Source organism: Hyaena hyaena, unplaced genomic scaffold (assembly GCF_003009895.1).
Source record: "Hyaena hyaena isolate Hyena2069 unplaced genomic scaffold, ASM300989v1 scaffold_172, whole genome shotgun sequence".
NCBI classification, from domain to species: Eukaryota; Metazoa; Chordata; class Mammalia; order Carnivora; family Hyaenidae; genus Hyaena; species Hyaena hyaena.
Genome location: NW_024080804.1, coordinates 825878 through 970056, shown reverse-complemented (window position 1 = coordinate 970056; position 144179 = coordinate 825878). Strand labels below are relative to the sequence as shown.

General features: G+C 39.5%; 2 protein-coding genes across 4 annotated transcripts; one reads left to right on the top strand and one right to left on the bottom strand.

Moving 5' to 3' along the window:
* The first annotated feature begins 11295 nt into the window (after positions 1-11295).
* Positions 11296-22287, top strand: LOC120237123 (histone-lysine N-methyltransferase SETMAR). Of its 2 annotated transcripts, none has more exons than XM_039240274.1 (2): positions 11296-11479; positions 20799-22287. In XM_039240274.1, the coding sequence occupies exons 1-2, from the start codon at positions 11363-11365 to the stop codon at positions 21582-21584; spliced, it is 903 nt and encodes a 300-aa protein (XP_039096205.1). In that variant the 5' UTR covers positions 11296-11362; the 3' UTR covers positions 21585-22287. The 2 variants fall into 2 exon arrangements, 1 of the variants encoding a protein (XP_039096205.1); XR_005529864.1 differs by having other exon boundaries at positions 11393-11664; positions 20799-20884.
* Positions 22288-45186: 22899 nt separating this feature from the next.
* On the bottom strand, positions 45187-142809 carry SUMF1 (sulfatase modifying factor 1). 2 transcript variants are annotated; one of them, XM_039240307.1, is made up of 9 exons: positions 142522-142809; positions 120937-121110; positions 116399-116473; positions 92820-92902; positions 90793-90915; positions 89922-90036; positions 84341-84454; positions 56922-56981; positions 45187-46316 (listed from the first exon to the last, which is right to left on the bottom strand). In XM_039240307.1, the coding sequence occupies exons 1-9, from the start codon at positions 142795-142797 to the stop codon at positions 46206-46208; spliced, it is 1131 nt and encodes a 376-aa protein (XP_039096238.1). In that variant the 5' UTR covers positions 142798-142809; the 3' UTR covers positions 45187-46205. The 2 variants fall into 2 exon arrangements, with proteins under 2 accessions (XP_039096238.1, XP_039096239.1); XM_039240308.1 differs by lacking the exon at positions 116399-116473.
* Between the last annotated feature and the right edge of the window lie 1370 nt (positions 142810-144179).

Below are 144179 nucleotides of genomic sequence, written 5' to 3'. Positions count from 1 at the left end.
GAACTAAATGGAAGGTGAGACTGTACAACTGAGGGTATTAAAACTAGAATCAGGATTAAAGAGGGGAATTCAGAACTTCAAGAAATGACCTGTTATTCATCAACCACAGTGTAATTATATAACTGAGAGTTAAAGAGTTAGGATCAGAATAACACTGAAATACCCCTCTTACAACTGCAAAAAAAAGTTTGATCTCCCATAAAAATAATCTTCTGGCCTTCCATTATGAAGCTGAGGTTCCTGAGTTCAAAGAGCCACCTATTTGGCCTCTCCTAAGTGGCAAAGAAATAGACCAATTTGTTGTTCCCATTAACTTATTAAGAATGTCTAAAAGACAAGAAAGTAGAACTAGAAATCACTTTGACAGCCATTCATAAATTGGTGATCTTCTCTGCATTTTTATTACTACCAAGAGAGATGAAATCATATATGCAATAGATTTCTCTTATTCAGCCCCCTATCTCAGGTTACTCAAGACTAGTAAATTTATATAATAGCAGCTGACTGTGACAAGGCAGAGACCTCAGTGGCCTAATTGACCATTTTCAGTAGTCAAGCTTCAAGACTAGGACACCCAGCAGTAAGATAAAGGTTTCTTTTGAGGCAGACTAATTAACCTGATTGTTTAATCAAAGCTCAAGGTCAACAGCCCTTAAAATAAAACTTTTTTTTCCCAGCCCTTAAAAAATGAATCTCTCAAATTACATGGGGCCCTTCACTACAGAAATTACTATACAATTAAACAATGTGAGGGTTGGAGGCACTGACCCCTCGCACAGTTGAAAATCCACACATAAATTTTGACTCCCCGATACTTAACAGTATACTAATAGCCAACTGTTAACTGGAAGCCTTACTATTAACACATATTTTGTATGTTATATGTGTCTTATACCATATTCTTACAATAAGCTGAAGAAAAGTCTATTGAAAAAGTAATAAGGAAAATACATTTACAGTACTGTTCTTTAAAATATCCACGTATCTGTGGACACATGCAATTCATATCTATGCTGCTCACGAGTAAATTTTACTTTCAAATAAGATGAAATATTGTATATATTTTTTAATTTCATGATTTCTAAGCCTTTACCTCCTCCACAGAAGCTGGGAGAAAGACAGTCTCTGAATCTGGCTAAGACTTGGCAACACAAATAGTGAGAAAGTCTGTCTTCAGAGAGGCAGCTTCAGATCTGGGCCCAAATCCCACTCTACCACTTGTACATATAGGATACACACAAAAAATTACTTAGTTTATCTGAACTTCGGTTCCCAGATTTTGTCCAAGACAGCAAATATTGCCTACTTCTTGGAGTTGTTGTGAAGATTAAATAAGAAATGTATAGGGGTGCCTGGGTGGCTCAGTTGGTTAAGCATCCGACTTCACCTCAGGTCATGATCTTGTGGTTTGTGGATTCGAGTCCCGCATCGGGCTCTGTGCTAACAGCTAGCTCAGAGCCTGGAGCCTGCTTCAGATTCTGTGTCTCCCTCTCTCTGTGACCCTCCCCTGCTCACGCGGTCTCTCTCTCTCTCTCTCAAAAATAAATAAAACATTAAAAAAAAAAGAAATGTATAATGTTCAGCATAGTAGGTAGAAATGTAACATCCAATAGAGTAGTCACTGACTATATGTGGCTATTTAAATCAAATTTAATTATTTACAATTAAACTTTTTAATGTTTATTTATTTTTGAGAGAGAGAGAGAAAGAAAAAAAGCATGAGTGGGGGAGGGGCAAAGACAGAGGGAGACAGAATCCAAAGCAGGCTCCAGTCTCTGAGCTGTCAGCACAGAGCCGATGCAGGCCTCAAACTCACCAACTATAAGAACATGACCTGAGCTGAAGTTGGAGGCTTTACCAACTGAGCCACCCAGGTGCCTCTAAAGTAATTAAAATTAAATAAAACTTAAAATTCAGTCCTTCAGTCACACTAGTCATATTCCAAGTAATCAATAGTCACATGTAGCTCATGTCTACTGTACTGAATAGCATAGATACAGAACATTTTCATCATCATAGAAATCTGTGGACATTGCTAGAGAATGTAGTAAGTGCTCAATAAATGTCCATTTAGTCTGCATTTTTTCCTTTTCCTCACCAATTCCTCTAAGTTCTCAGGATGCCCAAAATATTTCCCTATCAGGAAGGAAAATGGTATGATAAAACAGATATGTGTTTATGACTTCTTTCACTTCCAGGAATATTGGAGTTCTAAAAGAACACCACAGGGAGAAGACAGTGCTTACCACAAAAGGGAGTTTACTTATGGAGATTTCGAGTCTTGCAGTCAGATACTAGAGAAGGTCTTTTTGCAAAAAGAGTATCCATAACATTCAATTCATATCTAAAAATCTACCTATTCACAGCAATGACATTGATTTTAACACATTAACATTTATTGAGATAATGAAAAAGAAAGGAGCTTTTTGCCTTTTAAAATTCATTTCACAATATTTTTTCCTGGTTAGAATATCTAAAAATAAGTATAAATTATCGGCATTTTCCCAGAAATACTTTAACCATGCTTGTTTGGGCATTTGAGTAGAATTCTTTGCATTAGTCTTTTTGTTTCTTTGATTTAATTTCCTTTCTCCTTCCAAGTAACCAGAATTGGAACTGGGAAGCTACTAGAGTGAACATACTGACAGAGATATAGAAAGTTGCAGGAATGTAGAATTATAAAACACTGAAATTTAATAAAACTCCTAAGAAAAATCCTGATGTCAGATGATACTTGAGGGTATCTGGTGAAATTATCTTTAGGTCCTTGTAGACATGGGTTTAAATGTTCTAGGTAGAACATCTCTGCAACACATTTGTGACCTAAACTTCAAAGGATACATGTCTTTGCTTTCAAAACTACAAGTAGAAGAGGCTAGCCTTGTGCCTTATAAATGAAGAGAAAGGAGATGTACTTTTTTAAAAATCATGACCTTCGCTTATGCATGGCATCCTTCTAGGTAATATGCAAAGCTACATTCCCAAGTCAAAATGAAAATGTGTAACCTAACTGCTTGAAAGCCTTTTGCAAACAAGGCCAATCTATTCTAATAGCTTTGGTCATAGTACTTGAATACACCTGGTAATTCTCTTCTTTCACATAATTCTCTTCTTTCATCTCTTTTATCTATTATCAAACAATAGTTATTTGATTGTATACCATTATGAGTTATTATTCTATAATCATCATTCCTGGATAGTTACAACTAAAGTACTTAGGCTAACAATGTTCTGATTGTGATTTTACCTTGGTGTTTTTTGTTGTCAATATTAACAAGATGTGGATTTCATTAAACACTACATTACATTACACTACAATGTAATGATCAAAATAAAGGACATGAGCAAGTTCTTTATTCTTCTGAAGCCATATATTTACTAGCAGTCTAAACACAAAAACATAAACCACTGTCTTTTGAAAAGCACAAATAACACAGGATCATAATTTTATAAACTACAACTCTCAAGTTATTTTAATCAATAACCATAATTTTTCTTACTGCAAAATGATCCACATGCCATCCACTTTGACATCAATTTCAGCTACTAAAAAGATACATTTTCTCAACAATTTACTTTCTGTTCTGCAATCATTTCACAATATTGGGCACATATTGTGTACAGTATAACTCATTACTACCCCCTTCCACTAGGTGTAAAATTTATGTTTTTTACTATTGTTGGATATAAATTTCTATTCATGTTATCTTGGGAGGCATTCTTTAGTGAAAACCCATCAGAAAGGCAAAGTATTAAAAATAAAAAACACAACTTACCAACTTATAAAATGAATACAAATTCATAAATATCTACTAGCTTCTGTACAAGGCAAAGTAGCTGATTATCTGGCCTGAACCTTCTAGTAATGATAATGGTACTAATAATGCCATCGTCTTCATGTGGTCAAATTATTTGACCACAGTAAAAGAAACCACAGTGACTTCACCTAAATCCAAAGGAAGAATTATTATAAGAATAAAAATATGCAGTGTGAATTAAAAAGGATTAGAACCAGAAATAGCCTATTAGGAACTAAGAAATCCTCTCTCTTTGACATTTATCTGCCTTATCTCTGCATCTCCATCAATATACCAAATAAAGCTACCTCTTGCTCCCATATTATACATATAATTTTAGCTGCGTTTTGGTCTCAGCTACTCACAAAAAGAATCTTAGTGTCCTAGCCTAAATCAAGTCCTGCATCAAGAAGTCAAAAGCATGAGTTAAGACTTAGGGGTTGTGTAATATGCATATGACTACCAGCAAGCCCATTCCATGGGATGGGATGGGATGGGATGGGATGGGATGGTGGGGAGGGGCATGTTCTCAGAAAGGAAAGAGTTAATAAGTTGGGCAGAAACCCCCAGAAGTACCAACAATTCTGCTTTGTCCTCTTCAAAATGATTTCATTTACACAATCTTATTTGATAAGAGGATCCAGGCACCTATACTAGGCCTACTTAACATTTGGTAGCAATAGTTATTATTGGAAAGTTAAGATTTCCAAATTATTCTATTCAGGCTGTCATTAACACTAACAAATATATAACTTCTGCTTACTTTAGACTTTTCATCACTGGCTATAAAGTATATCCCAGAGTAAACTCAGATAATGGTAGTAAGACTTTAAGGAAAGAATGGCTTCTCAATACAAAATCATGCAGAACTTCACTAAAGCACTGCCAGTATATATATATATGTACATATATATATATATATAGTAAAATTATCTCAATTACAGTCCATTATTGTTAAAAAATAGTTAAGATCATATAGTCAAACTCCATAATTTAGCCAAATATCATTCATCCTATATAATGTTAGAGTTTTAGTATACTGAATTATTTTTTATTACTGATCCAAGACTCATTTTTCTTCTGTCAATGAAAAAGCCAAATGAAATTTGAATAATTGGTGTAATATTCGGATCTAAGTCTAGTGATAGCAGTCAATTTGAGCTAATTATTAATGTCCAGGAATACATTTCTTTTTTTACCAAGTAGTTATAATAGTTTTCAGAATAAATTTTGAATATCATGTTTCTGGTAGTGAAGAGCAGGTGTCTAGAGAAAATAAGATACATTTTTAGACCTGAAAAAGATGAAAGACTGACTGCTTAGCTCTCTGAAGACTGAATATATCAGCCTGCAAATATTCTCTCATTATTTTAATCTCACACTATATAAAATACTTTTGGATCCTTTGCTAGCAAGATAAAAACAAATTAAACTGAAGGGCTAATATGAATGAGTATCTTATTCAGGAAGCACCAACACCAACAGCTTCAGGAAAAAAAACAAAGTGGATCCTTCAAAATATCATTCCAAAGGGCAGACAATACTAGGAAAAAAGAGTAAGAAAACAAAAACAGCATGATAGTCACAAATACAGGATAGTGGGTCTTCTCATTGCACCTGTAATTCCTTCTACATAACACTCTTATTGTTATAAATTTTTGGGTATATGCAATTATTTGTTTCCTGGAATTGAACTCTCCTTGGGCATCATGGGTACGTTCCCCAAATTGGTAAACAGACACTGTGCATATAATCAGTCTTCAAAAACTTTTCTTAAAATGAAAGAATAGCATGGTCTTTAGGTATTTGCAAAATTCTTTGTTTACAATTCCTGAAAAATGAAATGAACCAATCTCCAGCCAATCTGAAGTTACTCTTTTCTAAACAGATCTTTCTCTTTATTCCTTTACTCCTGCTATTCTTTTGTTGGGAATGTCCTCTCCTAATCTTCCTAAATCCTATCCATTCTTCAAAGCCTATAGTAAATAGACTCTTCTTCGTGAAGCTTTCCCTGATCTCCCCAGCTAAAAATAAGTTTTTCCTCTGTTGAAGTTCCATAGTATTTTACCTAAACCTTCCTTATATCCCTTATTTATATTATAGCCAATTGCATTACATAAGTGAATATCTCTTAAGAGTGAGCAAGTACACATCCATGTCTGATGAAATATTTACTAGGCAGCTACCTTAAAGCCTATGGCTCTTAGTGGGTGTAAGGCTTCAAATTCAGGATTTTCCCACACTCTACTAATGAGGTTCTCTCCTACTTGGATTTGAGCCACCCTCCAGGAAGACAAAGAAGAATGCTCTAAGGCACCTTTGTAACCTGTTGTGTGACTGATTACATGTACTATTCCCACAAAACGTCTGAACCCTCTCTGATGACAGGCTGAAACCTTCTGAGTGAACCTAATGCTACATGTGGCCTGTGAGAGTCCTGTGAGTCTGAACATGTAGTTAAATCTAAAATGACCCCTGGTAGGCCATCTTACTAAGGTTTCAAATACCTAATTATGGAAATTAAATGAATTAGTACATGGAAGGTTTTTAGTGGTGTCTGGCACATAAAAACAAATAAACAAATATTAGCTACTGTTTCCCATGGTCAGAAACTGGTCCAGTAGAACTATAAACTTAGGCATGCCTGATTCCAGATCTTATGCTCCATTTCTGTGGGGCATTTTCCTACACAGAATCAGTTTCTTCTTTTCTCCTCTAAACTTGGCTCTCAAAAACGAGTTTCTCTGGAAATGCAAACTGGTGCACCACTCTGGAGAACAGTATGGAGATTACTCAAGAAACTAAAAATAGAACTACCCTATGATCCAGCAATTACACTGTTAGTTATTTACCCAAAGGATACAAAAATACAGATTTGAAGGGGTACATGCACCCCAATCTTTATAGTAGCATTATCAACAATAGCCAAACTATAGAGAGAGCCCAAATGTTCATTGACTGATAAATGGATAAAGAAGATGTGGTATATATATACACATATACATATACATATACATATACATATATATATATACATATACACACACACACACACCATGGAATATTACTACTCAGCCATCAAAAAGAATGAAATCTTAGGGCATGTGGGTGGCTCAGTCAGTTAGGGGTCCGACTCTTGATTTTGGCTCAGGTCATGATCTCAGGATTTGTGAGATGGAGCCCTGTATTGCGCTGTGCACTGAGAGCACAGAGCCTGCTTGAGATTCTCTCGCTCCCTCTCTGTCTGGCCCTCTCTGACTTGCCTTCTCTGACTTGCCTTCTCTCTCTCAAAATAAATGAACTTAAAAAAATGAAATCTTTTGTAATGATGTCTTTTGCAATAACGTGGGTGGAGCTAGAATGTATTATGGTAAATGAAATACGTGAGTCAGAGAAAGACAAATACCATCTGATTTCACTCATAAGTGGAATTCAGTAAACAAAACAAATGAATATATTGGGGGGGAGAAGGAGAAGAGAAGCAAACAAATCACAAGAGACTCTTAACAATACAGAACAAACTATGGGTTGATGGAGGGAAGCGGGAGGAGGATGGGCTAGATGGGTGATGGGTACAAAGGAGGGCAGTTGTTGTGATGTGCACTGGGTGTTGTATGTAAGTGATGAATCACTGAATTCTACTCCAGAAGCCGATATCACACTGTATGTTAACTAAATTTAAATTTTAAAACTAGCAAAAAATGCATTTTTATATCACATATGTATATTTAAGTGCAAAACTAAGTGACTTTCTTATCTGTTCATGGATACACATTATAAGTCTGATTATCTATTCCCAAACCTATTTGGTATGGACTGAATGCTTGTGACCCTCCAAAGTTCACTTGCTGAAGTCCTAACGTGATGGTATTTGGAGGTGGGGCCCCTGGGGGTAATTATGTCATGAAAGTAGAACCCTGATGATGGGATTTTATAGGAGATGAAGGGAGAGCTAGCCCTTTCTCTCTTTCCTTCACATAAAGATACAATGAGAAGAGTAGCCACTGCAAACCAAGAAGAGGGTCTTCACCAAGAAATTGACCATGTTGGCACTCTGATCTCAGACTTCCAGCCTTCAGAACTGTGAAAAATGTTTGTTGCTTAAGACACTCAATCTATAGTATTCTGTTATAGCAGCACACACTAAGACACTACTAATACCAACGGAATAGTGATGAACTATGAGTGTAAACAGTTTCTTCCCTCCAGAAAAACTAAGTGAAACACTCTGGAAAACATGAAAAAAAAAAAAAAAAGGCAAGTCACCAAAAACTTTTTTCCACAGTTTCTTAGAAATGGGTCTAAGAAAAGTATAAAAAAATGGGGGTGGGAGGGTGAGGCACAGATCATGAACTAAGATTTCTTTACCATCTCTAGTTCCTGCCCCATATTAAAGACCCAGAACTGGAATTGAGAGTGAGCATGACATGGATTCTAATCAGTATACCCCACACCATCCCCAGGACAGACACTCACACACACACACACACACACACACACACACACACACACACACACACACAAAGACTTTGGTCTTGTATCAAAAGACATGCAAATAAGTGTACCAAAATAAGTTAAAACAAAATGATTCTCTCTCTCTCCTTCTTTTCTATATCTCTATCTCTTCTGTGTATATGTAATTCTTATGACTTTAATAGGACAGTTTCGCCTATAAGCATACGAAAGAGTTTCAGAAACCAAGAGAAATACCGTATAGAGTAAAATGGGAGCACAAAGAAAACAATAACCAATCCTATAGAAATCAGGGTCAGGAAAGATACAGAAATGAAGACACTTGAACTGAGTAAACAGACAGTATGGGGAAAAGACACTGGAGACACAAGAATAATGTGAACAAAGGCACGGAGGCCCAAGTAGCATGGCTGGTTGAGAAAATGTAAGTAGAACAAGGGGTTATAAATTGAGTCCAAAGAAATAGGCAAAGGGCCTTCTAAGCCAGGATACAGAAGTTGGACACTGAAAGAAACATGGAACAAACACGGGATTTTAATTATTATCTTTTAATTTATTGTCAAGTTAGCTAATATACAGTGTATACAGTGCGCTCTTGGCTTCAGGAGGAGATTCCCATGATTCGTCGCTTACATACAACACCCAGTGCTCATGCCAACAAGTGCCCTGCTCATGCCAACAAGTGCCCTCCTCAATGCCCATCACCCACTTTCCCCTCTGTACTGCCCCAAACATCAACCCTCAGCTTGTTCTCTGTATTTAAATGTCTCCTATGGTTTACCTCTCTCTCTGTTTAAAACTATTTTTTCCCCTTCCCTCCTGCCCTGGTCTTCTGTTAAGTTTCTCAAATTCTACATATGAGTGAAAACATACATCTGTCTTTCTCTGACCGGCTTATTTCACATAGCATAATACCCTCCAGTTCCATCCACATTGTTGCAAATGGCAAGATTTCATTTCTTATTGCCAAGCAGTATTCCATTATATATATAAACCACATCTTCTTTATCCATTCTTCAGTTGATGAACATTTGGGCTCTTTCCATAATTTGGCTAGTGTTGATAGTGCTACTATAAACATTGAAATACATGTGCCCTTTGAGTCAGCATTCCTGTATCCTTTGGGTAAATTCCCAGGAGTGCTATTACTGGGTCATAGGGTAATTCTATTTTTAATTTTTTGAGGAACCTCCACACTATTTTCCAGAACGGCTATGCCAGTTTGCACCAATAGTGCAAAAGAGTTCCCGTTTCTCCACATCCTCACCTCCATATCTGTTGTTTCCTGAGTTGTTAACTTTAGCCTCTCTGACCAATGTGAGGAGGTATCTTAATGTGGTTTTGATTTGTATTTCCCTGCTGATGAGTGATGTTGAGCATCTTTTCATGTTTGTTGGCTGTGTCTTCTTTGGAAGAGTATCTATTCATGTATTCTGCCCATTTCTTCACTGGATTATTTTTTGGGTGTTGAGTTGGCTAAGTTCTTTGCAGATTTTGGATACTAACCCTTTAGCCAATATGTCATCTACAAATATCTTTTCCCATTCCATCAGCTGCCTTTTAGTTCTGTTGATTGTTTCCTTCGCTGTTCAGAAGCTTTTTATCTTGATAAGGACCCAATAGTTCATTTTTGCTTTTATTTCCCTTGCCTTCAGAGATGTGTCGAGTAAGAAGTTGCTGTGGCTGAGGTCAAAGAGGTTGTTGCCTATTTTCTCCTCTAGGGTTTTGATAGTTTCCTGTCTCACATTTAGGTCTTTCATCCATTCTGAGTTTATTTTTGTGTATGGTGTAAGAAAGTGGTCCACTTTCATTCTTCTCTACGTTGTTGTCCAGTTGTCCCAGCACCATTTGCTGAAGAGACTTTTTTCCATTGGATATTTTCTCCTGTTTCGTTGAAGATTAGTTGGCCATACAATTGTGGGTCCAATTCTGGGTTCTTTATTCTATTCTTGGTCTATGTGTCTGTTTAATACACAGGATTTTAAACAAAGTATAACAACACGATGTACATCCTCAAAGATTAGTGGAACAACATACAGGTAATTTGGGAGAAATGTTAAGACTTGAAGAAAATAACTTCAAGAGTCAAAGGAAGAAACCAGAGCCTAAGACTAAAGAGAAAGAAATGAAAATGTGAAATACTACAAAAGTAGAATCAACAAGATTCAGCCAGGAAGCTCCTAGCTATGGAGGTCTAAAGCAAGGAAGAAATACAGGGAAATGCTTTGGTTTGTTGTGTTAGTAACTCTGGCGATCATGGACAAATTATTCTCCCAGTTCATTTTAAAGAAGAAAAGAAAGACTTGCATAAGAATTTGTCAATTCATGTCATTGCGAGCTCGTGGTGTTTGTAGAAAGTTAAAATATTCAACAATCGGCACCTGGGTGGCTCAGTCGGTTAAGCATCCAACTTTGGCTCTGGTCATGATATCTCGGTTTGTGAGTTCGATCCTGGCATCCAGCTCTGTGCTGACAGCTCAGAGCCTAGGGCCTGGAGCGGGTCTCAGATTCTGTCCCTCTCTACCCCTCCCCAGCTCACACTCTGTCCTCTCTCTCTCACAAGCATAAATAAACATTTAAAAAATTTAGTAACTGTTATAAAAATGTTATAACAGTATTTGAAGCTATGTGGGGAGCTGTCATTACTAAGGAAGCCCAGACAAGATGAGTAAAGGGGCGGAGGGCGAAACCTGAGGGTCACCCACCAATATTTCAGAATCAGGCGGGGAAGGATGGTCGGCGAGAAGCCAGCGCATCAAGGGCAGGTGCCGCAAAAGCTGCAAGGAGACAGGGTTTACAATAGGCAGGACAATAAGGTCAGACAACTCTGGAAATATCCCAGTGGATTAAGCAATTTCGGGTTTTTATCAGAATCTTGTGTCGGGGCAGGGCCACACCAAAACTCCAGGAAAGCTGAGAAGACGCCCTCACAGGCCAGTTGTAGAGGAAAAACTACGACTCCCAAGGGGCGGCGGGGCTGCACGACCCAAGATTCCCAGCATTCTCTGCGAGGCTCAAACTCGTCTAGGTGGCGCGCGCATCGAGACGGCGCGAAATGTCGGTGAAAACAGTAGAGAAAGAGCCTCGCGGGAATGGCGGCGTCTGTGGAAGGGCCTGAGGCCCCGACGCAGCGCCTGGACATCGCGCGGGGCCTGGAGAACGTGCCCGTGAGCGCGTGGCCCCCAGGGGCGGAGCCAGAGCCTTTCCAGGTAGGAGGCGAGGCTCGGCCGCCGCGAGTGCGGCTCGGGAGTTCGGGCACTCAGCCCTCCCCGGAAGCTTGCCCGGCACGAGCGCTGCGCGCGCAGCCCCCTGGGTGGGGCTGGCGCCGTCCAGGTAGCGCGAGGAGCTGAACGGCCGCGAGGACCGAGTGCGTTGCTTCCCCACCCGGCCGCAGGTGTGTGGGAGACTCATATACCGCAGGTTGTCCCCGTACTTCTCGACCTTGTTTCTTACCCTGTCGCAGAGCTGTTTCGCCCAGGAATAGCTCTGAATTGCGCAGGTTTTAGCCTTTTTCTGTGAACCCTCCGTAATGACCCTAATAACAAGAGTATTCCTCTTTTCTGTCCGTAGAAGTTCCTGAAAGGCAGTTCCCTGAAGGGCAAAACCAAGTGTCTCGTGAGATCCCTTGGAAAGAATCCTTGAGAATTCTGGATTTTTTTCCCCTGGTCTGTCCCCAGAACTCATTGAGAGATCGGGGCAAATCATTTACTTCTCTGGTCTCAGGTGTCTCGTAAGTAAGCTCTCAGCCTAGCGGTAGGGTTACAAACTTAGTCCCTAGAGTGAGAGTTTGCGGAGTCTCCCTCATGCTGTGAGGTCTTTGGCAAATAGAAACTAGCCCCAGCTGAGCATTGGAATCCTCCCGTGTACGATGAAAATAATCGCCTGTCTCCCGGATTGCTTTGAGAATTACAAGTAAAGTGCACTTGTGGTTTGCTAAAAGAACTCAAGAAATTTTCTCTACTGTTACCACATCAAAACCTTTTCTGATCTAGCTTTCTCGCTCCTGTGACCTTGGACTGCTTGTTGCCTAAATAATGTGAGTAAAAAATAATGATGGAGTGAAAGGAGCGCTGGACTTGGAAGTAGAGCTACATTCAGGCCTTAGCCGTCTTAGCGGCTTCTTGGAGCCTGAGCTGCTTCACCTGTAAAATGAAGACAATTAAAAATGTATAACCCTTGTCACATACATTGTCCATATCGAGCCCTGTGTGCCCCTCCTTCCTAGGGTTGTTGCAAAGATGAAATAAAACAGTAGATTCAATACAATTTTCAGAGTAGAGCACGAAATTGTCAGAAAAGGTCATATTTCCTCAAACTACCTTATGCAGTTTAGGGATTAAACACTAATCCCTAAAAGCTTATTCAATGCCAAACATTGCTGAATGTGTGGTCAAAAACACTGGTAAATGTTTTCTTTATTCACCAAATAATTGAGTGTGTATAATGTGCTAAGCGATAAGCTAGATATAGAAGATAAAATGATGACAACCTTTCTTTTGAGCTTACAAGACCTTACAGTTGCTGGGGGGGGGGGGGGGGGGGGGGGAGGTGGAAGGAGGAGAAAGGAAGCCTTATGTTTGATATGTATACCTACAGTTGATGGGTGTAATTGAAAATCTGTAGACTAAGACTCAGTACCACAGTATTCTGGCTGCCAGCCTATATGCATAGCCCTGGATAGAGTTAGGGTCACAGAAAGAAGATAAGATCTTTCCTCAAGGAGCTTATAGTCTTACCAAGAAGATAAAACATGCTTGAAACATATTTATGACAAGCCTAAAGTGTCTTTAACTAGTTTGCTTTCATATATTCATAGAGCACAAAATGAGTGTATTGAAAGGTCAAAACAGCTTGCTTACCCCAAAACCTCCCTTCATAGGCATGTATACATATAAGAGTTAAGACATGAAAAACTCAAGGTAAAAATAACTTTGTATCTAGTTTGCCTTTGAGTACTGTGTGAAAAAGCAAAAAGAACATTCACATGTTCATGCTGGAAACAAGCCTATCATAATGCCATCTGTGTTGAAAGCCAAGTAGAAAGTAAACTAATTGATTTTCTTGAACTGAGTGTTGAATCTAGCCTTTTTACAGGTTTCTGAAACCAGCTTCAAACATATTTTTTAAGATTTCAGCTTGGCCTTGACAAGAATTATCTGGCTCACAAGCTCTTAATAGTTGCTTGGAGCAAAAACAAACTCATGGGGTAGAGGCCAAGTACAGAGATTCATGTAGCTGGTGTTTCAAAACAACCAAAAAAGGAATGAAGATTTTCAACGCACTTCCTTAAAATTCAGAATCAAGGCCTAGGTTTAAAGCCCAAAATATTATGCAGTATCATACTTAAGTTTCTGGAGCTTCAGTATAGTGTGACTTAGAAAAGTCAGACTTCCAATGAGAAGTTATCAAGACCTGCAATCAAGGAGCCAAAAAATATTTCCTAAGCCAGCTGCCCTAGTACTGTGAAAAGTAACTCAACCCCCATTACCGTGTCATACCCCAAACGACGTGACCATTTCCTTGAGACCTATATCTGTTAGGAAGATAAGACTTACGCATTTAGTATTACTAAAGACCCCTACAGCCTATGCCATTTAGATCCCAAAGTTCATACTATTAATAAGTGTAGGTCTAGTTCAGAAAAGAGAGAACTTGAGCCAAGGAGGTGTATTTGCTTTTCAACATGCTGTCTCCTGGTTTCCATTTTGGCTTCTTGAGTGACCATGGTTTATAAAAAAGTTTTAAATTGTGTCAAAAAACTTCAAATCTCCACCCAGTTCTTCAAGGATCTGGTTTCTGCTACATTATTTTGCATTGGTCATTTTGCATTAATTCCCAACTCTTGCATGATCAATGTTTTTATTTTGATACATACCAAGAAAAAGTAAAATTTATGTTATTATGATACAAAGAAATGATAAAAATCTCATACTTTGTGCCCTTTTTGTATTTTTCTGACTGGTTCTTTCTAAATTCTGGTACATGCAATAATAGGCAATAAGGCAGTATTTGTGGATGAATGAAAGATGTCTGTGCTGGGTCAGTTTTTAGTCTCCTCCCTCTCAAGATGGATAAGTAATGGAAGACAGGAATATAATCATATGGTCTCCTAGACATAATTTGTGTTGACTCTGTTTGAACCTGGAAATTTTGACTTCAGAATCTGTTGTTTCCACCACCCTACTAGATAGCCTACATTATTCATATTGAATGCTTATGTGCCAGCCACTAGAGTAAGCTTTTTACATGGGTACTTTCACTTTTTTTTTCCTTCACAGCCACCTGTGAGATAGATAGAAAGGAAATATTTAGAGAGATTAAGTAATGTGTCAGAAATATATGATGTTTTAAATATAAAGCCTAGAAATAACATCTAGAAGGATTTAAGGAAGCTACTATTTTAAAGGTATAAAGGGCCTAGCATTGAGTACAGTTAGTTATTTAAATTTAATAATACCTCGTTGGGGTAGGCAGATACAGGTATTATTCCTGTTTTATAAGTGCTTACCTGAAGCTTAGATGGTAACTTGCTCTAAGTCACAGTGCTAATAAGAGCATTGTATTTTAGTCTATGTTCTGTATGTGTCTCCTTTAGACATTCCATGGTCTACATTAAGAAGTTCTCCATTGGGGCACCTGGGTGGCTCAGTCAGATAAGCGTTCAACTCTTGATTTCTGCTCTGGTCATGATCTCGTGAACCGTGGGACCGAGCCCTGCCTAGGGCTCTGGGCTGACAGTGCAGAGTCTGCTTGGAATTCTCTCTCTCCTCTCTTTCTGTCCCTTCCCCAACTCGTGCTCTCTCTCAAAAGAAATAAGTAAACATTAAAAAAAAAGCTCACCATTGGTTGTCCAGTGTTCCAGGCCTGTCACAGGCGTCTCTGGCCTCCTGCACATTTTTCCTTAGCCTCATCTCCCAGTTGGTGACCTGAATTCTCATTTTCATTTATCACTTTTTTTTTTTTAATGTTTTATTTATTTCTAGGAGAGAGACAGGGAGACAGCGTGAGCAGGGGAGGGTCAGAGAGAGAGGGAGTCACAGACTGAAACAGTCTCCAGGCTCTGAGCTGGCAGTCAGCACAGAGCCCGACGTGGGGCTCGAACCCACGAACCGTGAGATCATGACCTAAGCGAAAGTCGGGTGCTCAACCGACTAAGCCACCCAGGCGCCCCTCATTTTCATTTATCACTTTGACTAAATTTTCCAGCCATTTCCTGGAACCATTATCAGCTTCCACCATGGGTGTATCAATAAAGAGTCATTTGTTTGTGGGGCACCTGTGTGGCTCAGTTAGTTCAGTGTCCGACTCTTGATTTCAGCACAGGTCATGATCTCACAGTTCTTGGGATCCAACCCTGCATTGGGTAGTACGGGGCCTGCTTGAGATTTTCTCTCTCTCTCTCTCTCTCTTTCTCTCTTTCTCTCCACCTCTCCTGCCTACTCACTCTCTTTTCTCAAAATAAATAAATAAATAAACTTTAAAAAATAGAGTCATTTGTTTGCAAGAAATAAAAACACAATATAAACTAACTCAAGCATAAAAGGAATTGCCTCATAACAGCTAAGTCCAAGAGTTTTAATTATAGGCATGCCCGGATATAAGAATGCTAATGGTGTCATCAGATATTTCTTTCTACCACCTGTACCCTTTGCACCCCTGCTCCTCTTTCCTCTGGTTGGCTACACACTCAGTAGGTCTTATGTATGCAGTAAAACTTGAAAATTCCAGGTGAACAGGTAGAATGAGAATGTCTCTTCTTGATTGTTTAAGCAGATGTCCCAGAATTCTTTTTTTTTTTTTTTTAATGTTTGTGTATTTGAGAAAGGGGAGGGGGGACAGAGGAATCAAAGCCCGCTCTGCACTGACAGCACAGAGCCCAATGTAGGGCTCAATCCCATGAACTGTGAGATCATGACCTGAGCCGAAGTCAGACACTCAACTGACTGAGTCATCTTGGTACCCCCAGAATTCTTTTTCATTGATCTAGCTTAAGTACTCTGCAGATCCATGAACCAAACACTGTTGAAAGGAACAAATGATGACCTGATTAGCCAAGTCCTGGCTCCTACTGAACCTGGATTCCCCCATCCAAACCACTGAGACAGGAGTGGGAAGGGTTTCCCTGAGAAGTCAAGGTGCTATTATCAGAACGAAAGGAACAGATGCTAATGGATAAAAACCTGTCCTCTGTGGTCTCATTCCTCAAACTCTGATCTCTCCTTGGTTGAAGGTAAGCACCAGAGTCCTGAGGGTAACACTCTTTTTTTCAGATCAGTTTGGTCCTGGGCTTTGTTCCAGGAAGTAGAGGACACACTATGGAAAGAGTTACAAATTGGGAGCATTTAAGCTCAAGTCAGCTGACTCCCCATTTGTAATGTACTTAACTTTAGCTTTAAGGGGCACCTGAGTGGCTCAGTCAGTTAAGTGTCCAAGTTTGGCTCAGCTCATGATCTCACGGTCCATGGGTTCCAGCCCTGCATCAGGCTCTGTGCTGACAGCTCAGAGCCTGGAGCCTTCCTCTGATTCTGTGTTCCCTCTCTCTGCCCTCCCTTATTCTCTCTCTCTCTCAAAAATAAATAAACATTAAAAAAATTAAATATATCAGCTTTCAGATTCTCAAAAGTTAACAATTTGTATAACATAATATTTGAATAGAATATCAGGTCTGTGACATCAGATTATTTCTGAAAACCATTTTCAATATGTAGTTAGATACTCAAAAAGATGAATAATAACATAATCATGTTAAATTAGACTGGTTTTCAAAAGATTATTTTTCAGCCATTTTTCTGAGTCAGGTGAAACATCTTCCTGGAGTGGTATTTTACTGACTATTTATGGAAGAGGAAATGGAAATGTATGGAGATAAAATGAGTTGTGTTAAGCATTGGTATTAGGGTTAAGGATTACATCCATCAGGGGAAAACAAATACTCTCTTTAAACAGGAAGTTTATCCAGAGGTCTCTCTTATCTTTTGGAAGGTGTCTGCAGGTCATTTGGAATTGTTTATAATCTGTGTCTCTAAAAGAGCTTAGATTGTGCATCAAGTTTAAATTCCAGAATTAAAAAAAAAAACAAAACTGTATCACTAGATTCTCCAATATCTTTTTTGAATATGTAAATAAAAATAAGCAAATAAAAGTATTTTTCTAAACCTCACCATACCCAAATAAATTCAACAAAGAATGATATGCTCTTCTGGTTAAAAAACTGCAGCAAGTCAGACTTGATTTTAAAAGGAATTATCTTTCTCAAAAAAAATCACTTTAGAGTTTAGCGATTTATATAGTCCTTTAAAAATATGTGCACTTTTAAGAAGAAATCAATTGAAAAGAATTCTTCCTGAAAAGTTTAACAAAGAGACAGTAAAATCTTCATTTTACAAGTACTTTTTAAAAATGTCTCATAACCATTTATGTTTCAACCTTGACTCTTCTAAAAACTGGAAGTAGATTCTGTATAAGACAGCAGCCATTGAATTTGACTGATAGGGCATCTTTTTCTAAGCCATTCTTTATCCCTTTAGGACTTCTCTGCTAAGCTAAAGCTGTAAGAAATGACACAAACAAGAGAAGCTATTTCCACTCTCCACCCCCAAATCACTTTTAAGCAGAGTGTTGGCCTTCCCCCGCAGGTGCTCCCACTCATCCTCCTCATCTTTCACAGAGGATGTCAATCCTTACCCCAGCTCACCATTTTTTAAAGTATAGGGTTTTGAGCCTAACTGCATAGCTCTACCGAGGCTTCCACAGGGAGTGCATTCACGTTGTTTAATACTTTCTCCAAAGCTTTGTCCAGAGACACAATATTAATGGATGATTGACTGAAAGATACATGGTTCAGACATTCCTCTGGATACTCTAAAGTCTATCCCTAAATTAAAGCCTGTGCAGCTGGTCCCTCACAGTACTGCTCTTACTGACTGTGCATGGGCAGCATGCCAATAGCCTGTACTGAAACTCAGAATGAGAAACAGCCCATGAAACTGCTTTCTGGAAAAGAATGGTTTAGACAGACACATTGGTGAAATTTCCCTGCCGTTTCCATATTGGAAAAGTCACTGCCTCTTCTGAACAGTGAGAATGTTCTTTATGGATAGTGCAAGCCAAAAGTCGTATCATTATTTCCCTCTTCAAAGTGGCTGGGCTCAGAACCAAACATCCAGTTTACTGCTGCTGCACACTTTGTGTGCCTAAGCTCTCTCAACTAGCTTATTGTCCTTGGCCTTACATTTCTTATGTATTGTTCATTTATCTTACATCTTTGTAAGTCTCATTAAATCCTTTTTGGAACAAAGCAGCTGTGATTTTGTGATAAATACATATGTGATCTTTCTCCCCATTCCTGGCATTGAGATCCTAAAACCCTATTTACTAAGTGATGAGTGCTTATCTTTTGTTATGTTAATGAGGTAAGTCTTGGAAAGCACCTGAAGGTGAGAGCTGGTTGCCAGTGAAGCCAACTGTGTGATTTGAGGGTTGGAACTTTCAGTACCCTCACCCCCAGCCTCCAGCTACAAGAGTGGCTACAGGTTGAATCATCTGCCAGTAGTCAGTGATGTAATCAATCTTGGCTATGTGATCAAGCCTCCATAAAAACCCAAGAAAACAGGGTTCAGAGAGCTGGGAGTAGAGGTTCTGCGAGTGTGGCATGCGTGCAGAGGGCATGTAAGCTCCCTCTCCCCATACCTTGCTCTATGCATCTCTTCCATCTGGCTATTCCTAAGTTATATCCTCTTATAAAAAACTGGTGTCTACTATGTAAAATTTTTCTGTGAGCAATTCTAGCAAATTTATTGAACCCAGGGAGAGGATTTTGAGAACTTCTAATTTACAGTTTGTCAGCCATAAGTTCAGGTAACAACGTAGACTTGGGACTGGTATCTGAAGTCCCAAGGAGGAGGTCATGGGAACCTCCAATATATAGCCCATGAGTCAGAAGCACAGATAACAACCTGAGCTTGGGACTGGTTTCTGAGGGGGTGGGGAGCAGTCTTAGGACGGACTCCTTAGACTGTGGAACGTGATGCTATTGGATAGTGTCAGAACTGAGTTGAACTATAGCATACTGACCTGGTGTCCAAAGCATTGCTTGTTAGAGGTGTGGAAAAACCCCGCCACTACCACCACATTGAAATTGGGTCCAAGAGCACTGGTAGCACATATAAATAAATGAATTAGGTTCCATATAAGCAAGAATGATTCTATACATAAGGAAATATGCTGGGCTTATAAGAGATACTTTAATCATTAAGGTTTGGAAATACGCTTCATTATGCTAGTGAGGAAATAACTGGAGATCAGGTTTCACATAGAGATCGTAGACTTGAGACTTTTCTCTTTCTGTAATGTGAGAAACTTTTGCATATTATCTCTCTATCACTTAAATAAAAACTATTTTTACATGTATATAATACCTCTACATTTATTAATATCTATATAACAAATACAATTTTTGGAACTCTGCACTTTCTTGGCCAATTTTGCCTATTTTTAATGTTGTGAAGACTCAAGTAAAACTCTGAAGTAACAGTGTCTTTTTTGAACATCAAAGAATATTTAGGAATTTAGGTAATCTTCAAATTAAGAATTCCTTTAAAAATCAATGGAAGACTTTTTTCCATAGGCCATTTTTCAAATATGACTTTCTTATCCCCTAAAAATATCTGTGGTGACGCAATAAAATACATACACGCAGGGGTGCCTGGGCAGCTGTTGATTAAGCATCAAAATCTTGATTTTGGCTCAGGTCATGATCTTACAGTTTGTTCAAGCTGCAAATGGGGCTCGGCACTGACAGTGCTTGGGATTCTCTCTTACCCTCTCTCCCCCTCCCCCACTTGTGTATGCATGCATGCACACACTCTCTCTAAAAATAAGTAGACATTTAAGAAAAATACATATATACATTTATATTGTCAGATAAATGTAAAAAGATCAAGGGCCAAGGACAAAATGCTTAACGCATTCAAAAAATTAAATTCAGCACTGATTTTTCTGATATTTAAAGCTGAGAAGAAAACAAAATGAGTTACAAATCTTTCCATTTCTGATAAGAGAAAAACATTTTTTTCTTTTGTTACCCCATACCTACAATAAAACCACAGAGTTTTAAATCTGAAACTTAATCTTGGGGTGCCTGGGTGGCTCACTCAGTTAAGCATCCAATTCTTGACTTCAGCTCAGGTCATGATCTCGGGGTTCATGGGTTCGAGCCTTGCATCAGGCTCTGCACTGACATTGCCGAGCCTGCTTGGGATTCCCTCTCTCCCTCTCTCCCTGCCCTTCCCTCACTCACTCGTGCTCTCTCAAAATAAATAAAGTTCTAAAAAATAAAAAGTAATCTTATTTTTTAAATTGAAGAGGTATGTTTTCAAACAATATTTCAGCAGATTGTGCTTTGTTAGTTTCATTTTAATCTATTTTTTTATATGTTGGAATTAGGAAGTGTCTCATCCAAAAGCTGCTTGAAATGTGTCTGAATACATGCCATGCCATGCTAACTTAGAGCATTTCTGTTTCTTGCAGTATACTCCTGACCACGTAGCTGGACCTGGAGCAGACATTGATCCCACACAAATAACCTTTCCCGGATGCGTTTGTCTCCAAACCTGCCTCCCTGGTATTTGCTCGTGTCTCCGTCATGCGGAGAACTATGATGATAATTCATGCCTTATAGGTACAGGATCTGAAGGAGGGTGCGCCAAGCCAGTTTTTGAATGCAACATCCTGTGCCGGTGCAGTGACCAGTGCAGGAACAGAGTGGTCCAGCAGGGTCTGCGGTTCCAACTCCAGGTGTTCAAGACGGAGAAAAAAGGCTGGGGACTTCGTACCTTGGAATTTATACCAAAAGGGCGGTTTGTCTGTGAATATGCTGGAGAAGTTTTGGGATACTCTGAAGTACAGAGAAGAATTCAGTTACAGACAACACAGGACCCAAATTACATTATAGCTGTCAGAGAACATGTTTACAGTGGGCAGGTAATAGAAACTTTTGTTGATCCTGCCTATATAGGAAATATTGGAAGATTTCTGAACCATTCTTGTGAGCCAAACCTGTTGATGATTCCTGTCCGAATTGACTCAATGGTACCAAAGTTGGCACTTTTTGCAGCCAAAGACATTTTGCCAGAAGAAGAACTCTCTTATGACTATTCAGGAAGATTTCTTAATTTAATGGACAGCGAAGACAAAGAAAGGCTAGATCAAGGGAAAATAAGAAAACCTTGTTATTGTGGTGCCAGATTATGTGCTGCTTTCCTCCCTTATGACAGCTCACTGTACTGCCCCTTGGAAAAGTCAAACATCAGCTAGGAATGAAAAGTAAAGGAGAAACACACCAGGCCTCTCTCAGTGGGTGAGAATGACAGGGAACGGGACGTGTTTGGCTCAGTCTCTTCTGCGATCCCCTCTTAACAGGCAGGTTAGCCTCCAAGTAAGTCTCTGCTCGTGATAAGCACTTGCCCTTCCCCACAGGGGAGGCCAGTGGTTGCCTGGCTCGGCCTCTGCCTGGCTGCATAAGTTTAACTCAGGAATGTGGAAGAGACTGTAAATTGTCCAGCAATACACTTTCTCCTCTTCTATAGTAGAATTCTCTGTTTTTAGCTGGGTGCTTTTTCCTAGTTAGACAAGAGTAAGTGACTATGTTCTAGCTAATGAGATACAAGCAAAACCAGTTTGTCTTTAAATGGAGAGATTTTTCTTTTTCCCCCTCTTTATTCCTATTGGTGCTGGGGTGTGCATCCCAGCCCCCCAAATAACTCTAGAAAAGGAGGCCATACATAGCTAATGAACAAAATTAAAAGGAGTCCAGGTGCCAGATCAGTCCTGTTCTGCTACCTCTGGACTTTAGGTGAGAAAGAATCTCTAGAGCCCTTATTTATGCTACTGTTCTTCGAAGTTTTCTAGCACTAGCCCCAAACCTAATCATAATGATCCAAGAAAACCCTTGCAGCTGTATACCTAAGCCTTGCTTTCTAATCAATTTTATCAGTAATAAAGCTGATATTTTCATTTCTGTCTGACTCGTGCATTTTATTTCTCATTTGCTTAGAAACACAAATCAAGGAAAGGGCATGAGTGATTATCACCTGATAAAACTCTCATAATTACCATCTGTTGTGTATAACCATGACAATGACTGACCAAAAAAGTCATGAAAGGAAACAAATTATAAAGTTTTCACTATATACTTGGGTACGTTCCAAATCTTGTGAAGTTGTGCCTCAAAACTTCAAACAGCCTCACTTTGTCATGTATTAATAATATGAAAATAACCCCAGTACCACCGCAAAAGGAGATCAGAGCTCTATTGTTCCATTTAAACTTCTGGACAGGCAAACATCTTTAACTTCCTTCCTGAAAGCAAGGTTGTTAGAAAAACAAAGTTAATATGGAGATTTATCAGATATTTTGAAAGCTAAAATAATTATTTGGATCCTATAGGATTTAGTAAATGCATTAATTTCTTCTGTATTACATTTAAACCCTATCACTAGGAGGCCCTACACTTTATAAGTTAAAGGGATCCGTATTATAAATGTGACACTGTACTTCTGGGTGATATCATAAGTAAGATATTTGTTGTACGCTTTAAATGAAATGTATGGTATATGAATTATATCTCAATAAGCTATTAAATAATAAGTATGTTAGGGTTTGCATGTTTATATTATCAGGAACGATTCCATGTGAATAGAGGATAATATAGAGTTCTCATAAAATGTCCCACACTACAAATGTGTTATGTTTAAAACAGAACAAATTTTCCCTCTAATATAAACATTTCTCCCTGCCAACCTGACTCTAGAACTTTGCTTTTTCTGAAGCGGTCCTTGTATTACTCATTTTAAGATAGCCTTTCTTCTAATAAGCACTTCTAATAACTAAAATGCTCCAGAAGCAGTAAGGAAATGGTCAGAAGGAAAATGATTGGCTCACTGTTTGCTTCTACAGATCTTCCTTCAGCCCTTTCTCTATTGAATATCACCATCTGTGAATCAGAGATCCTCACAGAGGACAGTCTTCAGAGGCATGGACATGAATAGTATCCTTTTCTTGGTGCCCTTGCCAAAGAAAGAGCTCACTGAATATAGATCCTTGGAATTTTTTGTCCTCATGTGTTTATTCTTAAATAGCCCATAGCCCTGGAAATCAGATTCCTAACATAAGAGTCAAAAGAGTCCATTCCAAGTCTTTCCTAAACACTAAGTTAATGGCATTTACTTTACTGCCAAGTTTTTAAAAATGGTGACACTTCTATTTTTGAGAACACTAATAGATATACTTCTGTTTAACTATAATATGTAAACATTTTATAATTATAAATTAATGCAAATTAGAAGGTTTAAAGGTAGCATATATCTTTATGGAATTAAAACATAAAAATTGACTTCAATTTCAAGTCAATTTCCACTGACTTCATTAAGAACGTGGTAATGTGTACCTTGGAAACAATTCTGGCCCAAGAATAATAAAGATCATACTAAGAAAATTAGGCTTTTCAAATTTATTTTTAATGATTTTTTAAAATTCCAAATTAATATTTACAAATTATCAGGGACTAAATGGACATTTTTGCTTTGATTGAAACTATTTCTTTTTCCCTCTAATTCTCAATATTAGGTCTCAGTACTAGTTAGCTCTGAAGCATAAGGCAGGAGTGAATTCAGGACATGAACGGGAGACTAACTTGGATAAAACAGAAGATTTTAAATTCAAGAAGGTCTTGTGAAATTTGCGCAAATTGTTTCCATTGCCCTTAGTGTTCAAAGAGTGTGTATTTGTGTAGCATATTTCTAATTTCAGCTTTGGCACTTTTCAGTGTATTAGGGTTGAGCAAGTTACTGAACATCTCTAAGTCTAATTCCCTTTCTGGATATGGCAATATTGGGAAGATCAAATGAGTTAACACTTATGAAGGGTTTAACACAATTAGTCAGTACTGGGATAGCTATAATAAAAAAGACACAGGGGCACCTGGGTGGCTTATTTGGTTAAGCACCAGACTCTTGATCTCAGCTCAGGACTTGATCTCAAGGTCGTGAGTTCAAACCCCACAGTGGGCTTAAAAAATAAAATTAAAAAGACAAAATTACAATTAACAAGGATATGGAGAAATTGGAACCTTCATATATTTCTGGTGGAGTTGTAAAATTGCACAGCTATTTCATAAAGCCTTTGGATTAATTCCTTAAAACATTAGATATAAAGTAAACCATATGTTCCAATAACTCCATTCCTAGGTATGTACCCAAGAGAAACAAACACATGTCCACAGTAAAGCTTGTACACAAACATTCAGAGTGACATTATTCGTAATAGCCCAAAAGTTAGCACACCCCAAATGTCCACTGATTGATGAATAAACAAAATGTGGTATCCTTACTGTGGAATACACCACAACATGGATGAACCTTGAAAATATTATGCTAAGTGCAAGAAGCCAGACACAAAAGGCTACATATTATATGATTCTGTTTGAATGGAATATCCAGAATAGACAATTCCATAGAGATATAAAGTAGATTAGTATTTGCCAGTTCCTGATGGGGAGGGAGGTATAGGAAGTGATGCCTAGTAGGTACAGGCTGCTTCTTAGGGCAAATGTACTAAAAACCACTCTCAACGGGGGTGTCATCTGTTACGTGATTTATACCTCCATTAAGCTGTTACAAGAAAAGGAAAAAAGACGTGAGTGCCTCTCCCTTGAAAGACAGTAACCAATAATGCTGAACATTGCTCTCAGGAATAACTCTTCAGGTCCCAGAGAAATGCTTCTCCACTCACCTTATGCCCTCAAAACCAAACACAAGCGTGCCTAATGCTGTGATTGTGGCCATTACCACTATCAGAAATGACCACTGCTTCAGAGTACAGTGAGATTTTGAAGAACACAAGTGTTTGGCTTGATGAGAACATAAATGAACCCATTAACTTGTCGGGTCCTTCCTTTCAGATGGCATGAATGCAGTTCTTAAATATCTAAGTGTGGTTCCTTTGTATTGAATGTCAATTTTTTCACTTCTCTTTCTGATTTGAGTTCCAGAGGTACTCACACATTAACACTGTATTCATTATACTTGCACGTGGAGAACAAACATTTTGCAACATTAAACAATTCATATTACTTTTAAACTTGTTAGATGTGTGGGTCTAGAAGTTTGATATTTGTTCTGCACTTTACTTCACACTACTTGGTTGTCATTACATTACATTACGAAATAGTTAAAATGGCAATGGGATAGTTATTTATTTTATGAAATTAAAATATTTTTTAAAAAAATTTTTAAGGTTTTATTTATCTCTGAGAGAGAGAGAGAGAGAGAGAGAGAGACGGCATGAGAAGGGGAGGGTCAGAGAGAGAGGGAGACACAGAATCTGAAACAGCTTCCAGGCTCTGACCTAGCTGTCAGCACAGAGCCTGATGCAGGGCTCGAACTCATGAACCGTGAGAACATGACCTGAGCCTAAGTTGGACGCTTAACTGACTGAGCCACCTAGGTGCCCTGAAATTAAAATATTTTTTGCAATAATAATAATTCATTAAGTGTGATCTCATTACAGTGTTTGAACAGAATAAATAAATTTCATGGCTTATTTTCAAATCCCCCTTTGCAGAATGAAGCTTTCTCAAATTGAAATTAATAATAATAAAAAAAACTATCCAAGAGCTACACTGACTCAAGAAAGATGGTCTCATTTAGTATCATTGTTAATAAAACACCAACTATATGAAAATCTTCCTATAACAACACAATTTATGATTTTACTAAAAAGAAAATAAGAAAAAATAGAGACTTTGAAATAAATATATAATAATTTATGACTTAGGTCATTATTTTATTATCCATCTAAACATTGCCAGCTCTGTTAGGTGCCCAGGCATGAGCAAGGATAATTAAATTTAGTCATATTTTATATGTTGTCAATTTTCAGTCATATAAATAAAATAACTTTATACATGCTTTCCATTCTTGTGGTTACAAAGATATTTTTGTCAAAGTAGGAAGACAACTTGTCTTATAACTATTAACTATTTCTCTGTATTGCCTGTGGCTCTCCCACAAGCTGCTATGGCCTTCACCCTTATAAGGAAGGGATGAGCTAGCTTCCTTAGCAAAGCTCACATAAAATAATGGATGTATATAGGCTATAATGTACTACATAAATTTAGATATCATTTCAGACCTATTTCTGGGTTAACATTGTGCTATACAGAACAGACAACATATTATCATGGACATATTTGGTTATATCAAAATTCATTTAGAATCAATATAACAGGAGGTGAATCTTGGTGGTACAGGTTATGGAAATCTAATATAAACCCCTAAAGGAGATCTGTGAATCATTTAAATGAAAGAACACACTTCTTTCATCATTAAAGTGTAGGTAAATTATAAACAAAATCTGAAGTCAGAGTTCCTTTTTGCTTTAAAACTATTAGGGATTTTCCCAGGATAATAAAAATTCCCTCTAGTCTTGTGTCTACTGTTATTCAGTTAATAGTGTTACTTTTCACCTCATTGGCTAAAGCTACAAGTCGTACCTGCCTCTTCTTCCTCCTCCTCCTCACAGCTGATCAACCATGAAGTCCTGCAAATCCCCTCTACTACACATACCTAAAATCTGTTTTATTCACCCTGTTATCGTTTTGCTCCACACTTCCATCATTTCTTCCCCGCAACAGCCTCTTGGTCTCCAGCCTCATCGTCCCCACTGTGCCTTCTCCCCACCTCTAGACCTTTCCATGACTTCTCATCACACTCACGATGGAGCTCAAACTTCTCAATATGGCAGGAAGGCCCCTTCCTACCTTTCTACATCATCTCTCACTTCAATTCTCTGTAGTCCTCTGTGAAAAGCCATATGCCCTCTTTCATCCCTCACCTTAACAACTGGTATTCCCTTCGGGAAGAAGCTTAAGGAAGCAGGTTGCTTACCTTTGCCTTCAGAGAGCATTAGAGGTGTGTGTGTGAGACAGAGAGAGAGGAAATTTACTTTATATATTTTTTATTTATTTTGACAGAGACAACATGATTTGGGAAGGGGCAGAGAGAAAGGAAGAGAGAGGGAATCCCAAGCAGGCTCTGAAGTGTCAGCACAGAGCGCTATGTGAAGCTCACACTCATGAATTGCAAGATCATGACCCAAGCAGAAGTCGGACACTCAACCAACTGAGCCAGCCAGGTGCCCCGAGATATTTTACTTTCAATTATTCTTACCCTTGCCTTCTTTGTAGAATACTCTGGAGTTTATTCATCCTGATATCTTTTTTATCTATTGCTAGGATTTCTTACACTCCATTTCCCATGCTGCTTATTTACATGTGACTAAAATAACAAGAGAGCCAATGATATATTCTGTTTTATTTCCCTTTCTCTCCCTTCTTCTTTCCTTCCTTCTCTTGTTTGTTTGCTGCTAGCTGGCTATGCACCACTTCCATCAGCCTGCTGTCTCTTTGTCATTCATCTTCCTACCCAGCTGCCCAGGCTTGTCCTCAATGCCACATTCCCATGGCTGAACTGGGAAAATACAAATTACTTGATTTACTCTATAGCCATCCCTGCTGTGTACTGCTTTGCTAACTCTGTTAGTCCTCTGGACCAGACATACCCAATGCTCCCTGCTTACAAGGGCAGCCAGTTACAGAGTGCTGATGCCACTAATTACAACCCTATATGTCCCACGTCCTCTGCTCACCCTGCCCCCTCTCCAGCCAGCCCACACTCCACCCTCCCTGTGCATAGTAGGTGGTTACAGAAAAGTGCTTCCAAACAAATGTAAGACCATTTCTCCTCGCCTCTATTTGAACATAATTGAATTTGCTCAATTAGAACTTCCATTCACCCTCAAGCAATTCTACAAAGTGCATTTGTATTTGTTGTTTGTCTTAGAGGGGTGTTTGCTTTGTTAGCAATGTGTTCTTCCTACCTTTCCCATCTCATGAAAATAACCTCCTTCCCCTTTCCTCACCTCCTTCTACCCCACCCACAATCCTAGACTCATTGGTATACATCTGAAGCTCTTTCAAGGGTGGGAATTAAGAACAGCTCAAGGACTAATCCTTGACCTCCAACAGACACCAGAACCTTTCACTATCTTAACTGGCCCTGTAGAAATTGCTCCCCAAATTCTAACTAGTTTAAAACAATTTTATCTATTTTTTTTTTTACTTTTTTGCATAGTAAGAGTATTTCAGAATAAACTAATACTTACCATTGCCATCCTTCCAGAAAGAAAAGGCATTTTAACACAGGGAAAGGGGCACATAATCACTTGAACTCTCTTATCAGTTCTCAAAATGAAGTCAGTGTAGCTTCAGAAACATGACACCTTGTCCTTATCTTTCTTGTTACAATTACCACTAGGGAAGGAGTTCTGGTTGAACCATCTAGGCACCAAAACAATTCTGTTATTCATCCATTCATTCACTCATTCATTCAATTCATTCATTCTTTCACTCACAAACATTTGCTGTGTGGTGTGAATTTGAGTTCCTGAGCTCATAATTTATTCAGCAAATGTTTTTGAGCACCTACTACACTACATTCTAGAAATGGGGACAAAAAGCTGTCTTTATTCTCAAAGCATTCATAGGCCAACTATAAAAAAAAAAAAACAAAAAAACAAAAACCAAATAGAGTGAGAGGGTCTCAACGTAGAGGCCACGTATTATGTCTACACGTCATAGGTCTTTGAAACACTTTAATTTGGTATGTATGTGCAAATTTGACATTTGTGTGATTGGTTTATGACTAGACTGTTAGCTCCTTGAGGACTGGGGCCAGGTCTGTTTTTTGCTCACCGCTGTCTCTTTAGCACTTAATGGGCATTGTTGACTGAAAAACTAATAAATGTTAGTGTGATGAATCTAACATTATCTTTAGGATTAAGTCCAAATTCTTTACCAGTCACCTCAATGCTTCCACAATCTACTTTTTCAGTAAAGCCCCACAACTCCCTTCTCATTTTACGATCTGGCCTGTCTGAGTAGTTCTCCATTTCCTAAAGAGGCTTTAGGATAAGTTTGGCTCACAGTGATTTCCTCCCGTGGGACATGTCCCATCTCAGATCTTGCCACACCTCCCTTCATTGCTCGTTGACTTCTTTGCCATCCTTCTTTAAAGTCTCAACTCAAATCCCATTTCTTCTGTGGGGCATGTGTTTGGGTTCCTGGGGAAGGAGATTCTGAGGGGAAGGTGGGACTGTGGAGAGATCATTAGCGGGTGCTGTTAAGATTAGCACCTGTAGAATGGATGGAAAGAAAGCAGACTGGGCAAAGGGGAGGTTGGGTTGCAATGAAATCTCAACAAAAACCACAGTCAACCCAAGAAGCTCTGAAGATGAGATGACTTCTCATTGGAGTAAGAAGTGGGGCCTTTAAATTCCTGCAAGAGCCAGACACTGGATGCAGACAGCCTCTGGAAAAGGGTGTGGGCTTGGGTGGGTAGACCAACAGCATTCTCAGCAGCTAGAGAAATAAATCCTTTCATCCTTCAGGGGGCCTGTGGGCACAACACACTGCATTCACTACACTGATTTTCTCAAGTTTTAGCACCCATCAAAATGACCCAGAGGACTTGTTTAAATACAGCTTATTTGGGGCATCTGGGTAGCTCACTTGGTTAAGCATCCAACTTTGGCTCAGATCATGATCTCACAGTCTGTGGGTTCGGGATCCACTATGGGCTCTGTGCTGACAGCTCAGAGCCTGAGCCTGCTTCAGGTTCTGTGTCTCCCTCTCTCTCTGCCCCGCCCCCTGCTCACACTTTGTCTCTCTCTCAAAGATAAACTTAAATTTTTTTTTAAAAAACACAGGTCCCAGTCCTAGAACAAAAGCTAAATCAAAAGATCTACTAAATCAAAAGATTTAGAATTTGTATTCTAGAAGTTTCCAGGTGATGCTGATGTCACTGAGCTGCAGACCACATTTTGAGGATTACTACACAACACAGTATAACCACATAGTGCCCAGAAATGTAATATTGCTCTTATCACTTGCTGCCTTGCGCTATGTAATTTGTGTGTGTTATATTCTCTCCTGAGAATGCAAAGCTCTACAGGCCATGTTATGGTTTATGTTTGTTATGGACTGAATATTTGTGTCCTCTCAGAATTCAAACATCACAGCCTTAACCCCTAATGTGATGATATTGCCTCCTTTGGGAGGGTTGGGGCAATGTGAACCCACAGGAAGAAGATAGTTGTCTGTAAGCCAGGAAGAGATCCTAACCAGACGCTGAGCCAGCCGGCTTCTTGATCTCAGACTCTTGAGACTCCAGTAAATATCTGTCGCTCAAGCCATCCAGTCTGTGGCATATTGTCATAGCAGCCCAAGCCAACTAAGACAGTATTTTTCCTGAAAGTACATGGAAAGCCACTAGCAGAGTTAGAGCAGAATGGGGACATGATCACATTTATATTTATAAAAGAAATGGCTGACTTGAACTGAAGGGCAGATGGTTTGTCAGGATCCAGGGACACCATTTAGGAGATAGGAGTCCAAGAGAAACAGGCATCTTGGATTATTGAAGGTAGAGAAAAACATCCTGAAAGGTGTATGTTGGAGGCAGTAGTGAGGAGCCTTCCAGATGGACTCAATGTGGGAGATGAGAGAGAGGGAGAAGTCAAGAATGATACTGCAATTTCTGCCTGATGCACCTGGATGTACTGAGGAGCCTTTCCCAACCACTGGGAGGGAATCAGCTTAGAGGACCAAAGGGCCTCAGCTATGAGGCTTTTACAAACTAGGGGGGCTTATTTCTAAAGTTACACATGCTTTTAAAAAATAACTCATTAACTTACTTCGTTTTCTTCTTCTTCACCATAAACCAGATTTTTCCACATAATATTCCCAGTGTTAGGAGATGTACATGATGCAGCTTTTGTCTTCAGGAATGCTTCTTTGAATATTTGACCATCAACAACTGGTTTAAAGTCTCATAAGAGAACATATACCGAACTGGCTATACCCAAAAACAGTGACAAAGAACATTACAAGGGCTGGCATGATTGCCAGAAAGCATCAGTGTCTTGCCAAATTTGTTCTCCCTTCTCAGATACAAGCTCCTGATGACAGGAGAAACAAGAGAACAATAGGAAAGGATGACAAGGAGCAGAATATGACCAGTGTAGACATCGGGATGCAGTTCAAGCAAACCTCCCACCATGAAGCAGAGGTGCTTAGAATAATGGTACATTTGGGAGACCAAGGGCATTTTGGTTTTTCAAAAGGAATGGTTTTTCTCCATTAAATAATAAGTTTTTACTATTTTTTTCCATTTAAAACAGTTTGTATTACTGTTATTATTTTTATAGAGTATATCTTTAAATGGTTTTAATATTCAATATTTTAATGTTAAATATTTTGTGGAGTATATTTTACTATGACAAGGTGGTAGAAAATAAGCATGCTCTCAGTGTTCATTTCAAAAATGTAAGTAACATTCTGCAGTGCCTTTTAAATCTATGCTTTTATCCCTCTTTCTGTTTTTTTTCCATTGAGATACAATTGACATATAACATTGTGTAAGTTCAAGGTGTACAACTGTGTTAATTTGAAATATGTTTGTAACATGTTATATATATTGCAGTATGATCATCATCCTAGTGTTACCTAACATTTCCATCAAGTCACATGATTACCGCTTCCTTTTTGTAGTGAGAACATACATTTAGGATCTAGTCTCTTAGCAACTTTGAAGTATGTATCACAGTATTGTTGACGATAACCACAATGCAGTGCATTAGATCCTCAGAACTTATCTTTTAATACCAAGCATTAACCTGTAAGTTTTAGCTATGAATATATATATATAGCTTTTCTCTTTTTTTAAATTAAGATACCAGATAAAAATAGGAATTTCAATTTCAAAAATCAGAAGACTTATAAGGCTACAAAGCAAGGGGGATTTTTTGGAACCTGTTATTTAAAATAGTTTAAGATACAACAAGCATTCCTTAAACATTTGTTACTGGGCAGGGATCAAATGGATTCACCAACAATTTTTTTTCCCTTTAAAAGGACTCTATTTCTTGGGGCTCTTGGGTGGCTCAATCAGTTAGGCATCTGACTTCGGCTTAGGTCATGATCTCACAGGCTGTGAGTTCGAGTTCCATGTCCAGCTCTGTGCTGACAGCTCAGAGCCTGTAGCCTGCTTCAGATTCTGTGTGTGTCTCTCTCTCTGTCCCTCCCCTACTTGCACTCGGTCTCTCTCTCTCAAAAAAAAAAAAATAAACATTTTAAAAAATAGGACTCTATTTTTTTTTTTTTTTTTTTACCAGTACACTTATTGTGTATTTGGTATTTCTTTACCAATATGTTTGTGACTAGTTAGGCACATGGTCCACCTCCCCCACCACTGCCACAAGACATCAAGGGTGATGACATATGCTATTCACAATTTTCTTTTAACTGAGAAGAGATGCAGTTGGAATTCTCCAACTGCAGTTTCAGCTTATTCCTTTATAAATAGTGCCACTCTGAGGACGCATAAGGCAATAAGTAACAATTTATTTTCTACCACAAAGCCAACTTGGCTGAGTTTTGCAGACATTCTGGGACCTAACAGTTCCAAGCTCCAAGTTTATATTGCAAAACCTACAGGTCCACACAAAGAAAACATGTGCCAAAGGTAACCAAAAGGCCACACGCCATTGAGAAGCTGCTAGCAGGTTGACCTGAGGTCCCCACTTCACACACATGTCAAAAGTTCAGCTTTTAACCAACATTTCCAGAGCACACCAATATATCAGCTATTGTTTAGGGACTCCCACACTACAGGCTACATTTTAGCCCTAGTTACCCAGTCTCCCTGGGAGAGAGCTTGGAAAAGTGCATTTTTTACAATCTCCCCCAGGTACTTCTACAAACCACAACAAGCCAGGTAAGGCAGGGACCCACTCTGAGGACATCAGATGGAGGAAGGCGATGGGTGAGAGGAAGCTGGAGAGATTAGATAACATGTGAGACTCCTGCCCTTCAGACTGATGTTTTAATTTTTCAGAGGCACATGAGATCAGACACATCCTGCCTCCCCACCCCAAGCCATACTTAAGAATAGTCGAAATTAATAACTCAGCGAGGGGCTCCAGATCACCAGACCACAAGGAGAAAAATAACATAGTCATTAGAAGCAGTTAAGAGGTCACTGTGGAGTATGGGCAGGGGTGGGGGGTGGAAGCAATTTACTGGGTTAATGAAAACTGATTTCATTAACACTGAGTGACTTTTTGCAGACCTGAGTCATTTGCAACCAAGATTGGACCGATTAGTGTGCCCTCGGGGTGTATTTCAGCAACAACCAGGAATGCTCTAGTGCTGAGGCCAGATGAAGACCTCAGTTTGGTTTCATTCACCTCCCCTGACAACTATTCCTGAATCCTAGAGATGAATTTCCCTGATGCTGAGCTACCTGGGTTGTTTTCAGATTCATTTTAATATATAAAAAAAAAACACACATCAAAAAGCTGCAGATTCACGGTGCGTGGGATTATAAATTGGTTCAGCCTTTTTGGAAAGCTGTCAATCCATATCCATCACAACTTAAAATAACCAGTGCTTGGATACAGGATTTAGATTCCCAAGAATTTATCCCGCAGAAATATCTGCATAAATTGGCAAAGATATATGTAACTACAAATAGGCTTATTGAAAACATTTTTAAAACTGAAAAAAACTAAATATTCATCAGTAGTGGAATACTTAAATATATTAATTTAAGTAATTTGGCTATTTTAAAAAGGGCTAGACCTATACAGTACTTTCCTGAGATGTACAAAATATATTAAATGAATAGTGTTTATAGTAGAATTCCATTTTTTATTTTAATAAAACAATTTTTTAAGTTTATTTATTTATTTTTAGAGAGAAAGCACAAATGGCGTAGAGGCAGAGAGAGAGGGAGAGAGAGAGACTTCCAAGTAGGCTCCTCGCTGTCAGTGCAAAGCTGACATGGGGCTTAAACTCACGAACTGTGAGATCACGATGTGGGGTAAAACCAAGAGTCAGATGCTTAACTGACTGAGCCACCCAGGTGTCCCTGATTCCATTAAAAAAAAAAATTCTTTTTTGAGAGAAAGAGCGAGCGTGAGTGGGAGAGGGGCAGAGAAAGAGGGGGACAGAGGATCCCAAGCAGGCTCTGTGCTGACAACAGCGAGCGCAATATGGGGCTCGAACTCATGAACCATGAGATCATGACTTGAGCCAAAGGTGGACTCTCAACTGACTGAGCCACCTCGGTGCCCCAGTATGATTCCATTTTTTTAAATAAGAACCAAAAATAAATTATATATGCTGTGCCTGATTTCTTTGTGCATACATGTATATATATAAATTGTCTATGTTCAACACATATCAGTATGTACATGTATGTCTGTAAATGCAAAGAAAAAAAGCCAGAAAAGATACAGTAACTGTCAATAATAGTTACCTGCTGGCATAGGTTTGGAAGAAGACTGGAACCCATAGGACAAAGGGTTTCTAAGGATACTCTGAGTATTTTTTAGATTTTCTAGTTTTACCCTCCACATTTTGCTGTTCTTATATTAAAAAATAACAGTAAAAAGTTTTCTAATGACATTTGATGGATAGTTATAATAATAATTGTTAACAAAGGCATAGGAATTCAGAAAATAATCAGAGTAAAAAGATGAGAGGTGATTCCAAAGCCTTTCCTCCCTTCTGTAGATCACATTCTCCACCTCCATCTCCTGTTTAAAAAGCTAAAGATTGGGGCGCCCAGCTGGCTCAGTCAGTAGAGCATGCAACTCTTGATCTCGGGGTTTTAAGTTTGAGCCCCAAGCTGTGTGGAGAGATTACTTAAACTAAATACATAAAATCTTTAAAAAAATTTTTTTTAAAGATAAAAACCTAGAGACTGGAATGGACAAACACTTTAGAACAATTTTTTCCTATGGAAAAGAGGCTTGCATTCCCCTTTTTTACCCCCTCTCCCTCACCTTCCCAAATCTAGAGTATCCCTGAATAAAAGGTTCTCTCCCACTCTAGAGATGATTTGTACAAAAATATCAAAAACCACAAACGATCTGGCCACTAGAGGGGGAACATTACATATAAAACCATTGTAAATTGCCACTTCACATAAAAACGTTCCCACAAATGGAGGTACAAGGGTTGGCCCCAAAAGAGGTTGTCCAAAGCTAATAGCCCACAAGTAATAATCCACGTGATTCAGCCTATTTCTTGCCTAATCATGTCCCGAAGCAAAAGGTTGTGTTAATAAATAAAAAATTACACATGTGAATGTGGTTCCCATATTAGCAAGGTTTTTTCCCTTCCCCACAGAACTGAGTATTTACAAATGTGCTGGAACAGAGGCAAAAATTGAGTTGGAAGCTGCCCTGAAAATGCGTCCAGTTTTTAGCCCAGCTTTTAGCCCAGCAGCACAATTTAGAGAGAGTGAGAAACTTTAGCCTAGTTTCTCAAGGACCAGGAGATTTTATCTTATCAAGGAAGTCCTCTCCGGCTTTTTCACAGTGCTATTTAACACGCCTGGTGCAGGACACTCTTCTCAGCAGTCTTTATCAGCTATATTCTTTTCATGGCCTTGAGCCTGGCACAAATGATCTGATAATGCACGTTTTGATCATTATTTCCAGGTGATCAGTGTTTCCCATATACGCAAGGCTTTCCCACCCCCTGCCCAAAATCCCCTTCTTTTTTTTTTTTTTAAATGTTTTTTATTTATTTCTAGGAGAAAGAGAGAGACAGCGTGAGCAGGGGAGGGTCAGAGAGAGAGGGAGTCACAGACTGAAACAGGCTCCAGGCTCTGAGCTGGCAGTCAGCACAGAGCCCCACGCGGGGCTCGAACCCACGAACCGCGAGATCATGACCTAAGCGAAAGTCGGACGCTCAACCGACTAAGCCACCCAGGCGCCCCCCAAAATCCCCTTCTTTATGTGTACATAGTAATTTTATGAAAAGAAGCGACACATTTGGGGGTGGGGGAGATATGATGAAAACATGCCTTTTGAAAACGTGTAGCCTTAACCTTTGGCATCTCATTACCATGTGGAGAATAATTACTGCATCAGTCTTCAAAGTTAGAATGGACACAAAGGAGGTCAAAAGTTTAGAGGCAGTAACACTATTCTGAAAATTTTAAACCTTTCTGCCTCCGATTCTAACTTTTCTAAAAGTACTTCCACTTCATTTTCAATATCAGAAAAACAAACAGGTTTAGTAACTTGCTCAAAGTCACAATACTAGCAAGTGGTAGGACAAGAATTCAAAGCTAGACAATCTGGCTCCAGAGTCCATGTGCTTAACCACTAATCCATTTCAACTTCTTGCTCTTTGCCTTTTTTCACCTTGAGGCTACCCCCTGCTCCATTATGTTCCCCTGCTCACACCTCCCCACGTCACACTCATGATGGAACTGTGGGTTTAATGGTACAGTGGAGAGAACAGAAGTCTCAAAAATGGTATGAGTTGCTGCTTCTGCCTCATTCAGCTGTGTCGCCTTGGTACCTTGCAAATACTGTGAGTCCTAGTTTTCTAAGTGCACATCGGAAATGCTACCCAAAAATAACTGGTTCCTCCCAAGATTGCCTGAGATTAAATTAGATCAGAAAGCACCCAGCACAGTACCCGACTAAGGGGTGCCGGAAAGTGTTGGCTGGAAGACAAACCGGCCAAGAAAAGAGGCAGAACAATCACAATTTATGGCAAAATGAAGACAAAATCCACTAGGAGAAAGAGCTGATTCATGAAAGTAAAACTATAATCTTTGCCACTAGCTTTTTAAAAAAAATGTTTTATTTATTTCTGAGAGAGAGAGGCAGAGTGAGCAAGGGAGGATCAGAGAGAGAGGGAGACAACAGAATCCGAAGCAGCCTCCAGACTCTGAGCTAGCTGTCAGCACAGAGCCCGACACGGGGTTCGAACCCATGAACCGTGAGATCATGACCTGAGCCTAACTCAAAGACTTAACCGACTGAGCCACCTAGGTGCCCCTCCCTCTAGCTTTATAACATAACCACCATCTGAGGAGGGAGATGTAGGTGACATGCAGGATCCCACCATCATGACACCTCGGGCAGAGGCTGCAGCAGTGGGAGAGGGTGCTGGGATCTTAAACTACATGTACCTAAACTTGTGAGGCCCTTTTAGAGAGTTCTATATCAAAGTGCTTCCAAGTACCGGACTGTCCACACAGAACGGTCTTTCAGAGGATCTGGTCCATGTCACCTCTGCATGTGATAGATCTCCCCAAATGAACAAGAGTGCTTCTTAACAGTTAATTTTACTTTCTCTTGTGGTCATTTAACCTCAATTCCTCTTGACCGTTTTCAAAAGAGATGAAGAAGAGCTGATCATTATTCCCCAAACAAATTCGGACACCATAAAGACTTTGCTTTTCTCCTAAATCAGCAGCTCCCACACTTTTTGCTTTCAGGACCCTTTTACATGTCTACAAATTACTGAAGACGCCAAAGAGGAGCTTTTGTAATTGAGTTAAATCCAAAGACACTTAGCAGATTAAAAATTAAGACTAGGACATTTTTATTGTTTTAATGTTTATTTTTGAAAGAGAAAGCACGCAATAGAGGAGGGACAGAGCGAGAGTGAGAGCGAGAGCGAGAGCGAGAGAGAGAGAGAGAGAGATTGAAATGAGATTGAAATAGAGAGAGAGAGAGAGAGACTGTGAAGCAGACTCTGCAGTGTTGGTGCAAAGCCCGACAGGGGGCTCAAACCCATGAACTGTGAGATCATGACCTGAGCCCAAGTCAGATGCTCAACCAACTGAGCCACCCGGGTGCCCCAAGACTAGGACATTTTAAAACATAAAAACATAGAGGCTTATATTCTATGTAGTCTCTGGAAAACCCCAGGATATACTTGTGAAATAATGAGAATAAAAAAGGCAAATAACATCTTAATATTATTATGAGAATAGTTTTGACTCAATACCCTTCAAGGGAGTTAGAGATCTCCAGGGGTCCACAGAACACATTTGGAGAACCGCCCACTACACTAATCCTGATGAGCGCTGTCTGCCAAACCCTCAACTATTCTCTTGTGGACATAATGATTTTTGTTTTTATTTTTATTTTTTAATGTTAATTTATTTAATTTTGAGAGAGAGAGAGAGAGAGCGCAGAAGGGAAGGAGAGGGGCAGAGAGAGAGGGAGAGAGAATCTCAGGCAGGCTCTGTGCTGTCAGCATAAAGCCCTATGCAGGGCTTGATCCCCTGAAAGATCATGACTTGAGCTGAAATTGAGAGCCAGATGCTCAACTGACTGAGCCACCCAGGTGTCCCTGATTTTTAAATCCAGTAAATTTGAAGTCAGAATCTAGACCCTGGACCAACAATTTCAAAGAAGGATTAAATGAGAAAGAAGAATTTCAATGACTAAGCAGAATTGCCTAAACAACTATTATCTAAAACTGAAATGGAAATTGTTTTCTATAGCATCAAAAACACCACAGAAACTGTTAACAGGCTGACTAAGATATTGCAGGCCAAGTACCCTCCCTTTTCTGTTTTCCTTTTAAATTTTCTTAAGAATATTTATGATAATTATGATACCCAAGAATGATACTTTCATTGGTATTAAACACAGCAGAGATTCTTTTATTTGCAAGGCAGATTAAGAGGAAAAGCTTAAGAATTATACGATATAGGTAGCAATAACCAGATCTCCTTTACTGAGAACTTTATAGGACAGATGGACCAGGTAATTGCAGGCTATTTTCAAATTCAAGTATTAACAGAGATTTGGGGATCTATCGTGTGGGCTTTTTTTTTTTTTTTTCCAAAGTTTGAGACAGAGGTCAATTTCCTGCTTTTTATATTCAGCCTCTTTACTCTTTCTTACTTCTGGTCGACTATGTTCTCTGTGCTACACCTGGCTGAGCAGAACCATGTATAGTATCTTCTTGCTCTTCTACCTTTAATAATCATATCGATAACAGGAACAAGAACCTAGTAAACATTTACCCCGTACTTTATTTTTTGCTTTATTCCATATTATTCCACAGCCCTCAGAGGTAGGTACTCTTATCATCCACATTTTACCTGAGAGGACGTTACTTGCCTACAGGTCGCACACAGTTAAGTATCCGGTGGGGTAATCCCAGACAATCTTATTCCAATGTGATGCTTAAACTGCCTTTTAAAGACAGTAGCTGAAGAGATTAAAGGGACGATTTTCCATGTCACTTAAAAGTAAATAAGCAAAATTTTATTTGGGAGTGTCTGGAGCAGAGAAAAATTGTGGCCTTCAAAAAAATCAACCACAGGGGGCTTTCCTCAATAGCACCAAACTCAATGGAGGCGAACCTTTTATCAGCTCCACCTGGCGAGGTACAGCTTATCTCTTTTCCTGATAGTTAGCTGGTTTCACTTTCCACCCATGTGTTGATTCAGAGCTTTTAACGTTACTCTGTTGAGGTGCCAAATTGACATGTTGGAAAGGAGTTGCTCTGATCAGTCTTCCATTCCCTCAACAAAGAAAACAGGAGTGTGTCAAACATGGCCCAGACCAGGAGGTAGGAGAGCAATCCTCTCTGACCTTCAATTATTCTGAAAAAGAATCACCTTCTTTCCTGACAACTGTGACTAATTCCAAAGGCCCAACCAGGCTTCTCATAATGATGACTTTGGGTCAATTACCATTTGGGGGCAGATTAGAATCTGAAGCTGAAACATTCCACCCTTTAGTGCTAATCCCTTGAATTTTCCAATCCTAAATAGGCCAAGTTTCAGAAAAGAGCATTTCTCACTTTATAGCCTACCTGGATATTATCTGTAATGATTTTGCTTAATCAAAAAATTAAACTCCTTCTCTAATGGTCTAAACATAAGAATCAGAGGAAGGAAGAAGTTCTGGCCAGCTGCCAAAGCTCCATCTGAGGCTCTAGGGTTAATAATTTCCATGGTGTTTTAAGCCTTTAAAGCAATAAAGGCCAGCTTTCACTAATAGCACAATGGATTCCAATAAATCTACAAATATAAGGCTTACTCTAGGATAGTTTGTATTATAGAAAAGTAAGTTTCAATAAATGAAACGAAAACCTAAGTCAGGAAAGTGACATTTCTGCCATTCTCAGGTGCTAAAGATGGTGGGAAAGGACTGTCAGGGGCGCTGCTGAGCCTGCCTGTGTCTGTGAAGTGGTTTCAAGGTGGGATGGGCTGGGGACGGAGGAGGAGTCTCATAAGGCCTTTCTAGGTAACATGTCTGTGGGCCCAAGCCACTGCCCTTCCTCACACTTTTCCAACTGGTGTCTGATCAGTATTTTTCAGATAAAAATACATGAGATTTTCTGTTTTATGAAATGAATCAAATTTTCATAATCCAGGTTGAAAAGTGGCACCCCCACAGGCCAAATCTGGCTACAGAAACAATGTATTAGGGGGGCACCTGGGTGGCTTAGTTGGTTGAGCGTCCGACTTTCGCTTAGGTAATGATCTCGCGGTTCGTGGGTTCGAGCCCCGCGTCGGGCTCTGTGCTGACTGCCAGCTCAGAGCGTGCAGCCTGTTTCAGTCTGTGACTCCCTCTCTCTCTGACCCTCCCCTGCTCACGCTGTCTCTCTCTCCTAGAAGTAAATAAAAATGAAAAAAAAAAGAAACAATGTATTAGGTCTTCACAGTGTTTTTTTTTTTTTTTAATATCTGAATTGGTTGCCAACATAACTCAAAAAAAGACTTCACATGAAAATGCAGGTGTCCAGCTACCCTCAAAAACTGGACAAATTGAGCAATTCTGGACTTGTATCTCTTTTCTCTTGTTTGATTAGAGAGAGAGGCAGAGGGGGAGAGAGAGAGAATCCCAAGCAGGCTCTGGGCTGTCAGTGCAGAGCCTGATGCAAGGGCTTGATCTTATGGGAAGTGCAAGATCATGACTTGAGCCAAGACCAAGAGTTGGATGCTTAACCACCCAGGCACCCCTGAACTTGTGCTTCTGATATAGCAGCCCCTTTAGAAAGGGTATCACTCATACGCAGCCTGCATCTTGCCTGGCCCCATTCCCACAAGGGCCCCACTCTGTACCTACGGCTTTCCTCCTAATAGCCAGCCTGTACGTTAACTCCCTTACGAGAAACACTGCCAATGGTAACGTTAGTATTTGTTGGAAGGAAGGAGAGAGGAAGAAATACATGCAAAATATCATGTTCAAAAATAAATCCCTTGGAGCGCCTGGGTGGTTCCACTGGTTAAGTGTCTGACTTCGGGTCAGATCATCATCTCTCGGTCTGTGGGTTCGAGCCCTACATTGGGCACTGTGCTGACAGCTCAGAGCCTGAAGCCTACTTTGGATTCTGTGTCTCCCTCTCTCTCTGCCTCTCCCCAGCTTGTACTGTCTCTAATAAATAAATAAACTTTAAAAAAATTAAAATAGATAAGTAAATCCCACACCAGTCTCTCTTTATGAACTTCCTGAAGTCTCCGAAGAAAAACTATCATAAGTCCATGTGTTTTTCAAAATATTTCTTTCACTGTCAGCTATGGATTTTACCACATGCAATAATCTATGTGTAGCTTGAAAACATGATCTACTCTGATCTATTCTGAAAAGGTGAATTCTGAGATTCTCATGGATCACAGGCCAATTGCCTTATTTTATATCAAAAACAGAATTCTTGGTAAAGAAAATCTGTGGAAAATAGAATTTACCTATAACACTAGTTGGGAACCACTACTCTACCACACCTCAAATCAATACTCACTAAAATAGCACCTTCTATTTCTTTAATTTCATAGTGACAACAGAAAAGTTTTGTACAAAGCAGCAGCAGCAGCAGCAGCGGAAGACAGGAGAGGAAAAGGAGTGTCTGGGTGGCTCAGTTAGTTAATCATTCAACTCTTGATTTTGGCTCAGGTCATGATCTCACAATTCATGAGTTTAAGCCCTACATCGGGCTCTGTGCTGACAAGCAGGGAGCCTGCTTGAGATTCTCTCTCCTCCCCTCTCTCTGCCCCTCCTTGTTTGCACTCTATCTCAAAAATAAATAAACATTTATAAAAAGAGAGGAAGAAAATGTCTGAACTGATGCAGATCAATATTCCATTATAAGCTGAAACACACAAAGTCTGAGGCATCCATGTAATGTGATATTTTCCAAGAGGGAAATGTCACTCTTTATCACTATCGCCTTCACTTTCTTTCTTTTCTTTCTTTCTTTCTTTCTTTCTTTCTTTCTTTCTTTCTTTCTTTCTTTCTTTCTTTCTTTCTTTCTCTCTCTCTCTCTCTCTCTCTCTCTCTTTCTTTCTTTCTTTCTTTCTTTTTAATATTTTTATTTATTTCTAGAAGAGAGAAAGAGAGAGACAGCGTGAGCAGGGGAGGGTCAGAGAGAGAGGGAGTCACAGACTCTGAAATAGGCTCCAGGCTCTGAGCTGGCAGTCAGCACAGAGCCCAACGCGGGGCTCGAACCCACGAACCGCGAGATCATGACCTAAGCGAAAGTCGGACGCTTAACCAACTAAGCCACCCAGGCGCCTATCACCTTCACTTTCTATCCCCTCCTCCTCTAACCATGTTTACAAGACTTTAAAAAAGAAGAGATCACTTACTTCCCACTTAGCTCATCAAGTACAGTCCTAAAAATAAAGATCGTCCAGGAATGAGGACCAAAGCAGATTGAAGAGAAAACCTCAAATTCCCTCCTTCCCTCAATGGGACAAGAAATAAGAGTTATAAGCACAGACCTAACATAAGAGCTCCTTAAACATAAACAAAACCTAGATTTTCGATACTGGTAATAGCACATCGACCAAATAGTCTGTAATGCTACAGTAAATATTTCTTTAATGCAGAATAAGTGATCAGGAAACAGACAATGGAGGACAGTAGAATGTAGAAGTCATGCTGGGGCATATGCAATTTGAAATGTGCCTTGTGATAATCAGGAGTAACTTTCTTGTAGTTTAAGAGAAAGCCTTGGTGATATATGAAACTTGAAGAAAAAAGAAATTAAAAATCTCCTGAACTGCAAGCAGTGGTTTATTTACTGGCTTCAAGAACTGCTGTGACTTCCACCACTTAATTAAGCTCTCTGAAAAGTTGAGGATGCATAGAAAGATGTTACAAAGACAATGCCCAGACCCCTTAAAAAATGAGGGATCAAGAAGTGTACACCTCCGTTATTTTGACTTTTGAACTGGTTTCCATTAAAAGCAAATGTCTTGGGGCTCCAGGGTGGCTCAATCAGTTAAGCATCCTACTCTTTTTTTTTTTTTTTTTTTTAATGCTTATTTATTTTAAGAGAGAAAGAGAGCATGAGCTCATTTGAGCTGGGGAGAGGCAGAGAGAAAGGCAGAGAATCCCAAGGAGGCTCTGCGCTTGGCTTAGCACAAAGCCCAATGCGGGGCTTGATCCCACAAACTGTGAGATCATGAGCTGAACCAAAATCAAGAACCAGACCTTTAATTGACTGAGTTATCCACGTACCCCAAGCATCCAAGTCTTGATTTCAGCTCAGGTCATGATCTCATGGTTCGTGGGATGGAGCCCCATATCAGGCTGTGCACTGACATTGCGGAGGCTGCTTGGGATTCTCTCTCTCCCTCTCTCTCTGCCCCACCTCAGCTCACATGCACTCATGCTCGCACTCACTGTCTCAAAAATGAATAATAAAACTAAACATTAAGGAAAAAGCAAATATGTTTCAGAACTTCTATCTTGGAGAACAAAGAAGGAATCCCAGGGCATAAGGCTGCAAAAAGCTGACTGGCTGTGATGCTGGCTACAAATGCCAGTGGAAATTCATAGGATACTTATTTTTGTTAATGTTCTAGATAGAAAGTTCTGTAAGTTTTGAGTGGTCTGCCTAGCCATATTTTTCCCTTTTAGCCCCTGTGTTTCACATGCAATTTTGCAGAAGGGGTGTTTTTTCACAAATGCTCATCTATGGCATTAAAGCTGAATTACTCTATTGCCGTCTTATTGGTGTGTTTACGTGTCAGTACGCAAGTGTGTGAAGTGTAGTGGTCATGGCTGTCTGTAGTTTGGTACAGTTGTTGGTTAATAACCTAGAAATGTGGTTCTTATATGAAAACCTTGTTAGGATTTACTTTTAAATGCTTTCCAATATTATGCTGCTGTTAAAAATGCAATTGTGAAGACTAAGCCAAAACACACCCAAAAATATTTATGCTATACAAACATTCATTAACAAGAATCCAAATATACACACTAAAAACATAACCGTGTTAAAAAAAACTCAAGCAGGTGGGAGGTAACAAGTAAAAACAAAAACTGTACTTGAGTAGCGGTGACTTTAATAAAATACCTTATTTTTTACATTAGCTTTCTCAATTAAGCAAATGCATTTTTGTTTGTTTTGCCTGGAATTCATCATCAGTTGGTAAAAGTTTGCAGAGAAACATTTTGTTTCCACAAACTGACAGATCAACAAATATAGCTGAACACCCCAGCAACATGACTATTTTTTAAGACAAGTATTTTAATGTTAGGAGGCTATGCATGAAAGCAGCAATCAAGTGTTGGTGGAAGACTTATGAATACTATCTGATCTAATTTTTGAACAACCAACATAAAGATGAGCCATTTCTTTCAAATGACATATCTTTTGGAGCCTTCAAGGACTGGGGAATCAGTCCTTGGGGATCCTGGTGAAGGGACGTCTGGTTGAGAGCCATCGCTTTAGAACAAGGTGCTCTCCTGACAAGCAAAGCTGTCGGGTTTTATAGGGCCACCAACTGAGGTAATCCCCTGCCTCTGCCCCCTCTACTGAGGCACAAAGAAGCAAGGTTATAATAAGGTTCCTGGGCAAATAGCCTTGCTTTCCGGAATAAAAATTCCTGCAAACTGCTCACACATCAAAGTTGTCAAGTAGCTAATGGACATGAAAGCTTTATAGCAAACAAAATACATCCATGTCACAAAGACATTTCTTTAAAAGAAAACACAATGGAGAGAAACAAAGGGAGAGCGAAGCCTGCTTTAGCAGATACCAGTTTATTCGACATAGTGCATGATTCAGAGCATCTGATATTCTATAGCCAACAAGATGTCCTACTTCCCTGTTATAAAACACCAGACACCCTGAACAGAGTTAATTCAAGGTTCTCGTTCCTCTTCTCCTCCATCTAGAATTAAACGTTTCTTTGTGTGGTACACATTTCACATTCACCGAAGGCTTTGGGGAGAGGGGGGAAATAGGGCTTATAACCCGCCCCCCTGAACCAAAGGCACTTAATGTTAAAAGATAAAGCACAGTAGAGTCACCCCACAGACATTCCTGCGTGCTCAGGCTGCTGAACTTGAGCGCACCACCGGGGGCCCACGTGGGATTCATCCGAACAATGTAAAAGACACTGATTTCCTTGAAAACACAAAGTGCAGTATGAATACAAAGACTCATCACCACCAACTTTTCCACCACCCCATCCTTTTCTCAAAATAATACATAAGAGAACTCTTATTTTACATGATTAGTATCACCCAAGGTTCACACATGGAAAAAAAATAGCTACAAAATAATCTGTCATAAACTCTTACTATGAAATCACAATAGAATCTAATATACGCATAGAATTTGTTGGAGAAGGCCTCAGAGATCATGCTGTGCATCCCCCTATTGGATAGATGAGGTCACTGAGGCTCCGGAAGGTCAAGTGTGGGACCCTGAGGTCTAGCCCTGGTGGCAGAGCCTGGGAAGAACCCACGCCTTCTGAAGTGTAGCTCAGGGTCCTCCACCACCTTCCTCTTTCAAAGACTCTCCAAACGAAAGCACAGCGACAACCGCCAGAAGGCGCCACACCTTAAAGCACGTGCTGACGCAGTCAGCGGTTTGGTCCCACAAGGCAGTTCCTTTGGCCACTGGGTGGGTACGTAACCCACCTCGGAGTAGGGATTCTTCACTCGAGGTTGTTCAGCATTCTGAGGAAAGCCAAGGGCAAGGCAGACTCGACTTCTCGGACTGGGGAAGGTTCCTCCTGGTTCTTAGCCCGTGGCGGGCTGAAGGTCGGCTGCACAGCGGAAGCCCAGGTTGGAAGCAGAGCTGTCGGGTGTGTTCTGGCTTCGAGCAGCACAGCGGTATCGATAGCAGTAGGACTGTGCAGAGACAAAAGAACGGAGAGTATTCTTGGTGTCTCGGGTAAAGGCTCTAAACTGTCAGATGCATGTTGTACCCGAGCACCAGCTACTGGGAAGTCATGCCTACCTAGAGACAGGGCTTCCCCCCTTCACCCCAGGCATATTTAGCATGTCTGTTTTGAAAAGGGCAGCACATCCAGAGATCACCGCATACTATCCAGTATTTGCCTTACAAACAGACATAGACACGGTGCAAAGACGCTAATGCCAGCCTTACTTTGAACAGTTAAAACAAATGTAACAGCCAATGATGACATAAGTTACGAGCTTCCACATGTTGGATTCTAAGCAGATATGTAAAGTCTTTTTTTTTTTTTTATGTAACCCTAATAACCTAGGAAATTCTTGTGATATGCTGTTAAATGAAAAAATCAGAATGCAAAACTGTATCTGTGGTAAGATTTCAAGCTAAACAATTATATACGTCAAAGAAACAAGAGCCCTGTGTCGAGCTCTGTGCTGACAGCTCAGAGCCTGGAGCCTGCTTCGGATTCTGTGTCTTCCTCTCTCTCTGCCCCTCCCCCACTCATGCTGTGTTTCTCTGTTTCAATAATAAATAAACACTAAAAAAATGTTTTTAAAGAAAATATTATGAGCAACATTAACATATTAAATATTCAACAGATTGGCAACAATTATTTTATTATTTACATTTACATTCTAGTTAGCATTGCTATAATGATTTCAGAAGTAGATCCCAGTGATCGACCCCCTATGTATTAACACCCAGTGTTCATCACAAGTGTCCTCCTAAATGCTCCATACCTCTTTAGCCCATCCCCCACCCACAAACTCTCCAGCAGCCCTGTTTGTTCTCTAAGAGTCTCTTATGTTTTATCCCCTTCCTTGTTTTTATATTATTTTATACATATTTATATAATTATATATTTAAAATGTATAATTATATCTAAAATATATAATATATATTTATATTATGTTCATATGCTTCATATCTAAATTCCTCGTGAGTGAAATCGTATATTTGTCCTTCTCTTACTGGCTAATTTCGCTTAGCATCATACCGTCTAGTTCCATTCACGTAGTTGCCAATGGCAAGAATTCATTCTTTTTGATTCAGATTGGCAAAAATTAAAAAGCAAGCCTAAGAACATAAAAAGTAGGAAAGGCTGCGAAAAACACTTTTTGAAATACATTGCCTTTGGATTAGCTATAAAGCTATACATTACGGTGTGTGGGATATTTTGTATCTGTTTTATTTTATAGGAGCAGAAAACACATTTCTACATGTGCAGAAACACACACATGCAGGCACTGAATATATGCCAGGCATGTAGACACTCCAAGTGTTATTTCATTTAATCATAACAGGACAGGGGATTTAAATGGGTTATCCAAGATGACAGATTTTGAAGGAAGCAGAATTCGAACCCAAGTCTGACTATGGCGCACGTGCCTCTGAGTGCTTCGATACTCCTAGAAAGATATCTCATGCTCCTTTCCCATCTCTAATGTGTTCATCCTGGACATATATGCATACTTGCACAAATAAGAAGGACTAACACTTATGGGTGGCCACCTACTAGGTATTCAGTGAATAACCACGGCTTACTTAAACTTATCAAAAGTTTCCATATTCCAAAAACAACCATGCATGGAATTCTTATATCCTAGAATTGTACTTTGATCCAAAATAACAGAGAATGAAAATAAACTAGTTACCCCATGCAGCATGAGCATTAATGCTGAGTTGGCCCAGTGAAACTAAAGTCCCCGCCAAGTGGTTAAAGAAACTGAACAAAGAAACTTTGGGACTCAGGAAGGAGAGATCATTTGTAGGGGGTGGCGCGGGAAATAGGTCTGCACGAAAGAGGCTGTTTTTATTTTTTCTTAATTCTTATTCTTCTTTCTCATACAAACGGTGAGTGCTTCTAACCTGCATAAAAATGATCTCTTGGGGTGCCTGGGTTCCTCAGTTGGTTAACGTAAGATCTTGATTTCAGCTCAGATCACGATCTCACAGTTATGGATTGAGCCCCTCATCAGGCTCTGTGCTGAGCATGAGCCTCCTTAGGATTCTCACTCCCTCTTTCCGCCCCTCCCTCGCCCTCATGCACATGTGCGCACACCTTCTCTCAAACAAACATTACAAAATTTTTTTTAATTTAAAAATAAAAACAGTTATCTCCACAGCTGCCTTAGAAATTCTCCAGAGTACATCTATCATAAAAAGAAAGACACAGTGGTTGGTCATCTACAGATAGTGAAATAGTAGCTAACAATTTTCTCATTTTCCCTGTGGCCAGTCAAGAATATAACATGTTACCAATATTCAGGGAGGCAAAGGGAAAAGGAATAAAAAAACATACTTGAAAGAGTGAAAAGCTTGAAGGCACCTGCTATACTGCCTGTGCCTGGCATGCAGTGAAGGCTCTAAAATGCCCAGAGTTCATCACGTAGGGGGATACAGCAGAAGCCTCATCCCACAGAGGCCCTACTCGCCAGGATGCTGTGAAGCTGTAGTGCTTTGGCATTTCTAGAATCAAACTCCAGGGGATAATCCAACACCCTGTGCTACCAAGTGTGTGTCATGAATTCGACACTGGAACAAGAATTGAATTCAGGGAGAGGCACGCATCTAGACATGGACATTCTTGTTCCATAACTGCACTGCACAGGGCAGAAAACAAACGCTTCCCAACTGCCTGTTGTGCACAGCCCAGGGAAGCCTGACTGTAGGCATGGTCCTGTCCCGCTGCACATCACAGGCTGACTGCGGAAACGACGACTGCACATCAGTTATAAAACAGGCGAGGGTTAAAAGAGTCTGAGGGGTTTTTTTTGTTTTTTTTTTTTAACTAATTCAGGTGAAGGGAACTGTCCCTTGTAGAATGCCAAAGTCTTCGGAAAGACTTCTAGAAGGTGCAACTGGGCCATGTCTGGATTGACATAATTAGAGCAGTGGTCTTCTGACTTGAGCTTACATATAATAGCCTGAAGATGATCAAAAAGAATGAAATCTTCCCATCTGCAACAATGTGGATCGAACAAGAGTGTATTATGCTAAGTGAAATAAGTCAGTCAGAGAAAGACAAAGATCATACAATTTTGCTCATATGTGGAATTTAAGAAACAACATAGATGAACAGAGGGAAAGGGAAGCAAAAAAAAAAAAAAAAAAACAGAGAGGAAGACAAGCCATAAGAGATTCTTAAATACAGAAAACAAACAGGGTTGCTGGAGGGGTGCTGGGTGCGGGAATAGGCTAAATGGGCAATGGGCATTAAGAAGGGCCTTGTGGGGATGAGCATGGGGTGTTAAATGTAAGTGATGAATCATTAAATTCTATTCCTTAAATTGTCATTACACTATATGTTAACTAACTTGGATTTAAATTAAAAAAAAAAAAAGCCTAAAGAGAAGTACCTATTCCTAGGCCATACACCCAATGGTTCTGATTCGGTAAATTTGATACAGAGTCCAAGAATCTGCATTTCTAACAAGCTTCTAGGTGCTGCTGATGCTATGGGACCCAGAGGCTGCAGTTTGAGTAGCACTGATTTACAGAATTTAGAAAGGAAGAAAGAAGGTGTATTAAGTAGAGAAGACAATGACATCAGAGGCATGGACATGGAAAACTCGGGCAACTTAAGGGGATAGTAAGGCCATAGCCTGATCATGTCAGAGCATGGTTTATCTATTCATTAAATACTTGAGGTTTCACAACATGCTAGATGTTATTCTGGGCACGAGGGATAAAATGCAGAACAAGACAGACAATGTATCTGTCCTCAGGAAGTTTACATTCAACAGGGATTAGTTAGATAATAAATAAATGGATAAATTCAGGATGGTTTCTGGTAGTGTCAGCTTGGAAGAAAGTAAAATAGGGAGAGAGGAATGGCAGTGACTAGGTGGCTACTTTAGACAAGGTGTCCTGGGAAGACTTCCCTGAGGTGACACCAAATGAGCTGAGTTGCCCAAAGGTTTGGAGTACAATAATTCCAGGCAAAAGAATCACTGTATAAAGACAATAGGTGACAAAACCCCAAAAAATGGGTAAATAGGATGGAGTTACATTACAAGTAGTCTTCTCACCAGAAAGAATTGGGCTTTAAACAAATGGAAATCATGACCAATATTATGCTACTTTACTTAAAAGAAAAAGCAAAATCCAAGACATATTAGCAAATTAACGTTAGGTAAAACCCTTTCTCCGTCTGTCCCCTCATCAATGAAATGGGGCTATTAATGGCAAACTGTCAAAATACTTCATCTTGGGGCATCTGGGTGGCTCAGTCTGTTGTTTCATCTCACAGTTTGTGATATCAAGCCCCACATCAGGCTCTGCACTGGCAGTGTGGAGCCTGCTTGGGATTCTCTCTCCCTCTGCCCCGCTCATGCTCGCTTGCTCACTTGCTCTCTCTCTCTCTCTCTCTCAAAATAAATAAAATAAACTTTAAAAAAATTTTAAAATGCTTCATCTTATCTTTACATAAAAAAGCAAAGCACCAGATGCATGGAAGTTATTGTAACTGTTACTTTATAATGAACATAACCCTCTTAATTATAGAAACTAACTTTCTCTTACCTGACATTTTAGGGTTAATCTGCTTCCTTACTAAAACAAAAGCAATAGCCAGCTTCACCACAGAAGATAATACTGCCAGTATCTGAATGTGGATTTATAGCTGACCCTTGAACAACATAGGTCTGAACTACATGTGTCCATTTAGGTGCAGTTTTGCAGTAAGTACCCAGTACGTGCTGTAAATGCATTTCCTCTTCTCCTTATTAATGTTTTCTTTTCTGTAGCTTACTTTAAGAATATAGTAAGGGGCACCTGGGAGGCTTAGTCAGTAAAATGTCCCATCTCAACTCAGGTCATGATCTCACAGTTTGTGGGTTCTAGCTCTGCGTCGGCTCTGTGCTGACAGCTCAGAGCCTGGAGCCTGCTTTGAATTTGGTGTGTTCCTCTCTCTCTGCCCCTCCCCTGCTCACACTCTGTCTCTCTCTCAAAAATACATAAACATTAAAAAATTTTTAAAGAATACAGTATATAATACATATAACACACAAAATGTGTGTTAACTATTCATGTGATTGATAAGGCTTCTGGTCAACAGGAAGTTATGAGTAGTTAAGTTTAGGGAGAGTTGAATGTTTTATGTGGCTTTGTGACCATGTTGGGGGTTGGTGCCCCTAACTGCTGCATTGTTCAAGGGCCAACTGTGTATTTGCTACATAAATGTGAACGGTATTTGCTATAAAATTGGGGAAGATGAGGAATATCTGTGGTAACTAAGGCATGGGGCTGAGGTCTTTGTTAGATGGCATATTTCTAAATGCAGCTTCTCTCTCAAATTATATAAAAAAGTATTTTAAAATAAGATGTTGTCCATATGCCACAAAACAGGCTGTAACAACTCTGACAAACTGTGCCTGCCCGGGGCACTGTGTTGAGAAGGATTGTGAAGCTGTGACATAAGATAGTAGAAAAGACATCCATGATATATAAGAGAGTTTTATAATAGCCATATCTGAAGACCCTGGCACATAAAGAATAATTCCATTTTGGGGGGAAAAGAAATACAGTACACCAAAAAATGTGGGTAAAATACTATCAACAGATTACTTCAGGAAGCAAGATGAGTGATTTTTATTTTCATATTTATGTTTATTATTTATTTTCTAATTTTCATGCAATGAAATGTTTGCTTTTATAAAACAAAGAAGCTTAAAATCAGTGACAACAAATAGAGATCACAACAGTCTGTAAAATCTTCCATTAACCTAAATGACTGTGAAAAATTAAATCCTAAAAAAGCAAGTCTCACCATAAGTTACAATTTGGGAGGTCAGGACCACCAGACAAGAGTCAGTTCACATCATCATTCCATTTCAAGTGAACTCATTCACTCAGCAAACATTTATTAATAAGCAGTTCATTTTAAATTCCAATAATGGGCAACTAATGGAACACATAATTAAAAAGGAAAATGGCCTGATTTTAAATGTCCTCATTGCTTTCCCTTTTTTCCAACTCTACTTTTAGCACCAAAAATGGTTGTTAATGATGTTAGGTCTTTGAGTGGCTGAAATATGGGTCATTTTACTAATTAAGAACAGAGGTAGTGGGAAGGACCTGTTTTAGCCCCTTTTCCTCAAAATGGATAATTACTGTGTGAAATTGATCTCAATATCTATACTAAGAATGTGAGCCTGGACTCAGGAACAATCTATTTAAGATAATGACTTATCAACCTTGGGGCCCTGAAGTCAAATGGGACAGCAATATGGTTTTAAGAGAAGACAACTTTCAGGAATAAAGGGAAGTTTTAAGGAAATTGTAGCTCATTGTGAAAAAAATCATTATATAAAATTACCACAGCAGAATCCCGGGCTCTTCATTTCAGATCCACTACACTTGCCATTGACACTAAATCAACTCCTCAGTAATCTTGGTGCAAAATGGCAGGAGGGTGAGGATTACCCCACGTTATGAGTTGGGATAAAAACCCCAGAGGGATTAATCTAACAACATCCAAGAATAACAGCTAAATTTTCTGGAGTACTTACTACATGAACTGTTCAAAAAAACTCACATGTATTAATTCACTTAATCTTCCCACTAATCCTGTGAGGAAGGTAATTCACATCTGCATTGTATACACAGGAAAAATTGAGGCGCAGAGATGCTAATAGTGTGTCTAAGGTCATCTGGTTTGTAAGTGGTGGATCCAAGATTACAACCTTCTCAATCCCATTTCAGAGTCTGGGCTCTTAACCCAATGCCAAGTTGCCTCATAGTTTTTCATTCCATGTTCCCTTCTCATTATTGAAGCTGTACTTCAGACAGACTTTCAAAAAGCTACGAATAATTATCAGAGCTTACTTTAATCATGCAAACTAGCTCTGACCCATGATCAAAAGTAAGTTCCCTTCTAAGCAAGGTGATTTTTTTCAAAATGAATTATAACATTTTTTTTTCTTTACAGTGATTTCCTTTCTTTTACTGATTTTCATCTATGCCAAAAGAATCATTTCAAGGATTCTGCCTCTCTAGTTAGTTCATTGGCTGGCTCCTTATTCAAAAGGAAAGGGGGAAAACCAATCTAATTATAACAAACATTATGGTTAATGATGATGGTATTAGTAGTGCTTATATACTTGGTCAATTCTTTACTCATAAGAACCATACAGTAGGCGCAATTATGTTGTGCATTTTACAAATGTGAAAACTGAGGCTGAGAAAGGTTAAGTAATTTTCCTAAGATAACAGACTAGCCAGAAGTTACAGAACTCCAACCCAGATCTAATTTCAGAGTCTACAGGTCAATAACTTAATTATAGCTGCCACTCTTAATCTAGTGGAAAGGATAAGTGCTCTGAAAGTAATTCACATCCAACACTGTACTGTTTTCCTGACATCACTGAAATATCAGACTGATGTTAAATACCTCCATCATCTATAATTAACTTGACCAAGATCCTACTACTATTTTATTCTGAAAAAATCCCAGGCTATTCTCTCTTCTAGAATACTCTCTCCATCACTCTGAGCATAACTAAATTAAAATGTATCTTGCAAGTAGATTAAGAAAATCCTAAAATGTATAATATAAGCTCTAAATGAACCCCTAAAATTTTGAAACAAAGAGTTTTAGCTAATAAACCAAAGGAGAGAGAATGGAGCGACAATTAGTGCTTAACCGAAAGAAGTCAAAGAAAAGACAGAAAAGAAACAGAGACAAAAAAGACTACAAATATCAAGAGGGCAAATTTAAACTCAACTATGTCAATAGTTACATTAAATGTAAGTGGCACAAAAAGAAGAAGCAGAGATTATGCCAATAAATTTAACAACTCAGGTGAAATGAACAAATTCCTTAAATTCCCAGAGTTTAAATCAAGAAGAAAGATAATCTACATAATCCTGTAGCTATTAATTAAGTTAAATTCATGGTTACAATTCTACTCCTAAATGGTTTCCCTTGGGTGGGGGAATTCTATCAAACATTTAAGGAAGAAATACTGCCAATCTACATGAACTGTTAGAGAAAATTCAGGATGAGGGAATATTTCCCAATTCAAAGTATAAATCCAGCAGTACACTGATGCCAAAACCAGACAAGAAAACAACAGACCAATAACCAATCATGAATATATATGCAAAAATGCTCAACATTTTAATAAACTGAATCCATAAATTATAAAAAGGATAATACATCATACCTAAATTGGCACACTCTAGGAAGGCAAAGTAGGTTTAATATTTGAAAACTGAAAATCAATGAATGTAATTTACCATATTAACAGACTGAAAAAGAAAAACCATAAAAATATCTCAATAGCTGCAGAAAAGGCATCCAGCAAACTGTATATCCATTTGTGATAAAAATTCTCAGAAAGCTAGGAGTAGAAGGAAACTTCCTTGAACTTATACAGAACACGTCTGAAAACACTACAGCTAATTTTGAAAAGTTGAATTTTTAACCCCTTAAGATAAAAAATGAGGTAAAAACGTCTGTACTTACCACTCATATTCAAACTATACTGGAGCTTCTAGCCAATGTAATACAGCAAGAAAAAGTAATAAAGATTTTAAAAGAAGTAAAATTGTCTATAGTCACAGATGATATACCCAGCTATGCAGAAAAACAGAATCTACAAAAACATCACTAGTACAGATGAGTTTACAAAGGCTGCAGAACACAAGATAAATCAATTAAACCACATATATTTATTTATTAAAAGCATGTATTAGGTTAAAAATATTTTAAAATAAACTGAGAACCTTATCAAAATATAAATTTAAAATAAGCAAATAATATAAAATGTTAAAGTAAACACATTCATATGCATGGCAATGGAATACATTTAGTGTTCATGCTTCAATGTTTTATATAAGCTTCGTTTTCTCTTATTTTCTTTAGGGAAAATCTTCTGGCTCTCAATTCTTACGGAGTAAATGGATTCTCAATTTTTAAAAGTGCTATATGTCAGAAACACAATTGGTAGTAATCAAGGTTTTGAGATACTATTCTGCAAAGAGAAATTCACCTGTTTTTCATGGAAGTCCATTTCCCCAGTAAGAGGATTCAGATATACTTGTAGTAACAGCTTGAATGAGAGAAAAAACCTGGGACTAAAGATTGTTACATATGTGAACATTTAAAAGTACTAGACGGCCTAGGGCAATGCTTTTATTTCAAGTAAAAATTAGAATTGTAAAGATAAATTTGTATGCATCTTGTTATTAAATGTAGGTGTAAAGCATAAAGTAAACTCATTTATAAGCTTCCCTAAAATAACTGGATTAAAATTTTTAAGAAATACCACACCCACACACACGCGCGCACGCACACACACACACACACAGTCTATAGAGATTCTCTCAAAATAATTTTTTTTATGAGAGAAAGACAGAGTGTGAGTGGGGGAGGAGCAGAAATAGAGGGAGACATAGAATCTGAAGCAGACTCCAGGCTCTGGGCTATCAGCTCAAAGCCCAACACAGGGCTTGAACCCACAACCGCAAGATCATGACCAAGCCGGGGGTCGGATGCTCAACTGACTGGCCACCAAGGTACTCCCAGAGATTCTCCTTAGTCCAGTGTTTTCCAAACTTTGCAGAATGTTTTCATCCCCTTGACACTTTTAAAATCCGGATGTCCAGGTCACACTCCAGAGAAATCAAAATGAGTTGAGTGGGGGAACGGGCAACAGTCTTTTTTATAGATCCCAGATAATTATAATATGCAATAAAGTTTGAGAACTACAGTTTTAAGGTAAAGTTTGATAATATATCCATCATCAAATTAGTTGCTTAATGTGGAGCCCTTAAAGGTTGTTTTAAGTCTCTAACTGCCTGGACTGACTGAATTACCATGGCAAACTTCTTGTAATAACCATCTGCAAAATGCCATCTTTGCATAGGGATAGAAAGAAGCTAAAGTGTTGGAGATACTAAAAATACATGATTTAAAGAAAAAGGGAGAGGTGGTATTCAATTTTCAAACTCCTTAAAAAGGTTATTCATGAAACACCAACTCACACTTACTACCCAAGAACAACCAGTTCTGACACTGAAATCATAGCCCAAAGAGCAGAAACACTCTCTGAGATTGATGTTTATTTCACAAAGCACACCATTATACCTGGAACATTTGTGATGTCTCCATTCCAGTACACCACAATCCACCATTTCCAACTCTACCTTAATCTCCACAGAGAATCCAGGTACAATCTCAAATAAATTAAGGGTGTACTTCCAGACATACACGCTGGAAATAGTATACAGCCCACCCTGGTTCATGGGACAATAAAGGTCTCTCAAAGGGGTCAAGATCCAACAGATGGAATTTTGTTAACAAAAGATCATACACAACCAGTGCTACTTTTCCCCATGCCTGTGTCCGAATTTGAGATGACTTGTGTGTGTGTGTGTGTGTGTGTGTGTGTGTGTGTGTGTGTGTGGTATGTGTAGTTTTGATAAGGGTAGGTATGTATTTGCAGAAGTGATGGGACATTTTAGGGCTAAAGACAGTGATTCTATTAATGGGCTGTTAGTACACCAAAACAGAGTTTAATGACTTGACTTACCTTATGGCACATGTAGGATCCACCTTTCTTCACCCGGTCTTTCCCAGAAGGGGGGCCTTTCTGTGGATGAAGCGAACTTGTTAGCCTAGAGAACACAGATGCTCCTCAGAGACTGGCAGAGAGTTCATTTTAGTCCAACCAGCTCTTCATTGGCTGTCTTAACTTTAGACATGCTTTTCCACCCCTGGGCAGAAAACCCATGAACCCATGCACCCTGAACCCATGCACCTCCCCAATTGCCCACATCTCCAAATCTTACCCAGCCTCCAAGGTCCAGCTCAGGTTCCCACTTTGATAAAATCTTTATGACTACAGTAAGCAATCTCACCTCTAAACCCCTGTAATAGTATTTCTCACCTAGATGACTAACAAGCTGCTTCGCAGTATCTCTTATATCACCTTCTCATGCTGATACGCAAATTTATCCTGCATAACAACTGGCTTATTCAACTAGACTGGCTAGCCTCTTTGAATTATGTTTTTATAATCCTACTGTGCAACACCTAATAAACCCTTTGCTGGCTGAAGGAATTTGCTTTTATTTTTTTTTTTTAAAAATTTAGGGCAGATTTATTGAGGTATAATTTACATACAGTAAACCTTAACCTTGTTAATTCTTTTAAATGCACACATCTGAGGAGTTTTAACAAATGTATAGATATGTAACCACTACCACAATCAAGACAGAGAACACAGTTTATCTTTTCCAAAAAGATTTATATAGTGCTTACTATGAACCATACACGGATGCAAATATTAACCCATGTAATCTCCATAACAACTTTTTAAAAAGGTTTTTAAATGTATATTTATTTTTGAGAGAGAGAGAGAGGCAGAGAGAGAGAGAGAGACATAGAATCTGAAGCAGGCTCCAGGCTCTGAGCTTGATATGGGACTCAAACCCATGAATGGTGAGATCATGACCTGAGCTGAAGTGGATGCTTAACCAACTGAGCCACCCAGATGCCCCCATAACAATTTTTTTTAAAGATTTTATTTTTAGGTAATCTCTATACTCAACATGGGGCTCAAATTCACAACCTCGAGATCAAGAGCTACCAAGTGAGCCAGCCAGGTACCCCTCTCCATAACAAAATTTTTTTTTAATGTTTATTTATTTTTGAGAGAGACAGAATGTGAGCAAGAGAGGGGCAAAGAGAGAGGGAGACACAGAATCGAAAGCAGGCTTCAGGCTCTGAGGTGTCAGCACAAGGCCTGACACGGGGCTTGAACTCATGAACCATGAGATTACGACCTGAGCCGAAGTTGGATGCTTAACCAACTGAGCCACCCAGGCGCTCCTCCACAACAACTTCTGATATAAGTTAAGCAAGTGGAAGAACAAGGATTCGCATCCAGGCAGCTGGCTTGAGTCCATTACACTCCCTGTTTACAGATCAGGAACAGAGGAAATTGGGCAATGCCTAAGATAACACACATAGTGACTACCACTGTAATGAAAATCAAAGCCAGAAACAGCCAGCCAAGAGGTAAGACTATTTTTTCTAGGAAGGGCTTTGGATAAAAGTGCACTGGAAATGAATATCCTAAAACTTTGGTTGCCAGGATAAGGGCCTCAGTATCAGATTAGCCATGCAAACAACATCTGAGAAGTACCAATAGCCTCCTATAAACCAGAACCACATATGGGAAGTTTGGGGACCACAAGGATTTTGTTGTTGTTTTTCCCTTATTATGCAAAACAAAAAAACAAACAAACAAAAACCCTAATCATATAGCTGCCTACTTTTTGTCTACTGAACACAAGAGAAGGTTAAACAATGCTGCCTGTCTTAGTTTTCCTTCTTCTTGACAACTACTTGTCTAGTGTCAAGGGCTCAGATATAAGTGGCAGAAGTTAAAAGAATCATGTTTTGTCCAAGCACAGTTAACATATTGACTTGCAAATTTGAGCTATGTGCTCAGACACCCATGTTTTCTAAGCATTTCCAGGCACTTAGAAACAGTCACAGACTAAGCCACTGTCTATTCTCCATTCTGCTGCAGGGCCACAGTATTTCCATGGCCTTAAATGCTGAATGTTATACGAATAAACTTATAGGGCATGATCTCAGCAACTGTCAGATCATGACCTAAGCCAAAATTCAGAGTCAGTTGCTTAACCCACTGAACCACCCAGGTGCCCCCAAAATTGCAAGTTTCTAAATGTCTGCCCCAATAATCCCATAAGGCCAAGGTGCAGCTAAAGTCCTCAGTAAAAGAGATAAAGAAGCAAAGGTCTGAGTGTTAGTGCAGGGAAATATACCTTCATTCAAAACACCTAGGAAAGCATAAAAGCCCTCAACAATGAAAAATCCACACAAGATACCACAGAACCCTCATCAGTACGACTGGCTTGTTGAAAGAGAAACAAGCCTGTAGGAAAAAAGGGGGCCAGCCTGTTCAAGACCTGCCAAGATGTGTTTCGTAAGACCACGAACAATGGCAGCTTGTGTAGTCAGGAGAGGTACTTCCCTTCCACTCTTTTCATACTCAACATGATGACAAGGAAAGCAACAGAAGGGACAGAGTTTGACAAATTTTCATCAGTCATCAAAAAGTCAAAAAGCACTACTATGAAATATGTCTGATAAAGTCCACAGTGCAGACTACTAAGCAGCTATTAAAAAGAATGAGGTAGGAGGCATTTGTGTAGGAGTATATTGCACTATCAGTTTTGCTTAGAAGTTAATATGGAATGAAGCATTTATTCTGATTTTCTTCTACACTGTGTCCCAGTGGGGAGTTGGTTACCTGGAGCGAGCATCTGGCCCTGGGGCACAGGAGAATGCCACATGGGCCACTCCTCACTGGCACTGGATTCATCCACATTTTCATTCTCATTCAGTTCAATGCACTGTTTGATTTACCTTGAGGCTTGCCCTATGACCCATGGATTATTTAGCTTCTAAGTGTTTGGAGATCTTCCTACTTTATTTCTGTTATTGATTTCTAGTATGACTCCACTGTTGCTGGAGAGCATACTTTATACAATTACAACTTTTAAAAATGTACTGATGTTTATTTGATGGTGTGGGATATGGTCTCCATTGATATGTTCCATGACTACTTGAACAGATATTCTGCTGTTGTAGGGTAATTGTTCTAGAAATCTTGGTTAGATCCTATCCACTGATTGCATCACAGAGTTATTTTATATCCTTGCTGATTTCCCATGTAATTATACTATCAGTTGTTGAGAAAGGGGGGTGAAAGTTTCCAACTACAATTGTGGATTGGTCAATTTCTCCTTTGAATGTTTTGTTAAATTAGTTTTTGCTTCATATGTCTCAGCTGTATTCATTGGCGCATACACATTTAGTATTACTGTTTCCTGAGGTGCCTGGGTGTCTCAGTTAAGTGTCTGACTTTGGCTTAGGTCATGATCTCATGGTCCGTAAATGTGAGCCCTGTGTTGGGCTCTGTGCTGACACCTCAGAGCCTGGAGCCTGCTTCAGATTCTGTGTGTGTCTCTCTCTCTGCCCCTCCTCTGCATGCTCTCTCTCTCTCTCTCTCAAAAATAGACATTGAAAAAATTCTTTAGTATTACTATTTCCTTTTGTTGCATTAACCATTTTATCATTACAGAATGTCCTTCTTTGACTCTGGCAATTTGCTCTGCTTTGAAGTTTACTTTATAGGAGTGCCTGGGTGGCTCAGGTTATGATTTCACAGTTCATGAATTTGAGCCCTGCATCAGGCTCTGTGCTGACAGGTCAGAGCCTGGAGCCTGCTTGGAATTCTTTGTCTTCCTCTCTCTCTGCCCCTCCCCCGCTCACACTATGTCTGTCTCTCTCAAAGATAAACATAAAAAAAGTTTTGAAGTCTACTTTATATGATATTAAAATAGCCATTCCTACTTTCTTTTGATTAATGTTTGTATCTCTTTTTTTTTTTTTTTTTTTAATTTATTTCTAGGAGAGAGAGAGAGAGACAGCGTGAGCAGGGGAGGGTCAGAGAGAGAGGGAGTCACAGACTGAAACAGGCTCCAGGCTCTGAGCTGGCAGTCAGCACAGAGCCCGACGCGGGGCTCGAACCCACGAACTGCGAGATCATGACCCAAGCGAAAGTCGGACGCTTAACCGACCAAGCCACCCAGGCGCCCCAATGTTTGTATCTCTTGACCCAACATTTTCTTTTCTTTTTAAGGTTTCTTTATTTTTGAAAGACAGAGACCGAGTGCTAGTGGTAGAGGGGCAGAGAGAGGGCGAAACACAGAATCCAAAGCAGGCTCCAGTCTCTGAGCTGTCAGCACAGAGCCTGATGCAGGGCTCAAACTCACGAACCATGAGATCATGACCTGAGCCAAAGCTGGACACTTAACTGACTGAGCCAACCAGGTGCCCCCCAACATTTTGTTTTCAATCCACTTATATCATTACATTTTAAATGAGTTTCTTGTAATCTGTATATAATTAGGTTACATCTTATAGACCCCACTGCCAATCTGCAATCTCTTAATTGATATATTTAGAGCATGTACTTTTATGAAATTATTGATATGATGGACTTAGATCTACCATTTTGTTGTTTTCTGTCAGTTCTCTATGATTTTGTTTCTGTTTGCTTTCTCCTGCCTTCCTACAGAGTACCTGAATATTTTTGTTAAGAAATCCATTTTTATTTACCTATAGAATTCTGAGTGGACATTTAATATATACATATATATATATGTATGTGTATACATATACATGCATATGATCACAGTTTATATCTTATCATTTATATCTACATTACAGATAGATATGTGATATATAAACATACATATAAAACTGTCACGATATAGAATCCACTGGTATTATTTTACCAGTTCCAGTGAAATAGAGAAAAACATATCTCCTTTTATATCCCTTTCACCTCCCCTGTTTATAATGTAATTGTATGGGAGCACCTGGGTGGCTCAGTCGGTTAAGCATCCAATTGGCTCAAGTCCTGATCTCAAGGTTAGTGATTCTGAGCCCCAGTTGGGCTCTGTGCGGACATCTCGGAGCCTAGAGCCTGCTTCAGAATCTGTGTCTCCCTCTCTCTCTGCCCCTCCTCCTCTCTCTCAAATAAACATTAAAAAACTATAATTGTATGAAATACTTCCTCTAAATACATTTAGAAACACACCAGACTATATGTTATAATTTCTGCTTAACCATCAAGCAAAATTTTTTAAAAACTTGAGAGAAAATGCTTTAAATATATCATGCCATTTCCTCTAGCCTTTATTAGGATCTCTGATGAAAAATCCACTGTCATTTGATTTGTTTTTGTTTTCTCTATAGGTAAGGTATTATTTTCTCTGCCTTCTTTCAAGATTTTTGTCTTTTATTTTCATCAGTTTAATTATGATGTCTTGGTATGGATTGCTTTGGGACAGTCCTGTTTAGGGTTCATTTAACTTCTTGAACCCATAGTTTTGTCTTTCCTCAAATCTGGGAGGTGTGCAGCCATTACTCCTTTGAGTACTCCCTCAGATCCACCGTCTTCCTCCTCTCCTCCAGGACTCCCATGACACAAATGTTAGATCTTTTGTTATATTCACATAGGTCCCTGAGGCTCTATCCATTCATTCACTTATTTTCTATTTTTTCCTCTGTTGTTCACGATGCATAATTTCTTTTATTCTAGTCCCCAGTTCACTGATTTTTGGTGTTGTTGTTCTGTCACTCCCATTCTATTTTTGAGCCCATTCACAAAGCTCTTATTTTGCTAATTCTATTTTTCAGTCCTAAAGTTTTCACTTGGTTCTCATATCTTCTACTTCTATTCTGAAGCTTTCCACTTTTCTTTCATTTGTTTCAAGCATGTTGTTGATTGCTCACTGAAGAGTCTTTATCATGACTGCTTTAAAATCTTTGGTGGATAATTCTAAGCCCTCTTGTCATCTCAGTGTTAATATCTATTGTTTCTTTCATTTCATTTGGTTCTGGATATGATTAAATGATTATTCAATTGAAACCTGAATACCTTTGTATTATGTTACAAGCCTCTGAATCTTATCTAACCATCCTGTTTTACCTGGCTTTCTATCACCCACACTGGTGGGGGAAGTGAGAGAGGGAGCCAACCATCTCATTACTGTCAGGCAGATGCAGAAATCCAGGTTCCCCGTGTGGCTTCCACTGACACCTCAGGAGAAACTCTCGTTATTTACTGCTACATGGAGGGGAGAGCTCGGGCTCCCCACACTCTCCACTCATACCACAGTGAGGGTGGTGTCATTACTCCGCGGCAGTGACAAAAGGCCTCGTCCTTACTTTACCTTCTCTGATGCTACCCTGGCAGGGGTCTTACAGCACTTCAACAAAGACTTATGAGGGTGCAAGTCTAGGCTCCCCACCTGGACTTTGCAGGCTTGGACGAGAAGACAATTTTTTCTGTGGTGTTTGGATGAAGTAGAGTGGTTGTTACTGCCTATAGGTTTTCTGTATGGCTAGACTATCTCTTTCCTGTTTGCTCCTTTAACTAGATAGAGTAGGCTTTCCTTGGGACTTTGTTTATCTATATTTGTTGGCATTTTTGGTTTGGTGGCTTCCTCATGTCCAAGTCTGGGATATATGGGTCAAAAAGAAAATGCATGTAACTCACCACCATTTCGTTTCTAAGGTCAACAGTTACCCTTCCTTTTTTTCACCTTTCTTATTCATTCATTCATTCATTCATTCATTCACTTATTCATTCATTCATTCATTGAGAGAGAGAGACATAAAGAGAGAGCATGACTGGGGTAGGTGTAGAGAGGGAGGGAGAGAGAATTCCAAGCAGGCTCCACATTGTCAGTGCAGAGCCCAATGTGGAACTCAAACTCACAAACCACAAGATCATGACCCAATGGGAGATCAAGAGTTGGGTGTGCAACTGAGCCACTAAGTCACCCTTTTTTTCACCTTTCTTACATTTCTTTTATGTGTAGAAACCACCGTTTTAATTATATTTAGTGGTAGGAACAAGGAAATGTATGTCTACTCCACTTTCTCCAAGCCAGAAGAAAAATCTTCTTCATCTTTGTTTTTAAAGGATAGTTCTGTTGGGCACAGAATTCTTAGTTGGTGTTTTTTTCAGCTCTTGGGATAAATCACTATATCATCTACAAGGCTTCCATTGTTTCTGATGAGAAATCAGCCATTTGTCACATTATGTTGCCCTATATAAGGTGTTTTCCTCTTGCTACTTTCAAGATATTCTCTTTGTTTTTCAACAGTGTAACTATGATTTGTGTTCATCCAAATTGAAGTTACTTCAACTTTTTGGATCTTTAGATAATTTTCATCAAATTTGGTATTTGAACAATTTCTTCTGAAATATTTTGTCCCTTTTTTTCCCTCATCTCCATCTGGGATACCTATTATATATGTGTTACATATTGTGTTGGAGCGCTTGATATTGTCATACAGTGCTCTGCTGATTTGTCTCCAATTTTTCTCCCCTCTCTATTCTTCGGCTTAGAAATTTTCTTTTGATTTACCTTCAAGTTCAATGATTCCTTCTTTTATTTCTAATCTGAGTTAATCTATTTCAGTTATTGTATTTTTCAATTTCATACATTTTATTTGGCCCTTTTTAAAATCATTTCCATTTGTCTCTGTTGAGTCACATCATATTTCCTACTATATCTTTGAATATATTTTCCTTTAGTTCTTTAAATACAGTAGCTGCTTTGAAGTCTTTGTTAAATCCAAAATGTGGGCCTACTGAGAGTCAGTTTCTGTTTAACTAATCTTTTTCCTTAGTATGGTCAAATTTTCTTCATTTTTACATTTATTACTTTTTAGGCAAAAAGTAAACATTTATTTAGATTATCTGATCATGTGCACATGTGTGTGCATGCATACACACACACACACACACACACACACACTGGTTGCTCTATATCTGATTGAACCATGACTGGCAAGAGTTAGCATTCGCTCTATATCTGATTGAACCATGACTGGCAAGAGTTAACATTCTCTCTACTCTTAATAATTAGTATTTCCATAACAAAATCCTTAAAAAATTAACAAACTCATATATGCTAATAAAAGCATAGATTCCTTTTATAAAAGGGGTCATTAAAGAACTATTAAAGTTGCTTGAGGAGGAAAGAAGGGATTTGAGACACAGGATGAATGTGTGTACCTTTTGAAATTCACATTCGCAAACTACCTATTCATTTTTTTTTTAATATTTTTATTTTATTTCTAGGAGAGAGAGAGACAGCATGAGCAGGGGAGGGTCAGAGAGAGAGGGAGTCACAGACTGAAACAGGCTCCAGGCTCTGAGCTGGCAGTCAGCACAGAGCCCGACGTGGGGCTCGAACCCACGAACCACGAGATCATGACCTAAGCGAAAGTCGGACGCTTAACCGACGAAGCCACCCAGGCGCCCCTACCTATTCACTTTTTAATTTAAAAATCCCACATTTAGTGCAATAAAAACTAAAATGCTCTAGCATGTATTGGTTCTGTTTCACTGACAGCGACAGCACTGTTTATTAAAACCTAAAAGTACCTTTTATTTTGCATTTACTATCTCCTTATTATAATCAATTCTTACTACTAAATAGCACAATACATTTTTTTAAATTTTACAAATAGTTTATTTTCAAATTGGTTTCCATATAACACCCAGTGCTCATCCCCACAAGTGCCCTCCTCCATACCCATCTCCCCCCTCCCCCCCACATCCATCCTCAGCACAATACATTTTTAAAGGAGGAAATAAGACTTAGCCTCTGAAAAATGGTTAACTCATCACATCATACACTTTCCTTTTTACAACCATCATCCTTTTATGAACCAAATAAGTGAGGTACCATTCCACTGGTATCCAGATGTTAGCTGACTGTTAGCCTTTCAACTACTGTCAGAGTATGAGCAGGTTTGGAAATACTATTCAGTTTAAAACTAACAAGCCAATTTCTTGTAACACTAAAGGGAATCAGAGCTGAGCAGAACAGGTGGGAGCAGTAGGTTTACTCCTGAATGGCAAAATCTAGGTTGTTTGAAATCAGAAAATGCTTTTGAGATCAGCTAGTTCAGAAGCTCCCCATCTGAGCTCTTTGGAACTGAGAAAACAGAAATGGGATCTCTTGCACTTATTCAATATTTCAAGGAGACTTTTTAAAGATCTCATAAAATTATCAATGAAAAAGCTTCTCTGGATAACCAAAATAGGTATTTTTTTAGGCCCTATGTCTTTCTGGTCATACCAGCATTACCAATATTATTTTTCATCATCACCTCCTAGGACAATAAGTTTCTCACATCCCCAGCAATGATACTAGATTCTTTCTACCTTATATGCCAGTCCCCAGTGTCCATTAAACTTCTATTTATCTTGCAAGATCCATTTCAAGTACCATCTTTTTTTCTTAAAGAATACTTTAAAAAATGTTTTTAATGTTTATTTAGTTTTGAGAGTGAGAGCAAGAGACAGCATGAGCAGGGGAGGGTCAGAGAGAGAGGGAGTCACAGACTCTGAAACCAGCTCCAGGCTCTGAGCTGGCAGTCAGCACAGAGCCCGACGCGGGGCCCGAACCCACGAACCGCGAGATCATGACCTAAGCGAAAGTTGGACGCTTAACCGACTAAGCCACCCAGGCGCCCCAATCCCAAGCAGTCTTAACCAACTGGGCCACCCGGGCATACTATCTCTTAATGAAAATATTATCTCTTAATGAAAAGCATGAGCTCTGCAGACAGACTACCTGCCTGAATCCAAGTCACGCTCTAACACTGACTATGAGACTAGTCTAGGTCTCATCAGGTAACCAACCATCTGCACCCGTTTCTTCCCAGCAAAATGGAGAAGATAATAGCCCCTACTTCATTGGACTGATGTGGGATTAAAAAAGATAATGCCTATAAAGCACTCAGCAAGTAATAAACAGTAAACGTGCAGTTGTTGTTACTACTAGTAGTAGTTCATGGCTAATCAGGTTTCCCAAAGGTGCCCATAAACTTAATACTCCAAGTGGCATGTACTGTCTAAAATTCCAAAACCAAAGAAACCACTTGAGTCAGTTTTTCTAAGTCCAAACCCCCAAAGGGGGTCCACGTTCTAATAAAAGTGTTGGCATGTTAATAATCCTGTAGAAGGAAGACAGGCTATCCTACTTTATGATGAAATTCACATAGCTAGTCACTGCATGCAGATGTTATCACCACAGCATTAGACTTACCAGAACATTTTTAATGATAAAGCTAGCACAAAAACTTTCTGGGAGCCACAGAAAAAGTGGAGTGAATTTCACCTCAAGCAGTTTTTAAAAGCTCTTAATGTGATTTGCCTCTGCGCTTCTTAGTCTCCCCTTGCATGGTCCAGATGATACTACAAACACCTGAGGAGAACACTGAATTTATTATTTTCAATATGACAATGGCAGCTAGGCTTTACTTAATATCATTCTCGAGAAGACCCAGTAATCCTGTAAATATCTTAAAGTGCTTCAACACAGTTTTCATCTGCAGATCAAGTACTGCTTCAAATCAACCAATGATAATAATGACAGAAGCGATGGAATAATAATTGGAAGAAGCGATGGACATTCAGGGAAGGACTGAATCAGGAAAGGTCATACATAGCTGGTCCTTGCTCAGTCTCCTCTGTTTCATCACACTCTCCTCATATGTTCACGCTAGAATCCTCAGGAGTAATTCTGGATCCCTCCCCTTCCCTAATCGCCAATTCCAACCGGCCTGATTAGCTCTACCTCCAAAGCAGATCTCTAATTGTGGCAGCTATCATCTCCATGGTAACCACCCTCAATCCAAACCACCATTTCTCACAGGGACTACTACAATAGCCTGCTAATGGATCTTGCAGCTTCCTAAATGGTACCTAGTCAGAGCACAATAATATTGGTAGAATAGACAAAAGGCTATGCCATGGTAAAAAAGAAAAACTGGACCAAAAAGAAGAAGTATGTACTGTATGATCCCATTCATCTAAAACTCTAAAAAATAGAAACTAATATATTGTGACAGAAAGCAGATCAGTAATCGCTTGGGTATGGATGGCAGAGGGGCAAGAAGAAAGGATTACCAAGGGACACGAGGAAACTTTTCAGTGATAGATATGTTCACTGTCTAGACTGTGGTGGTTTCATGGATATGTGTGTGTATATGCTTTTTGATATGCTTTGTGTATACACACACACCGACATATAAACTTATCAAATAGCAGACTATAGTTTCCTGCAACTAATGCCAATTATACTACAACAAAAAATGTTCCTTAAAAATAAAAACAAACAGGATGATATTTTTAATAAAACATAAAGTGTGGGATTTGCTTCAAATAAGCCAGGGAAAAGGGGGAGCAAGGACAATTGGGTGGAAATACAAAGGGAACAAAATAGACATGAGTTGATAATTTTTAAAACTAGGTATAAGGACATTGGGGTATAATATGCTATTTTCTTGACTTTTGCATATTTGAAATCTCCTATAATAAAAACAATTTTTAAGTTAAATCATAAACCAGGATAAACTAAAAGAAGAAAAATACTATGCTGGCTCCAGAGCCCCAGACTGCTAGGTGCCAAAGACTTACTTAGAAGTTGAAGTGCAGAGGAATGTGGAGTTGAAAAGAACAGACTTTATTCTCTACTATCATCCGAGAAACGTGCATGTTCCTTTGAGAACTAAGTCATCCTTTCCCTTCTTGGCTAAAAGCTGGGCTCTCTTGCACACTTGACTTCTAGTCAAGCCTTCAAGCTGTTAGATCACACGGGCTCCCACAGACATGCTTCCAACAGCCTGAAGTTTAGGATAAAAGAAAACTATCTTGCTGTCCATTTGAAGTACTTCATGCATGCTGAAGCAGCACCCGGTTGGATAGCCACATGCTACAGCAACAGGCAACCCAGAAACACACAAACAGAACCAGCATTTTTACCTTCTTTTCCTTCAAGCCTCTGCTCATGGATCTTTCAAGAGAAGTCTCAATCACATCAACCAATTTTTAAAGAAAGGGACTCTTGGCCAACATTTGCTCAGAGCGCGCGAACTTACCATCTCATTTGAGCCTCACTTTAACCTTGGGAAGCAGCCCGTATCTTCATCCTCATTTTAAGCATGAGAAATGCTGAAACTCAAGACAGATGAAATAAATGGAGTGCCGATGGTCACACAGCTATCACATGGTAGGGCCAGGAGTCAAGGTCTATACCTCCTCTGTGCCTGTCCAGCGTGACTATCTTGCAAGTTTAGCAGCAACTCTGATCAAGATGCATATATGAAAAGTCATATCCCAATTAACCCACTTTTTTTTAATCCAAAATCAAACATGTCTAAGGGTTTTTAAGAATAGACACATAAGGGGTGCCCGGGTGGCTCAGTCGGTTAGGCGTCCGACTTTCGCTCAGGTCATGATCTCGCGGTTCGTGGGTTCGAGCCCCGCGTCGGGCTCTGTGCTGACGGCCAGCTCAGAGCCTGGAGCCTGTTTCAGTCTGTGACTCCCTCTCTCTCTGACCCTCCCCTGCTCACGCTGTCTCTCTCTCTCTCTCCTAGAAATAAATAAAACATTAAAATTAAAAAAAAAAAATAAAAGAATAGACACATAAAACCATTATTTCAAATGAAGCTTTTTCAGTTGGGTATAATTTCCTTACCCCCTAGCACAAGGATGTATGACGAAGGGAAAGCAATTAGCTTTAGACATGGCATGAGGAGAGGAAAAGGAAGGTGATACCCAGAGAAAGATCAAAGAAAGAAAACTAGGGATCTGAGTGGAAAGAACAACACAATAAACACAAAACCCAAATTAACAACCCCCATGGTATTTTCTCCATAAAACCAGCAAGCCCTGGGTGGTGATTACCCTGTTAGTGAAACGAAAGAAAACAGCTATTTCTTCTAAGCTTCTTGTTTCACCCAGTAAAATGGAAGAGAATTTTCTAAACTGTATTAAATTTGCTCACACTGTGGTGATTCTCCATTTTCCAACAAAAAAATGTCACTTTCATAGCTCAAGATCTACGGTAACAATTCTTGCTTCCGGGGTAATGCATGAAACTGGATATTTAAAACACTGATTCTAGTTGCTGCAGCTAATAATAGCAACTAGTACTTACTAAGCACATATTACAAGCAGGTATTGTTTTTAATGCTTTTAATCTTCAAAATGATCTTCTGAGATAGATTCCATTACTGGTAGGGCAACCATATAATTTGTTGTCCAAACAAAAATACATTGGAGAATCAAAGGGGTAAGCCATTAACAATTGTGCCGGGCACAGCCACAATCCAGAAACATTTGGACACATAATCATTAGCCTCATTTTACAAACGGAGACTTAAAGAACAGAAAGGTTAAATAACCTGTCCAAGGTCGCATATCTAGTAAGCCAGGGTTCAAGCCCGGGTCATCTGGCTCCAGGCTCATACTCAGCCATTCTGCGGTGTGCCCCTTGTGAGGTGATATACTACCTTATATTTCAAAATAAATCATTCCACTGTTCCAGTGTGAAGGACATAAACCTCTCTGTATTTCACAAGTTTGCTGCAAGAAAATGGCTAAAACCCAAGGAGAACTATGAGTCAAGAGTTCATATCTTTAAAAATAAAGACAGGGCACCTGGGTTAGGCATTTGACTCTTGATTTCAGCTCAGTTCATGATCTTCCAGTTGGTGAGATCAAGCCCTGTGTCAGGCTCTGCACTGCCAGATTCTCTCTCTTTCTCTGCCCTTCCCCTGCTCACATTCTTTCTCTCTCACACACACAATAAACAAAAACTTTAAAAATATATAAATAAACATGCATACATACATTTGTTCTTGGGTATGCACCTAAAACATGTCCCTTGTTAGATGTGCTTTTCTTAATTACCTCTCTCCGCATATAACACCTGCTTATTTCACTCAGGAATAAATCTACATTTAAAGCAGCAACACCTACCACTCAGACATGCATACTTTGATACCACAGATCCATTTAGTGGTTTCACTGGTTCAAACCAGACTGGGCTGGGGCGCCTGGGTGGCTTAGTCGGTTAAGCGTCTGACTTTCGCTCAGGTCATGATCTCGCGGTTCGTGGGTTTGAGCCCCGCGTCGGGCTCTGTGCTGACTGCCAGCTCAGAGCCTGGAGCCTGTTTCAGTCTGTGACTCCCTCTCTCTCTGACCCTCCCTTGCTCACGCTGTCTCTCTCTCTCTCTCCTAGAAATAAATAAAACATTAAAAAAAAATAAAATTTAAAAAAAAAAAACAAAAAACCAGACTGGGCTTTGGGGTCTTAACCTTATACCATAGAAGCAAAGTCTCACCTTCCCTTGAGTATTACTGGAATGGCTTTCAAAAACTTCCAAGGAGAAATCATATCCCAGAAATGAGTTTGGTAAGTAGGGAGTTCAACATTTTCCTTTCATTACTGAAAAAACTATAGGCAGCATAAAACTTCAATGAGCCACAACGTCAGGTAGGTTGAAAGTGTTTTTGTGAATACAAGACGGCTTGCAGGCGTGCTTTTTAAGGCAACACAATACTGACATCATCACAATATCCCTTTTCTCAAATCCCTCAGTGACACCACTGTCCTTTTACACTTACAGTCCTTCCTGCATCTTCTCTCAGACGACTGTACGTTTGCTTCAATGCTCCACTTGGTGTCTTTGTCAGGTCGCACCTCACCAGCCAGGTTGCAAGATCATGCCCTCTTTCCAGCCAGCACTACTCTCTCTCCTCTTACCCCATCTATCCCTTTCTTCCTAGCCATGGTAGAAGACAAAATAAACATTTGTTCTTTTCCCTGGCTCCTGGCAAACAGCTCCCAAAACCCTTAGAATTTCCTAAGTGTTGAAAGAGAAAAAATTTTCTTTTGTAAGATAATTTGATTTTTCATTAGGGACCTGGGCTGGGTGTTGCTACCTTCAGGATGATGCCTGATTGCCAAAAAGACCAAGCCATTAGAGGGGCTGGAACGTTTGGGCCCCTCTCTGACCTCCAGGGAGCTCCCAGGGGGGCTGGATATTGGGTTCAATCACCACTGACCAGTGATTTGATCAATCATGCTTACTTAATTATACATCTATAAAAACCTCTAAACAACAGGGTTCGGACAGCTGGATCAACAAATGGGTGTGCTGGGAAGGTGGCATGCCTGGAGGACATGGAAGCTTGTGTCACTCCTCTTCCTTACCTTTCCCTATGCATCTCTTCTATTTGGCTATTCCTGACCTGCATCCTTTATAATTAACAAAAAATCCTAAGTAAAGTAGCTTCTTGAGTTCTGTGAGTTGTTCTAGTAAATTACCAAGCCTGAGGAGGAGATCATGAGAACCCCCACATTTGTAGTTTGCTGGGCAGAAGTGTGGCAAGCATGGGGACCTCATTTGCAACTGGCGTCTGAAATCTGAGATCTTGATCTGTAGTGTCTAACACTAACTCCAGAAAATAAAAAGGCCTGGGTTTAGGATGGATTACAAGCAGGAAGTATCAGCGAGAAAACTGCTGAGATCCCACAGGATGAGCCAGGGCAGGAAGCACCACCAGGGAGCCCCCACACAGGCCAGGAAGGTGGGAGATCTCACCCATGTATACTCCAGGCTCTGTCACTTTACTACTGGCCTGACTTTCCTCACTCGTAGAAAATGCACATGCTGTACCAGAAACCTTACAAGGCCCTTTCTTCATGACCATTCAACACAAGGTAGTGGACACATCCCCAGATTCTTCCACCTTAAAGTTTCTCCATTCCAAATCACTTCACATCCTCCTGGGATCCTTTCTACTAATTCTTGCCAAGACAGGAGATAAGTAGTAAGTAACACCATTTTCTTTCAGGTGCCTTATTCAAGGACTTTACCTTTTGTTTTCTTTAATCATAGTGAAATACACATGACCTAAAACTTACCATTTCAACCATTTTTAAGTACAAGCTAATCCTTCAACAAACGGTGTGAATTCTACAGGTCCATTCATAAGTGGACTTTTTCAATAAATACACTATAGTCTTACATATGTATTCTCTGATTTCAGTTCATCCTAAACAACGCATGGTATATGGTGGTATTATTCTAAAGAAAGGTAACTTGTGAGCCAACTAACCAAGCCACCAACATCACAGGGTATAGACTACATTTGCTAAAAGGTTTGTTCCAGACTCGAATCACTTCCATCTCTCAGAATAATGTTATAAACCTGTTCAGTCCTACTTACAAAGTCAGACATGGCTCTAAGCACTGCTTGAAGTGAGAAACATAAAGTTTTATCCTTCCTAAGTATTTCATTGATCACACTTTCTTACTCTCACAACTTTCTGTGTCCTTCAGTGAAAACTCATTAGCAAGTTACGAAGAGAGTATAAGCAATTAGCGTCTACCAAATGGTATTTAGAGATAAACATTATTTTCGAAGAATGTTTGAAGGCTTCCATGTTTTCATTTTTGACATTTTGAAAGTGGACAAGTGCTAAGGGCCCAATTCTAAGAGCTCTGCTGCTCCATTAGAAGCAGTGTGTACTTCCTTTAGTGAATATAAACTAAAGACTGTCCACAGAAAGAAGTGTTATTTATAACTGCACGCTACCAGATGGCTTATCTCCTTACCACATCCCTAAAAAGTCTAGAATAAATGTCTTCCGTGGATTTGATTTCAGAGCGAGGTGTCAGTTCATAGCTTTCTAACTTACTGTATTTAAACTGTCATTACACATGAAACAGAGTGGTCATAATTAGATTTATCAAGTGCTTACTACATAACAGCCACCACGTTAAAAGTTTTCCTTGCATTATCTTACTGAAACCACACAGGGTGCTCCTATTTCCTCACCAATGAGGAAGCTGTGTAAGAGTCTAAGTGACTTGCCCCAGGCTATTCAGCTAGTAGTGGACTGAGCTAGGAAACCAGGTCCAATTCTAAAAATGCATGCTCTTAACCATCATGTGATACTTCTTCCATGCGTACAATTAAATATATATGGATATATATGCATTATATGTATAGATATAAAATTAGGTGAATTTGCTTGATTCTTTAACATCTGCAAGCTTCTTGAGGGCAAGGAATTTGTGTTTGTTGGATTCCTATAACCTAGCACACGAGTGTGGCATTGAGTGGGCTGCCAATTTCCCTGAATGAATAAAAGTATAGACTTAGATAGAAATCATAGGTGTAGATATGCATATGCCTATATTATAAATGTGTCTACATATATATGAAAAACAAAACCCCAGAATATCCTGGCAAAAACGATGATTTAACTGTTCTATTTTTCTCTTCTCAATAACATGGTTTTATTTCCAGATCCTTAGGGAAAGAACAAATGAGTCACACTATGGCATAGAGAGTCATAGAAGGTAAAGCTACAGAAATAGGAAATGATACTATACTACTTTGCAATTAATTAACAAGTCAAACGTTAGGTACAAAAGCCAGTTAGCCAGATTAATAATTTTTAAAAATAATTTAGTGGAAATAACAGATTAGGAAGGTAAGGACAGAAAACTGATTTAAAATCTCAAGATATAAAGAACAAGAGGCATAATTCACTGCCTCTTTGCTTTTGGAAGAAGCCACTGCATGACACAGCAAGTCACATCTCTTAAATTATCTTTCATATTTATAATACTTCCTGAAATTCCTGACTTAATGTATGCAGTTTGTGATAAAATACTACAAGGAAGTAAGTAGACTTTAGTGTTTTGTTTTTCAAATAACATCCGGAGTCCAGTAAACACTGTACAAGTCTCAACATCAGAAGACCTGGGACTTAATCCTGACTCTGAAAATCAAATTCAAAATCTGGGGCAAAGTCAACACCTCTCTTCATTCCATGAATTCTCATAAGAAATGAATCTAAGACATTCCTCTTTTTACGCAAGCAGAAGTATTTTGAGGATGCGAGAAAAAATGGGAGACACAGAGAGAGGGAAAGCACTTTGGGCTCTACAGGGGAAAAAAAACCTCTATAAATGTAAAAAATAAACATTTTGACTTGACTCTTCTCAAAAGCACTAGGCAGCCCAGAGTAAAGTCAGGGTGATCACAGCAGGATGCAGGGTCTGAGGCTTATCTCTTCTTCTGGAACCCAAAACACACTTCACACTAATAAGCTAGAAAGCTAATGCGGGGAAGGGTTTGGGGGACTGTCTTCAAGCTGACACAGGCTGTACTTTTTCTTCCCAGACATTTGGTAATGATTCTGATAGAGAAATGCCATGGGGAAATGGTTTATGAATATGGACTGTTGTATGTGAAAAACTATAAAGAAGAGAATTATTCTCTGTGTTGGAAAATATACATAAGTGAAGTTAACTTTTGTTGACTGCCAAGTGTGATAAGATAGGGGTCTTAACAGAAATCGTTAAGTGTAAGTTAGGGGCTAAGACATTGGGAAGAAACTGGGAGATTCATGGTAAAACCAAGAAGAAAACTGTCCAGGGGAGCCCACATATGCAGGAGATGGAAAGGGAAGCCCACAGTGTGGAAGACAGGATGCCAAGCCTGGTTGAGAGGGTCTGGTTTTGGAGGTAGCGTAAAAGCTTCTGGCTCTCAATTCATACTGCAAAGCACACCAAGACAGGAGACTCAAACCTTAGCAAGTGACCCACAGTGCAGGCCTACTTCCACCTAGAATTTCATGAGTACCCCTCCTCTGGCCAGAAAAGTTGCTCAGACCTTGTCTTTCAGCTTTAGGCCCAAATAAATAAGGGAGCCTTTGCAGGCCCGACCATTCTCCTTTCTTCTTGGCCCTTTCCAGGTAAACAGAGCACATGGAAAGAATAAACCATCTTTGAGAGAAAGCAAGAAGCCTGGGCTTTGGTTCTGACTTCCTGAAGGTCAGTGAGACAAAAGCTTCCTCTTACCATTGAAGGAAGGAACCATCACTAGCAATTTTGAAATCCAAACTCTCTGTAGGCAAGGACTATGATTTTTTTTAATGTTTATTTTTGAGAGAAAACATGCATGCAAGTGGCGAAGGACAGAGAAAAAGGGAGGAAGAGGAAGAAAGCATGAAGTGGGCTACATGCTATCAGCAGAGCCCAATGTGGGGCTTGAACTCACAAACAATAAGATCATGACCTGAGCCGAAGTCTGACGCTTAACCGACTGAGCCACTCAGACGTCCCAATGACTGTGATGTTTATGCCTGCCCCTAGCACACAACACATGCTCATTAAATGTTTATTAAATAAATGAAAGAAAAAGAACGTAATCTGGCCCAACAAAAAACGTGAGAAAGTGCTGAAGGGGACATGATTTTCAAAAAGGGAATATTCCAATGGAGAGGTACTTGGAAAATTATAGCTGGCTCTAGAGTAATGAGTGCTGACTATGGGGCAGGCACAGTGTTGATTGCTCTCTCCAATCTCTTTTTAATCCTCAGAACAACCCAGTATCCTTGTTGTTGTTAGTCCCATTTTATAGATGAGGAAATGGAACCAAAAGATGTCATCTTCTTCCCACGAGGCCATCATGCCAACAAGGGGCAGAACTAGGATGTGGACCTAGGTCTGAATCATTTTAAAACCAGTCCTCTTAACCAAGTTACTGCCAGCCACTTCACCCATCACGGCCTACTATCCAAGCCAGCATCAGACGCCGGGGAGGTTGCCCAAATTTGCTGTGCACCCCAGGAATTGCTTGCTATACCCCTAGCAAAATGTATAGATGAAGCAGCAAGCCAGACAAGGGCGATAAGACTCACCTAAGGCCCCATGACATTTTAAAGCTAAATTTCAGATGAAACCCAGGCTACTGACCTCAGTTTTCATCACGTAACAATTCTTCTGTTATTCAGTGCAGCAGGACAAACCTTACTGAGGGTGGCAAATCGTCACATTAGTAATCTCTTCGCTCTTTCATTTAACATTTCTGTTATAACCCCAATCCGTTACGCTGACCTTCTGTCCTCCCAACCGTAGAGCACATGGCTTTCCCTTCCCAGGGTGCCATACACTGTGAAAAAGATAGCTTATAAAAGCCCTTTTACTGACCATAGCAAGCTAAGAATGACAATTTACAAGTCATTCTCCAAAGCCCCTAGTTGGTCAGCTAACAAATTCTTTAAACAGCACTCATGCTCCCATAAGGATGGGGAAAATATATTACAGCGAAACTAAAAAAAAACAAGCCCACACGGACACAGGCATGCACACATGCACATACACACTCATGCATACACCTCACTATTTTTACTTTTACTTTGAGCATGGAAAGGGCTTGACACTTCAGGACTGAAGAGCGAAGACAGGAGAGCTGCGGCTCAGGGTACCAATGGCTGGGCACTTACTTCAAGAAGATGAAAGGAGTGGAAAAAGAGAGACAAAATTCCATCTCTGCTTACTGTGAATTCCTCAAAAAGCTGGGCCCTATCTTCCCTGTTTGGATGTCAAGGACCTAGCGTACGGACCTTGCCAACTTCTGCTGTCCTTTCAAAGGGCACCTCCTCACTTGTGGGGATGAGCACAGGGTGTTATACGGAAACCAACTCGACAATAAACTATTTGTAAAACAAAAACAAAAACAAAAACAAAACAAAACAAAAAAACAAAGGGCACCTCCTCAGAGAAGTCCTTAAAGCTCCAATCAGCAGAGAACAGAGTTCATCAAGACTCCCATCTCTACCATATCATCAACAATTCTTACCACACTGGCTCTTGATTAATCTGATCACTACCCAACCTTCAGGCTTCTCAACATCCAGGCCTGTCTCATGCATCTTTGCGTCCCCAAGACAGCCCTGGGACTCAGTAAGTGCTCAGTAAATGCAGGCTGAGCCTCCATTCGTAGTGCATCAATGACAAGAAACAGCCTAATCTGTCAATTATAAAAAGCTGGAAGGGAAAGCAACTACCATAAATGACAGTGTCCTGATAGTCACAATGATTTCTTTTCTTTTCTTTTCTTACAAATAGTTTATTGTCAAGTTGGTTTCCATATAACATCCAGTGCTCATCCCCACAAGTGCCCTCCTCCATGCGCATCTCCCCCCCGCACACCCATCAGTCCTCAGTTTGTTCTCAGCATTCAAGAGTCACAATGATTTCTATAAGCTGTCTCTCAAAGTTGAAACTCATTAAAAAATTGAACTTGATGGAGAAGACATAGGCTCTGAATTGTTTCAAAATTCAGCTATAAACATAGAGAAAGTTCAAAGAAGTTGTCTTTCAAACTACTTTAAAAAATAGTTGCATAAAAAATAGCTGTATGGCAACAGTATCTGGGGAGACATAGACTAAAATCAATACATATGAGGGGAAAGGAAAGTTTTATTTGGTGACAAGCTTAGTAGGGGCCGGCAGGGAGATGCTGCCCTTCCTGTTGCTGCTGCACTATGCATAAAAATAGCAAGAGGACTCTCAAGAATAGTGCTACAGTACTAACAATGATTAAAACTGAAGCTGCCACATATCATATGCTTGTGATTTGCCAAATATCAGGCTAGGTGATACAAACATTGTCTCTGTCCCCCACAGTTCCATAAAGTCAGAATCTTCTATCCCTACTTAGGAAAAAAGCAAACTAAGTTCCAGAGTAGTTAAGTGACTTTCCCAGGGTCATACAACTGGTAAGCCAGAAGCATAGCAACAAAATTCAAACTCAGTTCTATTGGATTCCACTGGCTCACCTCTTCACTGCTGAATAATTTGAGTGAGAGAAAATGATGGAAAAGGACAGAACCAGAGTCATTAGCATGGATCAGGGAACATACCGAACACTGAATACAGTTCTGGGTGCCCACTGAGAAACAGGGACTTTCTCCCCCAACTCATGTTACTCAGAGGAATGTAATGCAGGTTGCCTTGGAATGGAAACCAAGATATCCAAGGGGCACCTGACGGCTGGGGATGCTTATCTACAAAGAGAAAGACAGAGGGGCAGAAGCTGGGACTCTCTTCAGGTATTTGGCAAGCCTTTGTGTACAAGACAGAAAGAAGATGTGTTTTGTGGGTTCTCACCAAGTGCAGAATGAGGTGAAGCTACAGGACAGAATACTCTGGTTGGCCACAGGCACCTGCCAACAATGAGAACATCTGATAACACAGGCTGCCCCAGGTGTCAGAGAGGCTGCAGGATCAGAGCTGTCAAGGGTATCAAAGAAGGGATTCCTACAGAGGTAGAGGCTGAAGGTTTTCACTTCCCACCTTGAAGATCCACTGATCCTCCAAACCGAAAGACGACGCCACGATACATTGAGTGTCCTGCTCTGTTTGCTCAGGAAGAGTCAACAGTAACATGAGACTATAAAGTTACTTTTATTGTAAAGTAGAAATAAACAGTGTTTTTACGATCTTCCAAATAGCAACTAGAATTAGCGTTCACTCTTTTTGAGCAAAAAAAGTGAGTGTTTGGATAATGTGTTTGAAAATGTGTTTACAGGATCTAAATAACTCAGCCATATACATTCAAGCATATTTCTATTTCTCAGCACTTTTGTTGTTGTTGTTGTTGTTGTTGTTGTATGAGCAAACTTTGCTCCAAAACCGCAAAGAAAAGCAACAGTCAATAAACATTAGCTTTTTATCCTTAGTGATTTCCATCTTCCACTTGGGAGAAAAAGACAAAATTATTTTCCTAAACATAGTCCCAAGACACTGTTTTCCTCTTGGCATGGGCTAAGTACAATGTAAACCATGTTAATTTATTATCAAGTTTATAAGTCAATTTCATTAACACTTAGTGCTTTTTTTCATTTTTAATACTAGATTTCTCCTCCTTCAAATCAATTTATTGATGCCCCTAAAACATTCTCATTAAAAATATGTGAATGAAGTCCTCAGAGCAGGTAAAAATCCTCAGTTAGTTCCTCCTCCTAGCACAGTGTAGGTACCAATGACGGCTTGCTGTTGGGCAGTCGCTCGGTGTGGCAGGCTCAACTAAGAACGATGATGTGACATTTACCATTTTTTGCCAGACTGAAACAAGGACAGTCGCCACGCATTGGCAGAAGAGGACTAAGAGACAGGCTGAGGAGGAGTCTAACATTTGAGCTGTACAAAATTCACTGATTCACGCAGTGGCAGATCAGAGGAGGGGTTACTGGGAAAAGAAGCAAACAAGTGTGGAGTTTAGAGGATGGATGAAAGTGACGTCCCAAGGGCCGTCATCCCAAGTCCCAAGTGCAAATATCCAATGGAAAAGAAGTTTTGGGGCAGGCACCTGCCAGCACACTGCACATGCGGATTTCAGGTCAGAGGGAAAGCATGTGCCACGTGTGATAAGCAGGGGCTTCGAGTGCCATTCAAAACAAGAAGGGAGCAAACTCTGCAGATGAGGAGGGCTTACAGCCTCCCTGGTCAATTCTATACCATGACAAAGCAGCCTTGCAAAATAGAATACATTTCCAAAAACGTCTGGAGCTATACAATCTAATTGGGCAATCAAATTACATGCCGAGAAAAACAAAACAAACTCAATCTCTGGCTAATAGAATTTGGCAAGCAGTCAGGATTCATTCAAAGGAGGAACAGTTTTTGGAAAACTTTATTCCCGCTGGACTTGAATGAACCACGAAGCGCTAGCAAGTTTCTCATTTTAAGGATGACAATGTGTTATGCCAACCAACGGTAAGGAGAGGAGGAGTACCAAGCATTCATTACTTATAAATATCACTTTTCTTCCCCTCTGCCTCCAAAAGCCAGCATTCCTCATCAACTGCCTGACTGAAGCATATAAAACCTTAAGTAGGCAGTCAAATCATAATTTAAATAAAAATAGTAACAATGCTTTTGAGGTAGAAAATACTTTCACATGCAGCACGGTCTAATTTAACTGCACAACAACTTTATGATAAAAGTATAATTCTTTCCAACTTGTAGATAAGGAAAGTTAAGATATTCCAAGTTTAGGGGCACCTGGGTGACTCAGTCGGTTGTGTCTGACTCTTGTTTTTGGCTCAGGTCATGATCTCACTTCGTGAGTGTGAGCCCAGCATTGGGCTCTGCACTGATAATGGAGAGCCAGCTTGGGATTCTTTCTCTCCCTCTCTCTCTGCCCCTCTCCCACTCACACTATCTCTCTCTAAAAATAAATAAATAAATAAATAAACTTAAAAAAAAAGTCTAAGTTTAGAGAAATTCCTTTAATATTAAGTGGCAGAGCTACAATCCAAATTATTTTGACTAACTGCAAGACTGGAGTTCTTTCCCTTAGGAAAAAAAGCTGCCCAAATGAAACTATATACCTCAAAGTTAGAGTGGAAAAGATATCATAGATCACACCACCCTCTCACACAATCGGTGAGCAAGTCAGCATGGTATGTGGGTAGTGTGAGTGAGTATGCAGGTGCCGGAAATTAGAGTGCTATATAAGCCCCACACATTCTGTTACTCAAAGTACAACATACTGCCACAGATGAATACAGGCCTTGGGGTGAGGTAACTGAAAAGGAAAAAACAATGCCCTTTATTTTTTAAATTTGGTTAAAAGAAACAGTAGCAGCAATGGTCATAGTCTGTATTGTATCTGTGTGGGAAGGGGTGATGCCATCTTAAGTGGTTCCAGAAGACATGCACGCACACACATGCATATGCACACTCCACATAACCTCCTACCAGCTAAGACCAAACCAACCCTCATTTCTTATGGTCAAATACCTCAGCCTCTCCCAGAATTGTGTGTACAAAGCACACAAGATGTTTCCACCACCTGCTTCTGCCATAAATGATTGCCCAATAAAATAAGCACTAATGATTAACTTTTGCTCCCTGGAAGTCACTGAATGAGAAAAAGATATTCCCTGAATAGCCTTTGCATACAGAACACTGACTTTTCTAGAACTCCCCAAAGAAGCTTTAAAATGATTTGCCATTATGAGCTGGTCTTGGAACTAACATGTATGCATGACACAGAAGAGGTCAGTTCCAGAGATGAAATGTTCACTAATCACATGGACATTTTGGTTCAAAAATCTCTTTGAAAATGTCTCTTTCCAACCAGCCTTTGCTTTTGGAACACCTGAAATATAAATAGTGGTCACACTTCTTCCATTCTAGGTCTCTGGAACTGCCTTTGTTACAGGACCAGTTACTATGCACCACAGTCTTTGCTAGGCACTGGATACACAGGCCAATAGGGAAAGAAGGCAAATAAATTAAGACCTCAGTGAGAAATAGGAGTTTTAACCAAACCAGATGAAAACTACTAGAGTTGTGAGGAACCACAGGGCTCACATTCCTGAAAAAAGGGAAGCTCAGAGATGAGCCTTTCCCACTCTTAGTTTCACCTAGAGGTCTGTTGATTCACAAAGGCAACAGCTATAAGGCTGAAGAGCTAAACAGAACTTTCAGTAGACTCGTGGCTTAAGGAAACAAAAAACTGGATTTCAGGACCCTTTGAAGAAGAGGAACCTCTGACTTCTGGCTGGCATCCTAAAAAAACTACATCCAAACAGTTTCTGTCCTTTTCCTCTGGTTAAAAGAAATACAGTAAATACAGTAAACTGTTCATATATGTTAAAATAAATGGTAGGCATCTAGTATACCATTTTCTGTACCTTTCTGAATTTTTGTTAAATTTTATAATGAAATGTTTGAAGAAGAAGTAAAAGGTATGGCTAGGAAGAGATCAGCAAGGATTAAATTATTTTAGCCTTGAGAAGTTGTGTTCAAGAGTCTGTACTTTATTCTTTAGACAACAAGAAGCCACTGAAGGGTTTTAAACAGAGGAGTGACTGCATTAAATCTGTTCTCTATAGAGGTCATGTAGCTGCCCTGCGCAGAGAGATGGAAGGCAGGGCTCCAGCTGGGAGGTACCCTGGATGCAGTACCCCGGATGGGAGATGCCAGTGGCACCGGAAATGAAGTTGTAAAGATTTGAATGATAGAGTCTGAGTGCTCGAGGGAGTTGAGGTTTAGTTCTCAAAACAGATGAATTTTAGCCCATTCAAATAAGGAAGCAAACCAGGCCACTGTGACCAAGAGAAATCTAAAATCAGAACAATTTATAAAGCAAGGACAACATCTAAGATAGAGCCTGGGACTGGTGAAAACAACAGAAATGTGAATTTTTCTGTAAATCCTTAGAAGAAACATAAGCCCTGAACGCTAATAAGCGCTCAGCTCAACAGCAGATGGTCAGATAGATACATTCACAACTTGCCAGAATCCTGAAGCCTTGTGCATCCTCTTCCAAACATGCAGATGCTTTTATCTGAGGGGGAGAAAATTCTATTTCTGATTCTGACAGCAAATGCCAAGTCACATCTTGCCAGTAGAGCATGGCGTCTCCCAACCACAAACCTACCGAGAATTTCACAACCTTATTCTCATTTTGGAGAGAAGAGTTGTCTTTGACCGCTACTTCTACCAGCCCTGCCAGAAGTACAAGGGAAATGTGTGCGGGGGGTGGGGGGGTGGGGTGACAGTTTCTGAAGAACTCAGCTTTTTCATCTGCACCAAGAAAGTAGGTTTGTGTCTCCAGATTATTCATGAGCAGCCCACGTGTTATTCTGTGAAGAAAAATCAAGCACATCAAACAAATTTATCCTCATATTCCAAAAAATGGCCTGAGGCACAGAGCCTGACAATTTCTTCAATTACTCGAGCTGCTTAACCCTCCACTGAGAAGAGATTGAAGAAGTAATTTTCTTCATAGTTACACTTAGTGCCTTTTAAAAAGGATAAGGTTTAAAATTGAGCATATTAAGTTCCCAGTCTAGCTAGTTTGGGCATAAATATATATTCTTGGGTCTGACTTATGAATGTCTAGTTTGCTAGAGATAGGATTTTTAAATGGCTCTTCCCCTGCCCCCACCTGATGTGTTCACCCAACAAAAAATATTCAGACACGGTTTTGTTTTTTTTTTAAAGAAGTACTTCCCACCTACATGCCCATGTAGTGTCTCAATTTTTGTATATTCTTATGGCAGAGCTTGGTTTTAGAGGCAGAGTTGAAAACTAGTTACATTTAACATTCTTCCCATACCAGAGTAGGTAAAACTTAAATAAACGTGATTGTCTTAATTCCCAAGGCATATGATGTACTGAGTTGACAAACTGCAGGGAGCAGGAAATAATCACTAAATGACTCAACTTCCTGACTCAACATTGACCAGAAAATACTTTCTCATTTTTCTCTAAACAACACTTCTGAGTCAAAATCTTAGCCAATCAAAACTCAGACAATTAGCTGCATGATAAATACCATCTAGCAGATCTCACTGGTTATTACTAAAAACATTAATGAATGTTGTATAGTTATTCAGATATCTCATTCTGATCAAATTTATGAGACTGAATATATTTTCTAAAGTTATAGGCAGATTCTCTGAAATAATTATTACCATTGCAATCCAGCAGCACATAAAATGCTTGTAGACATTTCTACATAGTGCTTTAAACTTGAAATAAGTTGAAATAAGAGACATGTGCTTAATATCCCTTTGGGGAAATTCCAAGATTAACTTCAAGAGCAGACAAATACTCCTCAGAAACACATGAAATTCTTACCACAGACTGCCTAGGGGATGGATACAACCTTCTCATGATACAGTAGAGAATGATACTCACTGGATTCAGTGTTTTTTCAACAGAATGGTGAACGGTCCACCAGTCTGAAGTCCATTCCCACGCGTTCCCCACTATATTGTATAAGCCATAACCATTGGGAGGAAAGGCATCGACCTAAAAATTAAAAACAAGGAATATGCTGTCAAACTACTCACCTTCTTTGGAAAATCTCTGCTTCAGAAATGCACTAAAAGAAGTATAACTTCAAGATATGAATATGAATCTCCATTCTGACAGTCAAAATGCAATTTGGCCAGTGTAAAAACAAAGAAAGAGACATGTTTAACTTTGATTTCTCAAGGGGAGTTTAGAAACCTAAGGAAAGTTTATACCACATGGTAAGAAAGCCAACAAAACTCTTCCCGACAGACTAATAATGACCATAAGCCAAATCTGCACCTGATGGGGGTAGGGGGTAGATGATATTTCAACCTTCAAAAGCATAAAAGATACATCATATTAGACCCAGTATAAGTCTTGTCATCAGAGCTAAGATATGTGGCCACAAAATGTCTTTTAGCACTGAAAGTCGCCAAGCCACTTCTGTCCTGTCTACCCATTAGCCCCTCCAACTCACTATCTTATCTTTAAGCCTCAGTCATTACCATCCAAACACTGAGAGGATTTGTTTTTCTAAAGAAAATGTGAATTCATTTTCAAGCATATTTGTAAGAGAAGGTTTGCAGTCAGTCTCTGGAATCTGGAAGCATGAGGCCAACTGACAGGTTCATCAGCAAGCAATTATATCACATTTCAAAGGCAGGTCAGACAGTCTGCCACATAATATTGTCGTATAAAGCTTTTTTAAGAAGGAGGGAGGGGAGAGGGATAAGAAAAAAACTTTAACTGAATAACAGTAAGTGTAGACAATTATGCTATTTTCCCAACATTTTTTAATGGAAATTCTCAAACATAAAGAAAAATTTCATTTTTTAAATGAAAATATATATCAAGTTATCTTTTGGGTTTTATTTTTTATTATTATTATTTTTTAATTTGAGAGAGAGGGAGTGTACAATCCAGGCAGAAGGGCAGAGGGAGAAAGAGGGAGGGAGGGAGGGAGAGGGAGAGGGAGAGGGAGAGGGAGAGGGAGAGGGAGAGGGAGAGAGAGAGAGAGAGAGAGAGAGAGAGAGAATCCCAAGCAGGCTCCACACTCAGTGCAGAGTCTGACGCAGGGCCCAATCCCACAACCCTGGGATCATGACCTGAGCTGAAATCAAAAGTTAGATGCTCAATCAACTAAGCTCCCCAGGCTTCTCTATCTTTGGGTTTTAAAAAGCATTTTTGTAAAAAATAAAAATAATAATATAAAATATAAAAATAAAAATGTTTTTGTAAATCCATGGGGTTTTTTCCCCATACTAATGAACCAGGACTAAAGGAATGAATAAATTAAAGTTCACTTCTATTGGACACATGAATATTGAAGCACCTGATAGGCAGCTCAGAGCACTTCAAAGTTACGAAGCTACTTCCTAAGAAAACTTCATCTGGAATATTTGGAAAGCTAAACAATTTTACCACTCTGCTTCCATACTCAGCATTCATTATGGAAACAGCAATCCTTATTCATTGCTTTATTCAGCAATTCCATGCATGTCGACTGAAGGCAGGAAGGGAGCAATGGCGTAAGACATCAAAGAGCTTACCGAGGGAGAAAAAATACATACCCAAAACAAAAAATCCAATTCTGTAAGACAGAATGGGATGAGTAGGGAAATGAATGGGGAGAAAAATGCCTCAGAAATTCCCAAGAGGGAGAGGATTTCTGGCTGCAGACATTGCTGGTTGTAGATTTCTGGCTGTATCCTCCTCTACAAAGGTAGAAGTATCTCGTTGGAATCAAGGTCAGAGTTCTAAACTCAGAGAGACAGTAAAGGTGGAGAGGCCATAGGCATAAACTGGTCTTTCAAGAATTTGGACATGATCAGAAAGAGCAAGGGTAGGATAATAGCTACAAGGAAAATAAAGAAAAAGAAGAAATTAATTTGTTTTAACAAGAGGAGAGAAGGAGTCAGGGGCACAAGAGAAATTAAAAGATGCAACAAACATTCTAGAGGAAGAAATCATTTCTCAGGCTCCTAGAACACACAAGCAGAGGGGGTTCGAGTCCGTCTGCCTGAGGTCCTTTTTATGTGTCCAAACTTAACAGCTACTGAGCAAGCAATTTAACCTATGTGGTGGTGTTAAACCATTCAGATGGGGAAATAAAATTGACTCAAAGCGCTGGGGTTATCTTCCCCCTTTAAATAATCTGATGCTTAAGTGAGATAAAATCTGAAGGTCACCATCCCTGAAATGACCATCTATGAGTATGCCATTAAGGAGAAGAAACTTTGTAACTGCTTGTTGTTCAATTAATTACACTAACCAAAGCTTCGTTCCAGGAACCTCAAAAGAAAACAAATGTGCATGAGAAATATTTCAAACCTGCCTATTTTTAGGTGAATGACTGATAAGTATTAAAACCAAAACACACATTTGGGGGGCCTGGGTGGCTTAGTCGGTTAAGCGTCCGACTTTTGCTTAGGTCATGATCTCGCAGTTTGTGGGTTCGAGCCCCGCGTCGGGCTCTGTGCTGACTGCCAGCTCAGAGCCTGGAGCCTGTTTCAGTCTGTGACTCCCTCTCTCTCTGACCCTCGCCTGCTCACACTGTCTCTCTCTCTCTCTCCTAGAAATAAATAAAACATTAAAAAAAATTTTTTTTAAATAAAACCAAAACACACTAATAATTGTATCAAAGTGGCTTAGCAAAATAAAAATCCAATTCTTTAGATTCACTGTGGTCAGAATAGTTCGCTCCATCCAGATTAGAAATAACAGTATACATAAAATATCAGGGGAGGGAGCTGTTTCACTGCAGTCCACCTCATCATTGAACTTAAATTCCTTCCCTCAACTGACCAGAGCGTGTGGACACACAGCTCAGGTGGACTTGAGGTAACTCTCTGGGTCAACAGTCCCATTCTGAAGATACAGATCTTGTTAAGTTCGTTCCAAACACAGGTGGAAGTCGCCTTCCTGTGCCTTGCTGCTTCTCTCTCCCTAGGTGGTGTCTCTCAGATTGGTTCTGTGAGGGCCCCTCGTAACTGCTCTAATTTTGTCTTAGGAACTTACATGGCTGCTTCTTCAGGTAGGTTCTGTTGCATATACTCCAACATAGACATCTGCTGACCTCCCAGTTAAATGTTCCCACTCTAAACATCTGTAGTGTCCTTATTTCACAGGGAACTTTGCGTTTTCTGAACAGGTGCCCTTAAGGATAAATGACTATTTTCCTTGGAGACTCAAGTACTTAAATAGGTTATGAAATTCCACAGCAGTAAGCACTGTAAAATATTCATAACTGTCCAGGCCAGCCTTTTCACGGCCTTTTACAAAAACTGGCAGGCGCTTGTATAATTTGGTCCGTCAGAAGCCCATGCTTTAGGATCCAAGGCTTACTGCAGCAGCCCTACTTCTCAAAGCCTAACATCCAAGAAGGGGATCCAGGCTGCTGAGGCCCTTATGCCAGTCTCTCTCATATATCCGCTACCAAAGAAGGCCGGGTATGGGCCCGACACTCTGCGTCATCCATGTTCAAGGTTAGGGCAATGCAGATGAGTTGCTCCTTGGCAGTTTGTAACACTTTGATGGCCACTGTCCCACTGCCTGCATCTACCAACGTCTTTTCCTGGGGACTCATGAGCATCTTCACCGAGCACCTGTAATGCCAGTTCTGCTGGCCAAAAGTGGCCCATCAAGTGGCCTATCATTGGCTAGGCTTCTTACCCAAGGAAAGTGTGAGAAAGGGTGGAGCTCCTTTGGCCTCTGACACATCTAATCACTCACTTTGCTTAATACAACTATGTGCTTGTGAGAGTACCAGCTATCATGAAGGAAACTTTGGAGGAACCAACTTCTGGATCAAATGATCACTCTTTTGCCTCCTTTGGGTAGTTTATCATTTCCCATTGGTTTGTGTTGGTTCTTTTATTATGTGCTTACACATATATATGGAATTTTATGTGTGCACATATACACCCCAATACCTCTCATGCATTCTATTATTCACATTAATTGCCCAAAAAATGAAACTATAATGTCTTTAAATATTATAGCTTAAAATATTTTTAAATTTCTGGTAGGTCTAGTGTCTCTTCACTCTTCATCTTTTCCAAAAATGTCTTTGTCTTTCTCTTTCACTACTTTATTACTTCAGTCAAAGTTTTAGAGTCATTTGGCCATCTTCCCAACAATGTATCTGTTACATTTATAAGTAAATTTTGGAAGAATTATTTTTGTGTGAAACAAAAATACAAACATGAAAAAAAATGACAACTGTTTGAAGGAGTGTTGAAAGAAAATTATTCGCTGTAACAACAAACCCAGTAAAGGTGTTACTTCCCCACCACAAGATTTCTTTCCTCACTGTTAGGAGAAAATGAAGTATTTTCAACATGGCTTCATTAGTCTATGATTTTGCCAGCAAAAGAGAAATGAGAAAAGAACTCTTGTACACTCGTGGAGGGAAGCATGTGATATGCACTCTGGAAACAGTTTGGCCATATATCTAAAACCTTTACCAAGAGTGTTTACTAGTCTTTAGCTCATTAATTTCATTGCGGGAATCCTATCTTAAGCAAATCATCAGATGTACAATTTAATATTTATGTACAAGATGTTCCATGCTATGTTATTTAGCAAAAACAAAACATAACAAAACAACAGATATAACCTAAATTAGTGACTTATAAGAGGCAAATAAATTAGGGCTCACTCAAATGACAGGTTACTATCCATCTGTTGAAAGACAATGTATTTGTTCCTGATACTAAGCAGGGAAAAACCAGATTTTAAGTATTGCATTCAGCATGACCCAAAAGCAACATGTAAAAAGCATGCAGCTACAATACTATATACATATATATATGTAAACATGTATATGCATATATGTATAGGTATATATACACATATACACATATATATACACATACACACAGCTATATATACACCAGAAAAATGTATGCTGGCATATATGGTAGTTAAGAACATGGGCTTTGGAAACAAATCCACCTGGTTCAAATCCCAAATGTGCTGCTTTCCAGCTATTAACCTTGGGCAAGTTTCTTTCCCTCAGAATGCCCTCCTAGGAAATGAAGATAAAATACATGGTACCTACCTTACAGAGTTGAATTAACAGTAAATGTGGTAACTCATACAAATGGCCCGGCTCCAAGCCTGGCACACTGCAAGCACTCACTAACTACCAGCCATGATTAGCAGCATTAAACACAGAAAGGAGCAGAAAGAAATGTACCAAAAGGCTAACAAGGGTTATCTCTGGGTGGCAAAATTCCAGGTCCTTTTAATTTTCTCTTTTGCACTCCTTTTGTTTTCTGAAGCTTCTGCAAGTATGATGGAATGAGAAAGAAAACTGTGTTATGAAAAAGAACATTTGATTAATTATCAGGACTGCCACGTGCATGGGCAGTTGAATGCAGGAAGAGGGACAGAAATTGCTCAGAGAGCGCACAAAGCCTTCCATGCATGTCCGCATTCTCTGTGGCTGCCGCCCACCTCCGGAACCCTTGCTACTCACAGGCGCAGTCCCCTGGAAGCCGTCCTCGCCGGTGTTGGTCACAGGAAATTTGCCCTGCCAAATGTTGGCATAATGTTGGCCTTTCGGCTGCAGTTTGTTGCCCCAGGGGAAAAGTCTGTCAGAAGAGACACAGGTATCAGCCTGTCATACAGGCACAGGCTTCTGGATTAAAGTCGAGAGAAGGAATGAGATGAAAGAGAGCATTGCTCGCTTGTGCTGAGTGAACTATGTTTTACATTTCAAATATATACATAAATAAAGCTTTTAACCAGGACTCTTTTGTTTTGTTCTGTTTTTGAAACTTCCACAAAACTAGCTCATGTCAAGTTCACCACAATCTCCATGTTTCTCGGGTACTGGAGAGGCCTGAAATAAGTCACATAGCTAAAAGAAGGGCTTATAGAAGGCTGGGAAAGTAGGCATCATTCTGGACTTATATGGTAGCACAATCAGGCAGCATCACACCACACTTTTTTAAAAAGCCTCTGCTATTTTAAGGAGCCTTTCCTAGAAGATGTGACCCAAACATGAGTTTTCTGTCTCATGGTTCTAGAAGCAGAGAAATACCATTGCTTTAGGAGATGCCTAAAATAAGAAAATCCTAAAAGCAAGGCAGCCTGCCAAGAGGCTCTGAGGAGAACTGTAAGAGCAGAGGGCAATGCGTGGAGCACCCTTTGGGGCTGTAAGAAGCCCGCTTCACCAGATACTCTGGTGACCCAGGCATCAGTGTCTCCTAGTAATTTCATGCAGATGAAGAAACTTAGGAAGAAAAAGCTCTTGTGTTTTAAATCAACCTTCTAACCAAAGTTAAGTTCCACAGATTTAGAAAAAGATCAAAACATAGTTAGGCAAGGCGAGACCCTCCAAGTACCTATTTTGCAGGCCTCCTCGACAGCTGTATTCCCACTCAGCTTCCGTGGGCAGCCGCTTTCCCGCCCACATGCAGTAGGCGACGGCATCATTCCAGGACACATGCAGAACTGGATGGTCTGGCCTGGGGAAGAGCAAAAGCAGAGTGTAGAGGGGCACGAACTAGAACAGGAAACAGAAACTGGCTTCAGCAAAGCGCCCATAATCATCCTCAGTCCAATCTGGGACACTGAGGTGGTCCTCGTCCCAACTCAAACCCCCAGCTGTGCCACATCTGTCACCTTCCACCACAGGTGTCCAACATCCCAGGCGCCCAAATGGGTTATAATCTTCTTTGAAACCACACTCAAAACATGTCCTCACCAGCAGGCAGGCCTGGACCCTCACAGAATCTCACTTGGTACGCTGGGTGTGGACATGCATCGCCCACGTCCCCCTCGAAGGAAGGAGTGCTGTGCCAGCTGCTGGGAGCGCTCCTTCAGGGTTTTCCATAGCTGTGGAGAGTCACCTCAGAACCACCAATGACTAACCACAGCAGGGGCATAAAGACCCAGTCATTTCAGGACACCCACAGCTCCATTTTGGGGTAAATGCTCCTATTTACCCCAAAACCATCTAAGGGATCAGCGGGGAATTCTTGGGCCTGCACTGTACTCTCAACTTCTTCCTCTGCACAATCCTGCTTCTTCCCCCTCCTCTGCACAGGTTGCTTGGCTTTAAATTTGTGCCCTTCTACTTCAGATTAGCCAGCTATATGCACCTCATGCTAGTGGATACCAAATAAGTATTTTTTCTAAGGACATAAAAGAATAAGAAAGATTAGGGGGAAAGTTTGAGAATAAGGGGATCCACAGATTCATAGAGCACTAGATAATTCTAATTCCCTGGTCACTCTTTTTCTAACGAACTACACACTCCTAGTCCATTCCTCAAACATCTTTGAATTCCCTACAGCAATTATACCATGACTTTCATTTATTCCTTCAACAAATGTTTACTGAGTACCAATTATGTGTCAGTTACTGTTTTCAGCAATGACCAGAGATATACTTTGCTAAGAAAATGCACTCAGTGAATAAAATACATTCCCTTCTGGGTTTTCCTTCTCCCTTAGCCTTTTCCTCTTTTAAATTCATGAAAGAAAATACCATTTGGGAGCTAAGAGGCCTAGTCAACCTGCGGTACCCAAGAATCCTATGCCTTTCTGTCTCAGTCTATTTCCACCACAAAGGCTACAAGCTCAGGCTTTGCTAGGTTTCTGCCCTTTGTCAAGGGGCTGTATCCCTAAAGCTGAACTTCATGAGCTCTTAGCTCCCTGACAATGAGGGCAATAACCAGGGATGCTGTCAAAAATAGAGGCTCAAATATCCCATCTGAAAAAGTGGGTTAGGAGAACAGTTTTCTTGGGCTGTTGAGATGCTGAGTCCTGACCCAACCTTTCTCCATCTCTAGGGCTTAAAGTGCCACTCTATTTTTGCTTGAGATAATTATTTCCTTGCCACCCTGGAGACTGGCTGACCGACTTGCAGCTCTGTGGTTTTTCAGTCAGATGGTGGCTTCAAAGTATGTCAGTCCAGGACTGGAGATAACATGAATCCTATACCCAAGGCTTGAGCTTCCACAGTGACCACCTGGCCAGACACAACTACTTTTCCACAACACAGATGGTCTTCTTCCTCATAGTGGCCCACTCATAGAAGAGAGCAAACAGACAGGTTGCAAACGTTAAATATGTCAAGGGATTTGTAATAGGACTCTCACAGGGGGGAAAAAAATCTGCAAAGGGAACTCTTTGAGAGGCCAAATGAGGAAGAAAGAGGCCACCTACTAGGAGCCTTCTGTGAGTTAAGAACTGTGTTTGGTCTTCACAGAATGTTCTTTCCTGCTATTTTATTTTCCTACCAACCAACCAGAGTTTGTCATTCGAACCCTTTTACAGATGAAGATGGCCACTGAGCTCCTTTTCAACAGCAGAGGAATCTTTTGGCAATTAAAAATGTCCACCGGGGAAAGAACCACCAGCCTCACCTGTGTTGCACAGTAGAGTCGGGCCCTTCTGGATGTCTCCAGTTGGCGCCTTTAACAGGTAACCACCAGGGAGCAGCTGCAACCTCAAAGCAACACCCAGAGAAGCTGAGGTTAGTTACGATGACTCTAGAAAAACAATGACTCAGTATGTGCAGAAAAAAAATCTCACTTATGATTTTTGACTTCCACTTCAGTTACCAAAAAAATGCTTTTATCAGACTATCAAAAATAAATCTTCAACAAAAAAATTTCATATCATATTTCATATCATTATTTCATATCATAAAGCACCACAATGACTGAATAGATGCATATTTAAATGATGTTTATCTCCAAGAATTTTTTAAAAGATGAAGTGCTAGCTAATCCTCTATAATTTCTAACAAGTGAGAGACAGCTAGTACTGCTTTTATTTAAATGATGGGGAAACTAAGTTAACCTTACAGTTATGTCCTGGGCTGAAGGTCAGCCCAGGTGGGCAGACATCAAGCTGAAGCATAGGGTGATAAGCTGGAGTGTGCTTCCAAAAGACTCTGGTTCAATTTCTAGCCCAACATGAGATGTGTAGCCCTGGGCAAGTTCACTGCTTGTCTGACCTCATCTGCAAAATGGGAGCAGGACCCCCGCCTCACCTACCTCAGACTACAGAGGAGGTTGAATTAGACAGGGAAGTGCTCAGCCAAATGTTCCCAGGACCTTAACTCCTACTTTACAGTTCCAGTTACCCAAGTAACAATAGCAAGTGGCCCTCACTTAGTGGCTGGTTAAGAACTTGGCTTTGGAACTAGTCACAACAAGATTCAAATCCCTCATGGTGTGACCCTTGGCAACCTACTGAACCTCTCAAGTCCTGTTTTCTCATTTTTAGATGGAGATTAGTAACAATACCTACCTCATGGGTTATGACAAGGAGGAAATATAACAAACATGAAGGGCTTATGAGTATGCCTAGCACTAGCATGCACTCAGTAAGAAGAATTTGTCTCAACCATGGCCTCGTGACAGGAGGCAAGCCATAAAACATCTTCATCACCACTGTTCCTAATACTAACTAAAGAACAGAATCTGACTCTTGTAATATAAACCACAGTAGACTCAAGGTTATCCCCATGACAATGCTGTCAGTCATTTGCACCCTGAGAGCTGGGCTGAGTGGAAGAGAAGGGTAAGTGTTTCTGCTAACAATTACAGCAATCACTGAAAACACCAAACTCTGTTCTTGTTCTTCTTTTCATATCAGCACCATCAAAACATTCATGGTATTCCAATTACAAACTGATGGAGAAAAAAAAGTTCTCTTATATTTTTCAACAATATAGGCATTATGTCCTTAAAGGATACTACTGCAAGCTATTTTATTTTTCAGAGACCAAGAGAGACGAAAGACATGATTTATTTCTACTTCAACTATGGCACTGCAGACACTTAAATCTGGGAATAATTCTCACTGACTTAACTGCTAGATGCTTAGGGTCCAGAGACAGGTAACTCATTCCATGTCAAGGGCAAGTGTGCCTAGAAGGCCAAGGTTTTCCCACTTTCAAGTTTCAGTAACTTCAGATTATTCACCCAACCCCAACCCCCGCCCTCCCCCAATATTGATCAGAGAGGGCACCAGAAGTCCTATTTCCTAAAGTAACAAAAGAACTAAAGAAGACAACGTTAACCTTTGTTAAATCTGGGTGGAAGAAATGAGAATGCCTAATTTTCTTGCACCCTTTTCTGTTTTGAAACATTTCTTCAGTAGCAAGTTTGTTCAAAAACTGACTTACTGATTTGTTCTACTGCTGATGGGCATTTGGGTGGGTTCCAGTTTAGGGCTATTATGAACGGCGCTTATTTCTACGAACATTTTTAGGAGCTCCTGACTTTCAGCAAGTATACATATGCATTTCTGTTGACTGCACGCCACGGAGCCCCACTGCTGAATGCACAGCTTTAGTGAAGACAGTCAAACACAAGCCTGAACGGCACATGTGCTCCAGGGTTTCCCACCCCTTCTTCAGAGGGGAACGTCCATGGAGCTGGCTGCCGTAGAGCACACCCTGGTACAGCTGCTCTGAGGACCTCTTCGATTGTTCCCTTTCCTCTCCTCTTCCCCTCAAATCACTCTGATTACAAATATTTGCTGAGCACCCACTGTCTGCCAGGCACGGAGCCTGATTCCTAAAAGAGATCTTCCACTTCAGGAATCCTAGAGATTGATTTGAGTAATATTGAGGGGCCTGTGGGTGACTCAGTCGGCTAAGTGTCCGACTAGCGGTTTTGGCTCAGGTCATGATCTCACGGTTTGTGAGTTCGAGCCCCACGTCGCTGTCAGCGCAGAGTCTACTTCGGATTCTGTCTCCCTGTCTCTCTGACCCTACCCCTCTCACTCTCTGTCTCTCTCTCTCCAAAATAAAAGTAAAAAAAAAAAAAAAGACAGTATATTGGTAGTTTTAAAATTTTTTATTTTACGTATTTATCTTACATGGTTCATCGCACAAAGTGGGGAACAAAATGTGGACCCAGTCACTTTGTTTTCCTTTAAATGTGTTTAGAAAACTCAAATTGGTGGGGTCTAGGCACCACCTTACACATGCTAGTGCTATAGCTCTGAATCAGTTTCCTCCCCCCACACACGCTCTCTCTCATTCTAGATATCTACTTTTCACTTCTCCCAGGATTTCTTTTCTCTGAAACCTTTCACATTATCTTAGCAACCCATCACCAAAAGACCCCTAGCTTACATGACTTGAATTCATGGAGCTTTAAAATGATCAACAAACTCAGGGATGTGCACAGTGAAACGGGAAGAACAGACTGGCTCGAGATGGGAGGGGGCACCACAGTAATACTGCCCTTGTCTAAAGGCCACAACCTAGTTTTTCTCCAAGAAATTAAGACCTGAGGTAAGGATGCAAAGATAGATCTACTATTATATTATTTCTAATTAAAAATTACAAAATAACCCAGCCTTGGCACCCATCCATCCAAAGGAATACTATACAGTTATCAAAAGACACTCTGAGGTGGAAATATGTATATATGTTATAAAGGTAACCTATAGAATACTATATTTTATTTGATTCTATAAAATATATGCATAAGAATGTATATATAGTATACTCAGAAAAAAAAGTCTGGAAGAATATACTTGTACTTATAGGGGTCAAGACTGAGAGTAGTATACTTTTTAAGAATGAGTTCATATTACTATAAGAATTCTCAACCTGAGCAATGACTGACATATTAGCCCAGATAATTCCTTGTTGTAAGGGGCTGTCTTATACCCTGCAGGATGTTTAGTAGCATCTCTGACCTCTTCCCACCAGATGCCACTAGCACCCTCTCCCTAACTGTGGCAGCCAAAAGTGTCTCCAGACATTGCCAAATGCACCTTGGGGGGTTCAAAATAACCCACTGCACTATGGTAACCAGAAAAGAAACAAAAAAGAAAAAAGAAAAAGACTGTCTTTCTTAAAGGTCAATATATAGTTCATAGAGGCATAGTGGTAAGAGCATCCAATCCTGGAGCCGGGTTACCTAAGTCTGAACAACAGCACCACTTTCACAAGCTGCATGATCTTGGGCTTCTCAGTTTAACCTTTCTAGGTCTCAGTTTCCTCATTTGTAAAAGGGGATAATAATACTTGTATCCACTTCCTTGGGTTGTTGTGAGGATTAAATAAGGAAATATACATAAAGAGCTTAGAACAGTACCTGGTACAGAGTAAGATTTACACAAGTGTTAGCTCTCATTGTTACTATTATTCATTTACATTATTGCATGTTGCAATATTCTTAGAACTTTCAAAGAATACATATTCTAATCAGTGAAAATTTGTCCCCTAATACTTCTTCAGCACGAGCTCCAGCCACTCCCCAGTTCACCCTTTTCAGAAGAAAGGCTGAGATAAGTATTAGAACATGTGTCATTTCCAAAGAATTCTCAAGAAGACTGTACAGTTGTCATCTTTCATCATAATCATGATGTGAAACCATCTACACATAAATTAACCCCTTCCCTGAAGCAAGTAGCACCACAAAGGGGGGCAGGGGAAGGGTGTGAGGGTATAGAGGACGCAGGAGGAATCCACAGTCACCAAACCCTAAACCAGACAAAGCTTTGAGACCTATAAGAGTACCTATACCACATGCCTATCCGTGAGAAAGACCTTAAGTCTCTACTGTAATGATCAGACACACAGTCAGGAAGCAACTCCCCATCTGACACATGATGAAGAAAAAATAGGTAATCAAAGTCACCCCACACGAGAGGACCGGTGCAATCAAAGGTAGGACATCACTCATCCTTGGAATCATGACCTGGGAAAGTCATGTTTCCCAGCCTAATTCTAGGCAAAGCCCATCCAATGTCACCAGATGCTTTCCTTTTTCCAAGTGTCACTGTTAACACTACATTTTTAAAACTTGTTCTTGAACTCCCGGGTGTGTCTTGAAAATAAATGCTATCCTACTATGTTTAGGAACTTATGAAATAAGGGTCTGCAGGTGTGTTGCTCGCAGAGTCACAGGGGCAACATGAGTGGACTGGCGTCTATGGTAAGCCTCATTCTACATAGGGGACTTTTTTTTTTTTAATGTGGTTGCCCACCTACCCATTTTTTTGTTCAACTGAGACAATTCCAGAGTTACAGCACTCCCTTATATCCAGGGGGAGAAGGACTTTAACTTGACCTATTTCTACTCAACCATCTCCATAGCAACTGTCTTGGGTTTTAAGTTGAAACAGCTGTACCAGACAGCCAGTGACCAATTACAATGTAAATAGGATCCATGTGAGTACTGATGTCCCCTTGAGAAATGGACTTCCCAGCGCAAAGACATCTTTTCTCACCTCTCCCCAGGGAATTATAGTAACAGTTTAAAGAAAACAAATGGAGAAGATATCAAAGACATCTTTATTCTTGCCAGAGGTGGTAAATTATGCTTCTTATACACACACAGCCTAGAATAAAGTCGGCACAGTAAAAAGAGCACTGTGTAATTACGTATATTCAAGTGTAAAGATGTCAGGTTCACAACTTTACAACTGTTCTCTTAAAAATTAAATGCATTTAGACAAGCAAATTAAAAAGATGGACATTTCTTGAAACATAGTTTAAATATGACAGTTACCCCTATAAAAAAAAATCCTGGGAGAAATTTCAACTGGCACTAGTGAACAATGAGAAATTATAGACCTGTTCAAATTCATGAAGTATATATTAAAAATGGAGGAGAATCCAGCAACAGAAGGAATCAAACAAAATAAAAAGCACACAGTGAGTTAAAAATCTCTTCCTTCAGGAGCACCTGGGTGGCTCAGATTGGTTAAGCATTTCTTGATTTGGGGTCAGGTCATGATCTCACAGTTTGTGAGTTTAAGCCGCATCGGGCTCTGTGATGACAGTGCAGAGCCTGCTTGTAATTCTTGTCTCCCTCTCTCTCTTCCCCTCCCTACTCGTGCGTGCTCTCGCTCTCTCTCTCAAATAAATAAACAAATTAAAAAAAACTAGGCTTGAATAAAGAATAAAAACAAATTCATCATTAAAATACATAGGTAGTCAATTCTGATGGCTTATTTTAAATTTAATCCTAAATTAGTTACCTTCATTAACAGAATTTGTATGAGAGAAAAAGGCATGCTTTTTTTACACAGAGTACAAATATATACTTAAATTATATCTGAAAATTTTCAATTCTTTCTGCTTCAGTTCTTAGTGAAATTCCTCATGCTAGAATGCACTACATTCCCAGCATCAATCAGTATACTTTAAACATTCATTACACATCCTTAAGAGAGAAGTGGATAGATAGCCTATGTAGAATCACCCAAAAAATCTCTGGGCTCAAAACATCCTTAAATGTGATCTAGTTTGCCTCCTTCTCTGTTTTGATCTTATTTTTCCTTCCTTTCCCCTATGTTCATCTGTTTTGTTTCTTAAATTCCACACATGAGTGAAATCATGTGATATTTTTCATTCTCTGACTGACTTATTTTGCTTAACATACTACAATAACCATAAGAGACTCTTAAATACAGAGAACAAACTGACGGCTGTTGGAGGGGAGTTGAGAGGGGGGATGGGCTACATGGGTGATGGGCATTAAGGAGGGCACTTGTTGGAATGAGCACTGGGTGTTATATGTAAGTGATGAATCACTAAATTCTACCCCCTGAAACTGTTATTACACTATATGTTAACTAACTGGACTTAAATAAAAAATAAATACATTAAAAAAATTTTTAATAAAATAAAATAAGTGATCTAGTTTACTTGTCAATTGTATAAAGAAAGTTGATTTGGGACTTTAAAAAAAAATAGAAAGAAAAGGATTTTTAAATATATATATATTTTTTACTTCTTTAGACAAAAAGGTGACCATGTAAACAATATAACAGGAATTTGATAATACTCAGCAAAAGGCTACAACATATGCACACACAGTGAGGAGACCAGTTGAGTTGTTTATTTGTACATCCAGAGGAAGAAACAGAATGTAGTCATTAAAAATTATATGCAGGCAAACTGTAATTGCTTAGATAAATGTTTACCCTTCATAGAAAATGAAAAAGCCACTTATAAGTAAGTATGTGCATACAAGTCTACTTAAAAATGTGTTTACAGACAGACACATAAACACACCCCAAGAAAAATTAGTATTACATATACTGAAGTGTCTGCAATGGTCATTTCTGGGTGGTGAGATTATGGGTAATATTTAATGTTCTTTTGTGGGCACCATTTTTAATTTGTAAATTATCTACACTGAACATATTTTTACTCAGATTTTCTAAGTCTTCTTTCAACAGAGGTAAGAGACTTAATTTTACATTGAAAAACCAAAAAATAATCAATAATAAAAATAGTTATTAATTTAATTAAAAATTATATTCACCATTCTTCCACAAACTTTATTTTTCTAAATGTTTATTTATTTTTCCGAGAGAGATAGAGCAGGGGAGAGGCAGAAAGAGAGGGAGCAGAGGATCTGAAGTGGGCTCTGCACTGACTGACAGTAGATAGCCCGTGTGGGGCTCAAACTCACCAACCAAGAGATCGTGACCTGAGCCAAAGTGGGACATTTAAATGACTAAGCCACCCAGGTGCCCCTGCACGTTTTTTTTTCATATTCACCTTCCAGTTTCATCAATCAGCATACACATTTTTACATACTTTTCCCAAATTATATATTGATTGTTTTCATTAATTTTACTAAATATTTTCCTATTTTTTATCTGGACTTCACTACAAACATGTTTAGTAGCCACATACAGTGTTTTGTCATCTTGATATATCATAATTCACCAAATAATCTCCTAATATTGAACCACTCAGGTTATATTAAACTTTGTTGCTTTTTTTGGGGGGAGGGGGCTTTTATAGATAACAATACAGTGAACATCTTCAAATACCTTCACTTACATTTTGCTTCTGCTAAATTTCCAGAAATAGTACCTAAGAGTGTGTCTCTATAGCTCTTGGTAAAACTCATTTTTAAAAATCTACAACATTAATAGATTTTGTGGGTAGTTTCCCTCTGGAAAGAGGGCTCAGTATATGTAAAAAATCATAGCACTCCACAGCAAGGTATTTATTACAATTCTTTACAAGGAGGCTCCATTTAAGCTCCTTAAATTGTTAGTGGCTTACTTAGATCCTTTTCAATGTATAAAACAAGGTAATTGCAGAAAGTCTGAATGCCATTTGATTGATTCTGTACTTTTTTCTTCATGCCTTCCAAGTTCTGAAGCTTCTGAGAAAAAAAAGGGCAAACAGAAGACAGAATATAGAAAAAGCATCCTAAGAACAGGAAATTCTCTCATATGGGTTATTTTAGAGGTAAATCAGAATATGAATAATCCCAACTATTTTTTGGAAAAGAGAAGAAAAAGAGGAAAATCATCACCCCTGAGACAATCATGAAAAACGGGACAGGACTTTTGCTGCAAAGTCAAGAGGGTCACAGAGTATGATGGTTCAACTCCTGCCCCTTGAAACTAGAGGGTAGTACTGAGCAAGCCCATCTCAGCCTAAGGCTGCAGGACCACAGAACAAATTATGAATACTCAAGCAGGGCTAGCTTCTCCAGGTTACCAGCCAGACATGTACATTTCACCCTGCAGCTGGACACGTGGCAGTGACAGGAGAGAGACTTCCTATTAATTCTCCCTGTGGTGATAGCACACAATATAGGAAACATATGTATAACTTTTAACAATATTGTATATCTTGCAAAGCTCTGCCAGAGCTGGGGAAGCAAACACAAGCTTGGCAGGGAGTGGAAACCTAGCTCTAACACTCAAGGATGCCATGCTTTCCCAGTATGGCTGCGTGCTTAACACAGGCATGCTTACAATGCTGCAGGGTTTTAAAGGTGGGATGGATCTGGGAGGCCATCTATTTAAACTTCCTCATTTACACATGAACAAATTAGCCCTGAAAAGTGGCAGGCAGAGCCAGGATAAGAACCTACAACTGCAGATTTTCAGTTCATAACTCTTTTCTACTATCCAAGCATTTCCCAAAAGCTGTTTCCTAATATTTTATGACAAGATGTTGGTAGGTGAAGGGGGAGATGGTGATGGGGAGGCTCCACAGTCCCAGCAGTCTAAGTAGTTAGGAAGGCACAGGGTTAATTAAGTTAAACTAGTTTTTATTATCACTATTTATTATTATTATTATTGCAGAACTTTTCAAAATCTTTAAACTGTCACTTGTGATTAAGTTTTGAATAAAGGGATATAGTATGCATCTGAGCCAAGCAGTTTGCAAGTTGTTGCAACCCTCTCTGAGCCACGGTTTCCTTGATCAGTAAAATTAGTACGCTGAGAAATCTAATATACTAGATATTAGTAATATACTAATAGCATCTAGTCAGTATATTACTAGAAATCTATAAAACTAATTTATGATGGTTTCATTCATCCATTCACTCAACATTCCATGAACATCTGCCCTATGTCAGCCCTGTGCTGGGCCCTCGAGGGGCAAAAACAAAGCATACAATCTGTGGGTGAAGACAAACAAGTGAGTAGATGACTTTAAGCATGTGTGACCAAGAGGAACTGGGTGAGCTATGGGAGCCCAAGGAGGGGCACCCAACCACAGTCAAGGGGTGCTACTTTATAAATACTTCTCATCAGAGGTGAGAAGGAGGAGCAAGTGAAGCAGGGCAGGGGTGCATATGGCATTCCACACAGGAAGCTGCTTGCATTGTAAGTGTACTTCGCTTAATTAGAAAAGTTGGGTATCAATATTTTTTCTTAAGTAAAACACACCATAGATCTTCAGAACCTTAGATCTGAATGATGCAAGGCATTCTTCCTACAGTGTCCCTAGGATAGATAGGGAAGGCAAGATAAACACTGGTCCTCATGTGACGACAGTCCAGATTTACACTTGTTATCCAGCATAATTAAGAGCATCCCATTTCACTCTCAAAAGTGTCCTGATTTGGACAATAAATTGTATGTTCACTCTACCAATAGATGGTCTCCCTGTCTCAGCTTGAACAATTCGGGTGACTGACATCACTTCCTCGCAGGCAGTCCCTCATCTCTAGATCATTCTAATAAACAGAAGATTCCTAATCAATGGTTAAAATGAAATGCCTTCCAGAGAACTTTCAACTGCTGGCACTCATTAGGCTCCCAAGGATCATGTGGAGTAAATCAAATTCTTTTCAGATCACCTTTCAGACCTTTGTAGAATAATTATAATTCAGTCAACTCTTAGTCTTCTCTAGGTTCAGAAATTTCTTCAACCTTCTCCAGCTTCTCTACCATCTCAAAGGGGATCACCATCTACCCAGCTGCTCAGGCCAAAACCTAGTAGTCATACTTGAGTCCTTCCTCTCCTTTTCTCCTTATGGCTCCAGATGTACTTCCAAATATCGGACCATTTTTAGCATCTCTACTCCTATCACCCTGCTCCATGGCCCAATCAAGTCTCACCAACTGTGACAAAACCCAAGGAGAAGCCAAAGCAGCCTCTTTATTCCTTTCTTAATTTAAATTTTAGTTACCATACATTGCAATATTGGTTTCAGGAGTAGAATTCAGTGATTCATCGGTTACATACAACATCCAGTGCTCATCAGAAGTACTCCCCTTAATGCCCATCAACCATCTAGCCCATCTCCCACCCACCTCCCTCCACCAACCTTCAGTTTGTTCTCTGTCATTAAGAGTCGCTTGTGGTTTCTCTATCTTCTCTTCCCCACCCCTTCCCATATGTTCATCTGTTTTGTTTCTTAAATTCCATATATGAGTGAAATCATATGGTATTTGTCTTTCTCTGATTGATTTTGCTTAGCATAATCGTTCTAGCTTCATCCATGTCATTGCCAATGGCAAGATTTAATTCTTTTTTGATGGCTGAGTAACAGTCTACTTTGTATCTACACCACATCTTCTTTATCCATTCATCAGACAATGGACATTTGACTCTCTCCATGTTTGGCTACTGTTGAGAAATGCTGCAGAGAGACCCCTTTAAAATGCTAACTAGGTCCAATGGTTTTTACTGCACTAAGAAGAAACCCAAACTTCTCTGAGGCTACAGAGCTCTATGTAATCCACTTGCCTCCTATTTTTCCAACCTAACCATCACCATACATCACAATCCCCCTTGTTAGTCACTCCCTCACTATTGGTCATGCTGGCTCCTACTCCTCATTTAGGTTTCCGCTCAAGTGTCAGAGAAGCCATCCCAGACCCTACAAAAAGAAGAGCCAAAAGAACCCAACCGCAGTACACTACAGCCACTTTCTATCCTGTTACTCTCTTTTACTTTATTCACAGGCCATTAGCATAGTCCATTACAAGTTCACTTGTGTTGAGTCTTATAGAGTTAAACCTTCAAGAGACTGAAGACTTATACCTGCTTCCCTACTGTGTCCATGGCACTCAGAACACTGCCTGGTCCATAGCACATATGAGATTAACATTTGTTTAATGAATTAATTCACCTGTTCCTGAGGTTTCTATGTTTTCCAAATCCCTCCCCACTTTAGGTGACCATCTCCTAGATAAATACCAATATTAGATATAGTCTTTCAATGGGATATCCTTCTGTAAAGAGAGTCTCATCTCCTGGCTTATAAGTTTTACACAGTGGGAAAGGTCCTTGTACTGGTTCTGAGAGACTAACAGGTAAGTACCACCCTTGACATTACCCAAAACTGAGGCAAACCATTTCCCCTCCTGGGCCATAGTTACCTCATCTATAAAGAAAAGGTTTTTTGCCAGATGGTTTTGAAAGTTCCATCAACTCTAAATTCTCATTTTTGCATAATTTTTTTCTTAAAGCTGGATCTCTCCTAGGCATGACTCCCTACTCAGTAATCAATTAAAAAAAAATTTTTTTTAAATGTTTATTTATTTTTGAGACAGAGAGAGACAGTGCAGCAGGGGACGTGCAGAGAGAGAGGGAGATACAGAATCCGAGGCAGGCTCCAGGCCCTGAGCTATCAGCACAGAGCCTGACACGGGGCTCTAACCCACAAACGGTGAGATCATGACCTGAGCCGAAGTCAGACGCACAACCAACTGAGCTCCCAGGCGCCCCTCAGTAATCAATTTTTATCTCACTTTAGAGGTTTACAATGCAGACACCAAGATTTGGGAAGTACGGGGATGTGAGAACCATCATTACTTCTTCATCGAAGTCAGATCACAAAAGACCTAGGACTTGAAAAGAAACTTAAGGGAGTGCCTGGGTGGCTCAGTTGGTTAAATGTCCAACTCTTGATCTCAGCTCAGACTTTGATCTCAGGGTCATTGAGTTCAAGCCCCGTGTTGGGCTCAGTGCTGGGTGTGAAGCCTCCTGGAAGGAGAAGGAGGAGAGGTAAGAGGAGAGGAGGAAGAGGAAGAGAAAAAAGAAGAGAAGGAGGAGAGGAAACTTAAGGACTCCCTAAAGAGATATTTCAAATCTGAGCCTCTGGAACCCCAACATGCCTCATTCACTCTCATTCTGATCAGGTGCCTTATTTCAGAGCAGGCTGGAAAAAAGGAAACAACACAAAAATCTATGCCCTGTTATCCTATTATATTAGGTTCTCACCTTCCAGGGTAATCAGGCTTTGCTTCCTGAGCCTACACCACACACTAACTCCTAAATCAGATAGACAACTACTCTTTTCAAAAACGGACACAAAATACCATTGTGTGACTATGTTCTCTATGTATCTCATCCCATCAGCCACTCCTGGACCGCCCTTCCCAATAACTCAGTTACTGTGAACCTAGCTCAACCCTGATTGACTAGGCCAATATTTTCTTGCCAAGGAAAAGCAACTTTCCAACAAGAAACAGGTCACACCAGGTCTGAGCCCCGCAGCATTCAAAAATCAAATGCTCTGATACATGATATTATTATCTTCCATTCATTTTTTGGCAAATATTTATTAACCACTTAAGTTACTATGCTGGGGATAGAGTGGTATAGCACATTCTCACCCACCATCATGGAACATACTTGGGAAAGGGAAAGGCATTCAAAAAATACCTACCAAAATAATTATAGGTGAGATAAATGACATAAAAAGAAAGCACAAGAAGCCACAAGAACAAATATAACAATCTAAATCTGGAATATGGGACAACACAAAGGCATTTCAAATGGACTTCCTAGAGTAAAGGTAGCTAAGACCAGACCATACAAGGCTGAAAGTGAGTAGCCGGAGCATAGGAACATAGTAGGCCCTTCACCAGATACTTTGTTCTAGTTGATGCCAAAATTAGTTCTTCCACACCTGCAAGACTTCCCTTAAATGCTTCTTCCTCACACAGTCTTTCTTTCCTGACCAACAACAAACGTAGCTCTCCAGGCACCTCCCCTAACTGCTCTCCAGCACTCCTTACCACAACACCTGCCTATACCCTTCCTAATTCATTTCTCAATGTTATTTCTTGCTACCTCCAGCACAGTCAAGGATGGCATGGATCTCACATATTCTCATTTTTTTTTGATAATTTTGAAACACATGATACATGTGTCTTCATTTTTATTTCTCTAAGACATTTGATATAAAAAATTCATAAATCAGAAAAAAATATTTAATTTTGGTTTAGAGTCTATATTACCACAGCCCTTAAACTTTGAGCATGTAAAGGGCAACTGGGAGGGCTATCTTTCATCTCTGTATTCTCAGGAATAGCACAGTACCTAGAGGACAGTAGGACATTTTTGATTGTTTGCTAAACAGGCCACATTTTAAGCCAGAAAGCAAACTTTCAAAGAGAGGGAGGTAGACTCATTTCCATCACTAGAAGAAGTCAAAGAACATACTACAGGGATAATGGCAGATAATTAAGGAGGCATGAATCCAAACAACTACTCAAAAAATATGTCACTGTATATAGTCAAAAGAATTGAAAGCAGAGACTCAGACACTTGCACACCAATGTTCACGGCAACATTATTCACAAAAGCCAAAACAGCTATTAGATGTTAAATAGCTGGAAACATTACAAATGTCCATTAACAGATGAACAGATAAACAAAATGTTGTCTACAGAAACAATAGAATATCATTCAGCCTTAAAGAGATGAAATCTGATACATGCTATAACATAAATGAACCTTGAAGACATTTTGCTAAGTCATGTAAGCCAGACACAAAAGGACATTTCTATGAGGCCCTGAGAGTAAAGAAACTTATAGAGACACCAAATACAATCAAGGTTACCAGGGGATAGAGGGAAAGGAGAAAGGAAAGTTATTGCTTCATGAGTACAGTTTCTGTTTGGGATGGTAAACAAATTCTGGAAATACAGAGTGATCATGACTGCACGACATTGGGAATGACTTAATGCCAATGAACTGTGTGTTTAAAAATGTTAAATTTTATGTTTTTGTATATTTTTACCAGCCCTCTCCAAAAAAAAAAAAAAAAAGGATATATCTCTGGTATTTCTCCAGCCAAGGACTCTGAAATAATCCAAGAGGATTTATTCCACAATACCAAATGCTTTCAAAATATCATTGCAACTTGGCAGAGTGCTATCTGTGGCATTATCAAATCTTACAAATGGGCAACAGTAAAGCAAAGCAAGGAAAACTTAACTCAATTTTCAATTAGAGATAGCACACTAGAAGATGCCAGCATAATGACATTTACAAAAAGACTTTTCATGTGCTAAGTACTGTACTTGGTGGTTCTTTGTACAGCAATTTGATCTTTACAATACTCTCCTAGGTAGGCATTATTACCCATATAAGAAATTGAATAAAACAAGCAAAATGCTAGTTATAGTGAAAAAAAAAATTACCGCAGTAATTTACTGGCATAAAAGGAATGTACAAATAAAACTACAAATTCACCACTAGCAATAAGCAAGACAAAACTTGTGGTCTACGCCTAACCAGGTTACCAGACTAACTACCTTGAAGAAAACAAAAACAAAACAAACAAAAAATAAAGAACACCTTAACATTTTCCTGAGAATTATATCAAGACCAGAAACTCAACATTGAAGGGAAAAGAAAATGAACCAGTGCCAACCACAAGATAACCCAGATGGAATGATCAAAGAATTTTTTTCAAGGAGGCTCCAGCCCAGCATGGAGGCCAACACAGGGTACAAACTCACAACCCTGATATCAAGAGTTGGATGCTTAACCGACTAAGCCACCTAGGCACTCTGGAATTATCAAAGACTTTAAAGCAGCAATTATAATCATCAACTATGAGGTGAAGGTGAATATCCTTAAAATGAATAGGTGGATAGGAATTCTCAGCAGAGAAACAGAAATTATTTTTTAAAACGGAACTTTAGAATTGCAAAATAAGATATTTGAAATTAAAAATTCGGGGCGCCTGGGTGGCTCAGTCGGTTGAGCATCCAGCTTTGGCTCAGGTCATGATCCCATGGTTCTTGGGTTCGAGCCCCGCGTCGGGCTCTGTGCTTACTGACAGCTCAGAGCCTGGAGCCTGTTTCGGATTCTGTGTCTCCCTCTCTCTCTGACCCTCCCCTGTTCACGCTGCCTCTCTCTCTCTCTCTCTCTGTCTCTCTCTCTCAGAAATAAATAAAACATTAAAAAAAAATAAAAAATAAAAATAAATAAATAAATAAAAATTCACTGGATAGGCTCAAGAGCAGAAGGAAAATGACAGAGAAAAGGGGGAGCTTGAAGACATATTAATAGAAAGCACACAATCTAAAGAACAGAGAGAAAAAAAATTTTAAAACAATGAACAAAGCCTTAGGAACCTATAGGATTATATCTAACACCTGTGCATTGGAGTCCCAAAAAGAGAGGAAACATGAATGTTGAAAAAAATATTTGGCATAATGACTGCAAACTCCCCTAATGTGGTTAAAGACATAAATCCACAGACACAAGAACCTCAAAAAATAGGATAATTACTAATCGTTAAGAAAACAATGTCTAAATCATAATCAAACTACAAAGGACAAGAGTTTTTAAGTCTTGAAAGAAGCCAGAAAATAATGAAACCAATAGATATAAGAGAACAGTGACACAAATGGCTGCTATCAGAAACCACATGATTAGAAAAGACCCAAAAAACATTTTCAAAGTGATAAAAGAAGTGCCAACCCAGAGATCTGTTGTATCGAATGAAAATATCCTTCAGGAATGAAGGGGAAGTAAAGACATTCTCAGATGAGGAAAAACTAAGAGAATTCATGTATATAAAACTTGTTCCCAAATAAATGCTAAAGGAAATTATTTAGGCTGAAAGGAAATGATACCAGAGGAAAACAAGGAACTTCTGAAACAAAGAACAACAGAAATGGTTTGGGTAAATATAACAGATTATTTTTCTTCTTTAACTTAAAAATATAGGGGTACCTTGGTGGCTCAATCAGTTATGCATCCAACTTCAGCTCAGGTCATGATCTCACAGTTTGTGAGTTTGAACCCCATGTCTGGCTCTGGGCTGAAAGCTCACAGCCTGGAGCCTGCTTCAAATTCTGTGTCTCCTTCTCTCTCTCTCTGGCCCTCCCCCACTCATGCTCTATCTGTCTGTGTGTCTGTCTCTCTCATGATGTTGTAAGCAAAAATTATAACACCATCTTGGGTCTTTTCAATATACAGAGATGTACTATACATGGCAACTATAGCATAGGGGTAAAGGAATCCATATGGTTATGAGGTACTTATATTTACTTGAAGCATTAAAATGTTAACTCTATGATAGACTGTGAGAAGTTATGTATACATCTTGTAATCCTTACAGCAACTACTAATATTACCAAAGATATAGCCAGAAAGCAACAAAAATTAAAATAAAATATATAAATGGAATATAAATCTACATATTCAAAAGTGGGTTTAAGAGACTAACAAGGGCTGACTCACACCTAAATGGAGTCCCCAAGAGAGGTAAGTGAGAACAAAGAAAAAACAATATTCAAAACAACAATGGTTAAGAATAGTCCAGAGTTGGGGCACCTGAGTAGCTCAGTTGGTTAAATGTCCAATTCTTTTTTTTTTTTTTTTTTTAAATGTTTTATTTATTTCCAGGAGGGAGAGAGAGAGACAGCGTGAGCAGGGGAGGGTCAGAGAGAGAGGGAGTGACAGATTCTGAGGGAGGCTTCAGGCTCTGAGCTGGCAGTCAGCACAGAGCCCGACGCGGGGCTCGAACCCACAAACCGCGAGATCGTGACCTAAGCGAAAGTCGGACGCTTAACCGACTAAGCCACCCAGGCGCCCCTTAAATGTCCAATTCTTGACCTCAGCTCAAGTCTTGATCTCAGGGTCATGAGTTGGAGCCCTGCATAGGGCTCCACATGGGGCAAGAAGCCTACTTAAAAAAAAAAAAGTGTCCAGAGATGTTTAAAACAAAAAGTCAATGTTCAGATCCAGAACACCCAATGACACTCAAGCCAGTTAAATGATAGAAATCAACACCTATAAACATCATAGTCCAACTGTATAATCACAAAGACAGAGCCAGATCACCTGCACAGGAAAAGCACCAGACTGATGAATGGCAACAACAGAAGCCAGAAGACAGTGAAATCATCTCTTCAGTGAGCAGAGAGTAAGTAACTGCCAATCTAAAGTTTTTACTTCCTGTCTCAGTTGGTTGAGCATCCAACTTTGGTTCAGGTCATGCTTTCACAGTCCATGAGTTCGAGCCCTGCGTGGGGCTCCGTGCTGACAGCTCAGAGCCTAGAGCCTGCTTTGGATTCTGTGTCCCCTCCTCTCTCTGCCCCTCCCCAATCCGTGCTCTATCTCACTCTGTCTCTCAAAAATAAATATATGTTAAAAAAATTTTTTTAAGTTTCTACTTCGTGAAAATATCTTTCAACAATAAAACAAAATTAAAGATATTTTCAAACTATTAATAACAAGACATTTACTACCAAAGGATGTCCTTTGGTCAGAAGATACGTTCTGCCTGGCATGAAGAAAGGAGAGCACAGACAACAATAATTATAGCCATAACTGAATATTGATTATATAGAAATGTACTGATAACATCTAAGCAGCAGAGGAAGAGAACAAATTAGAATGAAATAGTAGATATCAGTAATACATAAGTTGGATGAGGATGATTAGAGCATAGTCCTAGTATTAGAGAGCAGAAAAATGAGGAAACTAAAATTTAGACTTTAAATGAACGTTACAATAGTTTAGTAAATGAAGATATATACTATATATAACTTCTAAGGAGACAAGTGAAGTTAGAATGAGGAAAAAATAGAAAAATATGCAAAAAATTGAAGAAAAAAGAAGAGAAAAAATGGGATAAAGGGAAAACAAAGAATAAAATGGTAGAGGGGCGCCTGGGTGGCTTAGTCGGTTAAGCGTCCGTCTTTCGCTTAGGTCATGATCTCGCGGTTCGTGGGTTCGAGCCCCGCGTCGGGCTCTGTGCTGACTGCCAGATCAGAGCCTGGAGCCTGTTTCAGTCTGTGACTCCCTCTCTCTCTGACCCTCCCCTGCTCACGCTGTCTCTCTCTCTCCTAGCAATAAATAAAACATTAAAAAAATTAAAAAAAAAAGAATAAAATGGTAGAAATAAAGTCAATATATCAGTAATCATAGTAAACTATATATAAGTATAAATAAACTCTTGACTGAAAGACAAAGACTATTGGAATGGACTTCTTAAAAACAGTTATGGGGTTATGGGTGGCTCAGTCGGTTAAGCGTCCGACTCTTGATTTCAGCTCAGCTCATGATCTTATGGTTTCTGGGTTCAAGCCCCTTGTTGTGAGCACAGAGCCTGCTTAGCATTCTGTTTCTTTCTCTGCTCCTTCATCATGCATGCTCTGTCTCGCAAAATAAATAAATTTTTTTATATTTAAAAAATAAAAATAAATAAGAACAGTATATACTATTTACAAGAGATATACTTAGAGGTGCCATGTTGGCTCAGTTGGAAGAGTATATGACTCTTGATCTCAAGGTCATGAGTTGGAGCCTCACATAGGGTATAGAGATTACTTAAATATATAAAACTTTGGGGGAAAAACACAAAAGATCTAGCTAAAAACATAGATATAGAATGAATGTAAATGAAAAGGTTAAAAAGTATATATTAGATAAAAATTAAACAAAATAAAGCTTGTACACCTATGTAGACCTCAGACAAAACAGACTTGAAGACAAAATTTACTACAGACAAAGAGATTCCCTTTTTACAATTTATAAAACATTTAACGCAACAGAAAGAATACATTTCTACACTTACGCACTTACACTTTCAAGCTTAACAGCATAGCTTTGAAATATATAAAGCAAAAATGGACAGAATCCTTAAGAGAAATAATATTGGACAACAGAAAATATTTAGATATAAACACAACTACACTACAGAACTTGTGGAACAAAAGGGATCATTTAGAAAAAAATTCTTGATCAAAATGCTTTAAAAAGATGACCCAACACTTTCAAAATGAACTATCAAACTTGAAAAGTCAAAAACAAAAACAAAACAAAAAAAAAGAGTAGCAAAGAAATTAAGTGACTTTTCCCAAAACCAGCTGGTAAAAAGGCATAGCTTAGGTTTAAAACTAGGTCTCCCTCACTCAAAGGCTGTGATCTTTTCCTTATGGCTTCTCTGAATAAACAAGCCCCAAAATCAGTTTGAGAAAGAAAAGTCTTGGTGGTCATGTGAAAGCAGAAACTTCTTAAAGCTGAAATGAGGTTGTTCAGGGAAATGGTGGTTGAGCTACCTGAAAAGTAGAACTTCTAACATCAAAAATGAGGCTGAGCAATTTATCCATCAGGCTCATGTTTTGAGTTATTTTAATTTACTTTTCCTACGTACTGGAACTTGCCTTTCTGAACACTTTCTGGGTTGGCTTACACTAGTTGACTTACTAGAGCTTTCCTAAATATTATTTTTGGGGTATGACCTCAGAATCTTGCTGAGCCCCAAGGCATTTCTCATTACAATCCATGCACATTTAGGTAACTGAATCACATCCTTACTAATGGCTCTCTTTCTACCTTGGAGTCTTCGTGCAGTTGTGATTATGTAAGAGACAGTCAGGCTGCATTATTCCTTGTCATTTGTCCTGAACTAGCCTCATCCAAATAACACAGCACCCAGCATTACTCGGGCAGGAGATGGCTGTCTCGAAACTGTTTTTTTACTTTTTAAAAAAAAAAAAAGAAGATGACTTGGTAATTCTAATTCCTCCCTGAAATTGGCTTTCAGTTAAAAAGAACTTCTCAAAATAGCCTACCCTCCTCCTTTATCAAGGACACCTATTCAAAAATTTGTTTCCTTAAAATGTTAGCAAATTCAGAAAGTGCCAAACCACAAACCAAGAGATAATCATTGTTTCTCAGGCTCCCATCAAGAGCAACTGTTTTCTCCCCACCCCGTGGCCATCCCTCATGTCAAAAATTTATGAGGCATATTAATAACACAATTCTTAAAATGAAAGTACTTTTTAAACATTACATGTTTTTAACATAGAAGTTTATCTAGATTAAAATACGATAAACCAAAAAACAGCACAGCAATGAAAACTAGTATTAATCTTTTCTAGGATTTAAAAGCTATACCTTTTAAGACAATTGTTTCAAACTGAGTATTCAAAAGCTAATCATAATAGGGCACATGGGTGGCTTAGGTTAAGCATTCAACTGTTGACTTCAGCTCAGATCATGATTTCAGGGGTTCGTGGGACTGAGCCTCACATCAGGCTCTATGCTTAGCATGGAACCTGCTTGGGACTCTCTCTCTTCCTCTCTCTGCCCCTCTCTGCCCCTCCCCTGCTCACTCACGTGTTCTCTCTCAAAATAAATAAATAAACATTTTTAAAAAATCCCTTCAAAAAAAATAAAAATAAAAATAAAATAAAATCCCTTCAAATGATAATCAAAACAAATTAGATTTCATCATGCACACATACTCTGTTTTAAACCATTAAATTCAGTTTTCTGCAAGCAAATCCTAAAAGCCAGTTCAATGCCTTGCCTCAAAACTTTACATTAAAAAAAAACTACCTAAGATGAAAGCAGCAGTATAATTTTTGGATCTCTCCAAATCTATGCGTAAGACAGACAAAGCAACTGAGTGGCAACATCAAAAATCTAAGAACAATGTGTACAACCAACACCATTATCTGAGGACTTGTCTAGGGTTGAAATTCGAGTCTGATCAGGCCTGTGCATCCAGCTACCAGACTGCAGGAAATGCAGAGGACAGAGAAAAGACGTGAAGTGCACCATAAGAGGGCAAACAACAAGATTCAGACCATGGAACGTCCACAGGATTCTCCCAGAGATAAACTGTTAGGGATAAAAACAGGGCGGGGGTGTAGGGCAATGGAAGGGACACCTGCAATTACAAGTCTTGAAAAAGTCACAAATTTACCCTTAAATTGGTAGGATTAAACTATCGTATAGTAGTCTTAGGATGTACACCTGGTGATAATACTATCTCTATAAATGCTATAAAGAAATACAGGAAAGCATTTACTTTACTTTTTTTTAAGTTTAACTTATTTATATTTGAGACAGAGAAAGCATGAGTGGGGGAGGGGCAGAGAGAGAGAATCTGAAGCAGGCTCCACACTGTCAGCGCAGAGTCTCATGTGGGGCTTGAACCCACGAACTGTGAGATCATGACTTGAGTCAAAGTTGGACGCTTAACCAAGTGAGCCACCCAAGTGACCCAGGAAGGATTTACTTTAAAAAGCAGAATAGGGGCACCGAGTAGCGAGTTGATTAAGCGTCTAACTCTTGATCTCAGCTTACATCTTGATCTCACCGTCATGAATTCAAGTCCTGCAGTGGGCTCCACATTGGGTGTGAAGCCTACCCAAAAAATAAAAAATAAAAAGCAAGATAACGGCAACTTTAGGGACAGAGAAGGGAGACAAAGCAGTGGCTCATGGAGAGGGTTATTGGGGCAGGCAGCAAAATTCTCATTCCTGACTTAGGTGATAGTTACAAGCATGTTCACCTTAGAATACTCAGTAAGCTAAACATTTGTTTGTGCGGTTTTCTACATTTGTGTTTTATTTTACAATAAAAAGGCTTTATTAAAGGAAAATGTGTATCACCAGTGCTGGCACAAAAAGAACATTTATGACGACACATAAAATAATCACATTCATTTAAATGTTGTATGAATTATTTAAAATAATTATATGCAAATAAATAATATTATAAAATAATTACATGAAAGTGAACAATATTACTAAATTCTGTTAGCTACTGTAGCCTGGGGGAAGTTCCAAGGTCAATTTTGCATGTTTAAAACAAGTGTTACCTAGTGTTAATGACAGGTTACCACTCAAATGAGACTTCTGTCTTGACTTATTCAGGTTTAAAAAGAGATTTGAAAAGGGAGTATCTCTCACTCCGTGATTCAGAATTATCTTATGCTTGGCCGCATACCACCTTAACAGAATTCCTGTCTCACTACCAGTCTCCTTCTGGGCCATCCCACATGCTATGTTTCTGGAAACACTGGGTTAAAAAAAAAGTCTGGTGCATGAGGGTATGTCAGGCCTAAGAGAGGGTTGAAAACAAAAACTTAGCTCTCTCAAATCACCAACAGATTTATCATATTCATTCTGGCCCTTTCTAAACATGCTTAAAAGGTTTGCTTTTCCATTATGAGCATTTAAACAAGTGAGCAACACTAGGATCCCGTGAGAGCGGCTTGTTATTGTCCTGGTAACAGGCACACACACTTCGCTAGGCACTTACAGGGCACCTTCAGAGCCTAGCAATAATCTGCCTTTGCCTTTATGCCTAATGCATTTGGAGGTTCTCGAATGACAGGAGGCTCTGTATCTGAAAGAGCAAATTACAAAAATAAGTACAAAGGCCCTCCCTCATCTGAGCTCTGTATCTTAGAACAAGGCGCCGCATCCTGAGTTGCTGGCTCATCAACCCTAGGCCGATGTGACCTCAAAGGCCTTTAAAAAAAAAAATTAAAAAAAAAAGTCTATCACATTACATAATAGACTTGTAATAAAAACTTGTAATGAGCAAAGAAAACTGAAATTCAGATGCAGCTCGGTCATATTTTAAAAACATTTATGTAAAACACATACAGAAAATTGGCCTGATTCTCCTATAAATGAATTGAGAAGCAAGTCTGGTTTTCACCTCATGTCTCCCCCACCACTTTTGCTACAGTCATTTGAAAAGAAGGAAAACAGGAGCCAGGACAGTTTAATTTTTTTGGCACTGTTGCTCACAAGAGCAAAGAACAGTGACGCCAACACAGAAAGACCAAGTTCAGGCAACTGAAAGGAACCTGTGTAACAAAGCAAGATTAGGGTTGAATTCCGGTCTTCAATCTCTGTATCTTAATCACTCTCCCTTGCAATCAAGGCGGACCCCGTTTCCTTTCTCTCTCCCTACCTCCTGCTTCTTCTGCATTCCCTACCCTTTTTGCTTTGTGAACCCTCAAGCTCCTAGCTTACCCACAACCCTTCCCTTGTTCTTATATTTTCTGCCTCCTTTTGAGACATGTATGTAAACAAATACTCAAACATACATAAATCCCAAATTCTGCTCACTACACCCACAGGTGCTTATAGAAGCCCAGTGCACTGTTTCCATGATTTCTGAGAAAAACACACCTAATTCACATTCAGATCCTCTCTATGAAAGCAGGTACACTGTGGGTGGTAAGACCAGTTCCCTGGCTCAATGTCCTGTGACTATCCAGAGCAAAGGACTCCCTTGCATGAATACTACTCTGATCGCAGGAATTCATGAATGTTTAAATAGGAAGCTCTCTCTCCACACGGGCACCTGATGAGGTCAAGACTTTAAGAACAGAACTTAAAAAAAATATTCGTATTCAAGCCCTCATTCAAGAAATGACTGTAAGTAAAAGAAACCCAGAAATGTCTAGAAGCCAGTTGAGCCTTCCTCAGCAACACAATGTGTCACTCGGACGCACAAGACAGAAACCCAAGTCAGAGCCAAAACTTCTTCAAACACCATCCTGGATGTGTGGCATTTTTAAGATAAGGTGGTCTGGCCCATGGGCCCGTTACCACGAGAAAATCTAGAGCAGGAATGGATAGGTCCTGGGGAGTGAGGAGGGTAACACTTGTAGTTTGGAGTTTTCAAGCCCTTTCCAACGAGCAGTAGAGAAATGTGAGAGTCTGTTTAAACATTACTTACTGCTTGTTGGATATCAGACTTCACTTGCTCACTCAACATGCCTTCAAAGACAAAGGAGTCACCAAACTTCTCAGCCTGAAAGGAAAGAAGGCAATAAAAATCTAGAAAGGTTGGAGTAATATGTTTCACAGGTACCGTTTTCTTTGCACAGTGTTAAAGTGATACTTCTTGTCCAAATGAACTCAAGTTTTTCTTATGACTTCCCAGAGGATTCCGAAATGACTTAAAAGCATCTGGCTTCCTATTTAAACAGGTTAATATCACTTACAGAGGCCATTGTCTTTTCAGGCTCATTTAGCTGATAAGAATGCAGCCTGGGAGAGATTAGCCTTTTGAGAATGTGATTGCTCCTGTTGATGAAAATGCATCTCCACAAGTATTACAAATGACTTGGAAAATAATAGTATTCCTTACATTTCAGATTATATAATTGAACTTTGTCCTTTGTTCTGCTGCTGCAATCTAGCTAAAAAAATTAAATGGCATTGCTTGCCGATATTCTGATATAATACTCTAGCTCCATGAAGGTGTCAACTGTGTTTATAAATCTCAAGTGGCCAATTCAAGCATCAGATGGAAACTTCTTTTTTGATTATTTTCATTTAACATTACCATATCAAGTCCTCATCTACCTGGTCTTATGTGTTACATGTGACCTCATTCTGCAAATGCCTACATTAACCCCTTGGTCTCCATGGTTCTATTCTCCTAGCTTCTCTCCTCTTTCGACTCTTCTTACTCATCCCCTGAAACACACAGACTCTTCTTCGAGCCCCTGGACCACTGTTCCTTCCCAGTGCTCTTTCCTGGCCCCTCTGCTTTTTTTTCTCTATGCCAGTGGCTCTTTGCACAACGGTTTTGTGCAGTGGAGACCACCTGGCCAGCTTATCAAAACTACACATTACTGCTCCTCAACCCCAGAGATTCTGATTCTGGAGGTCTGGGATGACATCAAGGACCTGCACAGCTGGTGATTCTAACACAGATAGTCCAAAAGGTCACACTGAGATACATTGACCTACTGCTACAGAGACCTTCAGTCTCACCCCTGAACCACCAGCACATTAACCCCCAGTCATTAACCACCAGCACACACTGCAGATGATCCCCGCACCCCTACCTCCAGTGCTATCCTCACCAGATGATACTAACTGCCTGTTGGATCCCTACAGTTCAGGCCTTACAAAAGTTCTAACTCCTTTTCCTGATCGGAGCTCATCATCTTTTCTTCTCCCCTGCTCTTCTGTCTTCTTCCCTTGTGGGGACATGCCTAAGCATCGAAGCCATCCCTTCATCCAATGAACATGTATCAAACACCAATCTTTGTTCTGTGCCTGACTATGAACTAAATCACAGAAATACAAGAGCAATATTAAATAGGTGCAGTCCCTATCTTAAGAGCACTTACATGGTACAGGGGAATGATGCAGACCAAAAAAAAGAAAAAAAAAAAAAAAGATCAAGTCAAAGAAAGAAAGGAAGAAAATAATTACAACTTTATTTGACCTTATAAGGTAAAGGGTATCAAGAAAACCCTCTGTTTGATAGAGTGAGCAGAGAAAGCCTCCCTGAGAAGAAGACATTAAGCTGAAACAATTCAAGAATGAGAAAAAGACAGCCAAGGAGAGAGGGAAGCTCCAAGCAGGGGAAAATAATATGGACCGCTGGTGTGCCTAGGTAACTCAGGCAGTTAAGTGTCTGACTCTTGGTTTCAGCTCAGGTCATGATCTCACAGTTTCATGGGTTCGAGCCCTGCATCAGGCTCTGTGCTGACAGTGTGGAGCCTGCTTGGATTCTCTGTTTCCTTCCCTCTCTCTCTGCCCCTCCCGAACTCGTACCATCTCTGTCTTCTCAAAATAAATAAAAACTTAAAAAAAATATGGGCTGACATCTTAAGATGGAAAAGAGTGCTGAGTTTTCAAGGAATAGCAATAAGAGCAGCTGGGCTAGAACATGGTGAGTAAGTGGAATGTGACATGAAATGAAGATGCAGGGAAAGAAAAAAAATGTACTGTCACAAAAAGATGAAGTATTTATCCAAAGTAGAGGTTCTTTGGGCGCCTGGGTGGCTTAGTCGGTTAAGCGTCTGACTTTCGCTTAGGTCATGATCTCGCAGTTCGTGGGTTCGAGCCCCGCGTCGGGCTCTGTGCTGACTGCCAGCTCAGAGTCTGGAGCCTATTTCAGTCTGTGACTCCCTCTCTCTCTGACCCTCCCCTGCTCACACACTCTCTCTCTCTCTCTCTCCTAGAAACAAATAAAAATAATTAAAAAAAAAAAAAGTAGAGGTTCTTAACACTTTTTGTGCCCTAGACCCTTCGGGCAGTATGCTGAAGCTTAGGGGCCTCCTTCTCAGAATGAAATGTTGAAGGGCATAAAACGAAATCAATATGATTACAAAGAAAAATAGTTATATATACATATTAATAAAGTAAATTTATGCTATAGTAACATATACGTCCTCTTTATTAATAATGTTAAGTGAGATCTAGTGGAAGGTCTCATAAATATCATTTCTAAAGTGGAGATGAATGCAAATATTTTAAGGTATCTACAACAACAATAATATGACAAAAATTATTTATGATTTCTACTGGTGACAAAGTTATAGGTGCTACTACCATTTGTATGATTTGTCATCTGCCTCAGAATTAAAGGAAATGTTAAATTTCAGTTACAGAGTAGTAAAAAGTTGGATGTCATTTTTCTCTATCTATGTTCCTGGATGTCCTACATTCTGGTGATTCTATCTTCTTTATGGAAAACCCTAGTCTGAAGGGAATTTCTTCCCTTCCAAGTCTTCTTCTAATTTATGTAGACTATTGAGAAAACTGATCTGTGAGGAACCTTATGAAACAACCAAAAAAAAGAGGGACTTCTGCTTACTCTAAACACATATAAAAGAAAAAACACTTTGTATATTTTAGGAAATTCCAAAGAAATGTGATGCAACAAAACCAAATTTGAACATTGTTTTGCTTTCAGCATTTACTCTCAGATTAACTATTTCTTTAAGATTTTATTTTTAAGCAATCTCTACACCCAATGAGGGGCTAGAACACACAACCCTGAGATCAAGAGTTATATGCTCCACAGACTGAGTGAGCCAGGCACCCCTCAAATTACTTTTTTATTTACAACAAAACACTGAGGGGCACCGGGATGACTTAGTTGGTGGAGCGCCTGAGTCTTGATCTCAGCTGAAGTCTTGATCTCAAGGGTATGAGTTCAAGGTCTGCGATGAGCTCCATGCTGGGCATGAAGCCTACTTTAAAAAAAAAAATGATGTCTTGGGCTTGGGCAGGGGGAAATAAAACAAAACAAGGATTCCACAAACTGAAGACAAGGGTAAAGTCCTCTGGTGAGAGAAAATGGGAAACCTAAAAAACAAGTGTATTTTAGACACTTAGAGAAAGTTTCATAAACTAGAAAGCCTCGTCTATGTATTCCCTTTTAGAAGAAACATCCACTTTCAGAACCTTGCTTTGGGATTCAGCACCAGAGAATAACCTGGAACTGCTACAGGAGAGCTTATGAGTCATCAGGTATTGAAACAAAACCACAAAAATGAAGAGCTGCACTTCTGCATCTATAGCCTAATGAAATACGTAATGCTTCTCAAACAACTGAACTGCAATTTTTTTGAGAGGGAAAAAGTGGCCTTATTCTAAATGCTATCTGCTGTCTCAAAAACCCCGAGCAATGGGAGGGCCTGGGTGACTCAGGCGGTTAGGCATCTGACTTCGGCTCAGGTCATGATCTCACGGTTCGTGGGTTCAAGCCCCACATCAGGCTCTGTGCTGACAGCTAGCTCAGGGCCTGGAGCCTGCTTCAGATTTTGTGTCTCCCTCTCTCTCTGACCCTCCCCTGCTCACGCTGTCTCTCTCCCTCTTTCTCTCCCTCTTTCTCTCTCTCTCAGAAACAAATAAAAACATTTAAAAATTTAAAAAAAAAAAAGAAAACCAAAAAAACCCCGAGCAATGGTACTCTGCATATTAGAGCACTGACACAAGATAGCCTAATGGTTAAAAACACAGGCCCTGGCATCTCACTGGCCAAGCCTGAATCCCAGCCCCACCACTAACTAGCTGTGTAACTCAGGGCCAACCACTTTCTAATCCTAAGTTTGCTGAAAAATAACTGGCCTCATTGGGTTGCTATGAGAACTAGATTAGATGAAATATATATATACGCTGCTGAGTACAGTACTGGGCACATAATAAAGAGTGGATCATTGATATTAGAAAAGAAGAAGTTCAGGATGTCTGGGTGGCTCAGTCAGTTAAGCGTCCAACTTCGGCTCAGGTCATGACCTCGTGGTTTGTGGGTTTGAGCTCTGCATCAGGCTCTATGCTGACAGCTCAGAGCCTGGGAGCCTGCTTCGGATTCTCTGTGTGTGTGTGTGTGTGTGTGTGTGTGTGTGTGTGTGTCTGCCTCTCCCCAGCTCATGCTCTCTGTCTGTCTCTCAAAAATAAGGAAACATTAAAAAAAATTTTTTTTAGGAAAGAACAAGTTCTTCCTCCCCAGCCCAATCCTATTACCTCTGTCAAATAGCCAGTTGAGTTCACAAACTTCTCAAAATCAGCATTACTGACTTCATAGGCATCCATATAAAAGGCATCAATAGCAACTCTTCTCGCAGGTGCTTCCCCATCTTGCTTTATCTGAGGATCATCTGTGCCCATTGTAAACACTCCGGCAGGGATGAGGGCCATCTGTAGCAAAAGGGAAGATGAGGAGTCATGCCGTCACAGCCATGTGGACCTGTGTCAAGCGCAGCGAGCCGAGCAGCACCCATGTTATTACATGCCCACCACATAAATCACTGCACAGTCAGTGATATCACTCATGCTCTTGTGAAAGTCTCAAAAAGAAGTGAAAATCCTTTAGGAACGTAATTTCCTTAATCAAAACTCTACATGATATATGCCATGGAAACAGGTCTGGAGCAATAAATAGTCACCAAGCTGCTAATGGCTGGGAAAATATTCCACTTTTTAATACATTTGAGTATGTTTTTCCTTTAATATGCTCTCATTTCCTTTGAATTTTTTCCAATTTTATTTTTAAAAATAAAATCAAATGCAAAAATGCCCTATACCATATTCTTAAAAACCAGTGAGTGAATGTGGGTCTCCAATGAAATAGAAAAGATTTAAATCACTGAAATGGAATATCTAAAAAGTTTAATAAGGGACCATGTCTTGTCCTTATTATGTCCTTGTCCTTAACTGATTCCTTATTAAAACTCTAATTGCAATTATTTTGCTACTGTCTACCATCTCAAATAAAATCTAATCTCTAAGAGGGCAGTGGACTGCCCTGTTCACAACTGTATTTCTAGCACTAAACATAGCACCTAAGGACTACGCCAAATATATTCAGCTAAGAAATGCAGGCCTATGAGTCATTAGGAATCATGAATCATTAGTTTTTACATATAAGTAAAAACTAAAAAGAGACTCTACTTCATGCCCAGTGGCATGTCTACAACCAAAAAGATTGACAATAACAAGTATTGACATGGATGTGGAAGTTGGAACCTTCACATATTGCCAATCATGGGATATTGCTTCCATATTGCTGGTAGGAATGTGAAATGATGCAGTTGCCTTAGAAAACAGTCACTTGGTTCTTCAAAAATATAAACACAGGGACGCCTGGGTGGCTCAGTCAGTTAAGCATCTGACTTTGGTTCAGGTCATGATCTCACAGCTCATGGTTTCAAGCCCTGTGTCAGGCTCTGTGCTGACAGCTCAGAGCCTGGAGCCTCCTTCCGATTCTGTGACTCTCTCTCTCTCTCTCTCTGACTTCTCCCACTCATGATCTCTCTCTCTCAAATATAAATAAAACATAAAAAAATTTTTTTAATCTAAATACAGAGTTATCATATGACCTTGCTATTTCACTCCTACAAAGATATCCAGGATAAATGAAAACAAATGTCCATGAAAAAAACTCCTACACAAATGTTCAGAGTAGCAGTATTCACAACAGCCAAAAAAACTGAAATGCAAATGTCCATCAAATGACAGATATACAAAATGTGATACATCTATAAAGTGGAATATTATTCAGCCATAAAAAGAAATTGAAGTATCAGTACATATTACAATATGGATGAACCTTGAAAACATTATTCTATGTGAAAGAATCTACTCACAAAAGGCCACATCTTGTATGACTCCCTTCCTACGAAATGCCCAGAACAGACAAATCCAAAGAAACATACAGTAGATTAGCAGCTGCCAGATGTAGGAGGGGAAAAGAAATGGGGAATGACTTCTAATGGATACAGGGTTTCTTTGTGGGTTGATGGAATGTTCTGGAATTACTGATGCTGGTTGTGAAAGCCTATCAATGAGCTACAAAAGCAGTGAATTGTTCAATTTAAAAGAGTGAATTTTTGCTAGGAATTTACCCAAGGGATACAGGAGTGCTGATGCATAGAGGCACATGTACCCCAATGTTCATAGTAGCACTTTCAACAATAGCCAAATCATGGAAAGAGCCTAAATGTCCATCAGCTGATGAATGGATCAAGAAGATGTGGTTTATCTATACAATGGAATACTACATGGCAATGAGAAAGAATGAAATCTGGCCATGTATAGCAACATGGTTGGAACTCGAGGGTGTTATGCTGAGCGAAATAAGTCAGGCAGAGAAAGACAGATGCCATATGTTTTCACTTACAAATGGAACAGGAGAAACTAACAGGGCACCATGGGGGAGGAGAAGGGGAAAAAATAGTTGGGGAGAGGGAGGGAGGCAAACCATGAGAGACTCTTGAATACTGAGAACAAACTGAAGGCTGATGGGCGTGGGGGAGAGGGGAAGAGGGGTGATGGGCACGGAGGAGGGCACTTGTTGGGATGAGCACTGGGTGCTATATGGAAACCAACTTGACAATAAACTACGAAAGAAACAAAAAAATAAAAATAAAATTTAAAAATAAATTTTAAAAAGTGAATTTTATGGCATATCATTTTATCTCATTTTTTTAAGTTTATGTATTTATTTTGAGAGATAGAAAGAGAGCATGCACACACATGCAAGCAGGAGAAGGGCAGAGAGAGAGGGAGGGAGAGAATCCCAAACAGGCTCCACACTGTCAACACAGAGCCTTGATTTGGGACTCGATCTCATGCACTGTGAGATTGTGACCTAAGCCAAAATCAAGAGTCACACAGTTAACCAAATGAGCCACCCGGGCATCCCTATTTCAATGTTTTTTAAAACAGCACACAATCATACCATCTGTCAGAAATACATTCTGTAGGCACAGTATTTTACTTCCTAATCAGCTGAATGGAAAATCAATTAATTGACTTTCCAGCAGCTTAAGAACTGTGAAGTCTCTAATCTTTAAAATAAGGGTTCTCAGGGCGCTTGGATGGCTCAGTCAGTTAGGCGTCTGACTCTTGATTTCAGCTCAGGTCATGATCTCACAGATTTGTGGATTTGAGCCCCATGTCAGGCTCTGCACTGACAGTGTGAGGCCTGCTTGGGATTCTCTCTCTCTCCCTCTGTCTCTACCCCTCCCCCACTCACACTCTCTCTGTCTCTCACAGAACTAAATAAGCCTTAAATAAAATAAAAGGGATGTCTGGGTGGCTCAGTTGGTTGGGCATCTGACTTCGGCTCAAGTCATAATCTCATGGTTCATGGCTTCGAGCCCCATGTCAGGCTCTGAGCTGTCAGCACAGATTCAGATTCTGTGTCTCCCTCTCTCTCTGCCTGTCCCCGACTCATGCTCTGTCTCTCTCTCTCTCTCTCAAAAATAAATTAACATTAAAAATTAAAAATAAAATAAAATAAGGGTTCAAATTGAGGAAGTCAAGGAGAGATGATTAGGAATAAAAAGAAAGAATGTGGGTTAGCAGTAACAGCAGAAAATCTGGAAAAACAAGACCAGAAGAAACGGAAAGTAGCAATCAATCACTGATTCCTACTATTCCTATTGATTATCTTTGCTAGTGGTTGTCTTTAATTCTGTGCATCTATTTCCCAATGAAAATAGAGCTCTTTTCATGTATGACATATGGGTAATAAATGCTTATTATTTGTCCAATGTATTACTATTCTTCTAAGGAATCATGCTTGAGGCATGTGAATGGCTTAGTCAGTCAAGTATCTAACTCTTAATTTCAGCTCAGGTCATTATCTCATGGTTGATGAGAGCACATGCGTGTACATGCATGTACACTCACTCTCCCTGTCTCTCAAAATAAAAAAATACACTTCAAAAAAAATCATGCTTGACTACTCCTGTCTCCTAATCCCAGCGTTACAGAGATCACCCTGTTTTACTGGATCTCCTAGATATATTTCCCTCTGTTCTGTTGCCAGACAACTGCAGGAGCCTTATAACCAGTCACCCTGTCTCCAGTCTCATTCTTTCACCTCCCTCCTTGTTCTTCTCTAAGCCACTTATCTTCTGGTCCGTCATTCATTCGGTAAGTATTTAAGCACCTATTGAACTTTCTGAAATGCCAATCTTTGATATCCAATGCAATTCATTACAGCTCTATTTTTAACAGAAAAATATTGGAGAAAACCTAAATGTCCATCAGAAGTAGACAGGTTATAAGTAAATTGTGGACCATCCACAAAACAGAAACTTACACAGTCACAAGTAAAGGAATTACATAATAAATATATTTATAAATACATAGTAGACATAGTGGATTAATCACTTGTAAAACTAGCATGAATATTAAAAGACAAAGATAGTAAAAACAACTCATTACAATAATTAGTTAAGTGATATGCAAAATGAAAAGATAAAAAACAAGATATCAAAAACATGAAACATGGCAGCAGGGAGTAAAAATGTGACACTTTAGAATGCCATCAAACAAGTTATCAACTTAAAAATAGGCTATATAAAAACCTCATGGTTGTTATATGAAAACCTCATGGAAATCACAAAGTGAAAACCTACAGTAAATACACAAAAGATAAAGGAAAAGTAATACAAGCATACCATTAAAGAAAGCCATCAAACCACAAAGGAGAGCAAGAGAAGAAAAAAAGGAACAGAGAAGAATAACAACAACAACAACAACAAAAACCAGGAAACAATGAACAAGATGGCAATACATACATACCTATCAATAATTACTTTAAATGTAAGTGGACTAAATTATCCAATCAAAAGACAGAAAGTGACTGAATAATTCAAAAACAAAGGGGCTCCTGGTGGCTCAGCCGGTTAAGGGTCCGACTTGACTTGGGCTCAGGTCTTGATCTCACTGTTTGTGAGTTTGCCCCTGGGTCAGGCTGTGTATCAGCACAGAGCCTGAAGCCTGTTTTGGATTCTGTGTCTCCCTCTTTCTCTCTGTCCTCCCTCCCTTGCTCCTGTTCTGTCTGTTTGTCTGTCTCTCTCAAAAATAAACAAACATTTAAAAATATTAAACACAACACAACAACAACAACAACAACAACAAAAAACAAGACCCATCTATATGCAGTATACAAAACACTTACTTTAGGGGTAAGGACACACACAGACTGAAAGTGAAGGGAAGGAAAAAGATACTCCATGAAAATGGAAACCAAGAGGAAGCTGGAATAGCTATACTTACATTAGACAAAATCAACTTTAAAACAGAAACTACAATAAAACACAAGGAACATTACATAATGATAAAGAAGCCAGTCCAACCAGAGGATATAACATTTGTACAAATTCATGCAACCAAGATAGGACCCCTAAATATATCAACCAAAGATTAATAGACCTAAAGGGAGAAATAGACAGCACCACAATAATATACCCCAACTACATCAATGGATAAATCACCCAGACAGAAAAATCAATAAAGAAACTGCAACCTTAAACAACACACTAAACCAAATGGACTTAACAGTCATATATGAAACATCCCATACAAAAGCAAAAATTACACATTCTTCAGACTTAAAGCTGTATTACAATGCTGTAATCATCAAGACAGTATGATACAAGAACAGACACTCAGATCAATGGAACAGAATAGAGAACCCAGAAATGGACACACAAACATGGCCAACTACTCTTTGAAAAGCAGGAAAAGAATATCCAAAAGAATAAAGACAGTTTCTTCAGTAAATTGTGCTGGGAAAACTGGACAGCAACATGCAGAAAAATGAACCTGGACCACTTTCTTACACCATACACAAAAATAAATTCAAAATGCATGAAAGACCTAAATGTAAGACAGGAAGCCATCAAAATCTTCGAGAAGAAAGCAGGCAGAAACCTCTTTGGCCTTGGCCACAGCAACTTCTTTTTCAACATGTCTCCAGAGGGAAGGGAAACAAAAGTAAAAATGAACTATTGGGACCTCATCAAACTAAAAAGCTTCCGTACAGCAAAGAAAACAATCAGCAAAACTAAAAGGCAACTGACGGAATGGGAGAAGATGTTTGCAAATGACATATCAGATAAAGGGTTAGTATCCAAAATCTATAGAGAACTTATCAGACTCAACACCCAAAATACAAATGATCTAGTGAAGAAATGGGCAAAAGGCATGAATAGACACTTCTCCAAAGAAAACATCCAGATGACCAACCGACACATAAAAAATGCTCAACATCACTCATCATCCAGGAAATACAAATCAAAACCACAATGAGATACCACCTCACACCCGTCAGAATGGCTAGCGTTAACAACTTAGGCAACAACAGGTCTTGGCAAGGATGCAGAGAAAGAGGACCTCTTTTGTACTGCTGGTAAGAATGCAAACTGGTACTGCCACTCTGGAAAACGATATGGAGATTCCTCAAAAAATTAAAAATAGAACTACCCTATGACCCAGCAATTGCACTAGTAGGTATTTACCCAAGGGATACAGGTGTGCTGTTTCAAAGGGCATTTAAAAGGGCACATTAACCCCAATGCTTATACCAGCACTATCGACAATAGCCGAACTATGGAAAGAACCCAAATGTCCATTGTCCATTGATGGATGAATGGATAAAGAAGATGTGGTATATTATTACACACACACACACACACACACACACACACACACACACACTGGAATATTGCTAGGCAATCAAACAGAATGAAATCTTGCCATTTGCAACTACATGGATGGAACTAGAGGCTTTTATGCTAAGCGAAATTAGCCAGTCAGAGAAAGACAAATATCATATGACTTCACTCATATGAGGGCTTTAATATACAAAACAGATGAACATAAGGGAAGGGAAGTAAGAATAATATAAAAACAGGGAGGGGTGGAGCGCCTGGGTGGCTCAGTCGGTAAAGAATCCAACTTCGGCCCAGGTCATGATATCACAGCTAGTGTGTTCGAGCCCTGCGTCAGGCTCTGTGCCGACAGCTCAAAGCCTGTAGCCTGCTTCCAATTCAGTGCCCCTCTCTTGCTCTGCCCCTCCCCCACTCGCGTGCTCTCGCACGCGCGCGCATGCTCTCTCTCTCTCTCATAAAAAAACTGGGAGGGGGACAAAATATAAGAGATTCTTAAATACAGAGAATAGACAAAGGGTTGCTGGAGGGGTTGTGGGAGGGGGGATGGGTTAAACGGTTAAGGGGCATTAAGGAATCTACTGAAATCACTGTTGCACCATACGCTAACTTGGATGTAAACTAAAAAATAAATAATTTTTAAAAAATACATATTCTTCTCAAGTGCACATGGAACATTCTCCAGAATAGATCCCAGGCCACAAAACAAGTCTTAATAAATTTAAGAAGAGTGAAATCATATCAAGCATCTTTCCAAGCAGAATGATATGAAAACTAGAAATCAATTCTATAAAGAAAAGTGGAAAATGCACAGTTATGTGAAGATTAAACAACATGCTACTTATCAAGCAAGGGGTCAAAAAAGAAATCAAAAGGGGCGCCTGGGTGGCTCAGTCGGTTAAAAGTCCAACCTTGGCTCAGGTCATGATCTCACAGTTCGTGGGTTCGAGCCCCACGTCAGGCTCTGTGCTGACAGCTCAGAGCCTGGAGCTTGCTTCAGATTCTGTATCTCCCTCTCTCTCTGACCCTCCCCTGCTCATGCTGTCTCTCTCTGTCTCCCTCTGTCTCTCTCTCCGTCTCTCTCTCTCAGAAATAAATAAAAGATTTTTAAAAAATTGAATTTAAAAAAAAAGAAATCAAAAGATAAATTTAAAAAATACCATGAGACAAATAAAAACGGAAATATACCAAAATTTATGGGATGCAGCAGAAGAAATTCTGAGATATTCAGAGCAATAACTGCCTACCTTAAGAAACCAGTTCTTTAAAAAGATAAAAATGACAAATCTTGAGCTAGACTCACCAGAAAAAAAGAGAGTGGACTCAAAAAAATAAAATAAAAAATGAAAGAGGAGGTATTATAAGTAAGAACACAGAAACAAAGGATCACAAGAAAAAACTCTGAACAATTATATGCCAAAAACTGAACAATCTGAAAGAAAAAGTTTCCAGAAACATATAACCTACCAGACTGAATCATGAAGAAATAGAAAATCTGAGGAGGCTCATTACTACTAAGGAAATTGAATCAGTAATCAAAAACTTTTCAAAAATACAAAAGTCCAGAACCAGAGGGCTTCAATGGTAAATCCTACCAAATACTCAAAGAATTATTACCAGTCCTTCCCAAACACTTCCAAAAAACTGAGGAGAGAGCACTTTCAAACTCATTTTATGAGGTCAGTATTATCCCGACACCAAAACCAGACAGGATGCTGCAAGAATAAGAAATTCTAAAACCATATCTGTGATGAACATAGATGTAAAAATCTTCAACAAAATATTAGCAAACTGACTTCAAAAATACATTAAAAGGTTCACACACCATGATCAAGGGGGGTTTACTCCTGGGATGCAAGGCTGATTGAATATCCACAAACGTGATACACCACGTTAACAATAATGTATGATAAAAATCATATGATCATCTCAATAGATGCAAAAAAGCATCTGACAAATCTCAACATCCACTTATTTTTTTAAAGGTTTATTTATTTTGAGAGTAAGAGGCAGAGAGAGAGAATCCCTAGCAGGCTCCACACTGTCAGTGCAAAGCCTGACACAGGGCTCAATTCATGAACCCTGAGACTATGACCTGAGCCAAAATCAAGAATCAGAAGCTTAACTGTCTAAGCCACCCAGGTGCCCCAAAATTCAACATCCACTTATGATTAAAAAAAAAAAAACTCTCAAAAAAGCGGGTATAGACAGAAAGCACCTCAACATAATAAAGGCCATTTGCGACAAGACCACAGCTAACATTATATTCAATGGTAAAAAGCTTAAAGCTTTTCCTTTAAGATCAAGAACAAGACAAGGATGCCCACTCTTGCCACTTTCATTCAATTTAATATTGGAAGTTCTAGCCAGAGTAATTAGGTAAGAAAAAGAAATAAAAATATCCAAACTGGAAAGGAAGAAGTAAAACTATCACCATGTACAGATAACATGTTATTTATAGAAAACCCCCAAAGACTCCACCAAAAAACTGTTAAATAATCAAATTCCAGTAATGTTGCAGGGTACAAAATCAATACCAAAAAATCCTGTTATGTTCCCATACAGTAATAACCAAATATCACAAAGACAAAACAATCCCATTTATAATTGCATCAAAAATAATAAAATATCTAAGAATAAATTTAACCAAAGGGCTGAAAAACTTGTATACTGAAAATAACACATTAAGAAATTGAAAACAATCATGGAAAAGATATTCCATGCTCTTGGATTTAAAGAATTAATATTGATAAAGCATCCTTATGATTCAATGCAATTCCTATCAAAATTCCAATGGCATTTTTAGAGAAATAGAAAAAACAATCCTAAAATGTGTATGGAACCACAAAAGACTCTGAATAGCCAAAGCAATCTTGAGAGAGAACAACAAAGCTGGAGGTATTGCACTCCCTGATTTCAAACACTATTACAAAGCTACAGTAATTAAAACAATATGGAATTGGCATAAAAACAAACAATAAAACATAATAGAGAGCCCAGAAATAAACCCATGTAAACATGGTCAATACATTTACAACAAAGAGGCAAGAATATCAATTGGAAAGAAGAGTCTCTTCAATAAAGTGTTAGGAAAACTGGGTACCCACATACAAAAGAATGAAACTAAACCACTACCTTATACCGTAAACAAAAATTAACTCAAAATGGATGAAAGACCTGAACACAAGACCTGAAACCATAAAATTCTGGATGAAAACCTAAGCAGTAAGCTCCCTGATACAGGTATTGGTGATGAGTTTTTGAATCTGACACTAAAAGTATAACAAAACCAAAAATGAACAAGTGGGTCTTTATCAAAAAGCATCTGTACAGCAAAGGTAACCATCAACAAAATAAAAAGGCAATCTAATGAATGGTAGAAGTTTTTTGCAAATCATATATCTAACAAGTGGTTAATATTGATAATATACATAAAAATATCATACAATTCAACAGCCAAAAAAAATCTGATAACATATGGCCTGAATAGACAGTTTTCCAAAGAAAACATACAGATGGTGAACAAGTATATGAAAAGATATCATTTATTGTCACAGAAATGTAAATCAAAACCACAATGAGACAGCAACTTACACCTGTTAGAATGGCTATAATCAATACACCTCACATCTATTACAATGGCTCTTATCAAGAGGATAAGAAATAACAAGTATTAAAAGAAACCTATGTGTACTGTTGGTGGGAATGTAAATTGGTACAACCTCTATGGAAAACAGTATGGTGCCTCTTCAAAAAGCTAAAAAGTATTATTTAAAGAATGACCACATAGAAGCACCTGTGTGGCTCAGATGGTTGAGTGCCCCACTTTGGCTCAGGTCATGATCTCACATTTCACAAGTTCAAGCCCCACAAAGGGCTCTATGCTGACAGCTCAGAGACTAGAGCCTGTTTCAGATTCTGTGTCTCCTTCTCTTTGCCCCTTCCCTACTTGTGCTCTGTCTCTCAGTCTCTCAAAAATAAACATTTAAAAAAATAAAAAAATAAAAAAAAGAATGACCACATAATCAATAATTTCACTTCTGGGTATTTACTAAAAGATAACTAAAACAGCAATTCAAAAAGACATATGCACCCCAGTGTTTAAGGTAGCACTATTTATAATCGCCAAGATATGGAAACAACTTAAGTGTCCATCAGTGGATGAATGGATAAAGAAATTCTGGAATGTATCTAAGTATGTAAATATGTGTGTATATATAAAAATATGTGTCCTTATATATATCATGTACATCATATATATAATGCATATATACATATATATCTAAATCATTCAGTCAAAAAAAGAATGAAATCTTGCCATTTGGAACATGGATGGATCTTGAGGACATTATGCTAAGTACAGTAAGTCAGACAGAGAAAGACAAATAATATATGATCTCTCTTCTATGTAGACTCTAAAGAAACAAAGAAAAACCAAGCTCATAGATACAAAGAACAGATTGTGGTTGCCACAGGCAGGGGGTGGGAGGCAGGGGGTGGGGGACAGGGAAGGGGGATGAAAGAAAATTGGTCAATTACACCTCAACAAAAATAAATTTTTAAAAAAGATTGGTCTGGAGTGCCTGGATGGCTCAGTTGGCTGAGCATCCAACTCTTGATTTTGGCACAGGTCATGATGTCACAGCCTGCGGTTCCAGTCCAGCATTGGGCTTTGCGCTGATGGTGCAGAGCCTGCTTGGGATTCTGTCTCCCTCTCTCTCTGCCCCTCTCCTGCTCCCTTCTCTAAAATAAATAAATAAACTATTAAAAAAAATTTTTAATAGTTTATTTATTTTTGAGACAGAGACAGAACATGAGCGGAGGAGAGGCAGAGAGAGAGGGAGACACAGAATCAAAATAGGCTCCAGGCTCTGAGCTGCCAGCACAGAACCCGATGCGGGGCTCGAACCCACGAACATCAAGATCATGACCTGAGCCGAAGTCGGACGCTTTACCAACTGGGCCACCCAGGCACCCCAACATTTAAAATTTTTTTAAAAAAATTAAAAAGATTGGTCAGTTCCAGAAAGGCATGGCTTTATACTTCTCTTAAAAAGACTGTGTACTTTTTGTCTGTTCTTTAAGGAATCAGGTAGAAACCCAAGTTAACCACTACAATATTTGAAATTTACTCTAGGGCTTCTTTAGTGCCTCATACAGATCTCTGCTTGGAAACTTCAGAGCATATGGATGTTTTTGTTATTGTTCTTGTTTTAGGAGGAGAATGAAAACACTTTACTGAACCACCTAAAACCTAAAATGTTTTTTAGTTGTAACAAATATTTTAAAAAGCATTATATATATATCCCTTAATAAATGATAAGGTAAACATCTTTGTAACCCACCATTCATGAAAGTACCTTGCCAATCCCTGCAGAAGCCATTACTATGCCCATGCTGAACACAAACCCTCTGCCTCATCACAGAGAAAAACCATTGCCCTTTTAACTTACATTTAAGATGTAATTGACATAAGACATTATATTAGCTCCAGGTGTACATGATTCAATAATCATATATAGTATGAAATGATCACCATAGTAAGTCTGGTTAACATCCATCACAACAGTTAAAAAATGTGTTTTCTTATAAGAACTTTTAAGATCTCTTACTAACTTTGAATTCAGTATTGAATATAGTCACCATACTGTATTCTCCTTTTATATGCACTGTTAACTTATTTTATTTGCAGTTTAATTATTTAACTATGCATCCCTAAACATTATAGTTTTTATGCTATTTTTTAAATATGGCATTTAGGTATCTAAATCTCTAGGTTCTCTCTTTATCTTTTTCCTTTTGCAATTTATTTGTTGAAGAAACTGGGTCATTTGTCCAACAGATTCCCAGAGTCAAGATTTTGTTGGCTGTAACCTTACAATGTAGTTTATCATTATCTCCTGCCCTCTGCAACCCCTGAAAATTGATGGCTGAATCTGGAGGCTTTATCAGATTCAGGTTTGACTTGGGGGGAGTAAGACTCCCCTGGAAGTGGTGTTGTCTTCTTCATTTAAGAAACACATAGTGTAGGGGCACCTGGGTGGTTCAGTCAGTCGGTTAAGCAACTCTTGGTTTTGGCTCAGGTCATGATCTTATGGTTTGTGAGACAGTCTTGCACTGGACAGCAGAGCCTGCTTGGTATTCTCTCTCCCTCTCTGCTTCTCTCTCTCTCTCTCAATAAATTTTTGAAAAAACAGCAGTACACAGTGTACAGGTTTGCTCTCTTTTGTGTTGCTAGCACCACTGAGGTTCAATTCATCAGGGGTTGCAAAATGATGTTATTCCAATTCTATCGTATCTTCATTTATGGTTAATGTGCTTCTATAAAGAGAAACTTCCCCTGCTCAGTTATTTGGTTACTCTGTGGTATATTCATGGGAAAGTCAAGATAAATTATGGGCTCTTTCCCTTTATTTACCAGCTTTCAAAATAAAGAGTTGGTTCCCAAGAATCCTCCCAAGATGATGAAAACAAAACAAAAATAAAAATAAAACTGGGAAAGGAAAGGAGCTAGGTTGTGAGCTATCTCCATATCTGGCAAAACACTGGATCTTCAAATCGTGTTACTAAATCCAAAGGAAAGGTATTAATACAAGAGGCATGGTCTGATGAGCCTATTCTTACTAGAAAAATACTGTATTTCATAATTCCCCATAACTGTGGTTGCTAACCATTATCAAGACTCCCAGAATTCCATGAGCCCTCAAGATCTTGCCAATAAATTATAATATGCTTGAGTTAGCAAGGAGTTCATGGTAGTTGCCTTCAGTAAACTTCATTGGATGCAGCATCCAATGCAGTAGGGAGAACTCTTACCAGAGCAGACAAATTAGGGAAGGGAGCCTGTGTACTTTACCAGAAATGCCAGTGATTGGAAAATCTCTGCTTTCTGATATAACCAATTCTATGCGTGGATTTATCTAAATTTTAAAAATCTCTTTCCAATATTATACTAAATCTTCTTCCCTGTCACATATTAATCAGAAATACATTATAAAACTAAAGTAGCTCATTTGTGACTTGTGAAAATAGATTTCATTGAACTTCTGAGACAAAAAACAAACTGTAAGAAAGTTAGAGTAAGTGAGCAGGTGGGAGAGAGAGTAGTTGGGGAAACAGGAGAGAAAGGACATACTAATTTGAGGGAGTGACCAATCTCAGAGAATGTTCTAAAACAGAATAGAATCCAGCATATTTTTATGTGAATTAGGGAGAAAAAAAGAAAATTAAGGAGTTACAAGGAAAAAGAATGAAAACAAGAAAAAAAAAAGATGTTCTTAATACATTAATACAGAGAGATCTTGCCAAGATAAAGAACTACAGTAAACACAGCAAGGTTCACCATCATAAGCAGGGCATGCTATCATTTGTGTGAAAAGGAGGTGGGAAAAAGAAAACCATGTAAATATATTGTCTGTTCAGAAAAGTAAACAATAAAATGAAGTGTCAACTTGATCATATACTACTTTCCTACTTAAATTCTTTAGGTGTGCCCCTCACATTTTCAGGGTAAAATAAATATCTAAGCCTTAAAGCCTAATCTCTCACCATCTCCCTCGCCCTGTATTCTACCTACACTGTCTGTAGTCGATATTCAAGATCACCTCCTCCAGCCCATTACTGCCTACAATTCCCTCATCTGGCTGAGTCATACCCCCCTCATTTGGGTTCCTCAAAGAAATACCTCTGTCTACCCTAAAAAGTGACACACAGAGTAATTTAATGATGGGTTTTCACCTCCCCTAGATCCTAGGCTCTTTGGGAATCAAAAATAAAGTTTTCACTTCTATATAAAAAAAAAATCTTTATGGACTGAATGAGTGAGATCATGAATATGATGAGGAATTTGCCATTTGAATTATCTCTAATTGTAAAAATTCTTTTTCTTTTATAACACAGTCCCAGACATGGAAAGCATGTCTGGTTGCATCGTAGTGAAACCTGTTTAAAAGACACTGATCAACAAACATTCTCTATTTTCTTAGTAGAGGTTTGGGTCAGATCCAAGTGCATTGTCTTCTGGAGTCTCAGGCCAAAAGGAAATACTCAAAAGTAACCACGAGGTTATTTTATGGGAAGAAGAAACCACAGCCCCAATGCCAGATCACCAGCTCGGTCTTCCCTTTTAATGAAGAAGCCAGTCCACACCCTCAGGTAGTGCTGACCAATTACAAAGCAACACAACTCTCCACCAGAAACTGCTCAAAGCTACACAAGAAGGAGTTTTCCAGTGGGAGGAAAAGAGAACATTTGGAGACAGACCAAATGAACAGGGTCAATAATATTTTGGGGTTCCTAGGAAGTATTCTTGTAGTATGTCTGTGACTGAGTATAATGCAGAGCTGTTGTAGTACAGAGGGGTAATATGCGCAGGTTGAACTGTGTGACATAAAAGCTTTACCTGCCCTCCCCAAAAAAAGACTGTGCTCAAGGGCTGAACTAGGTTCACGCATTATTCTCATTATCCTCCAAATGTCTGAGACACAAGATTCCTCAGGCCTTGGAAGAGAAGGCAGAATGTTAAGCAGTTCTGCAGAGAAGCAAAAAAATAGAAGACTTCAGACAAAACCTTCAAGTGTAGTTTTAAAATGATTATTAAAATGATCTAACAAGAGGTTTTATAAAGAACTTAAAAGGTAAAAGACAAAAAAGCTCTCCAGCAGCAGACAAGTAGGTCCTATTCTGAGAACAGGTGTTCAGCCGTCGGCTCAAAGACAAGACCCACAGGAAGCTGTGCGCATTGTTCCTAATGAAGTTTTACAATCACCTCATTTCCTCATCCTCTTCTCGCTCAAGGTGAGTACTAACAATGCTAATACAATCAGAGCTTCCACTGTGGACTCCTGGCCCACTTTTTCTTCTTCTTCTTCTTCCTTTTTCATTGACCATCAGAGATACCAGCACTGAATAAGCCAAGTTTCCATTCTGGAGGCGTTCTGGAAGCAATAGATAACAAGAGTCTGCATTGCTGAGTGGATCCGAATTTCCAATTTACATGAATGAGATAAAGTTTCCCGTCCTACAAATGTGATGCTAGCGAAACTCAGAGCACCAGGTGTTTCACTCTGGAGGACCCTAAGCCAGATGAAAAGAACCATTTTAATCAAGTCTTCCTTTTGAAGTTCCAGATTCAAATGATCCATGCCTTCTTGAAAGTATGTTAACATCCCCTTTGTAACACCACAGTTTGTGTCATTGCCACTCAAGCCAAAAGCACAGAAGTCAAGGTGAGTCTATTATCATCAGAACCATATTTGGGCTACACACTCCAGCCAAGTGGGCATCTATACTTTTGCCCACCTAGCACTCATTACTTCCTGTTCTTGTCAGAGCAAGGGACATCCCTTTGAAACCATGTGTTCAACTCCTTAAATATATACGGCTTGGGTAGAGCTTGATGACTCTACTTCACTTACTGTGACTTAGGCTTAGTCAACTGTGACTTTGAGAAAAGGGGTACTTTCAGCTACATTATCAGTAAAAGAAATAGAGAGAGAGACAGAGAGACACTGCCTGAAAATAGAGCAAACACAGAAGAAGAGCCAGGAGGCAATCAAAAAAGAAGATCTGAAGATGCTGTCTGAGGCCCTGGAACCAGTTGTGTCTGCTCTTGAACTTGCCAACTATGAGAGCCCATAAATATGTCCCCCCGCCCCAATTTTTTTCCAGCTTAGGTCAGCTTTGCCTTTTCTTTCACTTGCTGTGAGATTTTTACCTTATATCCAAAAATGAAATAAGCTTATATGAACACTTTTGTGTAGTCCTCCCTTTTCCTTCTTTCCTCTCCTCAAATCTAATAAGCTAAAGGTTCAGAAGAAAGTGAGGTGAACAAGAGAAGCATGATCTCGGGATCTGTCCAGAAATTGCTGTCCTAGCTGTCTACACAAGGCCTATCTATCTATACCATTCTCTAAGTCTATGGCCTGCACAGACAGACAATAATTATAGATGGAATAACATTAAAGTTCCTACAAGCCCTGGGATTTATGATTCTATGAGGCCTCAGCTGCCTGATCTGTAAAGTGGGCAATAATATCTCTTGCTGGATTTTTGGGAGGATGAGACACAGCAAAAGATTATTTTACAAAGGCTTCTTCAAAGTATGGGATACCCTTTATTCCCACAGCAGTTTTTTTCAGTATTGTATCCACCAAAAAGAAGGCAATAGATCAATCAAGCAATTATTACAGAACATCTAAAATACATAAGGCACTCTGGAGATACAGAGATTTAAAAAGGTCTAAAAATGCTTCCCATGTAGAGTATCAGACTACTACACAGATAACACCAAAGAAAATTTACAAGTTGCCATTAATACCACTTCCTGGAGGGAAGTTTCATGAAAGAGATGGCGTTGGATCATGCTTTGACACATGGGAAAGCATTACCCAATCAGAAACATTCTCAGATAGGAAATCAGGACTAGAGTTGCCCATACATACAGAGACATGGCATACTATGTAATCATCCCAGGATTCTAAATGCCTTTCAAGCAACCGGTTTAAAAGATACTTGGAGATTAAAACATTTTGCTGCCTTGCACAAAAAAACCAGTGTAGAAATTGTGAATTTTCTCATTGAGAATTATATATATTTTTAACCAGAAGGGACTGGAGTAAAATTTTAAAATATCTAAGTTATTTCCCATACAATTTTTACTGCTGTAACTTTCCAGTGAAACTGTAAATTCCTTGAGGGTAAAGCCCAGTGCTATTTATTATTGTGTCCCTCATCTTGCCAAGTGCTCATTAAATGAAATGCAATACAAAAAAAGACTCACAGTTGAAAAGTGTTACATTAAAAAGTGTGACAAATGTCACCCCCAGAAGTCTTAAATTACTAACATTTCCCAGAACACACCGTGCACTAGCACAATGCTTTGTTTGGGCCCACGTTCCTCCCCTTCTTGGAATGTCCTTCAGTCTGTCTTCCCATCCCTAGCTCCGGAAAATGTCTCCTTCAAGCACTAACTCTAATGTGACCTTTTCTTTGAGGTACTAATTCTTCCAAGGAAGAATGAATCGTTGCTTCCTCTCCAAGTGCTTTATAACGTATTTCTCCTGTAGTGTTATCATTACGGAAAAATGATGCTTACGTGTGCTTGTGCATGGAGAGGGAAGGGGGAGAGAGACAGACAGAGAGAGTGAGAGGAAGGTAAGGGGAGAAAAAGACGGGGAAGAGAGAGTGCGCATGCGCAGATGCTAGCAAGTGCACATCAGGCCTTGAGGGAAGGGCATAGGGTTTTTTTCTTTTCCTTATTCCCAGGACATAAGGCAGTGTAATAAAATATGTGTACCAAATAAACATCTGTTGAATTAAACTAAAAAAACACAAAAGAAAAAAATAAATTGAATACAACCCCAATCCAAATCTCAGAAAGCTATTTCATGATATCAACAAACTGATTCTAAGTTTTTACGTACAGGCAAAAGACCCAAAATAGCCAATACAACACTGAAGGAGAAAAACAGAGCTAGAGGACGGATGCTACCCAACATGAAGAGTTACTGTAAACTTACAGTAATGAAGACAGTGTCTACTGGTGAAAAAACAAATAGATCAATAAATCCCAGAAAAAGACCTCCGTAAGTAGCGTCAACTGATCTTTGACAAAGGAGCTAAGGTGATACAGTGGAGCGAAGAGAATCTCTTCAATAAGTGGTGCTAGAACAACTGGATATTAACATAAAAATAATAATAATCTAGACACAGACATTATACCCTTCACAAAAATTAACTCAAAATGGATCACAGACCTATATCTAAAATGCAAAACTGTAAAACTCTTAGAAGATAACATAGGAGAAAGCCTAGATGACAATGCGTATGGTGATGACTTTTTAGATACAACATCAAAGGCATCACCCACAAAAAAAGTGCCAAGCAAGGCTTCAATAAAATTAAAACTTTCTGCTCTTCAAAAGATAATGTCAAGAGAATGAGAAAACAAGCCACAGACTTAGAGAAATTTGCATATGACACATCTGATAAAGGAATGTTATCCAAAAACTCTTCAAACTCAACAAGAAGGAAACAATCTGATTTTCAAATGCGCCCAAGGACATCTGGGTGGCTCAGTCAGTTACGTGTCTGACTCTTGATTTCAGCTCAGGTCATGATCTCATAGTCTGTGGGTTCGAGGCCTCATCAGGCTCCACGCTAACAGGGCGGAGCCTGGTTTGGATTCTCTGTCTCCCCCTTTCTCTGCCCCTCCCCTGATCACTCGCGCTCTCTCTCTCTCAAAACAAATAAATAAACATTAAAAAAGAAAAAGAAAAAACTAAAAGGAAAATAAAAATGGGCCAAAGACTTAACAGACACCTCACCAAAGAAGACACACAGATGGCAAAGATATCCTATGTTAAGCAAAAAAATGCAAACTAAATAAACAATGAGTTACCACTACACACCTCAGAATGGCCAAGCTCTGGAACAGTGACACCACCAAATGCTGGTGAGAGTGTGGAACAAGAGGAACTCTCATACATTGCTAGTGGGAATGCAAAATGATACAGCCACTTTGGAAAACAATTTTGCAGTTTCTTAAAAAACTAAGCATACTCTTACCATATGTTCCCGCAATTGTGCTCCTTGGTATTTATGACAATTTATATCGATACAAAACCTGCACACAGCTGTTTATAGCAGCTTTATTCCTAATTGCCAAAACTTAGAAGCAAGCAAGATGCCCTTCAGTAGGTGAACTGATGAACCGCAATACCTCCAGACAATGGATATTATTCAGTGCTACAAAGAAATTAGCTATTAAACTATGAAAAGACATGGAAGAATCATAAACACATATTAGCAAAGAAGGAAGCCAATCTGAAAGGCTACATAGTGTAAGATTCCAATTCTGACATTCCATAAAAGGCAAAACTATGGGCACAATAAAATGATCAGACATTGCCAGTGGGGAGGAGGGAAAGGAATGAATAGAGGGAGCACAAAAGATTTTTAGGGGAATGAAAATACTATATGACACAATACTGTATGATACTATAATGATGAATATACATCATACATTTGTCCAAACTCATACATTGCACGACACCAAGAGTGAACCCTAAGGAAAACTATGGACTTTGGGTAACTATAATGCATTAATGTAGGCTCATCAATTGTAATTAATGTACCATTCTGGTGGAAGATGTTGATAACTGGGGAGGTTATGTATTATGTAGGGGCTGGGAATATATGGAAATTTTCTGTACCTTCCTCTCAATTTTGTTTTAAACCCAAAATTCCTCAAAAAAAGTTAAGTCTTAAAAGAGCAAATAAAGAGAAACAATGTCTATTACTACAAACAAGTGTTGCTCTCATATATTGGACGTCTTAAATTCAGAATAATGGCTAAGTGTCAGAATTAGACCAAAGTCATCTACACATGAACTGAAACACTTGAAACCAAGGAAAACAGAGAGATAAAGAACTGCTTTTTATGAAGTCTTTTGTCTTGATAACAAGGCTACTTCAGTTTCAGTCATTAGAGTCCCTGAATGTTTGTGACCTGTGTTCTCAGCAACAGCTAGCTTACAAATAGCATGAGATGCCTCCAAACATTAGAGAAAGCGAATGCAAGTGAAGACAGCATAAAGTAAAGACATGTATGGAAGAAAGAAATGAACAAACAGGAACTGGCCAAAAATGACCAAAACAATACCTAGTCCACACACAAAACAGCTCTGAAAAAATGGGAAAAAATGATCTTATCAACATAATTAAACAGACACTGGGACCCACATCTCATTCTGAAATTTAAAAAGAGTTAGAACATTTGAAATGAGGAACGTTTTTGTACTGGCCAGAAGGTTCTAGGGAAAAACTTGATAGATCAATGTGTAAATGTTACCCTGTTAGTCACATAGCAGATAAAAAGATATAGGATGTTCTCTTTCAAAGGAAGGAGGGAGGAACTGATTATCATTTACCACAATGGTTCCAAGAAATTAAAATGTATGGTCAATACACACCACAACAATAATGAGGGCTCCTACCACACAAAAGATAAACACTAATAATGCAACCAAAAAATGCATAAGGCCAAAAATTACACAGGATGGAGAAACAATGAGAAGCCCAGCTACCAACCTCGTAACACTCTATACTTCAGTCACAAAGTTACAATCCTCACTCCCAACATCCTCACTCCCTACTTGGGGAAAGACACCCTCAAACAAGTACCTTTGGTAACTTTAATGTGAGAGTAAAGAGCTACTGTGGTGGCAGCGTATGGAAATACGGGGAAGAGGAAGAAAAAGGAAGAAGTCAGGCAAACCCTACTGGAGGACACTACCTCTCACCTAAGTCCGGAGTACTGTTCAGAATTAAACCACAGGAAAGAAGAGTGGGACAGAAAAAATAAGGAAAGGATGTGCAAGGTATACAACAAGGAGTTTAGGAGTCAAACATTTGAGTTCTAGTCCCCATAATTCCAGAACCATGCCAATATGCCAAGTACCTGCAAAGAATGAAGTAACTGTTTTACTAATGGTATTATTTATATATACTAACACCTAACACATCCAGGCACTATGAGGCACAGATAAATAACACTAATAAAGCAACTAGAGTCAATGTGGTCCTTCCTATGTGCTGCAATAATAAAGATAATAAGATAAATATGACAAGTCCCTGCCCTCAAGAAACAGTCTACTGGGGGAAAAAAAACCACCAACAAACAAACGAAACCAGTGACTACTGGAAGAATCTATCGCTAAACATACAACAATGTTAAAGACATTTAAAGACCACTGTCCAGATCCCTTCACAGCTAATAAGACTGGAACCCATAACTAACAAACCTGTCGGCCATAAAAGCCCAAGAACCTGAAGAGGAAAATAGGGTGGAGTAAGGAGGAAATGACTAAGAGATGAGAAAAGGGAGTGTCAACTGTCCTCAAACCAAACTCCCTAATAAGCAGGATTAAGCTGAGCCCCAAGATCCCACCGTCTTGAGGGGCAAACAAGGGGGAGGTACGCTTCAGCGAATCGAATCGAATCGAATCGAATCAGCACGTGCGCGATTTGAGGTGTGGTTATAATCTTTACTTGCCTTCCTGCAAACCCTTTGCCTTGCTCATCCCGACCCTGTCCAAGACCCCCGAGGACCCCACCCGCCTGCAGGGAATCAACAGAGCACCTTGGTGGGCGCGAGCGACTGCTCAGCCAGGACCTGCCCGGGGGCGTTCGCTTCCCGCGAGTACCGGTGCGCGGCCGCCGAGCGGCCATGGTCCCCGCGCCGCTGGGGAGCGCCACAGCCGCAGGAGCCCGCGACGGAGGCCGCACCCGCGCCCGCGCCGGCCCCGGCCTCTTCGCCCCCAGCCGCCTCGCCCGGCAGCAAAATCAGTGGCAGCAGGAGGACGAGACCGAGCCGGGCGCAGGATCCACCACCCAGCCCGAGTGAGGGCGCAGCCATGTTGTCTCGCAAGCCATGTGACCGGGTGGCTCACGTGGCTGTGCCCTCCTTAAAGGGGCCAACCCTGGATCGATTTTTGAGGTAGCCTGGCGCTCTCTCCATCCTTCTCTGGGTACCGTTACTAGGGAGAGCCTCTGGTAGGCTCCGCTGACTTCACAACGCAAAACCCTACAAAACTCAAGGCCTTACAGCCGACTGTGAGCCCCTTTATTATTTCCTGGTTGAAAAATGATAATCAAATTTGTTGAGCATTTGCTAAATGCCAAGCAGTATGCTAAGTAAGTACTCAACTTTTTGAAATCTCATTAATCCTCACAAGGACCCTGTAATATATATATTTAATTTTTTAACATGTATTTCTTTTATTTTTAATTTTTTAATGTTTATCCTTGAGAGAGACAGAGAGACAGAGAATGAGCAGGGAAGGAGCAGAGCGAAAGAGGGACACAGAATCCGAAACAGGCTCCAGGCTCTGAGCTGTCAGCACAGAGCCCGATGCTGGGCCGAACCCACGAACCGTGAGATCATGACCCGAGCCGAAGTCGGACGCCTAACTGACTGAGCCACGCAGGCGCCCCTAACATGTATTTATTTTTGAGAGACAGAGAATCTACAGCAGGCTCCGAGCTGCCCGCACAGAGCCCGATGCGGGGCTCGAACTCAGAAGCCTGAGTTCCTGAACTGAGCCTAAGTCAGAGGCTCAATCAACTCAGCCACCCAGGCACCCCAAGGACCTTGTAATGTTGGGTTCACAGAGCAATTAAATGACTTGCCTAAGGTCACATAGCAAACTAAGTGTCAAAAACAAGATTTAACCCCGGGCAGTCTAATTCAAAACCTGAGTTTAGCCATTATGCTGTACTATAGGCAATTAAAGAAGTTTCCCTTAATAAGAAATAAGGGGAAGATGAGCATACCGAAAGACTTCATTGAGGGGTACAATTAGGGAAATCCTAGGTAGACTGGGATAGGTACAACAGTGGGTCTCAAAGAGTCTCAGACCACCCAGCATCAGCATCATCTGGAGACATGTTAGAAATGCAGTACTCAATCAGAATCTGTGGGGACAAGATGCAGCAGTGTGTGTGTGTGTGTGTGTGTGTGTGTGTGTGTGTTTAAATATATATTTATTTTTCAGAGAGAGAGCCTGCAAGCAGGAGAGGGGCAGAGAGGGAGAGGGAGAGAGGGAATCCCAAGCAGGCTTCTCACTGTCAGCACAGAGCCCACTGTGGGGCTTGAACCCACCAGCAGTGAAATCATGACCTGAGCTGAAATCAAGAGTCAGGTGCTTAACTGAATGAGACACCCAGGCACCCCCAGCAGCCTGTGTTTTTAACAAGTTTTCTAGATGATTCTAACGCATACTGATCCACACTAATACA

What these genes read in the sequence shown, in the direction of transcription:
- LOC120237123 (XM_039240274.1), top strand. Translation starts at nt 11,363, where the DNA reads ATGGCGGCGTCTGTGGAAGGGCCTGAGGCCCCGACGCAGCGCCTGGAC. An exon ending in CGGAGCCAGAGCCTTTCCAG is followed by an intron (nt 11,480 to 20,798) that starts GTAGGAGGCGAG and finishes TGTTTCTTGCAG; the next exon opens with TATACTCCTGACCACGTAGC.
- SUMF1 (XM_039240307.1), bottom strand. Translation starts at nt 142,797, where the DNA reads ATGGCTGCGCCCTCACTCGGGCTGGGTGGTGGATCCTGCGCCCGGCTC. An exon ending in CGAGGAGGCCTGCAAAATAG is followed by an intron (nt 90,037 to 90,792) that starts GTACTTGGAGGG and finishes CTCTTCTGACAG; the next exon opens with ACTTTTCCCCTGGGGCAACA. An exon ending in GATCCTACATGTGCCATAAG is followed by an intron (nt 46,317 to 56,921) that starts GTAAGTCAAGTC and finishes GTCTCTGCACAG; the next exon opens with TCCTACTGCTATCGATACCG.